The sequence below is a fragment of the Siphateles boraxobius genome, unplaced genomic scaffold (genome assembly GCF_051911475.1).
Source record: "Siphateles boraxobius isolate OS27281-9 unplaced genomic scaffold, OSU_SipBor_1 5, whole genome shotgun sequence".
Classification (NCBI taxonomy): Eukaryota; Metazoa; Chordata; class Actinopteri; order Cypriniformes; family Leuciscidae; genus Siphateles; species Siphateles boraxobius.
Genome location: NW_027509141.1, coordinates 13,543,713 through 13,687,891, shown reverse-complemented (window position 1 = coordinate 13,687,891; position 144,179 = coordinate 13,543,713). Strand labels below are relative to the sequence as shown.

General features: G+C 46.3%; 1 protein-coding gene and 1 long non-coding RNA gene across 3 annotated transcripts; one reads left to right on the top strand and one right to left on the bottom strand.

The window, feature by feature from the left end:
• Positions 1-30,312: 30,312 nt before the first annotated feature.
• LOC143712061 (bactericidal permeability-increasing protein-like) lies at positions 30,313-128,237 on the bottom strand (the record flags this gene model as incomplete). Its single annotated transcript, XM_077204281.1, is given in 13 exon segments — positions 30,313-30,470; positions 30,613-30,689; positions 31,084-31,147; positions 31,238-31,280; positions 31,389-31,456; positions 31,543-31,710; positions 31,788-31,885; positions 38,046-38,441; positions 47,962-48,357; positions 53,147-53,340; positions 53,440-53,545; positions 53,548-53,570; positions 128,035-128,237. Coding segments are annotated over 12 exon segments (1,833 nt in total), but the record flags the coding sequence as incomplete, so codon positions are not given.
• Positions 64,551-65,788, top strand: LOC143711450 (uncharacterized). Of its 2 annotated transcripts, none has more exons than XR_013194848.1 (4): positions 64,551-64,816; positions 65,050-65,163; positions 65,255-65,335; positions 65,674-65,788. It is a non-coding gene; the product is annotated as an uncharacterized LOC143711450 (long non-coding RNA). The 2 variants fall into 2 exon arrangements; XR_013194847.1 differs by lacking the exon at positions 65,674-65,788 and adding an exon at positions 65,480-65,543 and having other exon boundaries at positions 64,703-64,816.
• Positions 128,238-144,179: the final 15,942 nt, after the last annotated feature.

Genomic DNA, 144,179 nt, shown 5'->3' with positions numbered 1-144,179 from the left:
ACAAGCTGGTGCAGACTAACATCGTGACAGTTCCTTAAATTCTTTCCATTTTGCTTTATAAAAGCACCATCTGTACATATAAGTGTCCATACATTTCAACATTAATTTTACATGTAATTGGAAAGTGTTCGCTTCCTAGATTTTCTTCACTCACTTTCCATTCACTTCCATTGTGAAGCTGATCGATTGCTCCTGTCTGCCTCGCTGCCTGCTGTGAGTTTGTTTGCTTCGAGGCTGTAAGCTCCGTCTAAGCCTTGTATTAGCTTTGTATTTCTTTCTGTTTTGAACCATAATTTACTATCATTTCTAATTGTTTATACTACTAAATACAGCTTGGACAACATCTCAGATTAACCTGACAGCAATAGCTTCCGTTATTGTTTGTACAACACGCTAGTAACTCGCTAGTCTGTTAACGCGCCACCCGTGCACTCAGTTATTTATTTATTTTTCTCTTGCGCGCCTGCGCCTCTGATTTCGTAAAAAGCCCAGGTGACTAAGAATCAGTCAACAAACATGGTGAGTAATGTCTTGTCCTGTTATTGTCACCTGCACTTCATGCCACATGTTTAGCATAGCCTTCCCCGTCGGCAATATAGGGTTTATATGTGATAAATGCAAGGAGACAGTCAGGCTGACGGAGAAGATTTCAGAATTAGAGACACGCATTCAAACTTTAATTGAGGATAGTAAGTGTACTAGAGCTTTAGATACTATTTTGGATGCGCCTAGCATAGTGAACGCTTTACATGATTAGGTTCCGGCTGAACTATTGCCTGTGCAGCAAGGCAAATGGGTGACAGTGAGGGATTGCTCTAGTCGCGGATCAAAAATCCGCTCTTCCGTTCCGATTACAGTGAGACACCCAGGGAGTGCATTGTAGTCTCCCTGAGGAAAAATTTGATTCATTTGTTACTATAGGAGAAGCAGAATTTTGCAAGATCGTTAACTCATCTAAATCGAAAACTTGTATGTTAGACCCTATACCGACTAAACTATTGAAAGAGATGCTTCCAGAGGTCATTGATCCTCTTCTCAATATCATAAATTCGTCTTTGTCTCTAGGATACGTACCAAAACCCTTTAAGCTAACTATGATTAAACCTCTTGTTAAAAAAACGCAACTTGATCCTACAGAATTAGTCAATTACAGGCCGATCTCGAATTTGCCTTTTCTGTCAAAGATATTAGAAAAGGCAGTATCCTCACAACTGTGTTCCTTTCTTGAAGGAAATTATATCTGTGAGAATTTTCAGTCAGGATTTAGACCGCACCATAGCACTGAGACAGCTCTCATTAAAGTCACAAATGATTTGCTCTTATCATCCGATCGTGGTTGTATCTCTCTATTAGTGTTACTTGATCTTAGTGCTGCATTTGACACCATTGACCACAACATTCTATTAAATAGACTAGAAAACTATGTTGGCATTAGTGGAATTTCACTAGCATGGTTTAAATCATACTTATCTGACCGTTATCAGTTTGTAGCAGTAACCGCGCACCCTGAGGCCGCGTTCATTATGTCCGGGGAATTTAACAAAGCCAACTTCAAGAAAATAGCACCTAAATACCACCAACACATAAACTTTAACACACAAGGGGACCAGGTTTTGGATCATTGCTACTCCCCTTTCTGGGATGGCTACAAATCCCTCCCCCGCCCCCCTTTTGGCAAATCGGATCACTCTTCCGTTCTCCTTCTTCCATTCAACCGCTCCACTGATGATGCTATTGCATCTACAATACACACTGCTCTCTCCCACCTGGAAAAGAGGAACACATATGTAAGAATGCTGTTTGTAGACTACAGCTCAGGATTCAACACCATAGTGCCCTCCTTGTTTGATGTGAAACTCCGGGCTCTGGGCTTAAACAGCTTGCTGTGCAGCTGGATCCTGGACTTCCTGTCAAACAGACGCCAGGTGGTTAGAATAGGCAGCAACATCTCCTCATCACTGACCCTCAACACTGGAGCCCCACAGGGCTGTGTTCTTAGCCCACTCGTGTACTCCTTGTACACAAATGACTGCGAGGCAACTCACAGCTCCAATACCATCATCAAGTTTGCTGATGATACGACGGTCGTAGGTCTGATCACCGACAACGATGAAACGGCCTACAGAGAGGAGGTGCTCACTCTGACACACTGGTTTCAGAAGAATAACCTCTCCCTCAACATCAGCAAAACCAAGGAGCTAGTGGTCGACTTCAGGAAGAACGACAGAGTACACAGCCCCATCACCATCAATGGAGCAACAGTGGGGAGAGTCAGCAGCTTCAAGTTCCTCTGTGTCCACATCACAAAGGAACTCACATGGTCTGGCCACACTGAGGCCGTCGTGAAGAAGGCTCATCAGCGCCTCTTCTTCCTGAGACGGCTGAGGAAGTTTGGAATGAACCGTCACATCCTCACACAGTTCTACACCAGAACCGCCGAGAGCATCCTCACTGGCTGCATCACTGCCTGGTATGGCAATTCTACCAGCCGTAACCGCAAAGCCTTGCGAAGGGTGGTGCGCACTGCCAGTCGTATCATCGGAGGTGAGCTTCCCTCCCTCCAGGATATTTATGCCAGGCGGTGTGTGAAGAAAGCTCGGAGGATCATCAGAGACTCTAGCCACCCGAGCCATGGGCTGCTCTCACTGCTACCATCAGGCAGGCGGTACCGCAGCATCAGGACACACACCAGCCGACTCCATGACAGCTTCTTCCCACAAGCAATTAGATTTCTAAACTCTTGATCCCTCATGATCAATAACTATAAACAGTCTAACTGTCAGAGCCGATCCGCCCTATACGCTCACTACGCAAGCTGCGTAGGGCCCCGCAAATTACTCAAGGCCCCGCCTCCCCCTCCTCGTGTCATAGCGCGTCAATTAATGTTGACAAAATGAAGCGAAACTATCCCTCTGGTCACGAAAAGAGGAAGAAGAAAAAACATGAGAGTGAATTGCGGGAACAACATTCAGGTAAACTTGTGTTCTCTCCTATCCAAGTTTGATGTCAGTCAGCAAAGTAAAGTTAAGTTTATGTGCATTTCTATTGTGTTTTTTCGGTCTTGCTAACCTCGCTGGGCAGACAGGCAGTGCATCTCTTGCATCACTTCTCTTTGTGCCTGACTGACAAAAGTGAGAGTAAAATACAATTATTTATTACGTTTGTTTTTGATAAACAACAAAGTACAAGTTGTGCAACGGTGTTTGTTTACTGCAGCTAGGAAAAGATAACCGCGTCGCGTGTGTTAGGCTATCATGCGTTCATATGCGCGTGCACGAAATTAAACGCACATTTTTCAAGCAGAAATATATGTGGACATACTGTACAATATATGGGCGGGAAATGATGGCACTCCTCATCAAAGTACACATTATACATACATACTTTTAAAACAAGACACTGATTATCTAGTCTCAGTCAATGTGTAGTTAAACATTCTAAACAACTGCAGCAGCACTAATTATGCAAGATGGAAAGCAATATTGACAATTTGACATTGATTGACTATTGATATATAGGCTATATTGAATTCAAAATGTTGATTAGCTGGACATACTGGTCAATATGGATGCACATCCCTCAGTAAATAATAACCATAAATCAAGAATTGCTTCAACATGCATAATAAAAAAAAAACTTTAACATGCCATGGCAAGCCATTTTAGCTTTTATTCATTCACAGTTTATGTATTTTTGATATCAAGAATTAATTTTTTTTTTTTACTATTTGCAATGTGAATTCTTGATTATTTTTTTCTAGTAAGGCCCCTTAGTTACATTTTTATCTACCAATGTCTATTTTTGATATCAGGAATTACATGTTCACTTGTACAAAAGTTAATTCTTGATATCAATGATGTCATCACTCACAGGGATTATTGATATCTGCATCACTAGTTCACTAGTTAAATATTACAAGAGCCAAGCCATAGTTTGAATGGGTCTGATGAAGCTTATAAAATTAGTTATTTATAATTTGCAGGTGCTATGCTTAAGTTTGTCAGTAGAGGAGATGCTGGATCATCAGCCAGTACAAGCACAGACTCAGTTGATACACATCTAGCCTCAGCCAGTACTAGCACAGACCCAGTACAGTCAGCTTCAGCAAATACAGCACAGCCGTCTTCAGCAAGTACTAACACAGACCCAGGTGAAGTACAGGCAGTCTCAGCCAGTACTAGCACAAACCCAATACAGCCGTCTTCAGCAAGTACTAACACAGTGACCGGCCCAGGTGAAGTACAGGCAGCCTCATCCAGTACTAGCACAAACCCAATACAGCCAGCTTCAGCAAATACAGTACAGCCGTCTTCAGCAAGTACTAACACAGTGACAGACCCAGGTGAAGTACAGGCAGCCTCAGTCAGTACTAGCACAACAAGAGGTGTACAGCCAGCAGCAGATACAAGCAGCTCAGACCCAAATAGAACAGTTGCCGCTCCACCAAATGACCCAGCAGATTGGCCCCCAGTCTTAACAGACTTTATGAGGACTGAGTTGCGCAGAGGTCCATTCAAACCAGGACTGGATTTTTCTTTTCCTAAAGACAAGTCTAGAAGAGCTTTCCATTCAGGCTTATTACAGAGACAACTGTCAAATGGGGAAAAGATTCACAGGAGCTGGCTTTCATACTCAATCAAAAACAATGCTGTTTATTGTTTTTGCTGTAAGCTCTTTTCAACAAAATACAACAAAATTATAAAGGAAGGTGTGAATGACTGGTCAAATATCAATGCCATTCTGAAACACCATGAGAGTAGTCCTGAACACACAAAACATGATTAAGTGGAGAGAACTTGATCTGCGCCTAAGTCGGGGACAGACTCTTGACCAGATACAAATGACCATTTATGAGGCTGAAAGAAAGAGATGGCGGGATGTCCTTACACGTTTAATAAGTATCACCCAATCTCTGGCTGAACGAAACCTAGCATTCAGGGGTTTGTCAGAAAAACTCTTCCAGCCAGATAATGGAAACTTCCTAAAAGAGGTTGAATTACTGGCAAAATTTGACCCCATTATGGAAAACCATCTCAGCAAAATTAAAGATGGAGATACACATGCTCATTACCTTGGGCACAAACACATAGAATGAGATAATACAGATTGTGAGTGGCAAAATTCTGGAAGCAATAGTGACTCAAATAAGAGACTCAAAGTACTTCTCCATTATCTTGGACTGTACACCTGACATTAGTCACCAAGAGCAAATGTCCATTATTCTGAGAAGCGTGGCTTTAAGGGGAAAGCCAGAGATCAAGGAGCACTTCCTCGGCTTTGTGAATGTTGAGGCTACAACAGGTTTAAATCTGTCCACTGTCATCTTAAATAAGCTGAATGAGCTGAAGATTTCATTTGAAGATTGCAGAGGGCAAGCTTTTGATAATGGGGCCAACATGAAAGGCAAGAACCAAGGAGTACCAGCCAGACTGCTCAGAAAAAATCCCAGAGCCGTGTTTGTCCCATGTGGAGCACATACTCTAAACCTTGTAATTGCAGATGCTGCCAAATCTTCAAAAGATGCAGTAGGGTTCTTTGGACATGTGCAAAAGCTCTTCACCTTCTTTTCAGCTTGCACACAAAGATGGAGTGTTTTAAAGAAACACGTGAAGATAACCATGAAGTCATGGAGTGACACAAGATGGGAGAGTAGGCTCAAAAGCGTGCATGCAATAAGGCACCAGGCATCTGAGGTTCGGGAGGCATTACTGGAAGCCAGACAGACAATCAATGATCCTGTGGCCAAAGTGGAGGCACAAGCACTTGCAGAGGAAGTTGGGTCCTACCGCTTCTTGATTTGCTGTGTCGTATGGTGTGAGTTACTGACTATTACAAACATAGTGAACAAGCTCCTCCAATCCGCCTCAATGCAGTTGGATATGTAGAAGATTTTATTATTTAGAAAACAAGTAATTTTGCTATATATTTGGACACAATTATTTCTTCTGTCTGTGACTTTGGATTTCCTCTGTGTATGTGAAAGACCTTGAATGGAATGTTGTTTGCTGCAGAAAATTCTATTCTGAGAAGTCACATGGTAAAAGACCTTTACCCAAAACTATCTATAGGGTGTGTTACCTTCTATGGGAGAAGATGTATGTATATAACTCTGAACCAAAATATACTCGGGAGCGCACTAGAAGGCCAGGGGGCCAGTGGGCTGCAGGCCTAGAGCGTTAGAGTGTCGTTCTATGGAACGGAACGGCATTCGAAAATAAAGTCTAATTATTTCTGGCATCAAAGATCTCTGCGAAGTTATTTTTCAGAAAGATTGAAAACCACAACATTATAGCAGTTAATTTAATCTCGAATGCAAAGGCTTCCCTCGCTACATACCGGGAAACGTCTCGGTTACGTATGTATCCCTCGTTCCCTGAGTAGGGAACGGAGACGTTACGTCGGATGACGACGAATGGGGTTTCGCTTAGAACACCTATCGACTTTGAGTATTACAAAACGAGCCAATGGCAAGGAAATGCCATGGGTCTGCGGAATTTGCATGGCGTAACTCCGCCCCACCTCGTGGGTATAAAAGGAGGACGCCGGCAACAGGCAGATATGTTTCTTCGCTGAGTAGCCAAGACTGAGCTCAGGCGATCCCCGCGGTACAGCGGAAAGTGGCAGGCAGACGTAACGTCTCCGTTCCCTACTCAGGGAACGAGGGTTACATACGTAACCGAGACATTCCCTTTCGTTGTCACTCCGAGTTACGTCGGATGACGACGAATGGGGTTACCAGTCTAATCACGCCACCTTCTCAGCTGTCTTCCAGTGCCCTGCGTAAATCTGAGATCCCTGTCGTGAGACTGGCACGGACGAAGGACTCCTATTTAGCACAGGAATACCAAGGTACACTGGGGAGCATATCCCAAGTTCAGGGGAAATATGCAATTACTGCCAACCCAGAGGGGGGGACTTAGAGAATACACATGTGACCCGAAGGAGACATGGAGAACACTGGGGTGTCCAGCCGCAGGTGGAATATTTCAACCCCAGGGGTGGCAAGGTGGCTTGCCAAGGGAAAGACACATGCTCAAAGAGGCTTACAGTGGAATACACATGTGGGGTCGCTCAGGGGAGGGACCATGCACACGGGAGGCACCTAGCCGACACACAGGCAATAGACACTGGCGCCAACGTCAGGAGTGCTGGAGGAACTCAGGGCTTTTCGGGGAAGCTCACCTGAGGAGAATATCGCACGTATCCAGTCCGTGGAGTGGAATGGCGAGCAAGCGAAGACACCTGAGCGGGTCCAGTACTAGCTGGTTGAAGCGAGTACATGAGAGGACACTGGCTCCACTCGGAGATTGTAGAATCTGGCGAATGTGTTAGGTGTCGCCCAGCCTGCAGCTCTGCAGATGTCTGTTAGCGAGGCGCCATGCCCTAGAGCCCAAGAGGATGCCACACTCCGGGTGGAGTGGGCAGTCACACCAAGGGGGCACGGTCGACCTTGCTGCTGGTATGCCAAGGCAATGGCGTCCACTATCCAGTGAGACAACCTTTGTTTGGAGAGAGCCTTTCCCTTCAGCTTCCCACCATAACAGACAAAGAGCTGGTCTGAGGTCCTGAAACACTGCGTCCTGTCTACACAGGCGCGGAGGGCGCGTACTGGACAGAGCAGTGCCAAGGCTGGGTCTGCCTCCTCCGGGGGCAGCGCTTGCAGGTTCACCACCTGGTCCCGGAAGGGAGTGGTAGGAACCTTGGGCACATATCCAGGCCGGGGTCTCAGGATCACGTGAGAGTAAGCCGGCCCAAATTCCAGGCACGCTTCGTCAACGGAGAATGCATGCAAGTCCCCCACCCTCTTGATGGAGGCCAATGCAACCAGGAGCGCTGTCTTCATAGACAGGAACTTAAGCTCCACTGATTGCAAAGGCTCAAAGGGAGCACTCCGCAGGGCAGTTAGAACCACTGAGAGGTCCCAAGAGGGAACGAGAGGAGGGCGAGGAGGATTCAGTCTCCTCGCTCCTCTCAGGAACCTGATGATCAGGTCGTACCTTCCAACAGACTTACCTTCGACTGGGTCATGGTGTGCGGCAATAGCGGCAACATAGACTTTCAGGGTGGAGGGAGACAGCCTTCGCTCCAGCCTATCTTGAAGGAAGGAAAGCACGACACTAATCGAACATCTCCGGGGGTCTTCTCGGTGAGAAGAGCACCAGTTGACGAAGAGGTTCCACTTCAACGCGTAGACGTGTCTCGTGGACGACGCTCTAGCAGAAGTGATGGTAGCCGCCACCGTAGGTGGAAGGGTACTCAAACCTGCTTCATCCCGTCCAGGAGCCACACGTGGAGGTTCCAAAGATCGGGACGAGGGTGCCATAGGGTGCCCCGTCCCTGAGAAAGGAGGTCCTTCGTCAGGGGAATCGGCCAAGGAGGTACTGTCGCGAGGAGTACTAGTTCGGAGAACCAGGTCCGGGCGGGCCAGTACGGCGCGACCAGAATGACCTGCTCCTCGTCCTCCCTGACCTAGCGCAAGGTCTGCGCAAGAAGGCTCACTGGGGGAAACGCATACTTGCGGCCCTGCGGCCAGCTGTGCACCAGAGCATCCGTGCCGAGCGTGCCCTCGGTCAGGGAATAAGACTGGGCGCAATGGGTCGAGTAGTGGGAGGCAAACAGATCTATCTGTGCGTCCCCGAACTGGTCCCAAATCAGCTGGACCGACTGGGAATGGAGTCGCCATTCTCCAGGGAGTGGCTGAAGCCGTGAGAGCTCGTAGGCTGCACAGTTCAGGGCTCCGGTGGAATAAATGGCATGAAGCGACCTCAGATGCTTCTGACTCCATATGGGGAGGTGGCGAGCGAGTTGCGACAAACGGCGGGAGCGTAGACCACCTTGATGGTTGATGTACGCTACAGTGGCGGTATTGTCTGAGCGGACTAGTACGTGTTGGTTCTTGATCACGGCCCGGAAGCGGCGCAAAGCAAGACGTACGGCCAGCAACTCGAGGCAATTGACATGCCAGAGGCGACGGGGTCCTGTCCAGGAGCCCGCGGCAGCACGTCCATTGCACATGGCACCCCAGCCCGTGGAGGAGGCATCTGTCGTTACAACAACATGCCGCGAAGCTCGTTCCAGGGGCACTCCGGCCCGTAGAAAACTGAGGTTCGACCACGGGGTGAAGGTCTGACGGCAGGTCGGAGTAACTGTTACTCGGAGGGTGCCGTGTTGCCATGCCCACCTTGGGACTCGGTCGCGAAGCCAAAGCTGAAGCGGTCTCATATGAAGCAATCCGAGCGGCGTTGCCGCGGCTGCAGAAGCCATATGCCCAGGAGTCTCTGAAAAAGTTTCAGTGGAACCGCACTCTTGCCCTCGAACTGTCTCAGGCAAGTCAGCAGTGACTGCGCGCGCGCTAGCTCGTAAGCTGCGCGGACATGGCGACCGAGTCGATATCCATACCGAGAAAAGAGATCCTCTGCACGGGGCAAAGTTTGCTCTTCTCCCAGTTGAACCGAAGGCCCAGACGAGCTAGGTGCCGAAGCACTAGGTCCCTGTGTTCGCAACCTGAACTCGAGAGTGAGCTATGATCAGCCAGTCGTCGATATAACTCAGGATGCGAACCCCGTGTTCCCGAAGGGGAACAAGGGCAGCCTCGACGACCTTCGTGAAGATGCGAGGAGACAGGGCTAGCCCGAAAGGGAAAACCGCGTACTGGATGCCTGCCCCTGAAAGAAAACCGAAGGAACGGTCTGTGTCAAGGAGAATAGAGACATGAAGTAGGCGTCCTTCAGGTCGATCGCTGCAAACCAATCCTGGGCCGTATGCATTTGAAAACGCGTTTGAGCATCTTGAGCGGCATCCTGTGAAGGGAGCGGTTCAGCACGCGCAAGTCCAGGATTGGCCGTAACCCACCGGTTTTATTGGGGACAATGAAGTAGGGGCTGAGAAGCCGGCTGGACCTCATCTCACCTGGAGGGACAGTCTCGATTGCGCCCTTCGCCAGCAGGGTGGCAATCTCTGCTCTCCTGATGGGGGCATAGCCACCGACAAAAGTGGAGCGGACTCCCCAAGTGGGGAGGAGACCGTGCGAACTGAATCGCATAGCCGAGCCTGATGGTCCGCGCGACCCAGCGGGACAGACGGGGAAGCTCTAACCAGGCTCCCAGGAACTGAACCAGCGGGATCATGCGACCACAGGCGTCCCCCCGGAGGGGCAGCGAAGCGGAGTAACTGGCCCAGACGTGGACGGCATAGCGGCCCGATGTGGGGGCACAGTTAGCAACCGCGCCCTGGCAGAGGGGCCAGGGGAGGACCAGGCTGGTCGTCCCGCGGGGGCCTGCTCTGCCAGGGGTCTGGCGACAGAGGGGGACAGGGGCGAATCGGTCCGTGGACGGCACGCCATGTCAACCACCTCTGGGACAGAGGGGGACGAGGAGAGCACGGCTTGTGGGCGGCGCTCTGTGACGTCCGAGAACTCTGTGCTCAGAGACGGGAGAATCAGGTCTTTGGAGAATAAGGATTCTTCCCCGGCCCTCCCCGGGGAAAGGAGTGGTCCTGCTACCAACTCCTGGAAAGAACTGAGTCCCATCTCTGAGGAGCCCAACTCAAGAGCGCCGCTTAACCCGGCGTGTAGCGGGGGGGGGGCGCCCTCGGCAGTGGGCAGACCGAGGGATCTGAGCGGACGGCGGGGCCGTCGGGACAGAATCAACCTCAGTCTGCTCCATCGCCGAGGTGCCCGTCTCACGAGCGCCGCTTAACCCGGCGTGTAGCGGGGGGCGGGGCTGGAGAGGGCTGTGGCGTCCGCCCGCGGCCCCCAGAGCCGGCCCGTGAACGGGCGGGGTGGGAGCCGCGGGAGGGCGCCTTCGGTGGTGGGCAGACGAGGGATCTGAGCGGACGGCGGGGCCGTCGGGACAGAATCAACCTCACTCTGCTCATGGGCGGCTGAGAGCTGTTGGGCAAGCCCTCAACCGCACCGCCGAAGAGGCCGACCTGGGATATGGGAATGTCGGACAGACGGGTCCGCGCGACATCCAGCACTTCAGACAGGTTCAGCCACAGACTGGTGAGCATCACCTGACCCAGGGAGCGTACGGCGACTTTCGTCGCTCAGAGAGCAAGATCAGTGGCGGCGCGCAGCTCAGTGAAGAGCCCTGGGTCAGTCCCGCCCTCGTGCAGGTCCATGAGCATCTGGGTCAGGTGGACCAGCAGAATGACCATGGCATGCAGTGAGGCGGCTGCCAGTCCCGTGGCGCTATAGGATCTCGCCACAAGCGTAGACGAAAAACTACAGGCCACGGGCGGGTGCTTAGGATTGCGCCGAGAAGAAGCACTCTGAGGACACATAGCATCGCAACAGAGCGTTCAGCCGGGGGAACCCCAGTGTACCCAAGGGCAGCGGCCCCATCGAGGGGAGGAAAGGCGGATGAGATCAGCGAGCGGTCCTGAGAAGACAAGGGGGTCTTCTAGGACTTCGAGATCTCATCATGCACGTCCGGGAAGAGAGGTATTGGGGTTTGCCACGGACGAGGGTCGGCGGCCTTACCCAAAACCAATCGTCCCAGGAAAGCATGGCCGTCATCTCCGGATCAGACTCAGGCACAGCCATATGCACACCGGAAGGTGGCAGCTGTGACGAGCCCTCACTTCCAGAAGACTCAAGCCCACCTAGTGATGCTGCAACAGACATGGCATCTTCCTCTGTAGCTTCAACTGAAACACGCGGGCCACCAGAGGGTAGACTCGCGGGAATCAGCAGTTCACTAGCGGGCACCGTCATTGAAGAGGGGGGCTGGGGTCACGGACACATAGTCGGCGCCTGGTTCCAGACCGTAACCCTCAGGTCACCCTGGCCACCCGCCGAAGATCGGGGGGTGGATGAGGGGACTCTCACTCTTGCGAGTTCACCGAGTCTCGACCTATTTATGACGCGATGATCACGTTCCCTTGCGAGAACATGAGTCACCCACGAGCGCTGTTCAAGCATGATCAAACACACTAGACAGCGCTCGTGCCCATCAGAGTCCGATACCAGTCCGCTGCAACCAGAAATGCACGGGCGAGCCGTCTTTAAAAAGACGTGCCGCGTGCGAGCTCTTTTATGAGAGGAGAGAAAAAACTCCGCGATGTTGAAGCGCACAGGGAGACACACACACACTGGCAGATTACTGCACAGATCAGCAGGCACTGTGAGCTCGCTGCAGATCGCCGTCACACCAACACCGGAGAGAGAAGCTCGTCTCGTAGAGCGAAGTCAGAGATGACTGTGGAGTGAAGAAATGCTCTTGGCTCCGAAGCGAAAACATATCTGCCTGTTGCCGGCGTCCTCCTTTTATACCCAGGAGGTGGGGCGGAGTTACGCCATGCAAATTCCGCAGACCCATGGCATTTCCTTGCCATTGGCTCGTTTTGTAATACTCGAAGTCGATAGGTGTTCTAAGCGAAACCCCATTCGTCGTCATCCGACGTAACTCGGAGTGACAACGAAAGGGAACTGGATTCTCTGAGGCACAGACAACAGCCAAAAGCATTTGCGAAGTAATGAATGTGGAGGCTGTTCTGAAAGAGAAGAGATTGAGAAACAGCAAGAGGCATTTCAGCTATGAGGCTCCTGATGAACCAGTGACTGATGCACTGAAAAACCTTGAAGTCAACTTGTTTAACATTGTGGTCGACTCTGCTGTGACATCCATGGATGAGAGATTTGAAACACTAAACGAGGTGAAATCCAAATATGGAGTGTTGCTAAACTTCAGCACTGCCTCACAGATGTCTAGTGAATATTTAAAGGCTCACTGCATGGAAGTTCAAAATACTCTAACCTTCAGAGATGACTATGACATCAGTGGAATGGATCTGGCACACGAGATTCAGCATTTACCTGATCTGCCATCAGATAAAATGACTGCATTTGAGTTGCTTTCATTTCTCTGTGAGAAAAACCTGGAGGAACTCTATCCTAATCTTTGGATAGCCCTAAGAATTGCAGTCACCCTGCCTGTAACAGTAGCATCGTCAGAGAGGAGCTTTTCAAAATTAAAGCTCATCAAAAGCTACCTGAGGTCTTCAATGTCACAGGAACGTTTGAGTGGATTGGCCATCATGAGCATAAATCATGATGTGGGGAAACACCTGTCCTATGATGACATCATTGATGATTTTGCCTCAAGAAAGTGCAGAAAAGGAATATTTTGATGGTAAGATTTTAATCCAAACATTCAAATGTTTACACATTTGTAACATGTAACGATGACTGTTTAACTATGTTGTATAGTATTCACAGTCATTACGTTCCTGTGTATATTGCGTGGATGACGGGTGGTTGGGCAGATATTGTGTTTTGTGGTAGGTGGTATGCCATACGGAACCGTTGCCACTGAAACTGCATATTAACGCACCAGTGGGGCTCGACAGCCTTAGTCAAACGGGTTGGCGCGTATGGTTGGGTTGCGGAGAGATTGTGAGATTGTGGTTAGGTCTCAGCAGCAAGAGGGAAGTAGAGGTCAGTAAGCTGGGCTGAGTTGAGTGGGGGACGGAGGGGGTGACTCTGGGACGCCAGAGTCACTGTCGAGCCCTCTTGAGGTGTCGTGGGCTAGTCGGCGAAACACTGAGGACGGAAGGTGCCCACTTGAAGACCCTAGAGATGTTCCCTACTCCGCTCAATCCAGAGGGTTGTTATGGGGGGACCGCACTGTGGTTGCAGCCGTTGTGTGTGCTGACGCGCAATACACTGTATTAACACCAGACAGAAAATTCACGTCACCAGATGGAAAGAATGGATGGAGAAGCATAGGTTACTGTAAAGCTACGTCTTAGTTGGTGATTATCTTGGCGAAAGCCGAGTACAAATCAGCATGAAGTTTTAACATCTACTCTCGTGTAATGGAAATCAGCACTGCCTCACAGATGTCTAGTGAATCTTTAAAGGCTCACTGCATGGAAGTTCAAAATACTCTAACCTTCAGAGATGACTATGACATCAGTGGAATGGATCTGGCACACGAGATTCAGAATTTACCTGATCTGCCATCAGATAAAATGACTGCATTTGAGTTGCTTTCATTTCTCTGTGAGAAAAACCTGGAGGAACTCTATCCTAATCTTTGGATAGCCCTAAGAATTGCAGTCACCCTGCCTGTAACAGTAGCATCGTCAGAGAGGAGCTTTTCAAAATTAAAGCTCATCAAAAGCTACCTGAGGTCTTCAATGTCACAGGAACGTTTGAGTGGATTGGCCATCATGAGCATAAATCATGATGTGGGGAAACACCTGTCCTATGATGACATCATTGATGATTTTGCCTCAAGAAAGTGCAGAAAAGGAATATTTTGATGGTAAGATTTTAATCCAAACATTCAAATGTTTACACATTTGTAACATGTAACGATGACTGTTTAACTAACTATGTGATATTCTTCTAAGTTTCTTCTAGACAGTCCAAATAGACTGGTGTTGCCCATACTGCTGCCGAAAATGCCCAGGCTGTAGAGAGAACAAAAGTAAATTACAAAAGCCAAAGCTCAGGGTTATAATTTATTATATTATTCTTATTTATGTTTACGTTAATTTTCACTTACTTAATAATATTCACTTGTTATCTTAATATTCTATGGAAAATACTCTATTCAATAAATATTGTTTGTTTGAACCTCATTCTGTTCTTTGACTGTTTTGTTTAAAGGAGGGAGGATTGTATTTGGAGCACTGAAGTGTCAGGTGTGAGTGTGACTGTGTAGCATTGGCAAATGGTTTACATAGCTCACGTCACGGCGTCACGGGTCAGGTAGAGGGCCCCTTAGCAGAATTTTGCTTAGGGCCCCAGGGAGGTCAGGATCGCCACTGCTAACTGTCAACACAGCACAACATAACCTACTGCATATTACATAATATATACAGTGTTGGGAGTAACGCGTTACAAAAGTAATGCATTACAGTAACATATCACTTTTTGCTGTAACGCAGTAGTGTAAGCCATTACTTTTCAGTAATATTTTACTCGGTACATGTTCAGTAAAGCTTGCGTTACAACAGACTTTTAGTTTTAATTGTGAAACAAACAACAACAAAAAACAGCAAGACAGCGAGACATTAACGAATGAAAAATGCAAGTAGGCTAAATTACCTGTTCGTGGTCAGTCAATAGCCGCGTGTGGTGTCCAAGTCTGTAAATAAAGACTAAATGGCAGCGTCTGATATATTTGTATAGCGATTTATTTTTTTACAGGAGTGCCATGAGGTATAATTTCGGCCTCTGTGCTCGCGCTGGCCAGTGGAAAAGCGGCTAATGGTGAAGATGGCATGAAGAAGACTATACATTCGCGAGATGGACGTATGCGCATTTTTCTTTCTAAACAGTTAGACTATGTTTATGTGGTATTTTTCATGTTTTCATCACACAATCATGTTTTTGATGCGGTGGTGACGCGTTCATGTAAGGGCGGCGGCGCTGCCGATAAAGCACCTAAAAGCTGTCACAAAGAACCGGCAAAAGCAATGATTATGAATATGTCAAATATAGCAAGGAGACATTTTAATTGTTTATTAATAAAGTCAAGATGAAGTTGACGATGCTGACTCGCGATCTTCGCAGTAGTGAATGCACCAGAGAGAAATGCACATTTCATTTCATAAGCAGAGAGCAGTCTGTTTCCTTTCGTTTTGAATTGTTCTGTTAACAAATAGACATTTCAATATAGATATATTTTTCAAGTCCGTGAATAGGCTACCTTATACACTGAGTTTCGGTTCATTTATGAGACGCGCTCCAGTTCACGCGCTTAAATCCAGACAATTGGTTGACGAAACAATGATTAAAATTAAGATACAATTAATACAAAACGAAATTCACTTTAAAGAAAGGCTTTGTGTGTGTAAGGTCTCTGTGAAAGTTTTAAAGCAGTCTTTTAGTGCCGCTTCAGAGCGGTCGCGTCCATAACGGAGAACTGTCACGTCTTTAACATTGTTTTTTCCTCATAAATGCGAACACGAAAAATAAAATAAAATTAATATTTTAGCCAACCCTTTTTCATCCGATTTGCGCTGTGTAATTCACAGAATTACAAAATAAATAAATAAATAAAAAATCGTTGCCTCCTAAAAGTTAAAGATTTTTTTTGTCACGCATGACTGTCTATTTCCCTAATATTAAATATAAAACGCATGTGTAGACTGATATTTTTCTAATGTCTGGACTCCTTTCAGGGAGGAGCCTATGGATAAACAGACGTTTCAATATTTTGGTATTAATGCATTTTCTGAGAATTTATATTTCAAGTTTTGACTGCAAATGTCATGTCCATAACGCTGGAATTCCCAAATTTTAAATAATTTATCCTCAACTAGTTTTGTGGTGTAGGTCTACGTATTTTATAATGTTAAGTTAACTTCAGATAATACTAATAGTAATTTAAAGATGTGGTAGCATTGGATCTGGACGGTATGGGTAACGCTGGGAGTTGGAAGGGGTGTGTCGCGATTCTGCAGGTTCGTGGATCTGAGTGTCGCGATTTCGGTTTCATATGATATGGCATATCCTTACAGCCCTAGTCATTTTAGAATGTTAAGTTCTACTCCTGTATAGTTATTTTGGTGAAAGTAACTCAAAAGTAATACAGGAGTAATGTAACGCATTACAATTCTGAGACAGTAATATTGTAAGGTAATGAATTACTTTTAAAAAACAGTAACAAGTAATATATAATGTATTACAGTTTGGGAGTAACTTGCACAACACTGAATATATATATATATATATATATGTACTGAATATATATATATATATATATATATATATATATATATATATATATATATATATATATATATATATATATATGTACACTCTGTACATGCTACCGTTAGGAGATATCATTAGGAAACATTGAATTAGCTTTCACTGTTATACTGATGATACTCAGATGTATATTTCTTCAAAACCTAAAGAAACTTACCAATTCACAAAATTAACGGAATGCATAGTTGATATAAAAAATTGGATGACAAGTAATTTCCTACTACTAAATTCTGAAAAAACAGAGATTCTAATTATTGGACAAAAAACTTCCACACGTAATAACCTAGAATACTTTCTAACACTTGATGGCTGCTCTGTTAAGTCTTCGTCGTCAGTTAGGAACCTGGGTGTGCTCTTTGATACCAATCTTTCATTTGAAAGTCACGAGTCTATTATCTGTAAAACCACATTTTTCCATCTTAAAAATATATCTAAATTACGTCATATGCTCTTATTGACAAATGCGGAACAACTAGTTCATGCGTTCATGACCTCAAGGCTAGATTATTGTAATGCTCTACTGGGTGGTTGCCCTGCACGCTTAACAAACAAACTACAGCTAGTTCAAAACGCAGCCGCTAGAGTTTTTACCAGAACCAGGAAGGATAGCCCGGTTCTGTCAACACTTCATTGGCTGCCTATTAAACGTCGTATACATTTGTAAATATTGCTGATAACTTACAAAGCACTAAATGGTTTAGCTCTGCAGTACTTGAGCGAGCTCTTAACGCATTATACTCCTTCACGTCTATTGCAATCTCAAAGTTCCGGCCTGTTGATAATACCTAGAATATCAAAATCAACTGGTGGCGGTAGATCCTTTTCCTATTTAACACCAAAACTTTGGAACAGTCTTCCTAACATTATCCAAGAAGCAGACACAGTCTGTCAGTTCAAAGCTAGACTAAAAACACATCTCTTTGACCTAGCATTCACATAATACATTATCGACTTCTATAATTCAATATTAGGCTGCATAGATTAGGTCAGCCGGAACTGGGAACACTTCCCTTAAATACTGATGTACTCGTTACATCATAAGAAGAATGGCATCTGTGCTAATTTTAGTGCCTTTGTTTATCCCAAGGTTTTCCCGCAGCCTGCCAGATCCAGGCCGTTTCCAGATCTGACGAAGGACCTTCGCCTGGACCCGATGACAATGCAGTGCTGAACTGCCAACTAGCCTCTCTCTATGGAGGATTCCTATACCACTCTACAGATAAAGCGCTGTGGAATTTTTCCGGTTCGCGTACCTACCCGAAGTGATAAAATAAAATAAAATTATGCATCAAAATTTATAGGCAAGACAATTAGTTTGTTTAGGCATGGTTTGTAGGGAATTACAAACCTGCGCACATATATTCAAACGCACATAACTATAGAATCAATTCTTAATGCACATGTGAACGCCATCAGTGTCTATCACAGGTTCGCGTTTAAAGTCTGTTTAGAGAGAACGCTGTCGTCTTAGCGGCCCCTAATTTAATAACAAATGATCATTTCGATTGAAGTGAGTCAATCAAAACTAACTTTAGCTGGAAAAAACATTATTCAAGAACCACTATAAAACCAAACCAATCTCTGTTACCTTAAATTATATGTTTATCTCTGTAAAAAGCTGCTTTGAAACAATCTACATTGTTAAAAGCGCTATATAAATGAGGATGACTTGACTTCACTTGACTTAAACTCGCAAGCGGTGATGAAACCAATGTAATATCTATGGTATTTTATTACATAAAATTTTATTTTTTACATTTTATTTCTTCTCAAATCAATTCTGGTACCCTTTAGTAGTTATTATGCTACACCATGTGTCAAAATGATTGATGGTGACCTCTTGACCTTGCCACGCCCCCTGGACCACCCAAGTCGTTCCCTACCGATGACCTAGACCACCCAGGTTGTCACCTTTGACCTTGGGTATCCTCCGGGGATGAAAATGACCTATGACCATTGGATAATTGGAATTCCCATGACCTCCTGAGTATAATATGCCCTAAATTAATATATTAATATTAAATTAATATGACATAAATTGTCCCGACACTTTATTTAAACCTTGAAATGTGCAATGCGCTTTCAAGCTTAATCAATTTTAGTGTTCTTTTACAGTTTCATTGGTTTTTATATTGAAAGCAATACTATTTAGTTAGTCTGTTATTTCAAGTCAACAAAATCAGTCTTTTTCTGATTTGTTGAATGTATGGATCAGTTTTGAAAAAAATCTTCCGTTGCTATGGCCGGGTATCACTGTCAGTCATCTCAATTTTGTGAATGATTCACAAAACAATAATTTAGCAGATTAAAGACGAGCTTCTTTATTATTATTTTCTGATGGTATCGGCTGACAATCTTCCTTCATCAGTTTTGTCGTCTGTGCAGCGGCTCTACTGGAATGTAGCAAATTTATGTTGTAATGTGCCATTGATAATTAAACAAACCGCTTGACTAAATAAATAAACAGTTAATAAACTCGCAGATAAATGGTTACATATTTAAGCATCAAGAACGGTAAAACATAAAACGCTGTCGGCCAAAATCATGCCATGCAGGCTTCACTGAGATTCGATCTCAGATTGCTTGAAGCTCCGCGAGGCTCATGTTGTTTCGTTAACCACAGAGCTACCATCTGAACGCTGTGAAGATAACATCTTATGCTCTTGGAAAGCCTCATTGATGTAACCATATATGTTTCTATTGCAATGTTTTATGTTGAAATGTTTTCATTATTTATTCAATTTAATTTCAGTAATTTCAGTATTGTGATTATGAATTTGTTTCACTACAATGTTTCACTTGAATTCATCTGCTACCAGCTTTCAATCGCTCTGAATGCCGGCGGCAGATTACGCAATCGAGAGAATAAACTGACACTTTTCAAAGTCTGTGATTGCAGCACCTCTTAGCGGTAAAAGGCAGCAAATACTCACCCGCAATTACCGCCACGGGAACGGCGGCGGTAAGAGTATTATTCTGGTTGAGTACCAACTGTACTATACTTATTTATAGAAATTTATAAATGAAGCCAGACTTCACTACCAGTTCACTTCACTGTTCACACACACACAGTTCCATTGAAGGCTATGGGAGTCCCCTGTTGGCCAGGTAGACATCGGTCAGAGTTGCAGATCCCCTCTTTGCATGTTTAAAAAACAAAAAATGCATATTTGAAGTTATATTATGAAAAAAAGACCTTACATGAATTTTTGTATGTCATTTTTACACTGACACTTTATTTTTAACAAATAACCTTTATTTTACCAGGAAAAGAAGCACATTGAGATTAAGAATCTCCTTTACAAGAGCGTCCTGGCCAAGACTCACAGTCACAGCTCGTTTGAGTTTAACAAATAACATCCATCAATACATACACATATACACACACAAACAAATCCAATCTGTTTCAATATCAATACATAACTAGTTAAAACATCTACAGCTCGATGTGTCATTCTCTGAATCATTTAAAACTAATTTGAAACTGAGAGAGCTGGTTTCATTTGACACTTTAAAGGTCCTTTGCAAATTATTCCAGGCAAAGGGAGCAGCCAATTTAAATGCCTTCTTCCCGAATTCAGTACGTACCACTGGAAGAGACAGTAAGAATAATTCCTGGGACCGTAGGCTATAGCTACAAACATACTATTTACAGATGTATGTACAAAGATATGAAGGAAGTAGACCCAGGATATATTTATAAATAAAAACATGCCAGTGATTTTGTCTTCGGATGGACAATGCAGACCATCCAACCCGAGCATGCAACACACAATGATGAGTGAGGGTTTTAAGATTTGTTATAAACCTCATTGCACCATGATAAACGTTGTCTAAAGCATGTAAACACCGTGAAGATTCATGCATATACTGTATATAACATCACCATAGGTCCAGTACAGACATAAAAGTGGCTACAACAAGCCTCTTTTTTGCCTATAAGGAAAGACAGTATTTGATTCTAAAGTAAAGTATATATATATATCTATGTATATATATATAGATCCCCTCTTTGCACAATTATTTACCAAATAAAGTGTCAGTGCTAAAAGACATTCAGTTAACATAATTAAATTTTTCTCTATATATATTGCCCATCTGAAATTTATTTATATTTATACTATATTTACTATATATATATATATATATTTATATTTATTCTATATACTATATTTATTTATAGCTATTTAAATATATATATAAATATTATATATATATATATATATATATATATATATATATATATATATATATATATATATATATATATATATATATATATATATATGCAGTGTGTATGCAGGCTATAGTAATCCAGTGTTCGATAGGTAGACATCGGTCAGAGTTGCAGATCCCCTCTTGGCAAGTTTAAAAAAAAAGTTATATTATGAAAAAATATACATATATGTTCCTTAACTAAGCAGCCAGTTAAACAGCAGCTCTACAGTCGCCTCTCTGGGACAGCAAGCCATTCAAACAATAGAGAAGTGTGAACAACGTGTGTTAATGGGCCATTGCAGTTCCTGCTCCAGCCTACAGGACCGCTGCTGAGTATGGGCTTAAACACACACACACACACATGTAGGTCCCCACTTGGTCAAAAATTTAAAAACAATCACCAGAGTGTTTTTTACTTGATTTTAACATGTTTTAAAGCAAGACCAACAGGGGACGTAAAAATGTCCACACTTGGCTCGGCGGTCCCCTGTTGGTGAGTGTGTAACGACACCAAGGTCCCCTTTTAGATTGGTAGACTATTACAGTGTTTCTCAACCCTGCTCCTGAAGGACCCCCAACACTGCACGTTTTCTTTGTCTCCCTAATCAAACACACCTGATTCACCTCATCAGCTCATTATCACATATATCACACACGCCTCATTTCGTACCATCACATCGTTATCGTGCCCACAGGTCACGGTACAGCGACGTGCAGCGAGTGGGTCTGTTTACAAGAAGATCGCGATGCCACGCAGATGTGCTGTTCCTGGCTGTGGACAAACAACACGTTTGAATACACTGCCGAAAGATCCAGACGTCAGGGAAAAATGGATGCAGTTTATTTTTTGCGGATGTCCCAGTCACGGCAGTGTTAATTTAAGATGTCTTCTCTAGCATACATTTCATGGATGACTGTTTTGAGAACAAATCGCAGTATGATGCTGGCTTTGCCAGAAAACTTTTGCTTAAAGATCAGGCCGCGCCGACTATTCTAGGCCCAACGATGCCGCACACTGTAGTCATGTATTTCATCTTAAAACTACTTATTAAAATGTTAATTGCACTTTCATTCATTAATTATGAATAATGTGTTTTTACTTAGTTTACTTGCATATTGTTTTCAGAATCCGGCATGTGATTCCGGCTCAAACATATAGGATTATATCATTGCAAGAGCCATCGCCTCGCACGCAGCAATCGGCAGCACCCGCTACTAATGTAAACAGTTCCACAGAATCCACACATGTTCTGTGGGATTCAGAACATAAATGGGGTCATAAATCACTCAATTTTAAAAGGTTTTTGTCCAAAAAACTATAGTAATACTATATTTGCACCTAAAGGAACATAATGAAACAAAAAACAAAAACCATGTCATGACCCCTATGACTGTATCATGTGTTAAATGATAACATTTTTTGTTTTCCCACTTTATTTAGATTTTTTCCATATAAACAGAGTACATCACACAATTACAGATACCATTGGAATAGCACATGTAATTAATTCCATCTCTTTTGTTCATAGAAAGGACCATACAGCAAACAGAGACAGATTAAGATTAAGATTAATTCTAAATTAAGCAATAATAAAAAGGAAATATACAATTATGGATCTGTCATATGAAGCAAATTACGTCCAAAAAGCATTCAGCGTGAGAGAATACAACAATGACAGAAATACAAACAATATACAACATAAACCAAAAAGTAACAATAAATAAATAAATAAACATATATATATATATATATATATATATATATATATATATATATATATATATATATATATATATATCCTGAACGAGTATTATTGGTCCTGACAGAAGCTTGTGGGCCAGAATACAGTAACCTCAGCCAAGAACCTCAGCCAAGAAAAAGCCAATAAATTTGTGACCGAAACCAAATTTTTCTAAAGTGTAAAAAAGATACTTCCACTCCACCCGGTAAAATGGTATCTCTGCATCTAATGAAATGGCCTCAGGAACAACAGAAGAAGAAGGGCTGTATACAATATTAAACAGTCTCCTAATATTAAAAAATGAGTGTCTATTTTTAATAAACCAAGTCTGATCCGGAGAAATAATGGATGGTAAGACTCTAAATGTATTGCCAGCAACTTTGATAAGAGTTTAAAGTCAACATTAAGAAGACTGATCGGGCGGTAAGAAGTACAATGTAAGGGATCTTTATTCTTCTTTAATATCAAAGAGATAGAAGCCTGATTAAGTGTTTGAGGGAGCTTGAGTGAATCAAATGATTCAACATACATGTCAATCATCATGGGGATCAATTTGTCTAATTTTTTTTATTATAAAACTCTACTGGATACCCATCCGGCCCTGGACATTTACCATTTTGCATAGAGGTAACAGCTCGAGTGAGTTATTCTATAGTGATAGGTTCTTCCAAATGGCCAGCAAAATCGACAATAGGTGTGTTCATTTTGCTAAAAAAAAGACATCAAAAGCAAGGGGATTATCAGTTTGTTCAGATATAGGGAAATAAAATACTCTTTATAATGATCATTAATTAGTTGGGGGTTTGATGTTAACCCTGATGAGGTTTGAATCTGAGGAATGAGATGCAAGGATGCATCCTGTCTTAATTGATGGGCCAGCAGCTTACTTGCCTTATCACCCTCTTCGTAGTACTTGTTGATCTAAGCATTAGATCTAAGCATAAGATTCTCTGCATAGCATGATGAGAGAATATGTCAAATTCTGCCTGTAGAGCAAGAGGATAATAAATATTCTCTATATGGGCGATTTTCTGAACAATCTCTGATAGTTTACGTTTCCTCATTTTTTTCCCTATATGCAGTGCATTTGATGATTTCCCCTCTTAAGTACGCCTTCATAGTTTCCCAAAGTAGGGATGCTGAAACATCTGAAGACTTGTTTGTTAATATAAACAAATCTATCTGATTAGACACAAATTCCATAAAATTCTCATCTGACAACAAACGGGTATTTAAACGCCACGGAGGCCATGTGCCCTCAAGTTCCTTAACACAAATCTTCATACTAACCAGGGCATGGTCTGAAATAACAATAGCGTTGTATGAGCACAACTCAACTGAAGAAATTAACCTGTTATTTATAAAAAAAAAGTCAATCCGAGTGAAAGTATGATGAACCTGAGAAAAGAAAGAGTATTCTTTCCCAGACGTGTTTAAAAAAAAACGCCAATGATCTGAGACCTTAAACTCCTCCATAAAAGACTGAATCACCTTTGCAGACTTAGATGGTGTATTATGTCTAACAGAGGAGCGGTCTCGTTTGGGATTAATCCAGTAATTAAAATCACCTCCCAAAATAAGATCTTGAGAAGAGGTATCAGGCAGTACAGAAAATAAATGTCTAAAAAAATTATCATTATCCCAGTTAGGCGCATAGACATTACGAATGACTGGAAAGTTACCGTTTTACCTGACAATGACAAATCTCCCATTGGGATCTGCTATGAAATCCGACCACACAAAAGGAACTGACCTGTGTTTAAGTATAGCAGTGCCCCTGGCTTTACCCTGAAATTTGGAATGAAATACCTGCCCAACCCATCTTCTCCTTAACAATACTGTAGGTGGTCTTGAATTTTAAGATGTGTTTCTTGAAGATAGACAATGTGAGCTCCTAAATGATGGAGGTGATGTAATATCTTGCTACGATTAATGGGATTGTTCACTCCATTACAGTTCCAACTAACAAATGTGAAACTCCTCCCACTTAGATGTTGAGTCATTTTAGGTTGTGTCATATACGATATGGATCAAATTTTGAATGTGGAATAATTCTTTACTGTGAAACTTACTAAAATTGAGCAGAGACCAAGGAAAAAGGAAGAGAAGAGAGAGAGAAAAAAAACATAAAAAAAACAAAAAAACAAACAAACAAACATGAGAACAGCACCAAGACCCCTTTTCTCCCACCCCCCACCCACTCCGGCAGAAGCATCTCCCCAAAAAGACACGCGCACTTTGCCTTTTTAACACTCAGACAGCTACAATTAACTCTATGCCACCTGGGAGAAAGTGCAATGATAAATAAAAAAAAAATTAAACACAAAGTGTCATAATCCGGCCTTCTTGTCCTTGATTTCCCCTTGTCTTGAGGCTGGATCATGACAGACCCATGTTTTGTGTGCAAGCACATGGCCTTTTGTTTGGGCCATGTGCTTGTGTTGTCTCGTTACATACCCCGCCCCCTTGTTATCCTCGTCTTGTCATTATTGTCTAGTCAGCTTCACCTTTTCTTTTCATCAGTGTCTCTCTATATCATCCCCTTGTGTTTGCTGTCCTTTGTCGGTTCATTGGGATTCTTACCTGCGTGTTACCTTACCTGTATCATTCCTTTTGAGTATCCTGTCTAGTATATTGTCTAGAGAATGTTCTACTGTTTGTTTTTCCATCAAGTAATCAGTCAAGTCTTATTCTAAGTTTAGTCTCTCCTAGTCTTGTCTGCTTTGCCCCCTTGTGGGTTTTGTTTTCCTGTTTTTGTTCCAATAAACCTTGTGTTCATTGTACACTGTCTGCATTTGGGTTCATCTCCTTGCACCATCATAACAGAATGAACCGACCAAAGTTGAACCCAGCAGACAGAATGTCCTCCTATGTCAAGCATAACCCAGATGACCTTATAGATTGGTGGCACAGGACCATCGCTGACTAGAAGAGGGGCAAACTCCCGATTCCCTCCCAGGGAGAGCTATCAATGAGGAAGTATGCCCGAGTCGCGAATGAGAGGAGGTTTTTCCTGCCTGATGTCCTCTTAAACCGCTACCTCATTGGGGGTCTCAACTCTGCTCCACCCTTGGCTGAACAGGAGAAGCTGGTTTGCCGTTCGTTCACTGATATGGTGGATTACTTATCTCGGGCAGAGTCCCAGGCACCCACGAGCTCCTCATCTGCCAAGCTGCCCATGATCCCGGAGGTTCGTGTATTAGCTGTGGTCACGCCTGGGGACCAGGCTCACATCGCTTCGACTCCTGAGGCATCATCTCCGCCCATTAGTCTCTGCGGTAAATGGGGAAGACGTCCCTCGTGGGAGTCCGCTTCGGAGTCCTACGCTACGGAGTCAATTCTTCCAGAGGCTGCTCTTTCGCTACCTGGAACGGATTCTGTTGAACTTCCCCAACCGGCTGCGAACCTGGCAGAGGCTTCTGCTCCACGACCTAGAAAGAGGAGGAGGAGGGGAGTCTCTTGTCCTTTGTCATCCCCTGTGTCTGCAAGTGCTGTCCCAGAGCCTACTATGGATAGCGCTGTCCCTGAGCTCGCTGCAACTGAAAGTGCTGTCTCAGAGCCCGTTGGAACCGAAGGTACTGTTCCTGAATCGGCTGCTGAGGGCGCGGCTCCAGAGTCTGCAGCAGTAGGGGCTGTTCCCGAGCTTACAGTCGTGAGTGCTGCAGAGAGGGAAGCGGCCAATTCTGCTGCTGAGGCTGTTTTGCGCTCTGTTTCAGCTAATCAAGAGATGACGGTCATCATTGCTGCAAGAACCTGTCAGAGTACTTGTCCCGTCTTGTCAAGATCCTTGAAGCCCCTGTCTGTCCTCTCTCATCCCCAGCACCCACGCCTGCCGCCGAGAGCGCAGCACCCACGCCTGCCGCCGAGAGCGCAGCACCCACGCCTGCCGCCTAGAGCGCAGCACCCACGCCTGCCGCCCCGAGTCAGCTACTTTGAACGCCACTACAGAATCAGAGATGAGGAGTGTCGATTCCGCTTGGTGAAGCGTTGATTCCTGGTCTGATTCTGAGAGCTCATTTCCTGTTTCCCCCGCTGCCGGCAGCAGCAGTTCCCACTGTCACCCAACCTCTGAATGTTTCCTCGGTCTCCCCTGTCATGGTTCAGTCCCAGACGGTTTCACCTACTTCCCACACTACACCACCCAAACCCACCCAGATCCCTCGTCCGAAGCCCAATTCCCATAAATCCAAGACCCCCAGCCCACCTACCACCCTGGACTATCTGGAAGCATCTGGAAGCCGCTCGGGGGTTCTTTCATGATCCGGCCTTCTCCTTGATTTCCCCTAGTCTTGAGGCTGGATCACGACAGACCCATGTTTTGTGTGCAAGCACATGGCCTTTTGTTAGGGCCATGTGGTTGTGTTTTCTCGTTACATACCCCGCCCCCTTGTTATCCTCGTCTTGTCATTATTGTCTAGTCAGCTTCACCTTTTCTTGTCATTAGTGTCTCCCTATATCATCCCCTTGTGTTTGCTGCTGGAACTTTGTCGGTTCATTGTGATTCTTACCTGCGTGTTACCTTACCTGTATCATTCCTTGTGAGTATCCTGTCTAGAGAAAGTTCTTCTGTTGTTTTTCATCAAGTAATCAGTCAAGTCTTAGTCTAAGTTTAGTCTCTTCTAGTCTTGTCTGTTTTGCCCCCTCGTGGGTTTTGTTTTCCTGTTTTTGTTAATAAACCTGGTGTTCATTGTACACATTCCTCCATAACACCAATAACAAATGTGTGGACTTATGTTAAACTAACATAATTATATCAATAGAGACAACAATCACAGGCAAGTTATCGAGCAGAATGACAATAGTCATATTCTGTCAGTGCACACTGACCAAATGTTTAAAGCCAAATTGACTACATGATATTTACCTCAGGTATTTGCAGGCAAGACATTATAAAAAGAAAATAGTCAGAAGGCCAAACTTAACCCTGGGGCATGAGTGAAGGAGATGTTTTGAGTCCTTGAAAGCAGCTTGTTTCTTCACAACAAATGTTGTGTAATCCGCAAAGACAGATATCTTGTTCCCATCATGAATCAGAGGTGATAGCTGCGCGGCACGTCGTAGAATCTCATCACGGGCTTGAAAGTAGTGAACTCTAATGACAAGGGGACAGGGGGACTCCCCCTTCCTTGGCCTCTCGCGCAGTGTGCGATGTGCCTTATCTAGTAGAGGCTTCTCCTGGAGATGCAGCAAACTCTGCAAAAGCTGAGAGACGAAGTCAGCTGAATGCGAACCCTCAGCTCCCTCGGGTAACCCGACGAGGCGAATGTTGTTCCTTCTGGATCTTCCCTCCAGATCTTCACATTTGTCATCCAGTTGTATCACCTGTTTTTGAAGCGTGGATATAACGGATTGCATTTCAGTTATGCGATATGAGTGATATTTCTGTTATATATATATATATATATATATATATACATATATATATATACTGTATATATATATATATATATATATATATATATGTTTTATTTCTTCTTTTGAAATTATCAAAAACAACTTTAAAAAAAAAAACTTGAAATAAATACTGTACTTATGGACAAAATAATTTTTGAGCTGCAATAGATAACTTTGCACTAATTTCAAAGTGACCTAAGACATTCCATTCCATCTAAATTTAAATGATCTCATGAATCTCAGCATGATTCAGTAGATGTGGTGTATTCAGACAACTTTGATATGGTTCTTTTACCGAGGTTAACTTCATAATGCCCGTCGTGCACAGTTACTCTAAAGCCACTGGCTTGGGCCCGTCATCACTGCTCGCAGCTAAGTTTGATAATTGATTTTCCTCTAATTTGCTCAGACTGTTGTATTTCTCTACATGGAGAGGACACAGTGATCTACACATCTAATGTGTCTGTCACTAAGATTCAATCCTCATTGCAATCTAACTTTAATGCTATTCAACTTTGGTTCCAATCCAACCATCTTCCATTAAATAAGAAAAAGTCATATAGCATATTGTTCCCCACCAGATCAGCTACATTGAATCAAGATAACAATCTTTCACTCAAATTCCTAGACAATACTCCACTTGTACAAGTTTATGAACTTTGATCGCCTTTGGCTTGACTCACAACTCTCCTTTAGGTGTCATATCAATTCAGTTGAAAAAATATTAATTGTAATTTACGAATATTGTATCGCTGTATTAACTGATTAGGTTAATTGTGTCACAGTTAATATTTCCCACATTAGACAATGCGGATGTTGTCTATCAGAATCAAATTGAATTGCATTAAATGTTGCTTTCAATAATATATGTAGATTTGTGCTGAGGTTTTCTTTTATTACTTACCACTGTGTAATGTATGACTCACTGAACTTATTATCACCAAAAACCAGAAGACAGTATCATTGGTATCAGGTCATTTTTAAATGTGTGTATTATGATTATCCTCCTTACCTTAAGGAATATTCAATTCCAAATAGACCCAGCTATAGATTGAGATGCACTGAATATCCCTCCTTCACTGTGTCAAACATCTTCAAAGAGATTGGTAGATGTGCATTTAAATTTAAAGCCCTTTCACACTGGAATAGCTTGTCTGGGTCGCTAATATCTGTCACTTCCTTGCGTTCCTTCAAAATATCGCTCTTTACTTACTTGCAAGTAAACTGTTGCTGTGAATGTTTTCCTCATGTGTGACTGGACTTTTGTTTTATATACCTAAATATGCGGTATACTATTTGTCCTTTCTTTTTATTTATGTGTATATATGGGAGTATGGGTGTAGGTGTGCGTATGTATATTATGTGTGCATATATGTATGTATATACATATGTGCATGTAAGGGCTAAATGTTGTCATGCCTCTTAATACTGCAATATGTTTTATACATGGATTTGTTTCCAATAAGGAGTCAGTGGGCCGGGTGGGGCGGGCGAGGCGGGATGAGGGAGAGTTTTAGTGAGTGTGAATGTACATGTGCTGTATTATCTTTGTCTTTGTCTTGAGGACCCCCTCGAAAACGAAATGCTTCTTCTCAAGGGGTTATCCTCCTAACAATAAATTTCAATTTATGAATAACTGTAATTTAATTACCCATTTTTTCTTAGTAACTGTAAATGATTACAGTTACAATTATTTTGTAATTAAATTACATAACGCCGTTACATGCAACTAGTTACTCCCCAACACCGCACGTAACCTTGTAAAGGAGACTCTGGAAACCAGAAATTAAAAATAACCTACCATTAAAAATACCACTCAGGACATGAAATGAAATTTTTATAGATTGTCATTGCTTATGGGAGGTGCCCAATCCCATGCTTTGCCAATAATTTTTTCCAGTATATCTGGCCTATTCTTTAGGAGCTGCAAAAGTTTGAGGCGTTGCAAAAGATTATCCACATTATTGGTTCTCCAAGGTTTAGTAGCTAGAGATTTGCCGTTCAGGAAGAAAATAAATGACTTCCTCCATCAGCATCATTTCAGTTGAGTCAGCATTTGGTTTAAAGTTATCGTGCAAATGATCTTTCAACTTCCTGCAGTTATAATTGAACATTCCACTGCCTTCATGCATGCTTGAGATTGCAGAGCTCACAAACACACATGCTCAGGGCCCAATATTGGAGACCAACTCCCACCCCATTCCCATAGAGTAAAAATTCAATTCGAAATTTTAAAGATGTAAATGATTTATTTAAAAAATCACCTTTAAAATTATATTTTCTTCAGTAGTAAATCTTATTTATTTAGTTTTTTATTTTAAATTATTCACCAATCCAGGTGAAATTTATCCCGTGAATTGAGCATCTGTTCCAATCAACAAGTAGTTCTGTGCAACAAAAAAGTAAAGTAAATTAGTACTATATAATAATAATTATTATACTTATTATTATTAATGTTAATGTTATTATTAGTATTATTATTACAACATATTAGGGCAATGTATAAAATTGTAGAACACTAATGCAAACCTTCTAAACCTGGAGTTGACTGTTTACAAGCTGCATCTTTCCAATGGCAGGAAGTGGATAACCTTCCTGTAAACGAGCTGAGAGGGAATTCCATGATTAAAAAACATCTCTATAGCTTTTCACACTGTACTTAACCCTGGGTTGTTGTCGTTCAAAACCCCGCTTTTAATTCTGGGTAAAGGAACATTTCACAATTATAATTTAGAAGCGGCGTTAGCACCGCTTTTGACCCAGAGTTATAAAAACCTGCAGGGTGCTGTGTTAGATTTTTTTGGATATTCTCAGCAACCGACAGCCAAATTATGAGCAATGTGAAACGTGAAACAAGATAATTCAGGATTCCGTTCACTGGGGGTTTAGAATGACACAGGGTTAATTATTTCAAGTGTGAAAATCCCTATTGTTAAAAAGTGAACTGTTAGGTCTTAAAATTTCTGTAATAACAATAATAATAATAATAAAACATCTTACCATTAATATTGGGAATCACAGCAATTTTCAAGACAATTTTGAAAATATTGTCAAGAGATGTCACCTGTTGATTTAAATTTTATGATGATATTCTGAATGATTGCTTTCAGATCAGTCAGAAAAAACTGTTTTCATAGTTTGCAGTTCTTCTTACCTGGAATGGTCCCACATAGCTTTTTGATAAGCTCATATAAATTCTGTTTTAAGAAAATTATGCCATTTGTATCAATCCTTTAAGAACTTAAGAACATAAACTCACATCCAGTTGTATATGGATTGACTCTGTGTATGACTCCAAAACTCACTTGTTAAGGATTACATTTCCTGCCAGTATGAGCTCAGTCACATATATGTCAGCAATGACACTGCCCTCCTGTTGGTTGAAGGGAAGATTTATTGAAAACATATTTATCTTATTTAACTCAGTTTGTGGTTATCCCTCATCTTGGTGCATCTTACCAGATTGAGGACAAAGATTGGAGATAGTGTACTGTTGGGCTGAATAGCGTAAGCTGTCACTGTACTGATTGCCTGAACAGTCATATTGTTCGGTTCCAATATAATGATTGGTTCCTTAACTGTCTCAACCAACAATTTCATCATCAGACCAGGATACATTTTCGCGATCTGAAATAAATCACCTTAGACTTAGTGTTTTTTGTGTTTTGAATTTAATGACTGAACATGGCTATTTATTTTCATACTTGAGGAATGAATGCTCCAAATGTCCTTGTGTTAAGACGAATTGGAGAACCAGAGGGAATCTGCAAAAAAACAAAAAAAGGTCTCTTAAGTAGCTGCTCTCAGTTCCGTCTCTAATAAACCAGCAGATCATTCTTCATCTAGACCTGTCCATCTAGTTCCGTCATCATTGAATTCTTTAGGGTGGTCACATCTGGGGGAAGACTGGGGCACAGACCCTGTCCTGGCATCAGCAATAACAGGGGGCAGGTGATGACATACAAAATAATGTATGAACCCCACTGGACGACATTGTTACCAGCATCAAAATGCCATCTCTTGTGGATGCAAGAGTGATTGTAGAAAGCTCTCTCTCTCTCTCTCTCTCTCTCTCTCTCTCTCTCTCTCTCTCTCTCTCTCTCTCTCTCTCTCTCTCTCTCTCTCTCTCTCTCTCTCTCTACTAATTAATCTACAAATGCTGTGAGAAGCAAGTGGGGAATAATGTCTCTTTCTGCAGTCAAGGACTGTAGGCCAGGAAGTTTAGGGAGTCAGATAAAATGTTTCCAATTAAAAAATATTTATGAACGTCAGGTAGGCATGTTATGAGATGTTGAGGAAGACCAAGTTTGATAAAGATGAACCAGAAAATGTACTCATGATAAAAGGAACTAGGAGGCCTTATGATAATCTCCTCAATTCTAAAAGCCTATTGTTCAATAAAAAATTAATTTGGTGATTTTCCACCACAGACTATGTTGGATTCTCAACAGTTGCTCTTAACCGACTGCGCTGATCAAAAGCACATTGGGAAACAACTTTCTGACGACACAGCTTCATGTTTATTGGTTTAAACAACTATCATGTATTGTTCTCTTTTAAAATGCTTTATTTTGAAACTGATATTATGTTTTAATGTGTATAAATTATGTGTGAATATTCCCAAACTCTCAGATAGTGCAATCTCTCTGTGATTGTTGTTATATTTATAAAAAATTTAAAACAAAGACTTAAATTAGTACTTTGGATGTATTATTCATCATATCTATTTTCATATGAAATAAACAGAACTTAAATTACATACAGTTTATTAGCAACACAGCACATGAGTCTGAATCCGCCTTTGATCTCGTAGGTGACTCACTACGAGAAGAGAGAACGTCTCGACGTGTAACTCTTGTTCTCTGAAGGAGGGAACGGAGACGTAGTCGACGTGTCAGCTGATTGGGATCACGCTTAGGGAGCCTGTCATCTTCGAGTACTGTTAAAACAAGCCAATGCACATTGGCGTGCGAGATATATGCACATCGCGGCGCGGGTATAAATACGTACGTAACCGAGACGTTCCCATTCAGTCACTCACGTTCGAAGTACACGACGTGTCGACTGATTGGGATCCCAATTAAAACGCCACTTGTGCTGCCACCTTCCAGCGCCTAGACAAAAGCCTTCTGATCCCCCCGCATCATTTGAGGCGGAGATGGGACAGGGCTTAGGCCAGGGAAGTCACTGCTGTTCCACAAGACCACTGGGAAAGCATTCTCTTTCGTTGGAAAGGAATACGCTGCGGAAGCCACATCCTGCCCGAAGGGAGGTAACATGTGGAGAAAACACATATGGACTGGGTGGATGACCGGGCAGTACAACATATGGTATTTCACTGGGGTGGCTCCAGGGGGAGGACAGGGGGAGACTCAACCGGACAATGATGGGGGAAGACACGGGCTCACCGCAGGGAGCCGTACCGTGGAAGAATACACATATGGGATCGCCTTAGGAATCACAACACATGGACCCAGCCTACAGGTTTCACCAGTGCAAACAAGTGATAGGCCTGGTTTCGGACGATCCGCCACGTCCGTTGCCGAAGGGTATGGAGGAACTCACTAGAGCAGGAATTGCGCACGTATCCAGTCCATAGGAAGGGAAAGGTGCAGAAAGTGGAAACTTCGAACCGGGCTTACAGTGAAACTGTCTTCATGTGAAGGGAGCCCAAGGGAAGCAGCGGTTCGACACATGGGCTAGTTCTCTAGCGAACGTGATAGGTGTCGCCCAGCCCCCAACTCTAATTGTCATCTGTTCAGCGGGGCACTCTGTGTCAACAACTAGGAGGGAGCAATACACTCACTTGGGAGGAGCTCACCACACAGGTGGGCACGTGGAAAATCACCAAGATGAAGGTAACCACATGTAGTGGGCCAACCCCTGCTTGGAAACAGCCTTCCCTTCTGCTGGTCTCCGTAACAGACAAGAGCTGGTCTAAGGTCCAGGCTTTGAATTATGAGCACGTATAACCACAATGGAGCGGATGGACAGAGAAAAGCCAGGGCTGGGTCTGCTTCCTCTGGGGCAGGCTCAACACCTGGTTCCGTAGGAGAGGTTGGAACCCTGGGCTCATATCCAGGCCGGGGTCTCAGATTTTCATGAGAGTAGCCGGCCCGAATTCTAGGCACGATTCGTTGACCGAAAATGCGTGCAAGTCCCTACCCTCTAGATAGTGACCAAGCAAGCAGGAGAACTGTTTCTCTAAAAACAGGATTTTTAACTCACTGCCTGCAGGGCTCAAGGGAGGCCTCTGCAGTGCAGCAGCACCAGAGAGAAGTCCCAAGAGGGCAGAGAGGGCAAAGAATCTGCAAGGCAGATTCAGTCTCCTTGCTCCCCTCAGGAACCTTACTATCAGACGTGCTTCCCACAAATTTGTATCCACTGCATCAAGATGTGCGTCAATACAGAGGCAACATACATTTTGATGGTGGAAGAGACAGCCTCACTCCAACCTATTTTGCAGCAAGAAAGCACTGAAGTGATCGAACACCTTCGGGATCTCCTCACGCAGGGAAGACTCATTCAATGAATAGTTCCACTTCTAAGGGGAAGCATGCCTCATTTTGAGAGGGTGCTCTCACAGAAGTGATGGTCTCTACGGCATAAAAATTCTTGCGGTAGCAACCAGAACCTCCGCGTCCCGTTTTTTAGAACCAGACCTGGAATTCTCCAAGGTCTAAACGTGGGTGCCATCATGCCCCATCCCTGAGAATGTACTCAGAGGAAGGAGTCAGGAAGGGCTGTCGAGAGGAGAGGTCTGGTTGGGCTAATAAGGGGCAACTAGCAAGACCTGCTCCATCTCCTCCCTGACTTTAGCACAGTTATGTGCCAGAAGGTTCACTGGGGAACGCATTTCTGCGGGGGCCCCGGGGCCAGCTGTGGCCAGAGTTTTTTATGTGTCGAGGGATGTCCACTGAGACAGGAGAAAAAAAACATCTGGCGAAGGGACGAGTTCGGAAGGGCAACAGATGTAACTGTGCCGCCCCGAAGTGGTCTCAAACAGCTGGACTGCCTGGGGACGGAGACTCCACTCTCCCTGGGCCATAGGCTGTCGTGAGGCTCGTCAGCGGCACGATTGAGCAGGCCAGAAGTAATAAATGGAAAGAAGCAACCTCAGAAGCTTCTGTCTCCGAGGAGGAGGTGGCGGGCGAGTTGTGACATGCGAGGGAAGCATAGCGCAATGATCGCAGTGTTGCCCTTTCAGACAAGAACAAATTCTCTGAGTAGCGGTGACTCAAAGCGAGATGAACTGCAAGCAACCCGAGGCAATGGATGCCAATGCAGTCGGAGGGCCACCCGGACATCCGTCACTTCATGCCCTTTGTACGTGGCCCCTCAGCCGGTTTTGATGGACACTCGTTCTAGGGATCGTTGGCATGATGAATATCACTGAGTTTGGCCGGAAGCCGAGCAAAAATGAATCGCAAGCCGAGTCTGATGGTACAATTTGAGGTTGGGAAACATGTTAGGCTTCCATTAACCGGGCCAGGGGCCAGGGAACCACAGATGTACCCAAGGTGGGGCTTTGTAAGCTCTACCCGTCGGAATGGAAGAGAACTCACAGGCTTTAGGGGGAGACGAGAATCCTCCGCCGGACACAGTTGCACCTGTGTAAGTTCACGTCCACGACCTGGTAAGTTCTCCATGCACTTTGGGAGAGAAAGGCACTGGGGCAGCAAGCTGAGAACCAGCGTAGCCCGCTCCGAGATATCAATTTCCCTCTTGGCTCTCAACGAAGGCGGTCGCATTTTCTCTCCCTCTCCCTCCCCTCGCCTCTCCTGCTTTGCTTCTCTCGTCACGTCTACTGTCTTGTACTTTGAGAGACTCTCGCTACACTGCTCTCCAAAACCAAGAAATTATGGATTTGATCAACTGGTCTCTCAACGCAATTGACACCATCTTCTCGACGAGAAGCTTGGGTTCGGGGGAACCTGACTGCCCTGCCGGGACGTTCGCAGCTGGCTACACGATGGACGCGTGGGAGAGGTGGCGGGTCGTGTGTCTGGCGGCTCTTTCCGTGGAGGACGTTGAGGATATCTACCTATTCGGCACCATGATAACAGGTCTTCTGCTGATTGGATTAGGCATTGCCCTGGTTTACCGAGGAACTAAGGAGACGGTGACAGCTGTCAAAAGCCCCGCAAGGCTGCCCGTGATGATTGAAGCGGTGGGCAGAGCTGTCTGCACTCAGACTGGGTCTATGAACCACAATATGGATAACATCATGGAGAAGCTCACAGCTTTGCAAAGGCAAATGGATCTTTTCAGAGATGGCCAAGGCCGCTGCTGGAACAACAACTCTCCCGGAAGAGCACTGCAGTGAGCCGCTCTTGCATTCCTTCCCCGACTCCTCAGACACCTGCTGATTGTTGACTCTGCCTGGGACATGATCAAGGTTGTCTCCATGGCAACTTGCTGTGTATCGCTATGACAATCCTGCGGACTGAGGCTCCTAGATTATGGTGCTGGCTTAGCGACTCTCTCCAGGCCTACACACACATGAACTTACACATACAAAGATATGCACCTAACCCACACCCCATCCCACGCCTTCGCCGCTTCGTACCCCCAGTCTGACAGGCGGGTCTGTGACCAGCGCCATAATGGCTGCAGGACCGGATGCTGCTTGCCTGGGCTGGACTACCTCCATCCCCCACTCCCCACCATGTTGCAATGTCTTGTTTGTAGAGTGTACTGTTTATGTGCTAATGTTGCTGAGGTGTTTTTTCCTGTTCCCAGACTGTTCTCCTTACAGGAGCATAGTCTGGGGGTCGCCTTTTTTATCTCCTCACCTCTCCTCATGTCATGCTGTTTTTTTTTTTTTTCTCAAGTTGGCGCTGATATAGCAGCCTCGGTAACACCTTATTACCAAAGCAAATTCCTTGTATGTGCACAACACTACTTGGCAATAAAATTGATTCTGATTCTGATTCTGATTCTGATCATCCAACCGAGACTGTTCGGGACACGGTGGAGAATTCCACTCGAGCCAGACAGCCTCGGTGGCCCGTTTCAGCATAGCTGACATTTCTGGATCTGGCTCGGGCAACTTTACACTTTCAGGGGGAGATAACGCAGCCGAGTCATCATTTCTAGAGGTCAGCTCACCCTCCGATACTGCAATTGACATACTGTCCTCTGGAGGGGCCCTGAATGAAACAGCTGGTCGGTCCATTACAGAGGGGCCAGCGCGCTCAATCGGGTGTGATAGAGGAGTGAGGGGCACACAGGGATTGGTTACCGGGCGGGAAAGCCTCACTATGATCCTATGATCACCCATCCCACACGGCGCCGTAGCGGGGCGTGGTAATGGGGACTCCACTTTCACGCATGAAGGCAAGTCTTGATCTCAACACCGCGATAGTCATATTCTCGCAATGAGAACATAAATTATCAGTCAGACAAACAAACATAAACACAGAATTAGTTGAGAGCTCAGAAGGCACCCGCATTTATACCCGCGCTGTGGGGCGGAGTGTGAGATACAGATCTCGCACGCCAATGTGCATTGGCTTGTTTTAACAGTACTCGAAGATGACAGGCTCCCTAAGCGTGATCCCAATCAGTCGACACATCGACTACGTCGAACGTGAGCGACTGAAAGGGAACTGTTTGTCTTGCCTGCACTTTTTCACTCAAGACCGGTCATCTTCTGGTGATGACTCAGCGGGTCTACCCCGTTCGGTGGCTGCGGCTGAGCCGGATCCGGAAATGGCCGCTATGCTCGAAAGGGCAGCCGCGAATGTCGGGCTCGTCTGGAACCTTCCACCGGGCCCCGAACCTTCGCGGCTGGATGATTGGTGTCTCGGAGCAGGCCGTACTGTTGTCCCACAGTCTGCTCCAGTACCTTTTTACAGTACTCGAAGATGACAGGCTCCCTAAGCGTGATCCCAATCAGTCGACACGTCGACTACGTCGAACGTGAGCGACTGAAAGGGAACTGTTTTCTTTATCAGTACCTTTCTTCCCTGAAGTGCATGAGGAGCTGAGGAAGTCTTGGCTGGCCCCTCTCGTGGCCAGGCGTAGGCAACCTCGCTCCTCCTTCCTCACCACTCTTGACGGCAGAGCGGCGCACGGGTACGAGGGAATCCCCCCAGTGGAGCATTCCCGTCCGTTGCAATTGTGTCCTAAGACCGCTTCCTCCTGGCGGGGTGGTCCTCCTGAGTCCCCTCCCGCGCCTGTAGGTTTTCCTCTGGTCACGCCGCTTCCGCCCTGCATGCCATTGCGCTGATGCTGGTCCACCAAGCCAAGGCACTCCATGACATGCAGGGGGTCTTGACCCAGGATTGCTGCAGGAGCTGCGTGCGGCGACGGTGGTCCAGGTGGTCCAGGTGGTCCAGGAATGCCACCTGTGGCTTAGCTTTGCGGATATGCAGGAAGCTGAAAAGAACAAACTTTCTCAACGTCCCCATTTCCCAACTTCCCCATTTCTTCGGTGACGCGGTGGAGAGCTTCGCCCAAGAGTTCTCCACCGCCCAGAAGCAGTTGGAGGCGATACGGCATGTCCTGCACTGGAGACTGTGGCCATAGAGCATCCGGCTGCTCGTCGCCGGGGGCGCCCTGAGACGGGCGGCCTGGAAGGGAACGTGGATGCTGCTCGTCGGGAGGGTGCCTCTGCACACCTCCTTCCCCCGGGGGAGGGCCGGGTGGAAAATCTTGTGTTGACTTTTGTTTCTGTTCCACTAGGTCAGCGGTACCCACATTTTCAAAAAAAGAGCAGATTCTTCTTCCTCCTCCAGGTCATCCACGGCCGAGACTGGTGGGCACACAGTCTCCCCCATTCAAGAGGGCCAGAATGGCAGCGTGTGCCGCCCCCGTGTGGCAACACCCTCGTTCCCCTCTTCCCAGTTTGCGGATAGCAGTGATGCAGCCTCGGCTGCGTCATCCGGTCTGCGGCTGGGCCCGGAGGCGCAGAGACCAGGACGCGAGGAGTCAGGGCCTCGTTCCTCGTCTCTCCCCCTCCCCTCGCCACCGGGTAGTCCGCAGCAGAAAACCCACAGGCCTTCTCTGCCGTCTGCCCCTCGGTGGAAGCAGGTTGGTTCAATCACACCCAGACCCTGCTCTCGGTCGCTACGATGCCACCAGAGTCGGGTCCATGTCTTCCACCTCGCTGCCCCTCCGCGGGTACGCCGGTGGTCTGGTTGGGTTCGTTGGGACGGTATCTGGAAGCCTGGCTAGCGCTTCCGGGTCCATCCCGATGGCTCAAACGCACCATTCGGTTCGGCTATGCAATTTAGTTTGCACGCCGGCCTCCCAAGTTCAGGGGCGTTCACTTTACCCATGTGCGTTCGGTGGACGCCCCTGTTTTGCGGAAAGAGATCGATGTCCTGCTGGCGAAGGACGCGATCGAGCTGGTCCCTCCTGCCGAAATGAGATCCGGGTTTTACAGCCCCTACTTCATTGTACCCATGAAAGGCGGTGGGTTACGGCCAATCCTGGACCAGCGAGTTTTGAATCGGGCCCTGCACAAACTCCCATTCAAAATCCTCACGCAGAAGCGCATTTTCTAATGCATCCGTCCCCAGGATTGGTTTGCAGTGATCGACCTGAAGGACGCGTACTTTCACGTCTCGATTCTTCCTCGACACAGGTTTCTACGGTTTGCTTTCGAGGTCGAGCGTATCAGTACAAGGTCCTACCCTTCGGGCTGGCCCTGTCGCCTCGTGTCTTCACGAAAGTCGTGGAGGCGTCCATTGTTCCCATGAGAGAACAGGGCGTTCGCATTCTCAACTATCTCGATGACTGGCTCATTTTAGCTCACTCGCGAGATGTGTTGTGCGATCACAGGGACATGGTGCTTCGGAACCTCAGCCGGTTGGGGCTTCAGGTCAACTGGGACAAGAGCAAACTCTGCCCTGTACAGAGGATCTCTTATCTCGGTATGGAGCTGGACTCGGTCACCCAGACTGCGTGCCTCACGGAGGAACACGTCCAATCAGTGCTCACCTGCCTCGGGTCCTTTCGAGGCAGGACAGCGGTTCCACTGAAACAATTTCAGAGGCTCCTGGGGCATATGGCAGCCGCAGCCGCAGTAACGCCGCTCGGCCTGTTACATATGAGACCGCTTAAGCTCGATGGCTTCACGATCGAGTCCCGAGGTGGGCGTGGCACAACCGCACGTTCCGGGTCAGTGACCCAGCACTGTCGCCAAACCTTCTCCCCGTAGTCGGATCCTGTGTTTCTTCGGGCCGGAGTGCCCTTGGTCCAGGTTTCCAGGCATGCTGTGGTTTTCACGGATGCCTCTGCCGTGGGTTTGGGGGCCACGTACAACGGCATGCAGTCTCGGGTCTGTGGACGGGGCCCCAGCTGCATTGGTACATCAACTGCTAGAGTTGCAAGCAGTACGCCTAGCCTTGCGTCGCCTCAAGGGGTTTCTCAGACACAGGCACGTCCTGGTCCGTACGGACAGCACTGCGACCATTGTGTACATCAACCATAAAGGTTGTCTACGCTCCCGTCGTATGTTGCGACTCGCCTCCCACCTCCTCCTATGGAGTCAGAAGCATCTAAGGTCGCTTCGTGCTGTTCACGTTCCAGGGGAGCTCAACCGTGTGAAAGACAAGCTCTCTCAGTTGCCTCCCCTGCCGGGAGAATGGCGACTCCATTCCCAGGCGGTCCAGCTGATTTGGAGTGTCTTCGGAGTCGCACAGGTAGACCTGTTTGCCTCTCCAGACACGACCCATTGCCAGTGGTTTTACTCCCTGACTGAGGGAACCCTCGGCATGGACGCCCTGGCTCACAGCTGGCCCTGGGACCTGCTGCAAGTATGCGTTTCTCCCAGTGAGCCTTCTTGCACAGACCCTGTGCAAGGTCAGGGAGGACGAGGAGTAGGTCCTTCTAGTGGCGCCGTATTGGCCTACCAGGACTTGGTTCACGGAACTCATACTCCTTGCGACAGCCCCTCCTTGGCCGATTCCTCTGAGGAAGGACCTCCTTTCTCAGAGACGGGGCACTCTTTGGCACCCGGGTCCAGACCTCTGGAAACTCCATGTCTGGTCCCTGGACGGGACGCGGAGGTTCTAGGTGGTCTACCACAGGCAGTGGTAGACACCATCACTTCCGCTAGAGCCCCCTCTACGAGGCGCCTCTATGCGTTGAAGTGGGACCTGTTCGACGATTGGTGTTCCTCCCGTCAGGAGGACCCCCAAACTTGCCCGATTGGAGTCGTGCTTTCCTTCCTGCAAGATTGGAGCGAAGGCTGTCCCCCTCCACCCTCAAAGTGTATGTCGCCGCAATAGCCGCGCATCACGATGCAGTGGAAGGTCACTTGGGGAAGCACGACCTGGTCATCAGATTCCTTAAGGGTGCCAGGAGGTTAAATCCACCTCGTGTTTTGCACTCTGTACCCTCTCGGGACCTAGCTCTGGTACTTAGAGCTCTTCAAAGTCCCCCCTTTGAGCCTTTGCTGACAGTAGAGCTTAATGTCCTGTCCATTAAGACAGCGCTCCTGTTAGCATTGGCCTCTTTCAAGAGGGTCGGGGATCTGCAGGCTTTTTCGGTCGATGAATCGTGCCTAGAGTTCGGGTCGGGCCTTTCTCATGTTGTATTGAGACCCCGGCTCGGAGATGTGCCCAAGGTTCCTACCACTCCCTTCGTGGACCAGGTGGTGAACCTGCAAGCACTGCCACACGAGGAGGCAGACCCAGCTCTAGCTTTTCTCTGTCCCGTCCGTGCTCTGCGGGTTTATATTGACAGAACGCAAAGCTTCAGAACCTCAGATCAGCTCTTTGTCTGTTACGGAGGCCAGCAGAAGGGGAAGGCCGTCTCCAAGCAGAGGTTAGCCCACTGGTTAGTGGATGCTATCACCCGAGCGTATGAGTCTCTGGGTGAGCCTTGTCCTCGCAGGTTGCGCGCTCACTCCACTAGAGGTGTTGCCGCTTCCTGGGCTGTGGCTCAAGGCGCCTCGCTGACAGACAGTTGTAGAGGCTGGGCGACACCGAACACGTTCGCTAGGTTCTATAGCCTTCGTGTGGAACCTGTTTCCTCCCGAGTTCTGGCTACGGCCAGTGGGTCGAGGGAATAGGTTGTGTCGGCTTGCTACGCCACTCCAATTCGCAGCGGATACGTGCGTTCTTTGCTCCGTATGGCGCCCTAGGTCGGTGAGCCTCGTGAGTTCCTCCTTCACCCCTCGGTGCTGGGCGCGGCGGACCGCCCGACGCCAGGTCTGCTACCTCTAGTAGAGAGTTGTTAGTAGACTGGGTGCTTCCAGTGGTGTCTACTGTGACCCATGGTGCCACGTGCAGTTCAGCCGTGTCTTCCCCTTGACGGACTCGTTTGTCGTCCCTGTTGAGTGTGCTCCCACTTCCCTTGGATTGGGACCACCTCAGGGACTGCCATATGTTTCACTATCCCACTGGGCTAGTACATATGTGTATTCCTGGCCTTCCTCAGTCAGGCTGGGGATTCCGCAGCGTTCCCCCCCTCTCTTGGGCGAATGCTTTCCAAGTGTTATCCAATATCCACTGTGCGGGTCTTGCGGAACAGCAGTGCTAGCACTCCCATGCTAGCTCCCGCAACTTATTGAGAAACTTCTTCAGGGTAGCTTAGCCGGGCACTGGAAGGGGCCAGTACCATGGCGTTTTATTAGGGATTCCAATTCGTCAGGGAACTCCCCCGACGACACGTTGGAGTTTCCAGGATGAAAGGGAACGTCTCGGTTACGTATGTAACCCTCGTTCCCTGAGTACAGGGAACGGAGACGTGTCGTCCCTTCGCCATGTTGCTGTACCTTCGCGGACGACTGGACACTGTTCGGCTCCTCAGCGAAAAGCATTGCACAATGTTTACTTCCGCCTTTTATACCCGCGCTGGTAGGCGGGCTGCGAAACGCAAATCTTGTATGCCAATGTCCATTGGGTCGTTTTTAATTCTCTCGAAGGCAATTGGCTCCCTCGGGTGATCCCAATTCGTCAGGGAACTCCCCCGACGACACGTTTCCGTTCCCTGTACTCAGGGAACGAGGGTTACATACGTAACCGAGACATTTTACATGTACATGTAAATAATTAAATAATTTAAAAAAGAACAGTTATTTTGTGGAATGTATCCTTCTTCATTAAACTTTTAATTTGTAAGTGTAACTGTAATGACATATTTTCCTTTCATCTGAATTGTGAAGCTGACATAATATGGCTATTTAATATTCAGCTTTGACTTTGACTGCTGTGTTGTGCAGATACCTGGCCCCGCCATGAAATTTGACGTTGACACTTCCCACAGTTGCTGCACAGTTGGTCGTGCTGACTGTTTGGTGGCCAGTGTCATCACTCATGACTGCAATAGTGGTGCTTATGGTCAGTTCACTCACAGCCAGATTAAATGATCCACTGTCTTTTCTTTGTGTGAAGAGATCAGATATTTAGCATTTTACATTTTTGTTCCTGAATTTAACTAATTTAGCTTGTGAGAATAAGTAATGTGGACACTCTACTTACATGATCCTGAGGTATTTGACTCTCCAATTTCCATGCAGATTGATGTAGGCGTCGCAAATTGAAAGCATGACTCCAGTGTCAGTGCCAATGCTGATTTTGAAGTCCCAGGTTTACACTCTGCATCCTATGATGTATATTTGAGCTATTACCAGCAATCATATCATCATATCATATCACATCATAATTTAATTTTTTCAAAAATAATAATTAAATACATATAATTTATATAAAATTATTGTTGGATCTCATTCAATGCGGTATGGGAAATTCAACTGGAAATAAATACTTATATAGAAAATATTAAGCATGATTTAAAAAATCTTTGCAATGCCCAGTGCCCTAATATAGATGGTATTAAATGTGGCACTGAACAAGAGCCTGAAAAGTATTTTGTATTTTACATGGATTGGACCACAGAGTTTTGTTCTAATAACATGCTTTATTCTCAACACAAACATTGAATTTGTATGTGTGTGTGTTTGTGTGTCGGCGAACGTTCTCTGCATGAAATCTGTCTCTGACATGATTTCTTCTTAAAGAAACTTTGGATGCCCTGTTGCGGTGTAAAAATAAACAAAAACCCATTCAGTATAAATTACACAGAGTTGCATGTAAAGTTCTCACATTTTAATGTTTACCACAGCTCTGCTTTTTTGGAAAAATATTATAGTGCCTTTAGTCTTTAAAACAAAAGATAAAGTAATATGTATCTATTTTAAATTTATGTAGTCGTGTGTGCTGCTGCGGAATAACATTGACAAGTCATCTCTATTCAGTCTGCCAATGTTACGTTAGCTAATCTAACGTTACTGGCTTGATCAGTCACACATGAAAGTAATCAGACTAACCTACGTCTATATATTTCAAAATATATACTGTAATTGAGTGTGTATATACCATAAACAGTGACGTGTCGAGGTGTCTCTCTCTCCTACTGTTTGAAAAAACAGTGTTGCCAACTATTTTCAAAGGAAAGTAGCTATCGCCTTCCCTAAAAGTCGCTAAATGTCACTAGATGATGCATACGCTAATTATCATATTCATGACGTCATGACGCCTAATGTGTTTTCTCTCTAAATTCATGCTCACATTCTGTATTTTAATATAATATAATATAATATAGCCGAATGTTCAATAAAGCTGTTCTCATTACCTATATTATTTTTGTCAGACAATAGAACAAGTAGCTATGAAATAGTGAAAGACGAATTTTTTTTATGTGTAAAATTAACTGAATTGAGAGAGTTCGGAAACTGGGTGAAAGCTCTGTAATAGTGAGTATTACAAGTGAATTCAAGTTTGAGAATTCTGCTGGCAACTGTCTACAGGCAACCAGGGCACCATAAAGATTATATCAAAGAATTTGCTGACTTTCTATCAGAATTAGTATTGATTGCAGATAAAGTCCTAATTGTTGGTGATTTTAATATACATGTAGATAATGGAAAAGATGCAATGGGATTGGCATTTAAAGACATTCTATTGGAGTTAGACAACACGTGTCAGGACCTACTCATTGTCGTAATCATACTCTAGATCTAATATTATCACATGGAATCAATGTTGATGCTGTTGAAATTCTGCAGCAGAGCGACGACATCTCAGATCATTATCTAGTCTCATGTAAATTACATTTAGCCAAGTGTTGAAAGCCACATAAAAGCCAACTCCGTGTTGCAAGTATGTTAGACCTATCACTTCTGCCACTAAAGATTGCTTTATCAATAATCTTCCTAATCAGTTTCATCGTCTCAGTATCCCAGATAGCTTAGAAGAACTTGATATTGCAACAGAAACTTTTAACTCTCTCCTTTCCAGCACTTTAGATACAGTTGCTCCGTTGCGCTTAAAGAAGATTAAAGAAAATAGTCCAACACTGTGGTACAACGAGCACACCCGGGCCCTTAAGAGAGCAGCCAGAAAAATGGAGCGCAACTGGAGGAAAACAAAACTAGAGGTATTTCGGATTTCATGGAAGGAGAGCTCGATTGCTTACAGAGAGGCTTTAAAAGCTGCTAGATCTGCTTATTTTTCAACCCTATTAAAAGAAAATAAACATAATCCAATGTATTTATTTGAAAAAGTGGCTACACTAACGAAAAAGAAAGCTTCAAGCCCAGAAGTTTCCAAGAAACACAGCAGTAATGACTTTATGAACTTCTTCACTTATAAGATTGATAATATTAGGGACAAAATTATAACTATGCAACCGTCTACTACAGCATCACATCAGGGAGTGCATTATAGTCTCCCCGAGGTAAAATTTGATTATTTTGTTGCCATAGGATAGGAAGAATTTTGCAAACTCGTTAATTCATCTAAATCGACAACATGTATGTTTGACCCTATACCGACTAAATTACTGAAAGAGATGCTTCCAGAAGTCATAGATCCTCTTCTTAACATCATTAATTCATCTTTGTCTCTAGGATACGTACCAAAAACCTTTAAGCTGGCTATGATTAAACCGCTTGTTAAAAAAAGGCAACTTGATCTTACAGAATTAGTCAATTACAGGCCGATCTCAAATCTACCTTTTCTGTCAAAGATACTAGAAAAGGCAGTATCATCACAACTGTGTTCCTTTCTTAAAAGAAATGGTATCTGCGAGGATTTCCAGTCAGGATTTAGACCGCACCATACCACTGAGACTGCTCTCATTAAAGTCACAAATGATTTGCTCTTATCATCCGATCGTGGTTGTATCTCTCTATTAGTGTTACTTGATCTTAGTGCTGCATTTGACACCATTGAACACAACATTCTCTTAAATAGACTAGAAAACTATGTTGGCATTAGTGGAATTGCACTAGCATGGTTTAAATCATATTTATCTGACCGCTATCAGTTTGTAGCAGTAAATGAAGAGATGTCTTATCGATCACAAGTTCAGTATGGCGTACCACAAGGCTCAGTACTAGGACCGCTGCTGTTCACTCTGTACATGCTACCTTTAGGAGATATCATTAGTGAACATGGAATTAGCTTTCACTGTTATGCTGATGATACTCAGCTCTATATTTCTACCAGAAAGACTCGGGAGAATAAATACTGTAACAATAAATACATTTATTGATAGCCCAGCAAGCAATAAAGTTCTTTGGCGTAGGCCCCGTCCATAGCTCGCAATCCGAGGGTCCGGACTCTGCATTTCCTGCCTGAAGACGAAGGCAGGGGCGCAGCCGACCCCCCGTGAGGTATAGGAAGGGGCCATCCTGGTGGTGGTGAGGAGGATGGAGGATGGAGGGGAAGGGACCATCCTGATGGTGGTGGGGAGGATGGAGGTGCATGAAAGCGTCAGCATCTGTGAACTCAGACATGTGTAAGTACTGGTCTTTTATACCACAAGTCTTAGACACGATTGGATAGATGAGAAGGTAATAAGTGACGTAGCAATTGAGTCTTCCTGGCAGAACTTAACGCTAGAGCTTCCATTTCTTCCAAACCTAACGAAACTCACCAATTCACAAAATTATCGGAATGCATAGTTGATATTAAAAATTGGATGACTAGTAATTTCCTACGTCTAAATTCTGAAAAAACAGAGATTTTAATTATTGGACAAAAACTTCCACACGTAATAACCTAGAATATCGTCTAACACTTGATGGCTGCTCTGTTAAGTCCTCGTCGTCAGTTAGGAACCTGGGAGTGCATTACAGAGGGGCCAGCGCGCTCAATCGGGTGTGATAGAGGAGTGAGGGGCACACAGGGATTGGTTACCGGGCGGGGAAGCCTCACTATGATCCTATGATCACCCATCCCACACGGCGCCGTAGCGGGGCGTGGTAATGGGGACTCCACTTTCACGCATGAAGGCAAGTCTTGATCTCAACACCGCGATAGTCATATTCTCGCAATGAGAACATAAATTATCAGTCAGAGAAACAAACATAAACACAGAATTAGTTGAGAGCTCAGAAGGCACCCGCATTTATACCCGCGCTGTGGGGCGGAGTGTGAGATACAGATCTCGCACGCCAATGTGCATTGGCTTGTTTTAACAGTACTCGAAGATGACAGGCTCCCTAAGCGTGATCCCAATCAGTCGACACGTCGACTACGTCGAACGTGAGCGACTGAAAGGGAACTGTTTGTCTTGCCTGCACTTTTTCACTCAAGACCGGTCATCTTCTGGTGATGACTCAGCGGGTCTACCCCGTTCGGTGGCTGCGGCTGAGCCGGATCCGGAAATGCCCGCTATGCTCGAAAGGGCAGCCGCGAATGTCGGGCTCGTCTGGAACCTTCCACCGGGCCCCGAACCTTCGCGGCTGGATGATTGGTGTCTCGGAGCAGGCCGTACTGTTGTCCCACAGTCTGCTCCAGTACCTTTTTACAGTACTCGAAGATGACAGGCTCCCTAAGCGTGATCCCAATCAGTCGACACGTCGACTACGTCGAACATGAGCGACTGAAAGGGAACTGTTTTCTTTATCAGTACCTTTCTTCCCTGAAGTGCATGAGGAGCTGAGGAAGTCTTGGCTGGCCCCTCTCGTGGCCAGGCGTAGGCAACCTCGCTCCTCCTTCCTCACCACTCTTGACGGCAGAGCGGCGCACGGGTACGAGGGAATCCCCCCAGTGGAGCATTCCCGTCCGTTGCAATTGTGTCCTAAGACCGCTTCCTCCTGGCGGGGTGGTCCTCCTGACTCCCCTCCCGCGCCTGTAGGTTTTCCTCTGGTCACGCCGCTTCCGCCCTGCATGCCATTGCGCTGCTGCTGGTCCACCAAGCCAAGGCACTCCATGACATGCAGGGGGTCTTGACCCAGGATTGCTGCAGGAGCTGCGTGCAGCGACGGTGGTCCAGGTGGTCCAGGTGGTCCAGGAATGCCACCTGTGGCTTAGCTTTGCGGATATGCAGGAAGCGGAGAAGAACAAACTTTCTCAACTTCCCCATTTCCCAACTTCCCCATTTCTTCGGTGACGCGGTGGAGAGCTTCGCCCAAGAGTTCTCCACCGCCCAGAAGCAGTCGGACGCGATACGGCATGTCCTGCACTGGAGACTGTGGCCATAGAGCATCCGGCTGCTCGTCGCCGGGGGCGCCCTGAGACGGGCGGCCTGGAAGGGAACGTGGATGCTGCTCGTCGGGAGGGTGCCTCTGCACACCTCCTTCCCCCGGGGGAGGGCCGGGTGGAAAATCTTGTGTTGACTTTTGTTTCTGTTCCACTAGGTCAGCGGTACCCACATTTTCAAAAAAAGAGCAGTTTCTTCTTCCTCCTCCAGGTCATCCACGGCCGAGACTGGTGGGCACACAGTCTCCCCCATTCAAGAGGGCCAGAATGGCAGCGTGTGCCGCCCCCATGTGGCAACACCCTCGTTCCCCTCTTCCCAGTTTGCGGATAGCAGTGATGCAGCCTCGGCTGCGTCATCCGGTCTGCGGCTGGGCCCGGAGGCGCAGAGACCAGGACGCGAGGAGTCAGGGCCTCGTTCCTCGTCTCTCCCCCTCCCCTCGCCACCGGGTAGTCCGCAGCAGAAAACCCACAGGCCTTCTCTGCCGTCTGCCCCTCGGTGGAAGCAGGTTGGTTCAATCACACCCAGACCCTGCTCTCGGTCGCTACGATGCCACCAGAGTCGGGTCCATGTCTTCCACCTCGCTGCCCCTCCGCGGGTACGCCGGTGGTCCAGTTGGGTTCGTTGGGACGGTATCTGGAAGCCTGGCTAGCGCTTCCGGGTCCATCCCGATGGCTCAAACGCACCATTCGGTTCGGCTATGCAATTTAGTTTGCACGCCGGCCTCCCAAGTTCAGGGGCGTTCACTTTACCCATGTGCGTTCGGTGGACGCCCCTGTTTTGCGGAAAGAGATCGATGTCCTGCTGGCGAAGGACGCGATCGAGCTGGTCCCTCCTGCCGAAATGAGATCCGGGTTTTACAGCCCCTACTTCATTGTACCCATGAAGGGCGGTGGGTTACGGCCAATCCTGGACCAGCGAGTTTTGAATCGGGCCCTGCACAAACTCCCATTCAAAATCCTCACGCAGAAGCGCATTTTCTAATGCATCCGTCCCCAGGATTGGTTTGCAGTGATCGACCTGAAGGACGCGTACTTTCACGTCTCGATTCTTCCTCGACACAGGTTTCTACGGTTTGCTTTCGAGGTCGAGCGTATCAGTACAAGGTCCTACCCTTCGGGCTGGCCCTGTCGCCTCGTGTCTTCACGAAAGTCGTGGAGGCGTCCATTGTTCCCATGAGAGAACAGGGCGTTCGCATTCTCAACTATCTCGATGACTGGCTCATTTTAGCTCACTCGCGAGATGTGTTGTGCGATCACAGGGACATGGTGCTTCGGAACCTCAGCCGGTTGTGGCTTCAGGTCAACTGGGACAAGAGCAAACTCTGCCCTGTACAGAGGATCTCTTATCTCGGTATGGAGCTGGACTCGGTCACCCAGACTGCGTGCCTCACGGAGGAACACGTCCAATCAGTGCTCACCTGCCTCGGGTCCTTTCGAGGCAGGACAGCGGTTCCACTGAAACAATTTCAGAGGCTCCTGGGGCATATGGCAGCCGCAGCCGCAGTAACGCCGCTCGGCCTGTTACATATGAGACCGCTTAAGCTCGATGGCTTCACGATCGAGTCCCGAGGTGGGCGTGGCACAACCGCAAGTTCCCGGTCAAAGTGACCCAGCACTGTCGCCAAACCTTCTCCCCGTGGTCGGATCCTGTGTTTCTTCGGGCCGGAGTGCCCTTGGTCCAGGTTTCCAGGCATGCTGTGGTTTTCACGGATGCCTCTGCCATGGGTTTGGGGGCCACGTACAACGACATGCAGTCTCGGGTCTGTGGACGGGGCCCCAGCTGCATTGGTACATCAACTGCTAGAGTTGCAAGCAGTACGCCTAGCCTTGCGTCGCCTCAAGGGGTTTCTCAGACACAGGCACGTCCTGGTCCGTACGGACAGCACTGCGACCATTGTGTACATCAACCATCAAGGTTGTCTACGCTCCCGTCGTATGTTGCGACTCGCCTCCCACCTCCTCCTATGGAGTCAGAAGCATCTAAGGTCGCTTTGTGCCGTTCACGTTCCAGGGGAGCTCAACCGTGTGAAAGACAAGCTCTCTCAGTTGCCTCCCCTGCCGGGAGAATGGCGACTCCATTCCCAGGCGGTCCAGCTGATTTGGAGTGTCTTCGGAGTCGCACAGGTAGACCTGTTTGCCTCTCCAGACACGACCCATTGCCAGTGGTTTTACTCCCTGACTGAGGGAACCCTCGGCATGGACGCCCTGGCTCACAGCTGGCCCTGGGACCTGCTGCAAGTATGCGTTTCTCCCAGTGAGCCTTCTTGCACAGACCCTGTGCAAGGTCAGGGAGGACGAGGAGTAGGTCCTTCTAGTGGCGCCGTATTGGCCTACCAGGACTTGGTTCACGGAACTCATACTCCTTGCGACAGCCCCTCCTTGGCCGATTCCTCTGAGGAAGGACCTCCTTTCTCAGAGACGGGGCACTCTTTGGCACCCGGGTCCAGACCTCTGGAAACTCCATGTCTGGTCCCTGGACGGGACGCGGAGGTTCTAGGTGGTCTACCACAGGCAGTGGTAGACACCATCACTTCCGCTAGAGCCCCCTCTACGAGGCGCCTCTATGCGTTGAAGTGGGACCTGTTCGACGATTGGTGTTCCTCCCGTCAGGAGGACCCCCAAACTTGCCCGATTGGAGTCGTGCTTTCCTTCCTGCAAGATTGGAGCGAAGGCTGTCCCCCTCCACCCTCAAAGTGTATGTCGCCGCAATAGCCGCGCATCACGATGCAGTGGAAGGTCACTTGGGGAAGCACGACCTGGTCATCAGATTCCTTAAGGGTGCCAGGAGGTTAAATCCACCTCGTGTTTTGCACTCTGTACCCTCTCGGGACCTAGCTCTGGTACTTAGAGCTCTTCAAAGTCCCCCCTTTGAGCCTTTGCTGACAGTAGAGCTTAATGTCCTGTCCATTAAGACAGCGCTCCTGTTAGCATTGGCCTCTTTCAAGAGGGTCGGGGATCTGCAGGCTTTTTCGGTCGATGAATCGTGCCTAGAGTTCGGGTCGGGCCTTTCTCATGTTGTATTGAGACCCCGGCTCGGAGATGTGCCCAAGGTTCCTACCACTCCCTTCGTGGACCAGGTGGTGAACCTGCAAGCACTGCCACACGAGGAGGCAGACCCAGCTCTAGCTTTTCTCTGTCCCGTCCGTGCTCTGCGGGTTTATATTGACAGAACGCAAAGCTTCAGAACCTCAGATCAGCTCTTTGTCTGTTACGGAGGCCAGCAGAAGGGGAAGGCCGTCTCCAAGCAGAGGTTAGCCCACTGGTTAGTGGATGCTATCACCCGAGCGTATGAGTCTCTGGGTGAGCCTTGTCCTCGCAGGTTGCGCGCTCACTCCACTAGAGGTGTTGCCGCTTCCTGGGCTGTGGCTCAAGGCGCCTCGCTGACAGACAGTTGTAGAGGCTGGGCGACACCGAACACGTTCGCTAGGTTCTATAGCCTTCGTGTGGAACCTGTTTCCTCTCGAGTTCTGGCTACGGCCAGTGGGTCGAGGGAATAGGTTGTGTCGGCTTGCTACGCCACTCCAATTCGCAGCGGATACGTGCGTTCTTTGCTCCGTATGGCGCCCTAGGTCGGTGAGCCTCGTGAGTTCCTCCTTCACCCCTCGGTGCTGGGCGCGGCGGACCGCCCGACGCCAGGTCTGCTACCTCTAGTAGAGAGTTGTTAGTAGACTGGGTGCTTCCAGTGGTGTCTACTGTGACCCATGGTGCCACGTGCAGTTCAGCCGTGTCTTCCCCTTGACGGACTCGTTTGTCGTCCCTGTTGAGTGTGCTCCCACTTCCCTTGGATTGGGACCACCTCAGGGACTGCCATATGTTTCACTATCCCACTGGGCTAGTACATATGTGTATTCCTGGCCTTCCTCAGTCAGGCTGGGGATTCCGCAGCGTTCCCCCCCTCTCTTGGGCGAATGCTTTCCAAGTGTTATCCAATATCCACTGTGCGGGTCTTGCGGAACAGCAGTGCTAGCACTCCCATGCTAGCTCCCGCAACTTATTGAGAAACTTCTTCAGGGTAGCTTAGCCGGGCACTGGAAGGGGCCAGTACCATGGCGTTTTATTAGGGATTCCAATTCGTCAGGGAACTCCCCCGACGACACGTTGGAGTTTCCAGGATGAAAGGGAACGTCTCGGTTACGTATGTAACCCTCGTTCCCTGAGTACAGGGAACGGAGACGTGTCGTCCCTTCGCCATGTTGCTGTACCTTCGCGGACGACTGGACACTGTTCGGCTCCTCAGCGAAAAGCATTGCACAATGTTTACTTCCGCCTTTTATACCCGCGCTGGTAGGCGGGCTGCGAAACGCAAATCTTGCATGCCAATGTCCATTGGGTCGTTTTTAATTCTCTCGAAGGCAATTGGCTCCCTAGGGTTTATCCCAATTCGTCAGGGAACTCCCCCGACGACACGTTTCCGTTCCCTGTACTCAGGGAACGAGGGTTACATACGTAACCGAGACATTTTACATGTACATGTAAATAATTAAATAATTTAAAAAAGAACAGTTATTTTGTGGAATGTATCCTTCTTCATTAAACTTTTAATTTGTAAGTGTAACTGTAATGACATATTTTCCTTTCATCTGAATTGTGAAGCTGACATAATATGGCTATTTAATATTCATCTTTGACTTTGACTGCTGTGTTGTGCAGATACCTGGCCCCGCCATGAAATTTGACATTGACACTTCCCACAGTTGCTGCACAGTTGGTCGTGCTGACTGTTTGGCGGCCAGTGTCATCACTCATGACTGCAATAGTGGTGCTTATGGTCAGTTCACTCACAGCCAGATTAAATGATCCACTGTCTTTTCTTTGTGTGAAGAGATCAGATATTTAGCATTTTACATTTTTGTTCCTGAATTTAACTAATTTAGCTTGTGAGAATAAGTAATGTGGACACTCTACTTACATGATCCTGAGGTATTTGACTCTCCAATTTCCATGCAGATTGATGTAGGCGTCGCCAATTGAAAGCATGACTCCAGTGTCAGGAACTAACCCCAATGCTGATTTTGAAGTCCCAGGTTTACAATCTGCATCCTATGATGTATATTTGAGCTATTACCAGCAATCATATCATCATATCATATCATATCACATCATAATTTAATTTTTTCAAAAATAATAATTAAATACATATAATTTATATAAAATTATTGTGGGATCTCATTCAATGCGGTATGGGAAATCAGAAAATTCAACTGGAAATAAATACTTATTTAGAAAATATTAAGCATGATTTAAAAAATCTTTGCAATGCCCAGTGCCCTAATATAGATGGTATTAAATGTGGCACTGAACAAGAGCCTGAAAAGTATTTTGTATTTTACATGGATTGGACCACAGAGTTTTGTTCTAATAACATGCTTTATTCTCAACACAAACATTGAATTTGTATGTGTGTGTGTTTGTGTGTCGGCGAACGTTCTCTGCATGAAATCTGTCTCTGACATGATTTCTTCTTAAAGAAACTTTGGATGCCCTGTTGCGGTGTAAAAATAAACAAAAACCCATTCAGTATAAATTACACAGAGTTGCATGTAAAGTTCTCACATTTTAATGTTTACCACAGCTCTGCTTTTTTGGAAAAATATTATAGTGCCTTTAGTCTTTAAAACAAAAGATAAAGTAATATGTATCTATTTTAAATTTATGTAGTCGTGTGTGCTGCTGCGGAATAACACTGACAAGTCATCTCTATTCAGTCTGCCAAAGTTACGTTAGCTAATCTAACGTTACTGGCTTGATCAGTCACACATGAAAGTAATCAGACTAACCTACGTCTATATATTTCAAAATATATACTGTAATTGAGTGTGTATATACCATAAACAGTGACGTGTCGAGGTGTCTCTCTCTCATTCTGTTTGAAAAAACAGTGTTGCCAACTATTTTCAAAGGAAAGTAGCTATCGCCTTCCCTAAAAGTCGCTAAATGTCACTAGATGATGCATACGCTAATTATCATATTCATGACGTCATGACGCCTAATGTGTTTTCTCTCTAAATTCATGCTCACATTCTGTATTTTAATATAATATAATATAATATAGCCGAATGTTCAATAAAGCTGTTCTCATTACCTATATTATTTTTGTCAGACAATAGAACAAGTAGCTATGAAATAGTGAAAGACGATTTTTTTTTATGTGTAAAATTAACTGAATTGAGAGAGTTCGGAAACTGGGTGAAAGCTCTGTAATAGTGAGTATTACAAGTGAATTCAAGTTTGAGAATTCTGCTGGCAACTGTCTACAGGCCACCAGGGCACCATAAAGATTATATCAAAGAATTTGCTGACTTTCTATCAGAATTAGTATTGATTGCAGATAAAGTCCTAATTGTTGGTGATTTTAATATACATGTAGATAATGGAAAAGATGCAATGGGATTGGCATTTAAAGACATTCTTAACTCTATTGGAGTTAGACAACACGTGTCAGGACCTACTCATTGTCGTAATCATACTCTAGATCTAATATTATCACATGGAATCAATGTTGATGCTGTTGAAATTCTGCAGCAGAGCGACGACATCTCAGATCATTATCTAGTCTCATGTAAATTACATTTAGCCAAGTGTTGAAAGCCACATAAAAGCCAACTCCGTGTTGCAAGTATGTTAGACCTATCACTTCTGCCACTAAAGATTGCTTTATCAATAATCTTCCTAATCAGTTTCATCGTCTCAGTATCCCAGATAGCTTAGAAGAACTTGATATTGCAACAGAAACTTTTAACTCTCTCCTTTCCAGCACTTTAGATACAGTTGCTCCGTTGCGCTTAAAGAAGATTAAAGAAAATAGTCCAACACTGTGGTACAACGAGCACACCCGGGCCCTTAAGAGAGCAGCCAGAAAAATGGAGCGCAACTGGAGGAAAACAAAACTAGAGGTATTTCGGATTTCATGGAAGGAGAGCTCGATTGCTTACAGAGAGGCTTTAAAAGCTGCTAGATCTGCTTATTTTTCAACCCTATTAAAAGAAAATAAACATAATCCAATGTATTTATTTGAAAAAGTGGCTACACTAACGAAAAAGAAAGCTTCAAGCCCAGAAGTTTCCAAGAAACACAGCAGTAATGACTTTATGAACTTCTTCACTTATAAGATTGATAATATTAGGGACAAAATTATAACTATGCAACCGTCTACTACAGCATCACATCAGGGAGTGCATTATAGTCTCCCCGAGGTAAAATTTGATTATTTTGTTGCCATAGGATAGGAAGAATTTTGCAAACTCGTTAATTCATCTAAATCGACAACATGTATGTTAGACCCTATACCGACTAAATTACTGAAAGAGATGCTTCCAGAAGTCATAGATCCTCTTCTTAACATCATTAATTCATCTTTGTCTCTAGGATACATACCAAAAACCTTTAAGCTGGCTATGATTAAACCGCTTGTTAAAAAAAGGCAACTTGATCCTACAGAATTAGTCAATTACAGGCCGATCTCAAATCTACCTTTTCTGTCAAAGATACTAGAAAAGGCAGTATCATCACAACTGTGTTCCTTTCTTAAAAGAAATGGTATCTGCGAGGATTTCCAGTCAGGATTTAGACCGCACCATAGCACTGAGACTGCTCTCATTAAAGTCACAAATGATTTGCTCTTATCATCCGATCATGGTTGTATCTCTCTATTAGTGTTACTTGATCTTAGTGCTGCATTTGACACCATTGAACACAACATTCTCTTAAATAGACTAGAAAATTATGTTGGCATTAGTGGAATTGCACTAGCATGGTTTAAATCATATTTATCTGACCGCTATCAGTTTGTAGCAGTAAATGAAGAGATGTCTTATCGATCACAAGTTCAGTATGGCGTACCACAAGGCTCAGTACTAGGACCGCTGCTGTTCACTCTGTACATGCTACCTTTAGGAGATATCATTAGTGAACATGGAATTAGCTTTCACTGTTATGCTGATGATACTCAGCTCTATATTTCTTCCAAACCTAACGAAACTCACCAATTCACAAAATTATCGGAATGCATAGTTGATATTAAAAATTGGATGACTAGTAATTTCCTACTACTAAATTCTGAAAAAACAGAGATTCTAATTATTGGACAAAAAACGTCTCAGGTTACTATTGTAACCATAGTTCCCTGAGAACAGGGAACGAGACGATGCGTCCATCGACGCAATGGGAACGCCCCCAGCGTGACTGCGTCTGAAGCATCTATGTCAACTAGTCCAATGGAAAGAATGAGCGTCACGGGCGGGTGACGTCATGACCAGGATATGATAAAAGCACATCCGGTGCAAACCGGCATTAGCTTCGAAAATTGCCGAAGCAAGCCGATCACAGGGATGCAGGAAGTATGGCAGGGTGACGCATCGTCTCGTTCCCTGTTCTCAGGGAACTATGGTTACAATAGTAACCTGAGACGTTCCCTTACGAAGGGAACTCAACGATGCGTCCATCGACGCCATGGGAACGAGAATACCCAAAGCGCCAGAATTCCAAGTACCTGAGTGTCAGTCTGTTGTAACTAAGCACTAAGCACCTGAGAACCTGGGGCAGCATCCAGGTCCAAGCTGTAAAACCTCATGAATGTGAGCGGTGAGGACCAGCCCGCCGCATCACAAACGTCTTGGAGAGAACTCTGAATAATACGCTTAGAAGCCATACTCCTAGTGGAATGAGCCCTGACCACCAAATGGTTGGCCAGAAGACTCACAAGCAAGAAGAATAGTCTCGACTATCTATATGCTCAATAGGTTGGATTTTCTCGACAGAGAAGTTCGATGAACATAAGTGTCCAGTGCTCGCACTGGCACAAGAGGTTCAGCTTTTCCTGGTCCGAACAATGGGGGAGGACAGAAACCTGCAGCACAATAGGCCTCGGAATAATGGTAGGCACCTTTGGAACATATCCATGTTTCGGGTAAGATTGCCTTGGCCATCCCGGTGCACTCAAGGCAGGTGGGGACCGAAAGGGCCTGAAGGTCTGACTCTTATAGGGACGAAATAGCTAGCAGAAAATAGTCTTAAAAGAAAGGAACTTCTCTGAGACCAAATCTAAGGGCTCGAAGGGAGCCCCAGATAGGCCTTCTAGAACTATTGCAAGGTCCCAAGCCAGCACCTTAGTGCAAGTTGCATGCCTCAGCCTCAAAGTGCCACGAAGGAAACGAGTGATCAGGGGGTCTCGACCCAAAAATGTACTACCCACCAGGGCGTGGAAAGCCGCAATGGCCGCCACACATATTATACCTTAAGCGTGGAAGGACATAGACCTGATACAAAGCGTTCTTGCAGAAACTCGAATACTGTGTTTACTGAACAGTTAACCGGATCCCACTGACGCTGGTAACACCAAGAAGTGAAAAACTCTCGAAATAGTGAATATAGTTTCCTCGTAGCGGGAGCTCTGGAGCTTAGAATGGTCTAAACAACCTCGGTTGAGAGACCACTCTCTATGAGTTGGGCCCCCTCAGAGGCCAAACCCACAGTTCCCAAATCCCCTGCCGGGGGTGCAATATTGCATCCCCTGCCTGAGACAGAAGGTCTCTCCTGATCGGGACCTCCAAGGGAGGTCCGTCGAGGAGAAAAATTAGGTCCGCAAACCAAATTCAGCTCGGCCAGGGTGGTGCTACTAAATAGGCTTATTCCATCCTGGCGGATTCACTCCAGAACTCCTGGGAGCAGAGCAACGGAGGGAAATGCGTACAGACGTAGCCTCGACCACGTCTGCACCATAGCATCCAGCCCCGAGGGGACTGGTTGAGTGAGGGATAACCAGAGTGGACAGTGCGTCGTATGCTGAGACGAGAACAAATCCACTTCTGCCTGGCCGTAAAACTCCCATATTTGCTCCACCGCCTCGGGGTGGAGTCCCCTGGCCTCAGCCCCTGCCTCGACAGGGTGTCTGCTCCAATATTCTGGCCCCCCCCGGAATATACACTGCCCTCAGACAGCGTAATTTCTTGAGGGACCAAAATAAGAGGCCACCAACGTGTTGTCTGTGGGTCAAGAACCAGAGTTTCCTCCATATAACCAAGGCGCGGGGATACTGCCGCGTGATCTTGATCGTAAGGAGTGGGTTTCCCCTCAGGGAGAACCCTCTGGTCCTGAGCCACCTCTGTAAAGGTCTCACGTACAGCAGGTCAAAGGGTATCACATTGGACGCTGCTGCCCTGAGGCCTAACAGTCACTGTTCCAGAACAACACATGATGGCCCCTCAGGTCTGGGAGGAGATGTCTCAACGCATTGAAGACGACCATCATCTCTAGGCAATTCATGTGCCAAGAGAGATGATGACTCCTCCACAAGCCCTGAGCTGAGCGGCCTTCCAATACCGCTCCCCAGCCGGTGAGGGAAGCATCTGTCGATATCACAACTCGATGGCAAAGAGCTCCCAACACCGGACCCTGGGTTAAGAACCAGTGTTTCCTCCATATAACCAAGGTGCGGAGACACCGCCGCGTGATCTTGATCATACGAAGTGGGTTTCCCCTCGGGGAGAACCCTCTGGTCCTGAGCCACCACTGTAAAGGTCTCATGTACAGCAGGCCAAAAGTTATCCCGTTGAACGCTGCTGTCACAAGACCCAACAGTCTCTCTAACTGTTTTACAGTGCGTGACTGGCCTAGCCTCAGCTCTTTCGTGGCTGTTAGGATAGCAGCTACACGAACGGGCGACAGAGTGGCCCGCATCGTCACTGAATCCCATACCACACCAAGGAAAGTGGTTCTCTGTACTGGAGAAAGCACACTCTTCTTGGCATTGAGCCTCAACCCCAACATCTGCATAGGAGCGAGAACGACACCTCGGTGCCGAACCGCTAACTGTTCATCTATGCAATTCAGAATGCATATGCACTGCAGCCTGGCGGGGCCAGAGCTGCGTCTACACGCTTCGTGAATGTGCGGGGTGATAGAGCTAGACCGAAAGGAAGTGCCTGATACTGGTGTTCTTTGCCCCAAAGAAAACCTCAGGAACCTCCTGTGCTGAGGGAGGATGGAGATATGGAAGTATGCGTCTTTTAGATCTATCGTGACAAACCAGTCCTCGGATCTGATTTGAGTCACGATCTGTTTGAGTGTCAGCATTTTGGAATTGAGTTCCAGCACCAAACACTCCAACAGACGAAGATCTAGTATGTGACGCAGCTCTCCATCCTTTTTTGGAACAATGAGATAACGACTGTAAAGACCCGACGCAATGTCGGGTGAGTACACCTGCTCTATAGCTTCCTTTGCTAACAGGGCTTTACCTCTTGCTCCATTACCAGAGCCTGCTCGGGATGCACCACTGTGGGCAGCACCCCGTTGTAACGAGGAGGACGAGAACCAAACTGGATTCTGTATCCTTTCTCTACAATCTGCAGGACCCAATGAGAAATATTCGGCAGAAGCTTCCACGCTGCCAGAAAATTTACTAAGGGAACCAGCCTCTCGAGGCTGGTCTCTGGTGTTATCGAGACAGCCAATTCCGGAGCCTGAAACATAATGGCAGGAACTACCTGAACTGGCCGCTCTAAGGCCCCCCTCAGAGGGCGCGAAACCGATGCTGTGCCGCAGCATAGCATCAGCGACTCGCTGGAGACCGCTGCGCCCTGAAGCACCGAGGGTGGCAGGGTTGGCAGAACGGTCTCGTGAGGACCCCGAAATGGAACGGGCACCGTAAAATGAGGTGTACACCGCTCCACTTCGGTCGGGGCTGTCCTCACAGGCCTGATGCGTGAACATCAGGACCTTTTTTTCTTTTGAGCCGCAGCCTTCTCAGCGTGAAGAACGGTCCTCGGATCCGGCTTCTGCTTTGAAGGCTTTGGCTGCTGTGTTGTGTATGAGAAACTAGACGGCTGGAGCTGCTCACGCCCAGCAGCCCCAGGGGGTTGGACATAGCGAGGGAGAGATTATCTTGTATCTTTCTCTATGATTCCCATCAAATTGAGCCAGAGGTGTCTCTCAGTGACCACAAGGGCTGCCATCCCTGAGAGATAAATCTGTGGCCCGACGGAGTTCTCAAACCCCATCGGGCCAAACTCCCTCACTTCTGTCCAAATACCGCAGCAGGTCAGCCTGATATGCTTGTAGCACTGCTATGGTGTGCAAGCAGGCCCATGCTAGACCCACTGCCATATATGCTTTTCCCACTAGATTAAAAAATAGTTTTCTTTAATGGTTTAGTGAGAGAAGCCGACGCCTTCAGGTACAATACTGAACCGGGAGACAGATAGCTCGCAAGCGTCTGTTCTACCCGGGGTATTGCCCCATAGCCATACCCTCTTAACCCCCAAATATCTGAATATACATGAATGTGGGGGCTAAAAGACAAGAGGAGTAAGGCTTTTTCCATGATCTAGACAGCTCGCTGTGCAGATCGGGAAAAATGGAAGGCCCCGTGATGGAGGTGGAAAAATAGAGGGAAGGAAACTCGTTAAATTTATTTTATTTTTAGGACGAGTGCCCCCTTATTTCTGCTGGCCATAAATATTTAATTTATCTACAGCCTTAGTAAACACTTCCACCAGCTTATTATTTTTTATATATATTTTTTATATATATTCACTTTATTTTATATATAATATATAAACTATCATATATATATATATATAGGCTATATATATTTCTCATACGCTGGGGAAAGAGATGGCAAATTCACTTCCCCCATGATTGTGTCACTTTCAATGCCCAGCACATCTACCTCCTCGGAGGTAGAGCACTGAAGCATTGATTTCTCTCTCTCCCCGGGCGGAAGAGACCGCAGCGCGGGCTTCCGAGGCCGGCGAGAGAGCACTGGATCCCTCGTGGAAAGGGAGGAGATAAGATCCGCGGACCCGTCTCCAACCCCGTAAAGAGATCCTATTCGCGATCCACAGGAATGCATTCTCCGCGCTGCCTCGGCAGACGCGGGACCTGTCACCCTGAGAATTGCGAGCCCGGCCACTTTCCTCGGAAAGTGACAGGCGGGAGCGGAGCATGCGAAGCGAAAGCTTCTCACAATGTTGGCAATCAGCCCCCTCGGAGGCTGATACCGCATGCTCTACTCCCAAACCCATCACACAAAGCTCGTGTGTGTCCCTACTCGTTAAATAGCGCGAGCAGGGAGAACACAGAGTTGTGCAATTGTTTAGTTTCCATAAATATATATATATCAGACAGACAACAGTAAATATAACAGACAGTTTGACACAGATCGCTTGCTGAGGCAACAGAAGCTAATGCCGGTTTGCACCGGATGTGCTTTTATCATATCCTGGTCATGACGTCACCCGCCCGTGACGCTCATTCTTTCCATTGGACTAGTTGACATAGATGCTTCAGACGCAGTCACGCTGGGGGCGTTCCCATGGCGTCGATGGACGCATCGTTGAGTTCCCTTCGTAAGGGAACTTCCACACGTAATAACCTAGAATATCGTCTAACACTTGATGGCTGCTCTGTTAAGTCCTCGTCGTCAGTTAGGAACCTGGGAGTGCTCTTTGATACCAATCTTTCATTTGAAAGTCACGTGTCTAGTGTCTGTAAAACCGCATTTTTCCATCTTAAAAATATATCTAAATTACGTCATATGCTCTCATTGACAGATGCGGAACAACTAGTTCATGCGTTCATGACATCAAGGCTAGATTATTGTAATGCTCTACTGGGTGGTTGCCCTGCACGCTTAATAAACAAACTACAGCTATTTCAAAACGCAGCCGCTAGAGTTCTTACCAGAACCAGGAAGTACGACCATATTAGCCCGGTTCTGTCAACACTGCATTGGCTCCCTATTAAACATCGTATAAATTTTTAAATATTGCTTATTACTTACAAAGCACTAAATGGTTTAGCTCCCCAGTACTTGAGCGAGCTCTTAACGCATTATAGTCCTTCACGTCTATTGCGATCTCAAAACTCCGGCCAGTTGATAATACCTAGAATATATAAATCGACTGCTGGCGGTAGATCCTTTCCTATTTAGCACCAAAACTTTGGAACAATCTTCCTAACATTGTCCGGGAAGCAGACACAGTCTGTCAGTTCAAAGCTAGACTAAAAACACATCTCTTTGACCTAGCATTCACATAACACTCTATAGACTTCTATAATTCAATATTAGGCTGCTTAGATTAGGTCAGCCGGAACTGGGAACACTTCCCTCAAATCCTGATGTACTCGTTACATCATAAAAAGAATTGCATCTAATTTTAGTGTCTTTGTTTATCCCGAGGTTTTCCCGCAGCCTGCTGGATCCAGGCCGTTTCCAGATCTGACGAAGGACTTTCGCCTGGACCCGATGACAATGCAGTGCTGAAGTGCCAACTAGCCTCTCCCTATGGAGGATCCCTATACCTATACCACTTGACTTGACTACGTTACTATTACCATCACCATTAAATATTAGCTTTTGTTAACTTAATCTCTTGATTAGAATAAAGGTAATGCTGAGTTATTGGAATTATTGACAAGCTCAGCCTTGATGATACACGTGCAACACTAACCATATCGTTTTTTGTGTATTTAATTTTTCAGGGGATTGTCTGATATCCAACCATTTATTGATTTTTGTTTTATAACTATTGCATTTTTTGACCAAACAGTTATTTTAAGAACTACCTTTCTATCTCTAATATCTGTGTAAACTCTAGAGATGCGCGGTTGGTTGTTATAGCCGCGGACTCCGCAGATAAACCGCGGATCGGGCGGATGACGTGACGGAAAAAATATTTTAATTAAATTTGGGCGGGTGGCGGGCGGTTACTAGTCTCGCGGCTGTCATCAGCAGCGCCTTGTACCAGCGGATGGCGGAACTGGGAACACTTCCCTCAAATCCTGATGTACTCGTTACATCATAAAAAGAATGGCATCTAATTTTAGTGTCTTTGTTTATCCCGAGGTTTTCCCGCAGCCTGCTGGATCCAGGCCGTTTCCAGATCTGACGAAGGACTTTCGCCTGGACCCGATGACAATGCAGTGCTAAAGTGCCAACTAGCCTCTCCCTATGGAGGATCCCTATACCACTCTACAGATAAAGCGTTGTGGAATTTTTCGGTTTGCGTACCTACCCAAAGTTATAAGATAAAATAAAAATTCTGCATCAAAATTTATAGACAAGTAGTTTGTTTAGGCATGGTTTGTAAGGAATTACAAACCTGCGCACATATATTCAAACGCACATAACTATAGAATCAATTCTTAATGCACATGTGAACGCCATCAGCGTCTATCACAGGTTCACGTTTAAAGTCTGTTTAGAGAGAACGGTGTCGTCTTAGCGGCCCCTAATTTAATAACAAACTATCATTTAGACGGAAGTGAATCAATCAAAACTAACTTTAGCTGGAAAAAACATTTTTCAAGAGCCACTATAAAACCAAACCAATCTCTGTTACCTTAAATTATATGTTTATCTCTGTAAAGCTGCTTTGAAACAATCTACATTGTTAAAAGTGCTATATAAATGAGGATGACTTGACTTGACTACATTACTATTACCATCACCATTAAATATTAGCTTTTGTTAACATGTTAACTTAATCTCTTGATTAGAATAAAGGTAATGCTGAGTTATTGGAATTATTGACAAGCTCAGCCTTGATGATACACGTGCAACACTAACCATATCGTTTTTTGTGTATTTAATTTTTCAGGGGATTGTCTGATATCCAACCATTTATTGATTTTTGTTTTATAACTATTGCATTTTTTGACCAAACAGTTATTTTAAGAACTACCTTTCTATCTCTAATATCTGTGTAAACTCTAGAGATGCGCGGTTGGTGGTTATAGCCGCGGACTCCGCAGATAAACCGCGGATCGGGCGGATGACGTGACGGAAAAAAATATTTTAATTAAATTTGGGCGGGTGGCGGGCGGTTACTAGTCTCGCGGCTGTCATCAGCAGCGCCTTGTACCAGCGGATGGCGGGCGGGTGCGGTTTTGAAAATTGGTCAAAAAAGTTGGTGCGGATGGATGGGGGACAGATGATGAATTTTGTGATGCGGTTGCGGATGAAATAATAGCCCGTCTGTGCATCTCTAGTACACTCTGTTCTACACCTCTTGTGTAAGTGGCAATCAATTATGGCAGGTAAGAAGCCAAGTTAATTTGAGCAGAACATGCAAAAACCTGCCCATGTTAAATATGTAATTAGACTTCTAAAATGTTCTACCTTTATATGTGAATGAATTTGTTGCTATTTTGAGGTATCTTATTTTCTCGTATACACTGCATGTTTAGGAATACTCCTTGCTTTTGGAAAAGATCTCATCTTTTCTGGGACAGGCAGTTGTCCCTACTGTACAACTGGGGTGATGTCAAGTCCTGAGCACTTTCAGGCAAAGAATGTAAAACATCCAATGGTATGCTTTACATTCTTTGCCTGAAAGTGCTCACGAATTGACATCACCCCAGTGATGGCCCCCGGTGATGTCAACAAACAACAAACTTGTAAAATGCATGTGTGCTTAGTACAATGCTTATGGACAATGGTAAGCATTGTACAAAGCACACATGCATTTTACAAGTTTGTTGTAAGTTAAAATATATTCAATTTCTCTTGTCTTTCTAGAAAAATATTGTGTTCCTTGCTTTTGTTTGAATACCCGACAACAAAAGAGGTGCCATTGGCATTGCACTAAGTGTCGGCACATCTTGTGTCGTGCCCCTGACCTACATAATCATAGTATGTGCAATTAGTTAAATTTTAAATCTTGTTTCGTTTAGATTTCATTCATGTTATGATTAACTCACCTCATCTTTTGTCCTTTTTGCAGATCTTTCAGTTACATGCAAAATTACCAGTCTGGTGGATACAGACTCATTTAGGAGGAGGGCACACTCCTGCTGGCTTGACAGTATGTATTTACTTTATTTTACACATTTAATTTAAATGTGGTTAAAATAGTAATTGAGAAATTTAATGGTATGGCTACATGGTCTTCAATTATTCTCTTTATAATCATGCTCATTTTTATGCTCCTCAAAATTTAAATATTCAGGTGTAACAAATTGGAGAGAGAAGTCTGTGGCATGTCAAGAATATTACCAGATGTACCCACTGCATTAAAATGTGATCACTGCTCTGTGCTTAATGACAAAATGCAATAAGAATAGTCATTCATGTGGCTGCATCCATGTGTACTGTTAATAAGGTAATTTGGATATTGTTACAATTTTCTTATGAATCCTTTAGGTTATGTTGGAAGAGGAAAACGAGCAGAAATGCAAGGCTTTTAATCGGGAAAACACCCATCCAGGGTTTTGCAGTGATTGGTGTCAGCTGCTGGAGATTGAAAATTTGTTTAATCCACCTGTCACGATTCCTGTCTTTTGTTTTCCTTGTCTTGTGTTGACTTTTGTTATTTCCTGTCCTGTGCCATGTTTTGTAGTCCTTTGTAGTTTTTCTTGTTTATTAGTCTCTCCAGGTGTTTCTAATTAGCCCCGCCCCCTTGTTATCTTGTTTGCCTGTGTATTTAAACCACTGTGCTTCAGTTGTGTTTTGTCGGTCGTTGTTTTGATGTTGCTGGTAGCTGTTCCGTGTTCCTGTCCTGACTCCATTGGATTACCTGTTTGTTTTATTAAAGTGCTTGCATTTGGATTCTCTCTCCGCTTCATTTCTACCACATCGTAACAGAACGACCGACCACAAATATGAATCCAGCAGCACGGATCTTGCCTGATCTACACAGGCTAGACCGGGAGTTTGCTGGACAGATCGCGGCCTTGGCCCTGGAAAGCCTTGATCTGTTCCAGTACACCTGGGGGTTTGTTCCCCTCGCTGCATCCTGCTCTCTGGGTGATGAGGCGATTAAGATGTGTTACCGGCTGGGGGCTAAGGAGGTCGACCCGAGGGAGCTCGCCGATCTCTCCGGTCTGGACTGGAGAAAGGCACTCTCCAGATGTCTGGAGAGCTTCCTCCCGTGGCACGCCACGTCATCACCTATTCTTCACGTTCACCACGACATGCCTGAGCTTCACCACAACATGCCTGAGCTTCATCCCCGACATGCCTGAGCTTCACGTCGGCCACGTCCGGCCAGATCTTCACGTCAGCCACGTCCGGCCAGAGCTTCACGTCAGCCACGTCCAGCCAGAGCATCACGTCAGCCACGTCCAGCCAGAGCTTCACGTCAGCCACTTCCAGCCAGAGCCTTCACCGCTGGTCCCGTCCAGCACAGAGCCTTCACCGCTGGTCCCGTCCAGCACAGAGCCTTCACCGCTGGTCCCGTACAGCACAGAGCCCTCACCGCTTGTCCCGTCCAGCACAGAGCCCTCACCGCTGGTCCCGTCCAGCACAGAGCCCTCACCGCTGGTCCCGTCCAGCAGAGCGCCCTCACCGCTGGTCCCGTCCAGCAGAGCGCCCTCACCGCTGGTCCCGTCCAGCAGAGCGCCCTCACCGCTGGTCCCGTCCAGCACAGCGCCCTCACCGCTGGTCCCGTCCAGCAGAGCGCCCTCACCGCTGGTCCCGTCCAGCAGAGCGCCCTCACCGCTGGTCCCGTCCAGCAGAGCGCCCTCACCGCTGGTCCCGTCCAGCAGAGCGCCCTCACCGCTGGTCCCGTCCAGCAGAGCGCCCTCACCGCTGGTCCCGTCCAGCAGAGCGCCCTCACCGCTGGTCCCGTCCAGCAGAGCGCCCTCACCGCTGGTCCCGTCCAGCAGAGCGCCCTCACCGCTGGTCCCGTCCAGCAGAGCGCCCTCACCGCTGGTCCCGTCCAGCAGAGCGCCCTCACCGCTGGTCCCGTCCAGCAGAGCGCCCTCACCGCTGGTCCCGTCCAGCAGAGCGCCCTCACCGCTGGTCCCGTCCAGCAGAGCGCCCTCACCGCTGGTCCCGTCCAGCAGAGCGCCCTCACCGCTGGTCCCGTCCAGCAGAGCGCCCTCACCGCTGGTCCCGTCCAGCAGAGCGCCCTCACCGCTGGTCCCGTCCAGCAGAGCGCCCTCACCGCTGGTCCCGTCCAGCAGAGCGCCCTCACCGCTGGTCCCGTCCAGCAGAGCGCCCTCACCGCTGGTCCCGTCCAGCAGAGCGCCCTCACCGCTGGTCCCGTCCAGCAGAGCGCCCTCACCGCTGGTCCCGTCCAGCAGAGCGCCCTCACCGCTGGTCCCGTCCAGCAGAGCGCCCTCACCGCTGGTCCCGTCCAGCAGAGCGCCCTCACCGCTGGTCCCGTCCAGCAGAGCGCCCTCACCGCTGGTCCCGTCCAGCAGAGCGCCCTCACCGCTGGTCCCGTCCAGCAGAGCGCCCTCACCGCTGGTCCCGTCCAGCACAGCGCCCTCACCGCTGGTCCCGTCCAGCACAGCGCCCTCACCGCTGGTCCCGTCCAGCACAGCGCCCTCACCGCTGGTCCCGTCCAGCACAGCGCCCTCACCGCTGGTCCCGTCCAGCACAGCGCCCTCACCGCTGGTCCCGTCCAGCACAGCGCCCTCACCGCTGGTCCCGTCCAGCACAGCGCCCTCACCGCTGGTCCCGTCCAGCACAGCGCCCTCACCGCTGGTCCCGTCCAGCAGAGCGCCCTCACCGCTGGTCCCGTCCAGCAGAGCGCCCTCACCGCTGGTCCCGTCCAGCAGAGCGCCCTCACCGCTGGTCCCGTCCAGCAGAGCGCCCTCACCGCTGGTCCCGTCCAGCAGAGCGCCCTCACCGCTGGTCCCGTCCAGCAGAGCGCCCTCACCGCTGGTCCCGTCCAGCAGAGCGCCCTCACCGCTGGTCCCGTCCAGCAGAGCGCCCTCACCGCTGGTCCCGTCCAGCACAGCGCCCTCACCGCTGGTCCCGTCCAGCACAGCGCCCTCACCGCTGGTCCCGTCCAGCACAGCGCCCTCACCGCTGGTCCCGTCCAGCACAGCGCCCTCACCGCTGGTCCCGTCCAGCACAGCGCCCTCACCGCTGGTCCCGTCCAGCACAGCGCCCTCACCGCTGGTCCCGTCCAGCACAGCGCCCTCACCGCTGGTCCCGTCCAGCACAGCGCCCTCACCGCTGGTCCCGTCCAGCACAGCGCCCTCACCGCTGGTCCCGTCCAGCACAGCGCCCTCACCGCTGGTTCCGTCCAGCACAGCGCCCTCACCGCTGGTCCCGTCCAGCACAGCGCCCTCACCGCTGGTCCCGTCCAGCACAGCGCCCTCACCGCTGGTCCCGTCCAGCACAGCGCCCTCACCGCTGGTCCCGTCCAGCACAGCGCCCTCACCGCTGGTCCCGTCCAGCACAGCGCCCTCACCGCTGGTCCCGTCCAGCACAGCGCCCTCTCGCTCTCGGAGACGGAAGAGGAAGAGGACTTCCCGCGTCCCGCAATGCCTGGAAGTCCTCCCTGTACTTCCTGTCAGCCCAGAGTCCTCGCCGCTGGTCCCGTCCGATCCAGAGACTGTTCAAGTCACGTCTGCCGATCCAGAGACTGTTCAAGTCACGTCTGCCGATCCAGAGGCTGTTCAAGTCACGTCTGCCGATCCAGAGGCTGTTCAAGTCACGTCTGCCGATCCAGAGGCTGTTCAAGTCACGTCTGCCGATCCAGAGGCTGTTCAAGTCACGTCTGCCGATCCAGAGGCTGTTCAAGTCACGTCTGCCGATCCAGAGGCTGTTCAAGTCACGTCTGCCGATCCAGAGGCTGTTCAAGTCACGTCTGCCGATCCAGAGGCTGTTCAAGTCACGTCTGCCGATCCAGAGGCTGTTCAAGTCACGTCTGTTCCCGAGCCATTCTGTGTGTTGTCTGTTCCCGAGCCAGTGTGTGTGTTGTCTGTTCCCGAGCCAGTGTGTGTGTTGTCTGTTCCCGAGCCAGTGTGTGTGTTGTCTGTTCCCGAGCCAGTGTGTGTGTGGTCTGTTCCCGAGCCAGTGTGTGTGTGGTCTGTTCCCGAGCCCGAGTGTGTGTTGTCTGTTCCCGAGCCAGAGCCAGTGTGTGTGTGTTGTCTGTGCCAGAGCCAGTGTGTGTGTGTTGTCTGTTCCCGAGCCAGTGTGTGTGTTGTCTGTTCCCGAGCCAGTGTGTGTGTTGTCTTTTCCCGAGCCATTCTGTGTGTTGTCTGTTCCCGAGCCAGTGTGTGTGTTGTCTGTTCCCGAGCCAGTGTGTGTGTGGTCTGTTCCCGAGCCCGAGTGTGTGTTGTCTGTTCCCGAGCCCGTGTGTGTGTTGTCTGTTCCCTAGCCAGAGCCAGTGTGTGTGTTGTCTGTTCCCTAGCCAGAGCCGGTGTCTGTTCCCGAGCCGGTGTCTGTCCCTGAGCCTGAGCCGGTGTCTGTTCCTGAGCCTGAGCCGGTGTCTGTTCCTGAGCCTGAGCCGGTGTCTGTTCCTGAGCCTGAGCCGGTGTCTGTTCCTGAGCCTGAGCCGGTGTCTGTTCCTGAGCCGGTGACTGCCGTAACTACCCTTAAGAATTTTTTTGGGGGGGGTAGTAGGTCCTCGCCATGGCAACTTAGGGGCCCACGGCCACCAGAAAGATCCTCACCGCCATGGCCACCCGAAGGGTCTTCTCCGCCCTGGCCGCCTGAAGGGTCTTCACCGCCCTGGCCACCCGAAGGGTCTTCACCGCCCTGGCCGCCCGAGGGGTCTTCACCGCCCTGGCCGCCCGAGGGGTCTTCACCGCCCTGGCCGCCCGAGGGGTCTTCACCGCCTCGCCCTGGCCGCCCGATGGGTCGTCTGCTTCGCCCTGGCCGCCCGATGGGTCGTCTGCTTCGCCCTGGCCGCCCGATGGGTCGTCTGCTTCGCCCTGGCCGCCCGATGGGTCGTCTGCTTCGCCCTGGCCGCCCGATGGGTCGTCTGCTTCGCCCTGGCCGCCCGATGGGTCGTCTGCTTCGCCCTGGCCGCCCTATGGGTCGTCTGCTTCGCCCTGGCCGCCCTATGGGTCGTCTGCTTCGCCCTGGCCGCCCTATGGGTCGTCTGCTTCGCCCTGGCCGCCCGATGGGTCGTCTGCTTCGCCCTGGCCGCCCTATGGGTCGTCTGCTTCGCCCTGGCCGCCTGAACTGCCTGCTCCACCCTGGCCGCCTGCACATCATGCTCCACCCTGGCCTTCCGTCCTCCCGCAGTCTCCAGGTCCTCTTCCGCTCCATGGGCCTGGCCCTCCATCCCGCCCCCGGGTCCGCCTCTGCTCCACCTCCCTCCTGGACTGTTCATGAGGAGCGTCTGGAATCCGCTCCTTAAGTGGGGGGCTATGTCACGATTCCTGTCTTATGTTTTCCTTGTCTTGTGTTGACTTTTGTTATTTCCTGTCCTGTGCCATGTTTTGTAGTCCTTTGTAGTTTTTCTTGTTTATTAGTCTCTCCAGGTGTTTCTAATTAGCCCCGCCCCCTTGTTATCTTGTTTGCCTGTGTATTTAAACCCCTGTGCTTCAGTTGTGTTTTGTCGGTCGTTGTTTTGATGTTGCTGGTAGCTGTTCCGTGTTCCTGTCCTGAGTCCATTGGATTACCTGTTTGTTTTATTAAAGTGCTTGCATTTGGATTCTCTCTCCGCTTCATTTCTACCACATCGTAACACCACCAGTTCCAGTCTAAAAGCCTACTTAATCATGGAACTAATCTTTATTTTTTTCTACCTAATCTTTAACTTAACAAATTCTTTCTATCTTTCTAACTTTGCTAATAAGCTAATAGAAGAGGTCAAGTCTGAAGAAGACCCACATCAATCTGTTTTCTGCTGACCAAGTCACGACAGGTTACAGGGGTCAAACACTTGTACTTTTATGTGTATTTCTTTAATGGATAAAGTGAACATTATCTGTACTACTTTCTGAGGAGGGAATGTTTAAGGATGTTTTGGTAGTCTGTGCTCAGGCCCTCTACAACTTTGGAGGAACTGTGATTCCCTTGTGCTTTTGTGTGTGTTAAATGCTCTGTGTGCAGGTCTTGTGTTAAATGCTCTGTGTGCAGGTCTTGTGATATGCAACAACAGACCCCGAGACGCATTTCTACGACCTCCGAGATAATCACCGGACCAAGTCTTGGACTCGGATGACAATTATCTTGATTAATGTCGACTTACCCTCCTATCTATCCATAAGTGTAGAATTGTTTAGACTTTGTTTTCTTAGCCAATCAGAAGTAGCCAACATGTATGTACTGATGTCATTCATGCCCTTGTAAATGGTATAACTGGAGTGAGATTTTGTGTACGGTAGAGTCTCTGGCCTGTAACTTCCTCGATGAAACTGCAAACTATTCTTCAGTAAATTTGTACTTATTTGATTGAACCTCATGACTCCTGGTCTTCTCTCATCATATCTGGTCCTGGGTCTTTAATCCCCTAACACAAGAAACATGGTAAATCTGGTTAAACCATTGGTAGACCATTTTTGTTAATGTAGCATGGGTAAATTTGCTAACCAGGAAAAAGGTGGATATATTTCATTATTTAACAAACATGTATACTCATTCATAAGTTACATTTATACACGTAAAAATTCATAATTTCAAGTGTAGCTTAGTATTTTTTTATTTTTTTTATTATGTCTATGATCTTCGTAACTTGATTTTAATCAAATAATATAAAATAATTACTAATAGATGTATTTTATGTAAATAAGTACTAAAATTATATATGAATTGATATAATAATTTATTTCCCTGACTAAAAGCGGCATACACCTCCGACTTACGGTTACTAGCGGCAGCTGACGTCCGATTTTATTGGCAGGTTCAGTCAGCTGCCAGTGGCAGCTACTTCCTGCTGCCAGCTGCCGATTTTTTCACTGAACCCCCTCTCAGACCTCGTGCTCGCAGAACAGTACTGGCAACATCTGGAGGTGACTGAGGTTTGTCTAAAAAGTCACTAGATTTGTCGCAAGTCGCTTTTTTGAAAAAATGTCGCTGAAGGGTTCTGAAAAGTCGCTAAAAAACAAAGGCACTAAGTTGGCAACACTGTGAAAAACGCGCGGACCTGTGATTCCGCTTTGCGAATTGCAAATCAAGCAGTGATTGACAGCACTCTGATCCAATGGCATTGGGCATTGTCAGGTTGACAGTAAATCTAGCCCAATGATGTTTGGGGTTGCACCAGTGGGGGCCAGTGCCACGCCGTGCCACCCTTCTAGACATGCCCCTGAATCTTAACAAACTTGTCAGTCTTGATCATTAGACAGAGGCAATTGACTAATACCTTATTTCTAAAAGTATGCTATTTAGTCTCCATAGATCTGTACACACTTAATTAAGGCATAATTAAGTACTCTACACTACATGTAATCAGAGATCATAACTATTACCATAGAAATAAGCTGACCATCCTAACTTCCTCTAATGGTAACTTTATTGAGAGTGGATCCAACAATGGATGTCTATTTATTGTAGCAGAAGCGCAACAAAATAATGCTTAACAAAAAACAAAGCGAAGATGATGAACTAACGACAAGGAAGCACAAAAATGAACATACACAAAAGTAAATACAAACAAGAGGTGGTTGTTAGTTCCCTATCACAGAGTCCTGCACGTTTCCATTTTTGGAGACCCGCCCCCACCCGTACCCGCAAAGTTCAGCACCAGATCCGACCCGTCACCCGTGATAATATCAAAATTAAATCCGCACCCGCCCAGACCCGTTAATATTTGGCCCATTACCCGACCCGTGCCCGCAATTAATCACACACGCTAAAATCATTCCAATTAAAGTGCTTTATTTTTTGTCTCGCACCTCTCTCAACATCACAATAGCCTCATGAATGGGCTAATGAAACTGGCTAAAGTGCGCTTTGTTTTGCGCCATTCAAGTAGCTTACATCGGCACCTAAATAGGCTATGGAACCTGATAACTCAAATAGACCTATTAATGGGGGGGGGGGGGGGGGGGGACGAGACCAAAAATAAAACCTACCTGAGCCTGTCGCTCACAAACAATAGCCTATTTGTCAAGCCTCGTTGTCAACAATTTTATATACTCTACTAGCCAACTTTAATTTTACTTCATCCATAGCTACTCCTGCAATGCTCCAACTAGGCTACGAGAAGCATCAACGAAAGTCGCACTGTCGCAGTGCTGACGTGATGGGTCCAAAGGTCATATCGTTGTTGCGTATGTGTATGTGCGGTTTGCAGGACTCTGCCCTATCAGTCGGTCACTCTCGTTGCAGGACCCGTTGCAGGACTCTGCCCTATCAGTCGGTAACTCTCGGCGTACATCATGACCGACGAATAGGAATCTAGATAGAGAGGCCAATCTACTTCGAGTGAAACTAAACAAGCCAATGCACATTGGCATGCAATCATTTGCAACAGCTGTTCAGCCACGCAGCGCGGGTATATAATGAGCAGCAGGTGCGATTGCACTTCAGCTTTTTGCTTCGGATCCGAGCGTTTCGATGCTGTTTAATCTACTGAGTGATCAAACAACGAGCAAGCTCTTCAGGAGTATATCTCGTGTCTGGTACTATACAGTGCGGCAGTGTGGTCGACTTTCTTTCTTTCTCTCTTCTATGTCTTTTGTTTTTGTGTTACTGAGCCAAACAAAAAGGCTGTTTTTACATCTGGTAATGGTGCGCCAAGAGCGCTGAATAGCCGTTCTTACGGCTGGTAAGACCGAAGTGAAAAGAGACTTAAGGTTTCACGTTTCCTGTCTGTGTCCGCTGCGAGCTTCAGCACCAAGGAGAGCATTCCTCATGATCACGTCGGCACGCCGGTCGACTCTTCTTTCTCCGGAAAGCTTGTAAAAGCACAGCTGCAGGTCTGCTCGACACTCTCGGAGACCGTGGAGATCAGCGGAGAGCTTCCGGTTTCTCGCTCCTCAGTGTGTTGTGTGCCGTCGAGCTGCCGAGCTGCAGCGCAGGTTGTCACGGCAGCCCAGCACTCGTTGTGTCTATTCTCCGTTGTAGCACCCTCCCTAGTGGCCACCAGGAGAGGTCTACTTCAGTAGAATAGCTTGTGTGATCTGAGAGCTGGGGGCTCTTCCTTCGGGGAACCAACCCCCTAGAGCCCCTCCCAATCTAGCGCATCACAAGCTGTGTAGCTTCTGAATGGGATTGCTGGTTCTTCAAAAAAAAAAAAAAAAATGGGGGAACGTAGCGTTTCATTCAGGGCTCCAGCTGAGGACAGATGTCGATTGCTGTAACGGAGAGATGGGCTGTTTCGCTCTGGAAATAAGGATGATGCTGAGTTCCCACTCTAATAGTGTGTGGATCAAATTCAGAGCTGACAGCCATGCTTTCCCGGGTCTTCTCGGATGTGCATTGAAAACTTAGCAGAATGGAGCTATATTGGTGCCAAAATATGGAACGTTAAAAGCATTCCAAATTCTGCATAAAAGTTTTCACCTCTCTCACTACCCTCTACAATGGGTTGGCTGTGCCTCTGGCAGGCCACCTCCATCCTGCATGTGAGGCCAAGGCACTCTTATTGCAAGACAGTAGTTCTGAGCCGGGGTTGAGCTGCGCTTGTTGAATGACTATGATCAAGTCACAGTGCAGGCCCTCGGTCAGACGATGTACACCTTGGTGGTCCAGAAGCGCCCCTGGCTGTCCTTGCAGAGGTGCGAGAGGTCATCAAAATACGCTTTCTCGATGCTCCCATCTCACAAAGTGGCCTTTTTGGCGACACTGTTGAGGACTGGCCCAACAGTTCTCCGCAGTCAGTAGCAGACTGAAGCACTTTCCCCGACGTACCAACAGAGTGCCTCGAGGGCCTCTCCTCAGTCTACTCATTGCCAAGGGTGTAATCTCCTGCAAAAAACAAACAAAAAAACCCTCAGGCACAGCCTGCTCTACTGTGTCCGCCGCAGGAGGATGACACCGCCTATCTCAGCCGCTGTTTAAGTGGTCGTTGAAACAATCACCCCTGAGACAGATGACCCGGAGATGGGTGGAGCTGATCTCCCCCGGTGAAGGGCCGGGCAGCGAAACTTTTGAGTCAAAATTCTGTTCCGCCACTGGAGTCACAGTGGTACCTAAATTCTCTCCCTCTCTCTCAAAAAAAAGAGCAGTTCCTCTATCTCTGGGTCTGAAGAGGGCCTGGAGAGGAGTGGGAGGAGAGAATCCTCACCACTCTCATCCGCCTCTTCTGTCGCCAGTGTTGAAGATTTTATTAGTTAGAAAATAAGTAATTTAGCTATATATTTATACACAATTATTTCCTCTCTTTGTGACTTTGGATCTCCTTTACTCTCTGTGTGACTTTGAATTACCTCTGTGAGTGATTTTTGATAGGCCTGGAATGTTGTTTGCTGCAGAAAATTCTATTTTAAGAAGTCACGTGGGAAAAGACCTTCACCACAAATAATCTATAGGTTTGTGACCATCTTGGTCGAAAGGCTTGGTATATAAGGTAGAATGAGAAAGACCTCGGGAGCGTGTCTTCTGCAGAGAACGTTAGGCTTTGTTTGTTGGAAAATAAAGTCTGTTATTTCTGAAATCCAAGATCTCTGAAGTTATTTCTACAAAGACTGAAAACCACAACATTTGGCACCCCAGATGGGACGTCCGTAGGGGCTGGTGACGAACCGTGGTGGGCTTCGCTGGACGAGCAACACAAACAAAAAGTGGCCACAAGGTAAGCAATTTTTGCTTATAGTTTGTGTGGTTCGCCCGGATATTTGCCCTTTACGGTGAGACACTTAAAAAAAGCTTCTCCAAAATTAAAGAACTACATATTTTAAACAGAGGTCTCTGATTTCTAAATAATTGCATGCAGTGTGATGTCTAATAAGAAGGCCTTGGGGATATAAGATAAATTGTAAAAATGGAGCTCTCGTTTGCCAGTGTTTATGTAATCTGATGCAGGTTGTATAAATATTGGTATTAATTTGGCACTATAAAGGGTTTATCGCACTTGTTAAGGATAACAAGTTTAAATGATAAGATTATTATTACTGGTAAGGCTATCAGGATTTATATTTACTGTTAAGGATAATGGTTATTGTTAATGATTAAGGTAAATCATTTTCTGCTCGTTAAGGATAATGAGTATACTGATAAGGTTATCAGTTTTATCTGTGTTTCTTATTAAGGTTAATAAGATAGCATGCGCATAGATAAGTTTAGCTTCTGGTTACCGCATTGTTATAGGTATGACGATGGCCTGCTCAGGGAAGCTAAAGTGAATCGCAGAGGACTGTGATAATTTTAAAGTTATTTTTCGCTGTGTCAGTAAGTGTTATAGTTTAAAGAGTGTTCTTTCAGTGAGTAAAACTGACAGGGAGTGGAGTAAGACTAGCTTGTGTGTATGTGTGTGTGTGGATGAGCTCTGGGTGTCAGTGGTAAAAAATAAGCTCTGCTCCTTGTGAACTTTGATCCCTTGCTGACCGTCACAGACTGCGGTCTGGTGGTGAGGTGAAATTGTTCACTTGAGAAGAGATAAGGAGTGTATGTATGAGTCCTGAGGATAAAGTAATAAGCCTCAGGAACAAGTGTGAAAGAATAAAAATTGTCCCCATTCAATAATAAAGGACTATTGTGAATGATTTGAATGTTGCAATACTGTGAATGTGAGAAACACCAATTTAGAAACCTAGCTTTGCAAAATAGAATAATATATGAGATATCCAGACGACTGGTGCTAAAATAATTATTTATTCTGCATATGCAAAGTATAAAAGACAATAATAGGAAAATACTATAATCTAAAAATAAAGAAGTTGCTTTTATTGATGATTGGCAATATTCAAGTATAAAGTAATTAAAGAAATAGAGAAAAGCTGAATAAACATTCAAATACAAGCTATAGGTGTTACGAATTTGCGTGGAAGCAAAGGCAGTAGGCGGATCTAAATGCAGCAGTAGACTTTAATTACAGATTCAGAACAGACAAGATACTCGTGGTACGCACATTAAAACATACATTCAATAACTGACCACGAACAAAAGAGCAGACAGGATTTAAATACACAGACGGGATGAGGGAACAAGACACAGCTGGGGCAAATCAGAACACCAAGCGGGACCATACAACCTAACAAGACAACACACCTGAAACAAGGGACCTAATAATGACATGACTAGGATAACAGACTACAATTAACAAGGCACAAACTGAATAAAAGACCAAAGACAGAGAAACCACAAACCAGAAACATGACAAAATGAATAAACACCGTAACAATAGGAAAGAGAAAGAAAATTTTATTACATAATATTTTGAATGCCTTTGCAAAATAACATTTGAAACTAGAAATACAAAGAGTGTTTCAAACCAAAGGTAATTACTTTATAAAATAATAATTGATTAGAGGAGAATTATGGCCTCTCCAGTAGAAATGCTGGGGCTAAAATACCCATTGTGTAAGGAATTAATTGATAAAATGTCAAATAAATGGCAAAGGAGAACTCAAGATATGATAACAAAATGGCCTAAGGAAGGAACATTTGATGTTTCATTATGCGAAGAAATGGAAACTTTGATAAAAAATTATAGAATAAAGAATAAGAACCTTAAAAGAAAAACTAGAGAAGAAAAACGGGAAAAAGAACAGGCAGTGCTGGCATTGTTCAAACAAGAGGGAGAAGAATTATTGAAAAATATTAAGCAGGCAAGGAAAATAATTAAAGAGACAGACAAGGAAACAAAGAAAAAAGAGGAAATCTTTGCCAAACCACCTTTAAATAAACTAGAAGGTCAGTTCCCAATGCTAAAGGGACTGGTAGAAGTTATAGGAGAAATGAAAATGAAGGGACAAGTGGAATTAGATAAAGACAAACAAACAGGACCAGATGTGAGACAAAAAATGACTCAAAATAAAACATTTAAGAAGAGCTTGCCCTTAGATTGCTATAAAGAGGCGCGGAAAGCATTAGAAAAAATAAAAACACAATATGAGGAGAAAAAAATAGATAAAGTAGAAGAAGAGATTGAGATAATAGCACAAATGCTTGATGATGAGATAGATCAAACAATTCAAGAAACAGAAAAATTAATAGATGATACAGACAAATTAGTCAAAAATAGAAGTAGACTATTGGACAGTTTAAATATAGGAAGTGAACAGGAGTTGTCATTTGACGAGGAAAGGTGCACACAGGGAAGAGAAAAAGGAAGGCTGAGATCTCTGGCAAAACAACTCCCAATTCTAATTAAGGGTACAGAGGGTCAATATGTGCCTTGGGCCTCACAGGACCTTGAGGGCTTAGTCACTCGCCTCCCGAACATTCATGAGGGGGCTGGAAAGTGGATCAAAGTGTTTGACGAAGAAACAATGGGCAAACTGTTATCTGTGGGGGACATTAAAGCACTTCTTGCAAAAATATTAGGTGGATCAAAAATGGAAGAAATCCTTCAAGCGTCTGATTTAAACAGAGCTGTTGATTCATATTACATGGATGGGACTGTTTTTGATGCATACTGTCCAGCAGTATGGCAAGCACTGCGTGATGAGTATCCAACCAGAATAGACCCTAAAGCATTAAAAGGGGATCAACTGGGAGATACAGGAAACCCAATTGCATATATACAGAGACAATTAAAAAGATGGAAGCAAGAGACTGAAGGGAATCCAGAAGGAGACCCATTAATAGCTACATTGTTCAGAAATGCTGTGGTAGATGCCATGCCACAAACTGTAAAAAGCAAACTAGAAGATGTAGTCGGTTTAAACTCAAAAACACACAAAGAGTTTTGTGACCATGTGACCCATGCTTGTAGAACAAAACAGGAAAAATGAACAGAGAATAAAAATTCAAGAAAATGAGCTACAGAGAAAACTGACTCAGTTACAGATTGAACAGCTGACAAGCAATAATAAGAAAAAGATTCAAGCTACTGTAAAAAGAGAAGAGTCAGAACAAATGACAGTGATGTGTCCTATGAATGCTCCACAGTCAGCTATGCAGCAGCCCCCACCTCTACCAATACCTCAAAATACATACCAGATCCCTGTACCCACTGTCAATGTTTATGCTCAACAGCAGCGGCCAATGGGATGGAAAAGTGCTTCACCACAAGGGGGACAAAGAGGAAAAGGTAAGCCAAATAAAAATTCTCCAGGAGTGTGCTGGGGGTGTGGACAGCTTGGACATGACAAAGCCAACTGCCCAGTCAATCCATGGCAACAGTCACCGGGGAGTGGGAGGGGGGAGAGATGGCAACAGCCTTTTCGGGGTCCATGTCAAGGCCCAGTAAACCCTTGGGGAGGTCCAAATCAGGGATATTAGGGGTGCCCAGAGAATCCTATAGGGGAGAATCAGCTGCCAATTTTAACAACCAATGCTGATCAAGAGCCAATGCTAAAAATTAATATAGAAGGTAAAACAACACCCATGTTAATAGATACTGGAGCAGTTTATACATGTGTAAATTCAAATTATGCCTCACATCTCCCCTTGTCTGGAAAATTTGCCAAGACAATAGGATTCTCGGGACAAATGCAACTAATTCCTATGACCGCTCCAGTTTGTTTACAAACTGAAAATAAAAGTGTGACACTACCTGTCCTTGTATCAAATCAAACTCCTGTTAATTTGCTAGGAAGAGATGCATTATGTAAATTAGGGCTTCAAATTTGGTGTTCTTCAGAAGGAGTATATAGACCTGAAAGGAATAAAAACTCAAATGATGATCTCTGAACCAAAAGCAAACGTATAACTGGATAGGACAAATAGAAAATGAGGTAAGACAAATAATTAACACATGGGGAAAGTTCATTGAAGCACAGATTTTTGAAGCACAAGTACCAAAATCTGAATTTCATTGTACTATGATATATGACCCGAAGAGAGATGAAAAATTAGAAAAACTATGGCAGGAAAAAACTAACAGTCAAAAAATTGAACTGAATGTGAAAGATATCATAATAGGAAAACAGGGAGCAGCAATGAGTATATTACAAACTGAATTTGTAAAAGATTGGTTTAATGTACCTAATTCTGTGCCACATATATCCTTATATGTAGGAAGTAATTGGGAGACAAAAGATTTAGGACCAATGATGAAAAAAGCAGAACAATGCCAGTGGGAGCCAACAATAAATCCGCTAATTTTTCATTCAGATGACAAAAATTTCATTAAAATTTTGTATACATCAAAATGAATGGGGTCTCCTCAAGAAATCATCATTAATCAAAAAATGCAAAAACAAATGATAACAAAATCCAAATCAACAGAGACTATTGATAATGAATTATTTTAGGAAACTGAGCAACAAGTACCAACCGAGTTATGGTCTCAACATGACACTGATGTGGGATTGGTTAAATCAGCTAGTCCAATAACAATACAACTTAGGCCAGGTGCACGCCTGCCTCGTAAATTACAATACCCTTTAAGGCCTGAAGCAGAAGCGGGCATAAAAGACACAATTGAAGGACTGGTGAAAGCAGGAGTGTTAATAGAAACAAATAGTTACTGTAACACTCCAATTTTACCTGTAATTAAAGCAAATAAATCTAAATGGCGCCTCGTACATGACTTACGAGCAATTAATGAAATAGCAGAAGATTGGCCGGCTGATGTCCCAAACCCACATACACTGTTAACAAATGTACCGCCTGATGCTAAATATTTTACGGTAATTGATTTATGTAATGCCTTTTTCAGTATACCAGTGGAAGAAAAAAGTAGATATTTATTTGCATTTTCATATGCTAATAAACAATATACTTATACAAGAATGCTGCAGGGATTTAAGCATTCTCCACATATATTCAATCAAGTTCTTAAGGCTGATTTAGAGGATCTTGTAATAGACAGCACTTTGCTACAATATGTAGATGATTTGATGATTTGTTCAGCAACACGAGAACAGTGTCACAAGGATTCTATAAAAGTGCTTACAAAATTAGCCCAAGGAGGTCACAAAGCATCCAAAAATAAACTACAATATTGTCAGCCACAGGTTGAATATCTGGGAAGAATGATTTCATACGGGACAAAAGCTATAGCTCCAAATCACTTAGAAGGCATAAGTAAAGCACCGTTGCCACAAACAGTAAAACAAATGATGACCTTTCTAGGAATGACTGGCTTCAGTGCAGATTGGATAGAAGATTATGCAATGAAGACAGCTCCACTGAGGGAAATCATGAAACAAGCAGGAGTACAAAATTTGAGTAATCCATTAAAATGGACTACTGATGCAATGATAGCATTTGAATCTGTTAAAAAGGAATTGCAAAGGGCACCTGTAATCGGAAACCCTGATTATACTAGACAATTTTACTTATATGTAGCAAATAGAACTGATGGCTATGCATCAGCTGTTCTGATGCAGGAAACTTGCAGTGGCAGAAAGAAACAGCCCATAGCTTATTATAGCACCAAGCTAGACAACGTAGCACAAGGCTACCCACCTTGCTACCAACAAGGTCTTGCAGCAGTATATTATGCTTATGATAAAGCATCTACAATAACTATGGGATACCCAATAACTATTTATGCGCACCATAAAATTGTGGAATTAATAGAACAAGGCAAATTTGTATTAACTCAAGCTCGTATTCTAGCATATTCATCATTGCTTACATACCCAGATGTTACCATTAAACGATGTGATACAGTGAATCCAGCTGAATTAATTCCTCTGGATTATGAAGGTGAACCACATGATTGTGTAGCCAATTCATTGGCATTCACCAGATTGAGACCAGATCTTGAATCAACACCAATACCTGAAGTAGAAATAATTTACTTTGTAGATGGTTCTAGTTTTAAAGATTATCTGGGGACTCCCAGGAAATTAAGAATTAAGAAAGATGGCGCCGGTGTATGTGGCATGCCGTCTGACGTCTCTGCTTCTCTGTGCTATATATGTGTTTTTATCTGTATCAAACTGCTACTCGCTTCTGGTTTATGATCGCCAGTTACTTCTGGATATTCGAGACTCTTTTGTGGCCACATTTAACCCAAAGTCAAAAAGCTCTGTGGCTGGATCACAATCCTGCTCTCCAAACTCTACCTGGGATATTCCAGAATATCTGCACAGTTGGCCTAATGGGGTTCCCCGCAGAAAGCGCCGCAGGAGACGCGGCAAGCGCGGAGGGGTTGCTGTCAAACTGAAACTGACGCTACTCGCCTGCCGCGCGTCCAGCTTCGTCTCCATGACGACGTGGAATCTAGGCGTTGGCCGATGTGCTGGTTGGCGTTTGATCGATCCACCTGTTCGCTGGCTTCGGGCCATTCTCCCGGATTCTACTTCGACGATCCCCTGCTACCCTCCTATCCGTGTTCGTCGTGGTGGAGCTACTCTAGAGAATCATCGTTTTTTGAATAGAGTCCTCTCTCCCGCGATCTCTGACTCGGTATCACCTTCCAGGATGGCTCTGATTAATGCTCGGTCGCTAGTCAACAAGACGTTCATTTTAAATGACTTTTTCACTACCCACGCACTGGATTTTATGTGCATCACAGAAACTTGGATGAAGGTTGGTGATTTAAGTCCTTTTGCTGAGTTGATTCCGGAAGGCTGCACATTCTTTAACTCTCCCCGCTCTTCTGGACGCGGAGGTGGTCTAGCGGTAATTTTAAAAAACCGTTTTAGTAGCTACTGTCACTCTGTCCCGTCTACATTCTACAGTAGCTTTGAAGTACAGCTGTTGCGACTGGAATTTGACGATCCTATTTTGTTAGCGCTGGTGTATCGCCCCCCTCACTTAGTGAAAGATTTTATAAGTGAATTTACTGCTTTTATGGGCGAATGTGTAACTAATTACAGCAATATTCTTTTATTAGGGGATTTTAACATTCATGTGTGCTGTCAGTCAAAGCCTCTAACAATGGAGTTTTTAAATCTCATTGACTCATTTAACATGGTTCAGTGGGTGAAAGATCCCACACATATTCATGGACATACTCTGGACCTGGTACTCTCTCATGGCGTTTGCATTACTGATGTTCAGGTTTTTAACACTCTGATCTCTGATCACATGCCTGTACTGTTTTCTATGTCCCTTCCTCCTACAAGATCGTACATTTCATCTATTGCACAATGGACTCGTTACTTTTCTCCCTGTTTCCAAGAGGAATTCACTAACTCTTTTAATGAGGTGTGTCTGTCTCTGTCCATGTCCATGGAGTCACCCTTACCCGACTTGGATGCTGAAGAACATCTTAGTCTGTTTAATACTGTATGCTCTGAGGTTTTAAATACCACTGCTCCTTTAAAAGCTAAGAAGTCAAATCCTAAGACTGAACCATGGCTCAATGATACCATCCGTTCTCTGAGACGAACGTGTAGAAGAGCAGAACGTAAATGGAAAAGTGATAAGCTACAAATCTCTTATGAAATGCTGAAAAACTCCCTCAGTGCTTTTCAGAAAGCTATGATATCTGCTAAGTCTAAGTATTTTTCTAATTTAATTTTAAAAAATCATCATAGTTCAAAAGCCTTGTTTTCTGTGTTAAAGTCTGCTCTCAATCCTCCTATAGTTGTGATTTCAAATCCTTCAGTATCATTATGTGAAGGTTTCTCAAGGTTTTTCTGTGAGAAGATCACCTCTCTAAGATCTCAGTTGCAATCATCTGCTAATGTCTCGCATGAACTGAGTTGTTCTTCACCCATATGGAGTGTGTTTGACCCTGTTTCTCTTCTATCTCTCAGAGAAATTGTTGATCATTTGAAACCTTCCTTCTGCTCTCTTGATGTTCTCTCTCCGCGTATCTTGAAACAAACTTTGGATTCGGTTGGAACATGTTTGGTGTCTCTAATGAATAAATTCTTGAGCACAGGGACTATCCCTGATACACTAAAACAAGCTACTGTTACACCTTTGCTCAAGAAACCTTCACTTGATGTTAGGGATTTTAATAACTTTCGACCTATTTCTACCCTTCCTTTCATTACAAAAGCATTGGAGAAAACGGTTCTGAATCAACTCCAATCTCATCTTAGCGCAAATCAAATTCTTGAAACTTTCCAGTCTGGTTTTAAGCCTCTGCACAGCACAGAGTCTGCTCTTTTAAGGGTTTCTAATGATATACTGTTGGCAACCGATGCTGGTGACTCTGTGATCCTAATACTGTTAGACTTAACCTCGGCCTTTGATACAGTTGATCATAAAACTCTATTATCCCGACTAGAATGCTCTGTGGGCATCCAGGGAACTGTCCTCAGCTGGTTTAGATCTTATCTAACAAATAGAAGTTTCTCTGTTAAACTAGGTAATTTTTCTTCCTCGCCAGCTCAACTCTCCTGTGGAGTGCCGCAGGGGTCTATTCTCGCACCCATTCTTTTTTCCATATATTTACTTCCTCTGGGCTCCATTTTCAGAAAGCATGGCGTATCATTTCACTGCTATGCAGATGATACACAAATTTATTTCCCTCTGAAACGCAACAAAGATACTGCACTAAAATGTCTTTTTGCATGCATAGAGGAAGTAAAAATGTGGTTTTCTCAAAACTTCTTATTTATGAATGAATCGAAGACCGAGGTTATAGTCTTTGGCCCCCATGACAACTATAATAGCAGCAACATTGATCTGGACTATCTTGATCCAAAGTCATCTTGCATTAAGAACGTCTCAGGTTACGACTGTAACCATAATTCCCTGAGAAAGGGAACGAGACGATGCGTCAACGACGCTTTGGGAACGCTCCCAGCGTGAATGCGTCTGAAGCATCTATGTCAACTAGTCCAATGGAAGGAATGAATGTCACGGGCGGGTGACGTCATGACCAGGAAGTGATAAAAGAGCATCCGGTGCAAACCGGCATTAGCTTCAAAAATTGCCGAAGCAAGCCAATCACAGGGATGCAGGAAGTATGGCAGGGTGACGCATCGTCTAGTTCCCTTTCTCAGGGAACTATGGTTACAGTCGTAACCTGAGACGTTCCCTTTCGAGGGAACTCGCGATGCGTCAACGACGCTTTGGGAACGAGAATACCCAAAACGCCAGACTTTCAAATGCCTGAGTGTCAGCCTGTTGTCACACTGCACCAAGCACCTGGGATCCTGGGGCAGCATCCAGGTCCAAGCTGTAAAACCTCATGAATGTGAGCGGTGAGGACCAGCCCGCCGCATCACAAACGTCTTGGAGAGAACTCCAGATAATATGCTTAGAAGCCATACTCCTAGTGGAATGAGCCCTGACCACCAAATGGTTGGCCAGAAGACTCACAAGCAAGAAGAATAGTCTCGACTATCTATATGCTCAATAGGTTGGATTTTCTCGACAGAGAAGTCCGATGAACATAAGTGTCCAGTGCTCGCACTGGCACAAGAGGTTCAGCTTTTCCTGGTCCGAAAAATGGGGGAGGACAGAAACCTGCAGCACAATAGGCCTCGGAATAATGGTAGGCACCTTTGGAACATATCCATGTTTCGGGTAAGATTGCCTTGGCCATCCCCGGTGCACTCAAGGCAGGTGGGGACCGAAAGGGCCTGAAGGTCTGACTCTTATAGGGACGAAATAGCTAGCAGAAAATAGTCTTAAAAGAAAGGAACTTCTCTGAGACCAAATCTAAGGGCTCGAAGGGAGCCCCAGATAGGCCTTCTAGAACTATTGCAAGGTCCCAAGCCAGCACCTTAGTGCAAGTTGCATGCCTCAGCCTCAAAGTGCCACGAAGGAAACGAGTGATCAGGGGGTCTCGACCCAAAAATGTACTACCCACCAGGGCGTGGAAAGCCGCAATGGCCGCCACACATATTATACCTTAAGCGTGGAAGGACATAGACCTGATACAAAGCGTTCTTGCAGAAACTCGAATACTGTGTTTACTGAACAGTTAACCGGATCCCACTGACGCTGGTAACACCAAGAAGTGAAAAACTCTCGAAATAGTGAATATAGTTTCCTCGTAGCGGGAGCTCTGGAGCTTAGAATGGTCTAAACAACCTCGGTTGAGAGACCACTCTCTATGAGTTGGGCCCCCTCAGAGGCCAAACCCACAGTTCCCAAATCCCCTGCCGGGGGTGCAATATTGCATCCCCTGCCTGAGACAGAAGGTCTCTCCTGATCGGGACCTCCAAGGGAGGTCCGTCGAGGAGAAAAATTAGGTCCGCAAACCAAATTCAGCTCGGCCAGGGTGGTGCTACTAAATAGGCTTATTCCATCCTGGCGGATTCACTCCAGAACTCCTGGGAGCAGAGCAACGGAGGGAAATGCGTACAGACGTAGCCTCGGCCACGTCTGCACCATAGCATCCAGCCCCGAGGGGACTGGTTGAGTGAGGGATAACCAGAGTGGACAGTGCGTCGTATGCTGAGACGAGAACAAATCCACTTCTGCCTGGCCGTAAAACTCCCATATTTGCTCCACCGCCTCGGGGTGGAGTCCCCTGGCCTCAGCCCCTGCCTCGACAGGGTGTCTGCTCCAATATTCTGGCCCCCCCTGGAATATACACTGCCCTCAGACAGCGTAATTTCTTGAGGGACCAAAATAAGAGGCCACCAACGTCTGTGGGTCAAGAACCAGAGTTTCCTCCATATAACCAAGGCGCGGGGATACTGCAGCGTGATCTTGATCGTAAGGAGTGGGTTTCCCCTCAGGGAGAACCCTCTGGTCCTGAGCCACCTCTGTAAAGGTCTCACGTACAGCAGGTCAAAGGGTATCACATTGGACGCTGCTGCCCTGAGGCCTAACAGTCACTGTTCCAGAACAACACATGATGGCCCCTCAGGTCTGGGAGGAGATGTCTCAACGCATTGAAGACGACCATCATCTCTAGGCAATTCATGTGCCAAGAGAGATGATGACTCCTCCACAAGCCCTGAGCTGAGCGGCCTTCCAATACCGCTCCCCAGCCGGTGAGGGAAGCATCTGTCGAGATCACAACTCGATGGCAAAGAGCTCCCAACACCGGACCCTGGGTTAAGAACCAGTGTTTCCTCCATATAACCAAGGTGCGGAGACACCGCCGCGTGATCTTGATCATACGAAGTGGGTTTCCCCTCGGGGAGAACCCTCTGGTCCTGAGCCACCACTGTAAAGGTCTCATGTACAGCAGGCCAAAAGTTATCCCGTTGGACGCTGCTGTCACAAGACCCAACAGTCTCTCTAACTGTTTTACAGTGCGTGACTGGCCTAGCCTCAGCTCTTTTGTGGCTGTTAGGATAGCAGCTACACGAACGGGCGACAGAGTGGCCCGCATCGTCACTGAATCCCATACCACACCAAGGAAAGTGGTTCTCTGTACTGGAGAAAGCACACTCTTCTTGGCATTGAGCCTCAACCCCAACATCTGCAAAGGAGCGAGAACGACACCTCGGTGCCGAACCGCTAACTGTTCTGATTCCGCTAGAATCAGCCAGTCATCTATGCAATTCAGAATGCATATGCACTGCAGCCTGGCGGGGCCAGAGCTGCGTCTACACGCTTCGTGAATGTGCGGGGTGATAGAGCTAGACCGAAAGGAAGTGCCTGATACTGGTGTTCTTTGCCCCAAAGAAAACCTCAGGAACCTCCTGTGCTGAGGGAGGATGGAGATATGGAAGTATGCGTCTTTTAGATCTATCGTGACAAACCAGTCCTCGGATCTGATTTGAGTCACGATCTGTTTGAGTGTCAGCATTTTGGACTTGAGTTCCAGCACCAAACACTCCAACAGACGAAGATCTAGTATGTGACGCAGCTCTCCATCCTTTTTTGGAACAATGAGATAACGACTGTAAAGACCTGACGCAATGTCGGGTGAGTACACCTGCTCTATAGCTTTCTTTGCTAACAGGGCCTTTACCTCTTGCTCCATTACCAGAGCCTGCTCGGAATGCACTAACGTGAGCAACACCCCGTTGTAGCCTGGAGGACGAGAACCAAATCTGCCTCTTACTACTAACTGCAGGACCCATAGAGATATATTTGGCAGTAGCTTCCGCGCTGCCAGAAAATCTACCAAGGGAACCAGCCCCTCGAGGCTGGCCTCTGGTGTAATAAAGACAGCCAGTTCGGGGACCTGAAGCATACTGGCAGGAACCACCCGAACTGACTGTTTTCGAACCCCCCTCAGAGGGCGCATTCCGACGCAATGTCGAGTTGACGCTGCGCCAGAAGCTCGCTGGAGACCGCTGCGCCCCGAAGCACCAAGGGTGGCGGGGTTGGCAGAACGGTCCCCTGAGGGCACCGAGATGGAAAGGGCACCGTATAATGAGGTGTACACCATTCCACCCCGGTTGGGGCTGCCCTCACCGGTCTGACGCCGGTGGCGCCAGACCTTTTCTTTTGAGCCGCAGCCTTCTCAGCGTGAAGAACGGTCCTCGGATCCGGCTTCTGCTTTGAAGGCTTTGGCTGCTGTGTTGTGTATGAGAAACTAGACGGCTGGAGCTGCTCACGCCCAGCAGCCCCAGGGGGTTGGACATAGCGAGGGAGAGATTATCTTGTATCTTTCTCTATGATTCCCATCAAATTGAGCCAGAGGTGTCTCTCAGTGACCACAAGGGCTGCCATCCCTGAGAGATAAATCTGTGGCCCGACGGAGTTCTCAAACCCCATCGGGCCAAACTCCCTCATTTCTGTCCAAATACCGCAGCAGGTCAGCCTGATATGCTTGTAGCACTGCTATGGTGTGCAAGCAGGCCCATGCTAGACCCACTGCCATATATGCTTTTCCCACTAGATTAAAAAATAGTTTTCTTTAATGGTTTAGTGAGAGAAGCCGACGCCTTCAGGTACGATACTGAACCGGGAGACAGATAGCTCGCAAGCGTCTGTTCTACCCGGGGTATTGCCCCATAGCCATACCCTCTTAACCCCCAAATATCTGAATATACATGAAAGTGGGGGCTAAAAGACAAGAGGAGTAAGGCTTTTTCCATGATCTAGACAGCTCGCTGTGCAGATCGGGAAAAATGGAAGGCCCCGTGATGGAGGTGGAAAAATAGAGGGAAGGAAACTCGTTTAATTTATTTTATTTTTAGGACGAGTGCCCCCTTATTTCTGCTGGCCATAAATATTTAATTTATCTACAGCCTTAGTAAACACTTCCACCAGCTTATTATTTTTTATATATATTTTTTATATATATTCACTTTATTTTATATATAATATATAAACTATCATATATATATATATAGGCTATATATATTTCTCATACGCTGGGGAAAGAGATGGCAAATTCACTTCCCCCATGATTGTGTCACTTTCAATGCCCAGCACATCTACCTCCTCGGAGGTAGAGCACTGAAGCATTGATTTCTCTCTCTCCCCGGGCGGAAGAGACCGCAGCGCGGGCTTCCGAGACCGGCGAGAGAGCACTGGATCCCTCGTGGAAAGGGAGGAGATAAGATCCGCGGACCCGTCTCCAACCCCGTAAAGAGATCCTATTCGCGATCCACAGGAATGCATTCTCCGCGCTGCCTCGGCAGACGCGGGACCTGTCACCCTGAGAATTGCGAGCCCGGCCACTTTCCTCGAAAAGTGACAGGCGGGAGCGGAGCATGCGAAGCGAAAGCTTCTCACAATGTTGGCAATCAGCCCCCTCGGAGGCTGATACCGCATGCTCTACTCCCAAACACATCACACAAAGCTCGTGTGTGTCCCTACTCGTTAAATAGCGCGAGCAGGGAGAACACAGAGTTTGTGCAATTGTTTAGTTTCCATAAATATATATATCAGACAGACAACAGTAAATATAACAGACAGTTTGACACAGATCGCTTGCTGAGGCAACAGAAGCTAATGCCGGTTTGCACCGGATGCTCTTTTATCACTTCCTGGTCATGACGTCACCCGCCCGTGACATTCATTCCTTCCATTGGACTAGTTGACATAGATGCTTCAGACGCATTCACGCTGGGAGCGTTCCCAAAGCGTCGTTGACGCATCGCGAGTTCCCTCGAAAGGGAACCTAGGTGTTCTCTGGGATCAAAACCTGAAATTTGAAAAACAAATCAATGCGGTGATTAGTTCTTGCTTTTTTCAGTTACGTCTTCTCTCTAAAATTAAATCCTCCCTTTCTGAGAAAACACTAGAGATTGCAATCCATGCGCTCATTACATCGCGGTTGGACTATTGCAACTCTCTCTACTTCGGCATACCCAAACAGTCTATTGCGCGTCTCCAATTAGTACAGAACGCTGCTGCAAAGTTCCTCAAAAGAAAACGCAAATTTGATCATGTTTCACCTATCTTAAAATCTCTGCATTGGCTACCTGTGCATTTTAGAATCGAGTTTAAAATTCTTTTATTTGTTTTTAAATCCGTAAATAATCTGGCACCGAGCTATTTGTCTGAGCTACTCTGTCCACACAACCCCACACGAAACCTGAGGTCTGGTGATCAGAGACTTCTGTCTGTCCCCAGATCTAGGTTAAAGAATAGAGGGGACAGAGCCTTTGCTGTTGCTTCCGGTTTACATCAGAGCTGCTCAATCTGTAACTGTTTTTAAATCCTCTCTTAAAACCTATTTTTTTTCTTTAGCTTTTAGTTCATTGTGAGCTTCTGTCATGATTGTGTGGTTTGTCTTTGTTCTTTATCTTCTGTATTGTTCAGCACTTTGGTCAGCCCTGTTTGCTGTTTTTAAATGTGCTATATAAATAAATACAAACTTGAAACTTGACTCATACAGGATATTCAGTGGTAAGAAAAGACAAGGATGAATTTGTACCCGTAATATCTCAACATTGTATCCAGCCTTGTTCTGCTCAATTAGCAGAATAAAAGCTCTTACGACTGCATGTCAATTGGCAAAGGGACAAACCGCAAATATTTTTACGGATTCAGCATATGCTCATGGAGTGTGTCATCTGTTTGGAGCAGTATGGAAACAGAGAGGTTTCAAAAAGAGTGATGGAACTCCCATCCAGCATGCAGAACAAATAGGTCAATTAATTTCTGCTATGATGCTACCAACACGATTGGCAGTCATCAAGTGTCAAGCACATAAAAAAGGAAATGACTTTGTCATTAAAGGTAACAACATAGCAGATTTGGAAGCCAAAAAAGCATCAGGGTGTCAAGTAGCAATATTAAATCCGGTGGTTCTGATAGAACCACAGCCGACATTGGATGATATCGCTCGAATTCAAACAGAAGCAGGCCCTTATGAACACTCTATGTGGTATCAGAGAGGGGCCAAAAAAGATGCACAAGATATTTGGCGTTCACATGAGGGACAGATTGTTGCACCAACAGCGTTTTTAAATATTCTCATTGCAGATGCGCATGGATTTGATCACTGCGCGAGAGGGGAAGTAATTAGGAAAATTAAAAAACAGGGGTATTGGTCCCCATATTTGTATGCAATGGTTGACGATTTTCTGTCCACATGTGAAATTTGTGCCAAATATAATGTAAGGAAAGGAACAGCGACACCAATAGGCCACATACCAGTACCAGAAGGACCATTCAGACACTTGGTTATTGATTATGTGGATATGATAAAGCGAGTACAAGGCAAAAGGTACATGCTTGTGATAATAGATAGATTTAGTAGATGGGTAGAGGCGGTACCATCAGCAGATGAGGGGTCAGGAACAGTGATTAAATTTTTGACAAGAGAAGTAATCCCTAGATTTGGGATACCATCAGAAATAAGTCCTGATAATGGGTCAGCATTTGTTCAAAAGACTGTAAAACAAGTACTGCAGCAATTGAGAATAAAACAGAGATTAGGTTGTGTCTATAAACCGCAATCGCAAGGAATAGTTGAAAAAATTAACGGTACTCTCAAGGCCAAAATTAACAAAATATGTGAAAGTACTAAGCTTAATTGGGTTGATGCTTTACCAATTGCACTAATGAGCTATCGCATGCAAACCAATAGAATTACACATCTAACACCGCATGAGATGCTTACGGGTCGACCCATGCCTGTGCCGTATTGCAGAGGTCCCTATAAAGGACCTCCATTGGAACAATTGCAAATGGAATTACGATCATATATGAAGAAACTAACTGCAATACATAAAGCTATATATTTACAGGAATCGAGAAAGCAGCCCAGTGAGGAGACAGAGACACCTTGTCCAGTGGTTCCAGGTGATCTAGTGTACCTGAGGGTATTCAGGAGAAAGTGGAATGAGCCTAGGAGAGAAGGTCCCTACAAAGTTGTGACGGCTACACCAACAGCAGTCCAGGTGGAAGGAAAGACCACCTGGTACCATCTGAACCACTGCACAAGAATTCCCAGACAAAGACAGGAAAGAGAAAATACAGCACGTGAAACGGAGGAACAGGACGAAAGGGTGCAAAATATTGAAAGCTCAGAACAACGAGTGGGTGAGCACAGCAGTAAAAAGCAACAAACTGAAAGGAATGAGTCCGATAATCTGCCTGATAATGATCCTCACATGCTTACTGTATCTGATACTGCAATCTCAAGCTACCAGCATCAGCACCCAAACCTCCTTTCAAGTTCAAATATTAGACAACACCACCCAGACTACCCTACAATTGACTTCTCAGCCCTCAAATAGACCTAGTGACAAAACAACAATAACCTCAGCAGAACAAGAATTGATTGAACAGCAAAAGATATCAAAGCAACGTAGAAATGTTGAAGATGATAAAATTGAAGGGGCTAGGGAAGAAGATATATTATGGGAGACAGCACAAAATAATGATTGGTATAACTGGGCGTCGTATACAGCCAGAGAAATAGGTATGAGCAATTGCATAATGTGCTCCAAATCCCCCTTGAATAAGGTGATAGTAGTTCCAAATCCACATGACTACGTAAAATGTGTTGAGTTTAATAGTCACTTTTGTCATGTAAATGACTATTTTAGACCTTACTGCTCAGCTGAGTGCCTAGCCTTTTCAGGAAATTCTGTATTTTATGAACAATTTAGTAGACCACATTGGGGAACTTGGTGTCAATATTGGGACGTAAATGCAAATATTAAAATAGAAAAAGGAAAAGTAGACATCCCAAAATGGTACAGTATAGACTACAGCCAAGAATATGAGTGTTTTAATAAATCTACAGGAACTCATAATTTAGCAGAATTTAAAGGAAAGTGCGATACAATATGGAACCTAGATAAAACAAATGCATGGGATTCAAAAATACCGGTAAGAGCTCCAGAATTTCAAGCACTAGGAACAAGGAAAGGAAAAAAAAAAAATCCAGAAGAAGAATGTAAAAACGTCTCAGGTTACGTATATAACCCTGGTTCCCTGAGAGGGAACGAGACGCTGCGTTGAGACGCGGTGGGAACGTTCTGCGTGATTGCGTCGTGAAGCACGTGTATAATCAGTCCAATGGAAGAACGAGACGTCACCGGCGGTGACGTCATAGACCAGGAAGCTATAAAGCACACCAGAAATCAGACCGCGACAGCTTCTGAAAAGGCCTGAAGCAAGTCGATCAGGGCATGCAGGAAGTATGGCAGGAGAACGCAGCGTCTCGTTCCCTCTCAGGGAACCAGGGTTACATATGTAACCTGAGACGTTCCCTTTCAAGGGAACTCGAGCTGCGTTGAGACGCGGTGGGAACCCCATGTCCACTACGCCATAATGAGAAATGCCCGTTCTGTGTGGAGTCCTTGCGCACACTAAGAAACAAGCAGCCTAGCCCCGGGAGTGGAGAGGTCTAGGTCGTAGAATCTGACAAATGTATGCGGTGAGGACCAGCCTGCCGCATTACAAACGTCCTGCAGGGAAACCCCTGAAATTAAAGCCTTAGAGGCAGCCATACTCCTGGTAGAATGGGCGCGGACAGCCATAGGTGAGAGCTGTCCGGCCGCTTCATAAGCAAGTGAGATAGCCTCAACTACCCACTTGCTCATTACCTGTCTAGATGCAGGGCAACCTTTCTTGGTTGAACCGAAGCAGACAAATAACTGCTCTGATCTACGCCACAGGGCAGCTCTGTGAACGTAGGCATCCAAAGCCCTAACGGGACATAACAGATTGAGACCTTCCTGATCTGGGGTAACGAAAGGTGGAGGGCAAAAAGCCTGCAGCACAATAGGGCCTGCCACATTAGTGGGGACCTTAGGAATGTAGCCCGGCCTAGGGTGTAAAAATGCTTTCACCATACCAGGTGCAAATTCCAAACATGAAGGAGCCACCGACAGGGCTTGCAGATCTCCAATTCTCTTGATAGAAGAAATAGCGAGAAGAAATAGAGTTTTTAGTGTAAGGAACTTCTCTGAAACCTCTTCAATAGGCTCGAAGGGAGCAAGGGCCAGACCCTCAAGTACAATGGCCAAATCCCAAGCCGGTGCTCTAGAGTGCAATGCAGGCCTAAGCCTCAGTGTACCACGGAGAAAACGAGTAATAAGAGGATCTCTCCCAAGAGAAGAAGCCCCCAAAGGGGAGCGATAAGCAGATATAGCCGCTACGTACACCTTTAAGGTGGAGGGAGATAATCCAGCAGAGAAACGGTCTTGAAGGAAATCGAGAACTGTACCAACCGGGCAGTTAGCAGGATTTAAAAAACGTTCTCCACACCATGTAGAGAACAATTTCCATTTCAATGAATATAGTTTTCTCGTGGAAGGAGCTCTGGATTGAAGGATGGTTTCAACGACCTCAGTCGAGAGACCGGATTCTAAGAGCTGGGCCCCCTCAGAGGCCAAGCCCACAGTTTCCACAACTCCGGGCGAGGGTGAAATATCGTGCCCCCTGCTTGCGATAACAAGTCCCCCCTGACAGGAATCTCCATGGGAGAGCCGTGCAGAAGGGACACTAGGTCCGAGAACCACACTCGGGTCGGCCAGTGCGGGGCTACTAATAATAGATGAGCCCCCTCCCGGCGAACCCTCTCCAGAACTCCCGGAAGCAATGATATCGGGGGGAATGCGTACAGGTGCAGCCTCGGCCACTCCTGTACCATAGCGTCCAGTCCGAGAGGAGCTGGATATGTGAGGGAGAACCAAAGCGGACAATGGGTTGTATCGTAAGATGCGAAAAGATCTATCTGAGCTTGACCATAGTTCTCCCATAGGAGCTCCACCACCTCGGGGTGAAGTCTCCACTCCCCGGGCCTCAGCCCCTGTCTTGACAGGATATCTGCTCCCACATTCAAATACCCTGGAATATAAACTGCCCTGAGTGACAGTAATTTTCCCTGGGCCCATAGGAGGATCTGATGAGCCAGTTTGCATAATAATAGGGACCTCAGACCCCCCTGATGGTTGATGTAAGAGACCACCGATGTGTTGTCTGTGCGGACGAGCACATGATGGCCTCTCAGGTCTGGCAGGAAGTATTTGAGAGCCTGAAATACCGCCATCATCTCTAGTCGGTTTATATGCCACGAAAGCTGATGGTCCTGCCAGACACCTGTCGCCGAGCGGCCACTCATGACCGCCCCCCAGCCTGTGAGGGAAGCATCCGTCGATAGCGTTACGCGTCGACAAGAAGCCCCCAATACTGGGCCTTGGGCGAGGAACCAAGGTTTCTTCCACATGACCAAGGCACGTAGGCATAGCCGCGTGACCTTGATCGTGCGAAACGGATTTCCCCTCTGAGAAAACCCCTTGGTCCTGAGCCACCACTGCAGGGGTCTCATGTGCAGAAGGCCAAAAGTAACTACGTTGGACGTAGCTGCCATGAGACCCACCAGTCTCTGGAACTGTTTCACAGTGAGTGACTGGCCTAGTTTTACCATATTTACGGCTGTGAGAATCGCAGAAATACGAGCTGGAGACAATCGTGCTTGCATAGTTGTCGAATCCCACATCACCCCTAAAAAAGTGGTCCTCTGGGCTGGGAGGAGCACACTCTTCTTGGTGTTTAGCCGCAACCCCAACCTTTTTAAGTGAGACAGAACGACATCTCGATGCCGAACTGCCAACTGCTCGGAACGAGCCAGGATCAACCAGTCGTCGATATAGTTTAATACGCGAATGCCCTGGAGTCTCAGAGGAGCCAGCGCTGCATCCACGCATTTCGTAAAGGTGCGGGGTGATAAACCTAGGCCGAATGGAAGGACCCGATATTGGTATGCTTCGCCCCCGAAAGCAAACCTCAGGAACTTCCTGTGATGAGGATGAATGGATACATGAAAGTAAGCGTCCATCAAGTCTATTGTGACAAACCAGTCCTCGGACTGAATCTGTGATACAAACTGTTTGAGTGTAAGCATCTTGAACTTGAGTTTCTGAACTCTGCTGTTTAACTGACGCAGATCTAGAATAGGACGCAACCCCCCATCCTTCTTGGGAACGATGAAGTAACGGCTGTAAAACCCTGACTCTCTGCTGGGAGGAGAAACCCTTTCTATAGCCCCTTTTTGCAGAAGCGTCAGTACTTCTAGTTCCATGACCCGAGCCTGCCTTGGGTCCACCACTGTGGGAAGGACCCCTTGAAATCTGGGCGGACGAGAACCGAACTGAATTCTGTAACCCTTTTCTATTATATGCAGGACCCACTGAGAAATATTTGGCAGTAGTTTCCACGCTGCCAGGAATTCTACTAAGGGGACCAGTCTCTCGAGACTGGCCTCGGGATTCGGTTGTACGGACATTTCGGTGCCCTGAAGCGGCGAAGCGGCAGGGAACAACCGAACTGACCGTTCTACGATCCTCCTCGGAGAATCGTATGGGGACGCTGACACCTCGGTGCCCTGAAGCGGCGAACCGGCAGGGAAGAACCGATGTGGCAGCGCTGCGACTCTCCTCAGAGAATCGCCCCCCAGAGGGTGCCGAGGATGAACGATTTCTCGAAATCGTCCCTCCTCGGAGGGGACCACCCTCAGAAGCCTGACGCCTTGGGCGTCAGGACTTCTTCTTAGCCCAAGCCTTCTTAGAGATGACAGTCCTCAGATCTTGCCTACCCCTAGCTGGCCTGGACTGCGACCGCCACCCAGATTCCCCAGATTGTGGAGGAGCCCGAGTGGCGACGCTCTGTTTTTGATGCACTCTGTGCTGTGGGGAGCTTGGACTCGGATGAGACTGCTCGGATTTAATAATCATTTTTCGCCCAGCAGTCTCGGGGATATTGAAACGTCGAGGAAGAAACCTCTGGAACGCAGCCGATTGTTTTTTCGTTTTTTTTTAAACCTATCGACGACACAGTTGATAGCGTCGCCGAACAAACTTGAAGGTGACAGTGGCGCGTCCAGAAGAACAGACCTATCTTTATCCTTTATATCAGACAGATTTAACCAAAGATGCCGCTCCGTGGCCACCAGGGCTGCCATAGAACGGCCCACTGATTTGGCCGTCTCCTTGGTGGCCCGGAGAGACAGGTCTGTTGCGCGACGCAATTCTCGAATTGCGTCAGCGCTGACTTCCTCACGTTCATCGATATCCTTCAGCAGATCAGCCTGGTATGCCTGCAGTATAGACATAGTGTGCAGACATGACGCAGCCTGACCTGCTGCCGAATAAGCTTTACCCACCAGCGAAGATGTAGATTTTAATTACTTGGTGGGTAACGTCGGGTTTTTAATGATGACGATGACTCGGGAGAGAGATAGCTCGCGAGCGTCTCTTCAGCCCGAGGCACCTTAACATAACAATAATCAGATGCACCCAAAACATTACTGTAACATGAAGTTTGTGGGTTAAAAACTCTGAATGACGCCGGTTTATTCCACGATCTCGAAACCTCATTGTGGAGATCGGGAAAAAACGGGAGTCCCCGACGTGGAGGCTGTGTTTTAGATGGTAAAAATCTTTCATCTAATAAACTTTTTCTAGTAACACTCAAAGAATCATCGGCTGGCCATTCAATATTTAATCTAGCTACAACACGAGATAAAACCTCCATAAGCTCCTCATCATTATCGGAGGCATGAGCTGGCGAAAACTCAACATCCCCCATATCAACACTGACGACATCCAGATCCTCAGAACTGGATAGCCGCAACAATGGTGCCCCAACCTGGGCAGAGGCACCGGATCCAGCAGGTAAGGGTTGAGAAAGGGCTGGGCCCGTCTCAAGCCCCGCTACTAGATCCATATGCGAACCCCAAGATGAAAGCCTTCGCTGTGCCTCGGCAGCAGCGGGACCCGCACCCCGGGGAGCGCGAACCGAACCGTCCTCCTCAAAGAACGCCCGGCGAGAGCGGAGCGTCCTCACGGACAGCTTCTCGCAATGCTAACAGTCAGCTCCCTCGAGAACTGACTGGGCATGCTCCACTCCCAAACAAGCAACACAAAGCTGATGTGTGTCCCCACCTGTGATGAAACGAGGGCAAGGGACAACACAACGCTTGAATTCTTGTTTCGCCATAATATATATATATATATAGATAGATAATGTGCTTGTGACAGACAACAATAAATAGACAAGGACAGTATACAGAGAGCGCTTGCTGAAGGCAACAGAAGCTGTCGCGGTCTGATTTCTGGTGTGCTTTATAGCTTCCTGGTCTATGACGTCACCGCCGGTGACGTCTCGTTCTTCCATTGGACTGATTATACACGTGCTTCACGACGCAATCACGCAGAGCGTTCCCACCGCGTCTCAACGCAGCTCGAGTTCCCTTGAAAGGGAACCAAACTATAGCATTACCATCAATAGAGCTGTATGAAGACCAAACAATAGTAGTAGCAGATTTCTTTTGGGCTTGTGGGAAAAAACGACTGCTAGCCTCCTTACCACTAAAATGGAAAGGAATATGTGCTAGAGTAAGACTAATTCAAGAAGTTACTATTGCACAATGGGAACCAGAACCAAATGTAAAGGAAGACAAAAAAAGAACTAAGAGAGCTTATCAACCAGATCCTAATATAGAATTGGATTCAATAGGTCAACCAAGAGGTATACCTAATGAATTTAAAGCTAGAGATGAAGTTAAATCAGGGTTTGAATCAATATTCATTTGGATCACGAAAAACAAAAATGTCGAATGGATCAATTATATTTACTATAATCAGCAGAGATTTATTAATTATACCGATGATGCATTATCTGCATTAGGAGAGCAGTTACGTGAAACAAGTAAAATGACATGGCAACATAGACAAGCGCTTAATTGGTTATTGGCAGACAAAGGAGGAGTATGTGTTATGTTTGGAGATCAGTGTTGTACTTTTATCCCAAATAATACCGCTCCAGAAGGAAAATTTACTGAAGCTATGAATAAGATAAAAGGCTTAAGAGCAGAACTTAAAGCAAATGCAGGAAGAGATGCGCAACTGTGGGACTGGTTCGATTTAAATTTTGGAGCATTAGGCGCATGGTTTGCAAAATTAGGAATGTTTTTAGGTGCTGCAATATTAATAGGAGGATTATTATTCTGTTGTGTACTTCCCATATTAAGATCACTGGTTGTCAAAACCACCGTTAAGCAGATGGAGGTGCTAAAATGCCAAGAAAATGGGAAAATAACTTTAGAGGATAGCCAAGGTATATACTATCAGGACACAAATTGGATTTTACAAGCACTGGACAATGATTCAAGTACCTCAATTGAGGATGAAAAAGATGATTGATGAGCCAGACCCTGGGTGTAAGTACTGGCCTGCCCTCTCCCCAGTGGTGACCCTCTACGAAGCGCAAAGCTTCTGGGTCGAAGAAGATGTCTACCCGGCAAGAAAAACTTGAAATGAATGCATGATTTGATGTTTGATGTACAATGTATTCTACATAACTGTGACAACCACAGGCAAGGCTGAACAAAATACACGCTCATGCTTATAACAATGTTTTAATGTTAAGTTTAGTTAATGAGTAAAGAATCTTTTACTCTCTCTGTTAAAAGAAAAATAAGAAATAACTAAAAGAAAGAAAAAAGTATGGAGAGAGATGTTTGGTTCTTATACTCCTCAGAGTGTGGTGGTAATAATCTGGTTATTGGAAAGAAGAAGGGGTGACTGAATTGAGTCATCAGGTAGTGTAACTGAAGGAACTGGATTTTGAAACTACACTCTGAAAAAGGATAGTAAAAGTGCTATATATATTAGCTATATATTTATACACAATTATTTCCTCTCTGTGTGACTTTGGATCTCCTTTACTCTCTGTGTGACTTTGAATTACCTCTGTGAGTGATTTTTGAGAGGCCTGGAATGTTGTTTGCTGCAGAAAATTCTATTCTAAGAAGTCACGTGGGAAAAGACCTTCACCACAAATAATCTATAGGTTTGTGACCATCTTGGTCGAAAGGCTTGGTATATAAGGTAGAATGAGAAAGACCTCGGGAGCGTGTCTTCTGCAGAGAACGTTAGGCTTTGTTTCTTGGAAAATAAAGTCTGTTATTTCTGAAATCCAAGATCTCTGAAGTTATTTCTACAAAGACTGAAAACCACAACACCAGGAGGCTGCAGTGCGCAGTTCAAGAACGCAACCAGGCCTTCTCCTGCGCCTGTGGAACCAGGTAGGTGTGCACAGTGCACAGCACACACAGACACCGCTACGGGCCGCCTCCCAGAGAGAGCCTCCTGAGCCTCGTCCCTGTGTTCCACCTCTTGCTGCCTCTGTCTGTACGCCTCACAGACAACGCCCCTCACAGAGGCACTTAGTCGGTGGTGAACTGCTTGAACACTTTCAAAGGCAGGACGGTGGTCCCACTGAAACTCTTTCAGAGGCTCCTGGGGCATATGGCAGTAGCAGCAGCGGTAACTCCGCTCGGGCTGCTCCATATGAGACCACTTCAGCACTGACTTCACGGCCGAGTCCCGAGATGGGCGTGGCATCACGGCACTCACCGGGTGACAATCACACCAGCGTGCCTAAAGACCTTCAGCCCATGGTCAGACCCCTCGTTCCTGCGGGCAGGAGTGCCCTTGGAACAGGTGTCCAGGCATGCTGTGGTGTTCACAGATGCCTCTGCCACCAGCTGGTGTGCCACGTACAACGGGCATGCAGTGTCAGGGGTGTGGACGGGCCCCCAACTGCTTTGGCACGTCAACTGCCTTGAGTTGCTAGCAGTACGTCTCACTCGGAGCCACTTAAAATGGCCGCTACAGGGCAGGGATGTGCTGGTAGGTATGGACAACACTGCGACTGTTGCGTACATCAATCGACAAGGTGGTCTACACTCCCGTCGCATGTTGCTGCTGGTTGCACTGGCCTCTATCAAGAGGGTAGGGGCATTTTAGGCATTTTCGGTCGACGAATCGTGCCTAGAGTTCTGGCCGGGTGACAACCATGTTGTACTGAGACCCCAGCCAGGCTATGTGCCCAAGGTTCCTACCACTCCCTTCAGGGACCAGGTGGTGAACCTGCAAGTGCTGCCCCTGGAGGAGGCAGACCCAGCCCTGGCTTTGCTCTGTCCCGTTCGCGCTCTGCGTCTGTATGTGGTTAGAACTCAAAGTCTCAGGACCTCAGACCAGCTCTTTGTCTGTTACGGAGGCCAGCAGAAGGGAAAGTCGTCTCCAAGCAGAGGATGGCCCAATGGATAGTGGATGCTTACCAAGCACAAAGCGTGTCCTGCTCGCTCAGGTTGCATGCTCACTCCACGAGAGGCGTTGCATCCTCCTGGGATGCAATGCCTCTCGTGGAGTGAGCATGCAACCTCCACGTGACTTACTGGCACGTGGCTTCTCGCTAACAGATATCTGTAGAGCTGCGGGCTGGGCGACACCTAACACGTCCGCTAGATATTATAGCCTACGTGTAGAGCCGGTCTCCTCCCGTGTTCTCACCCGAAACGGGTAGAAGCACTGAAAGGCCCGGCTCTGTCGGCTTGCTGCACCCTACTGTGCTCCCTTATTGCTCCCTTATTATATTATTGTCCCCCAACACCCTCGGCCCGGACATGGCAGAGCGTCCGGCTCCAGGCCTTTATCCATTGAATCCTTGAGAACCGGGTCTAGGCTGGGTCCCATATGTGTATTTCTTCCACGGCTGCTCCTAAACGGAAGCCTGTGTCTTTCCCTTAGGCTAAGTCACCCAGTATTTCATACGCAGTACAACCTTCGGGGTTAGTTCATATGTATATCGCCACACAACTTCTTCGGGGAAGAATGTGGGTTCTGCAGCGTTTTCCTTCCTAACAAAAAGGGGACGCTTTCCCAGTGTTATCCAATAATCTCACTGTATGGGTTATCATGGAACAACAGTGACATATTATATACTCTGTGTAAGCCCTCTCCAATCGTCCTTTCAGGCAAGAAGGAGCAAGAAGGCTTGTATAGGGCACTAGATGGGGTCAGCAGCTATGGCACTTTGGTAGGGATTCCTATTAGTCGGTCATGACTTACGTCGAGAGTTACGTATGGTAACCCTCGTTTCCTGAAGGAGGGAATAGAGACGTACCCGCTGGGGCAGCCAGCTCATCAGCTCGACTCCTCAGCAAAAAACTGAAGTGCAATCGCACCTGCTGCTCATTATATACCCGCGCTGCGTGGCTGTACAGCTGATGCAAATGATTGCATGCCAATGTGCATTGGCTCGTTTAGTTTCACTCGAAGTAGATTGGCCTCTCTAGCGAGATTCCTATTTGTCGGTCACAACGTACATATCCGTTCCCTCCTTCAGGGAACGAGGGTTACCGTATGTAACCAAGACGTTGCTCACGTATGGAGTTGAATCAAAGCAACCTCCACGCCTGTTTTTAGGCCTTCCCACGCTCAAAAGCGCTGGAAAGTTTTTTTTTAAATATTAACCCGGGTCCTAAAGCTCTTTTCCTGATCATAACACTTCATTTTCTTATGAGCTTTTCTCTTTTGTAATGTCTCTCATCCTTCTCTCTTTTTACAGTCTTTCTTTAACCCTCTGAGGTCTAAGGGCATTTTTTCACTTTTTCCTTCGATTTTACATATCTTATTAGATTCACCTTTTAAAGGCAATTACATAACATAATCCCATATGTTTTGTATCAAAATGTACAGAGAAAACCCAGCTCTCTTACTGGTGAGTTCACCACTTGTCCTAGAGCATTGTGTAAAGAGAGAGAGAGAGAGAGAGAGAGAGAGAGAGAGAGAGAGAGAGAGAGAGAGAGAGAGAGAGAGAGAGAGAGAGAGAGAGAGAGAGAGAGAGAGAGAGGAGAGAGAGAGGGATAATCTGGCTCTAAAAGGTGAAAAATTTAGGTCCGATTTTTGAAATTCTTCAAATCTCTTGTGGAAACATACCATTACTCATGTGGACAAATTATTTTGGTCTTTGAAATGGGTTTCCCAAAGTATTAGGGTCACAAAAGTAGTGTAATATATGAATAAAATAGTAGATAATGAATAATAATTGTCTAAAGTGACATTTTTGAAAAATCGTTTTTTAGTACAAGTTTTGTCTGTGACTCTACCTTCACCAAATGTTAGAGGGACTAAAATACATATAAAATAGGACTAAAATAACTTCCTACTACATATCAAGCTTCTCTCTCCATGTCAGCTGGTATTTTCCTCACTGTGAGGAGATGGGAGGGTACTTAAGGATTTCAACCGCATCTATTGGTTGGTTTCACACAAAATGCAGACAGGCAAGCTAGCCTACCAATCACGCAAGGTGAACGACCATCTTGTCTTCCCTCTTGCTCTCTGTGTGAGTCACGTATAATCTCGCGAGAATAAGGATGTTTAGGCTGAGAATCTATCGATTACGACAAAATCAGAACCATTTATGTGTGCTGCACAATCGCGGATATATTAACAGAAACATTTAGTAAACATCGAGTTGGCGCTAAAAATTATGGCATCATCCGACCGACCATCTTGTCTTCCCTCTTGCTCTCTGTGTGAGTCACGTATGATCTCGTGAGAATAAGGACGTTGAAGCTGAGAATCTATCGATTAAGGCAAAATCAGAACCATTTATGTGTACTGCACAATCGCGGAGATATTAAAAGAAACATTTAGTAAACATCGAGTTGACGCGCCCGCACGTCATCCGACCTCAAGGGGTTAAATCTCCCTCCTGCTAATAATGCTGATTGGCTACACGTTTGTTGTGTCTGCTTGTGTCGGTCCGACCAACTTTCAAACAAAGTTTTTTAAATATCGCTTACCCCACCTTTAATATGTGATATTTACCATCTGAATGTCATGTCAACAAATGGAAAAGTCAGCCAGAGGTTTGTTATGTTAATTATTGTGCCTTTAGACACAACAGCAGGGGCGCCTTTTACCCCAAATACCATACTTTTACATATTCTTCTTCTTTTTTTTCTTCAATATGTTTATTGTCCCTTTCTCATTTTATAACCACAGAATGCGCATAAACCACAGAGTACTTATACATGCTTATTGTATAAGTATACACACCCATTTTACATATACATCTTCAATTTACACTTGTTAAAGGAAGAAAAAAAAAGAATAAGAAAAAAATAAAGAAAAAAATAAAGAAAATGATAATGAATGAATTTGTTAGAGACAGTGTTTACAAAGTCTTTTTCTGTAAGGTTTACATTCCCAGTTTATATGATATTTATGTATGGCTCCCACAGCTGATCAAAGTCTTTCCTCTTGCATTTAGCAATATAAGTTAGCCTTTCCAGTCCGAAACAGTTTGATATCTCCTTTATCCACATTTTCATGGACGGAGCATCCATAATCTATAATGCAATAGCTCTTTTGGCTTGAAGAAGACCAAAGTCTATAAGTTTAATCTGTCTTGATGTTTGTATAAAGTCCATTGGATACATTCCAAGAATACAAAGTTCCCTTTCAAGGGAACTCGAGCTGCGTCAAACGCTGTGGGAACGCCCCTGCGTTGTGCGTCATGAAGCACGTATGGAATCAGCCCAATGGAGAGATGGAACGTCATAGCTATATGTGAATCTGTCCCTGTGTGAATATTGTCTGTCTTTACATACTCTGCACCACACAAACAATTTATATATATATATATATTAAGAGAGATATGGCGAACGAACAGCAGTTTAGGAAGTGTGTCCCTCCCTGCTCGCGTTATTTTACGAGTGGGGATACACACGTTCTTTGTGTTGTTTGTTTGGGAGTGCAGCATGCCCAGTCAGCTCTCAAGGGAGCTGATTGTGGGCATTGCGAGCGTCTGCCATTAAGGACGCTCCGCTCCCGCCGGGCGCTCTTCGAGGAGAGCGGTTCGGTGCGCGCTCCCCGCGGTTCAGGTCCCGCTCTTGCCGAGGCAGAGCGGCGATGCGTATCGTGGGGATCGCAGATGGATCTCTCAGCGGGGTTAGAGATGGGCTCTGCCTTATCTCTCCCTTCACCTGTGAGATCCAGTGCCTCAGTCCTGTGTTCGGAAGCACGTGCTGCGGTTTCTTCCGCTCGGGCTGAGGCACCAGTTATAAATGAGGGAGATGTGGAGGATTCGCCACCTTACACTCCCGAAAGTGATGAGCTAGTGGAGGTATTAACAAGAGCTGTAGAAAAACTCAGCATTGTATGGCCAGTGACTAGACAGGAGTCTGTTTCTAAATCAAAATTAGATGAGAGATTTTTGCCGTCACGAGTGCAACCTCCACGCCGGTGCTTGCCGTTTTTTCCCGATCTCCACACTGAGGTGTCGAAATCGTGGAAAAAACCGGTGTCATATAGAGTGTTTAGTCCTCAGACTTCAACATATTCTAATATTGTGGGGGCAAAATCATATGGTTATTCGGCTATGCCTCGCGTGGAAGAGACGCTTGCGAGTTTTCTCTCCCTCGAGGCTGCGACATCTGTTAAGGCACCGGCATTACCCACCAAGCCTCTTAGAAATATTTCGGTTTTTGTGGGTAAAGCGTATTCGGCGGCGGGTCAGGCTGCATCATGTCTGCATACTATGTCTATTATGCAGGCATAACAGGCTGACCTGCTGAGGGACGTGAGTGAGAGTGAGGAGGTCAGTGCTGACGTGGTTCGCAAACTGCGTCAGGCTGCTGATTTATCCCTGCGCGCAACCAGAAAGTCGGCCAAGCTAGTGGGTCGATCTATGGCAGCTCTGGTGGCCGCAGAAAGACATCTGTGGTTAAATCAGACAAATATAAAAGAAAAAGAAAAAGCTTTCCTTTTAGACACTCCTCTCTCCCCCCTGGGTTTATTTGGCGATGCTGTAAATTCTGTCATCGATAAATTCCAGGAGAAGGAAAAGCAAACAACAGCTTTTTAGAAATTTCTCCCTTTAAAAATTCATGTCCCTGGGGCTGCTGGGCGGAAGCAGCCCCGGCCGTTTGCGAGGTCATCATATAGGGCGCTGAAGCAGAGTGTCGCGTCTCGTGCTCCCCCTGCTGGACAGTGGGCTCAGTCGCGGCACTCTCAGCCGGAATCTCCCAGTAATAGAACTGATCTGAGGACAGTTATATTAGCTAAGAAGGCTTCGGCTAAGAAGAAGTCCTGGCGCCACGGCGCGCAGGACACTGAGGGTGGTCCCACCCAAGGCGGAAAGGTGTTCACATCTTTCTACGGTGCCCATTCTTCCTCGGTGCCCTTAGGGGCCCGTTCTGCCAACCCCGCCTTCATGCCGGGGCGCAGACGGTCCAAGCGATCGATTTCCCGAGGGACGCTAGCTCCCTCGGAGGAGGGTTTCAGAGCGGTTAGACCAGTTGTTCCCTGCCGGTGTGCCTTTACAGGGCGCTGCGTTTGCTGCTCAAGTTACACCAGAGGCTAGTCTCGAGAGACTAGTACCCTTAGTAGAATTTCTGGCAGAGTGGAAAAGCCTTCCAAAAATATCATATTGGGTCCTGCAGACAACAGAAAGGGATTATGCTATCCAATTCAGGTGTCGTCCACCAAGATTCAGAGGGGTTCTGCCTACAGTGGTGGGCCCCCGAGCAGGCTCTGGTTATGGAACAAGAGGTGAAAGCACTCCTTCTAAAGGAGGCTATAGAACGGGTTCCTCCTCCCAGTGTGGAGTCAGGCTATTACAGCCGATATTTCATCGTTCCAAAATAGGATGGGGGGTTGCGTCCAATTTTAGACCTGCGCCTATTGAATCGCTCGGTAGGGAAGCCAAAATTCAAGATGCTCACTATCAAGCGGATCGTGTCACAAATCAGATCCGAGGACTGGTCTGTCACTATAGATCTAAGGGACGCGTACTTCCACATTTCCATCCTTCCACAACACAGGAAGTTCCTGAGGTTCACCTTCGGGGGCGAGGATTACCAGGACAGGGTTCTTCCGTTTGGCCTAGCTATATCTCCCCGCACTTTCACGAAATGCATGGACGCAGCACTAGTGCCCCTGAGGCTTCAGGGTGTTCGTGTCCTCAATTACATCAATGATTGGTTGATTTTAGCTCAGACAGAGCAGATGGCGGTTCGACATTGAGATGCCGTTCTCGTTCATATCAGGAAGTTGGGGTTGAGGCTGAACGCAAAGAAAAGTGTATTATCTCCTCAGAAGACCACTTTTCTGGGTGTCGTTTGGGTTTCGGTTTCGATGCAGGCGCAACTCGCTCCTACCCGCATCGTTTCGATTCTCTCAGCTGTGAAACAAGTAAAGCTAGGCCAGCTACTTACTGTAAAACAGTTTTAGAGACTGTCGGGTCTGATGGCAGCAGCGTCCGACGTTATACATTGCGGCCTGTTGTACATGAGATCGCTACAGTGGTGGCTCAGGACCAAGGGATTCTCCCCGAGGGGAAATCCGCTCCGCAGGGTCAAAGTCACGCGGCGCTGCCTTCGTGCTCTGGTCATGTGGAAAGAAATTTGGTTCCTATTCAAAGGGCCTGTGTTGGGGGCTCTTTGTCATCGCGTAACTCTAACGACGGATGCTTCCCTCACAGGGTGGGGGGCGGTCACGAGTGGTCGTCCAGCCCAAGGGCTGTCGCAGGACCATCATCTATCACGGCTTATAAATTGTCTAGAGATGTTGGCGGTGTTCCAGGCTCTGAAACACTTCCTAGCAGACCTGAGAGGTCATCATGTGTTAGTTCAGTCAGACAACACCTCGGTGGTCTCTTATATAAATCATCAGGGGGGCCTGCGGTTTCGCCGGCTTTACAAGTTGGCCCTTCAGATCCTCCTGTGGTCCAAAGGGAGGTTACTATTTCTGAGAGCAATGTATCTTCCTGGGTATTTGAACGTGGTAGCAGACTCCCTGTCGAGACAGGGGCCGAGGCCGGGGGATTGGAGACTCCATCCCGAGGTGGTGGAGCTCCTTTGGTTGAGTTTCGGGTGCCGCAGAGGTGGACCTATTCGCTTCCAAGGAGACCACGCATTGTCATCTGTGGTTTTCCATCAGCCATCCAGCCCCTCTGGGGTTGGACGCTATGGTGCAGCCGTGGCCGAGGTCACTTCTGTTCGCCTTTCACCCGATTGCTCTGCTACCTGGAGTTCTGGAGAGGGTTCGCTGGGACGGGGTCAGCCTACTATTAGTAGCCCCGTTCTGGCCGGCCCGAGTATGGTTTGCGGACCTGATTTCTCTCCTGGACGGCTCTCCCTTGGAGCTCCCGGTCAGGAGGGATCTACTCTCTCAGGCGGGCAGCATGTTATTTCACCCCCGCCCAGTATTGTGGGCTTGGCCTCTGAGGGGGCCCAGCTCATGAACTCTGGTCTCTCAACCGAGGTTGTTGAGACCATTCTTCACTCCAGAGCTCCATCCACGAGGAAGCTTTATGCCTTGAAGTGGAAACTCTTCACTTCTTGGTGTGGAGAGCACCTGCAGGACCCAGTTAACTGCCCAGTGGGTGCAGTGCTGGAATTCCTGCAGGAGCGCTTGTCCACAGGGCTATCCCCCTCCACACTAAAGGTGTATGTGGCGGCACTGGCTGCTTACCACGTCCCTTTCAGTGGAGTTTCTCTTGGGAGAAACCCGCGTATAACTCGTTTCCTTCGTGGCACACTGAGGCTGAGGCCAGCAGTTCTTACGAGGGTGCCGGCCTGGGATCTGGCCATCGTAATAGAAGGTCTTTCCCTAGCTCCTCTTGAACCTATCGAAGAAGTTCCTGAGAAGTTTCTCACGTTTAAGACTATCTTTCTTCTTGCTATCTCCTCACTAAAGAGAATCGGAGATTTGCAGGCTCTGTCGGTTTCACCCTCGTGCCTGGAATTTTCGCCTGGCATGGTTAAGGCTTTTCTGCATCCTAGACCAGGTTACGTTCCCAAGGTCCCTACTAATGTTGTTAGACCTACAGTTCTGCAGGCCTTTTGTCCTCCTCCATTTCTGTCATCTGACCAGGAGAAACTTAATTTACTCTGCCCTGTTAGGGCGTTAGACGCCTATGTCCACAGAACTGCCCTGTGGAGGAAGTCAGAACAACTATTTGTGTGCTTTGGGCCACCCAAGAAGGGGTGTCCCGCGTCTAAACAGAGAATGAGCAAGTGGGTGGTCGAGGCTATCTCACTTGCCTATGAGTCGGCTGGTCAGCCTTCACCTTTGGTTGTACGAGCCCACTCACCCAGGAGTATGGCGGCTTCTAAAGCCTTACTGTTAGGAGTTTCCCTCAGTGACGTTTGTGATGCGGCTGGATGGTCTTCACCGCATACTTTCATTAAGTTCTACGACCTAGACTTAAGTTCTACCCCTGGGGCACAGGTGCTCTCGTCCTCTGTGCACTAGTTCTCACATGGCGGTCACTTGGTCCTATGGCGACGTGGGTATTAGCGTTACCACAGCTTTTGACGCAGCTCGAGTTCCTTTGAAAGGGAACGTCTCGGTTACGTATGTACGAGGGAACGAGACGCTGCGTCATTCCACCATACTCCCGGCATTCCCGCTAGCGCTTCCTTCAGGCCTATCAGAAGCTGTTGCGCTTGTGTTTATGGGGTGCTTTATAGTTTCCTGGTCGATGACGTCACCCGCCTATGACGTTCCATCTCTCCATTGGGCTGATTCCATACGTGCTTCATGACGCACAACGCAGGGGCGTTCCCACAGCGTTTGACGCAGCGTCTCATTCCCTATCAGGGAACTAGGGTTACATACGTAACCGAGACGTTTTACATTCAAAGGAATTTTAGTGTTAAACATGTTTGACATACATTTTATAACCTCCTTCCAGAAGTTTTGTATTTTTGGACATTCCCATAGGCAATGATATAATGAACCTTTATTATCCAAGCATTTAGAACACAGATCTGGAATATTACCGGACATTTGATGAAGTTTGACAGGTGTTATATAGGTTCTCATTAACCATTTATATTGCAGTAATTTAAACCTTGTATTTATTGTTTGTGTTTGTGCTTTAAGACATGCATATTTCCAGCCTGCCTCATCTATATCTTCCTGTATATCCATTTTCCAGGCATTTAATTTGTCCAATGTTGATTCAGTACTGTGTTTGACAGTAGTAGTCAAGTCAAGTCATCCTCATTTAAATAGCGCTTTTGACAATATAGATTGTTTCAAAGCAGCTTTACAGAGATAAACATATAATTTAAGGTAACAGAGATTGGTTTAGTTTTATAGTGGTTCTTGAAAAATGTTTTTTCCAGCTAAAGCTAGTTTTGATTGATTTACTTCCGTCTAAATGATAGTTTGTTATTAAATTAGGGGCCCCTAAGACGACACCGTTCTCTCTAAACAGACTTTAACCGCGAACCTTTGATAGACGCTGATGGCGTTCACATGCGCATTAAGAATTGATTCTATAGTTATGTACGTTTGAATATATGTGCGCAGGTTTGTAATTCCTTACAAACCATGCCTAAAGAAACTACTTGTCTTGTCTATAAATTTTGATGCAGAATTTTATTTTATCTTATCACTTCGGGTAGGTACGCGAACCAAAAAAATCCACAACGCTTTATCTGTAGAGTGGTATAGGGATCCTCCATAGGGAGAGGCTAGTTGTCACTTTAGCACTGCATTGTCATCGGATCCAGGCGAAAGTCCTTCGTCAGATCTGGAAACGGCCTGGATCCGGCAGGCTGCGTGAAAACCTCGGGATAAACAAAGACACTAAAATTAGCGTAGATGCCATTCTTCTTATGATGTAACGAGTGCATCAGGATTTAAGGGAAGTGTTCCCAGTTCCGGCTGACCTAATCTAAGCAGCCTAATATTGAATTATAGAGGTCTATAGAGTGTTATGTGAATGCTAGGTCAAAGAGATGTGTTTTTAGTCTAGCTTTGAACTGACAGACTGTGTCTGCTTCCCGGACAATGTTAGGAAGATTGTTCCAAAGTTTTGGTGCTAAATAGGAAAAGGATCTACCGCCAGCAGTCGATTTAGTAATTCTAGGTATTATCAACTGGCCAGAACTTTGAGATCGCAATAGACGTGAAGGACTATAATGCGTTAAGAGCTCGCTCAAGTACTGGGGAGCTAAACCATTTAGTGCTTTGTAAGTAGTCAGCAATATTTTAAAATGTATACGATGTTTAATAGGGAGCCAATGCAGTGTTGACAGAACTGGGCTAATATGGTCGTACTTCCTGGTTCTGGTAAGAACTCTAGCGTCTGCGTTTTGAACTAGCTGTAGTTTGTTTATTAAGCGTGCAGGGCAACCACCCAGTAGAGCATTACAATAATCTAGCCTTGATGTCATGAACGCATGAACTAGTTGTAGTACACAATTATAGTACACAGATACGTGACCCTTGCCTTCTAGATTTCCAAGAGTTATTTCTTCTAATTTTGATCAAGATGGCATACAGATTATCCTTTCTTCTTTTGATGACATGTAACTTTTCAACTGCAAATACAAAAAATGCTTTATGGGGATTGTATATTTCTGGCACAGCTGTTCAAATGAAAGTAAAACACCATCTTCATATAGATCCATAATTTTCTGAATGGCTCTTATATTCCACAACTTAACTCCTCCATCTTTATTACCAGGTATGAATTGTTCATTACCCCAAATAGGAGTAAATTGGCATAATCTCGGCATATCACCAATATAATTATGTGCAGCATGCCAGATTGAAACAGTGTTTTTGAGGAAAGGGTTTTTGGTTTTCTTCTTCAATGACTATCTGAGGAGTACAGATACATTTTTAATGGTATGTCTGGGATGGACTCTTGTTCAATGTCTACCCAAGCTGGAGGCACTGTTGTAGAGAAATAGTTTAATGCTGCAGTCAGCAGGGCAGCCATATAGTACCATCTAAAATTTGGAAGTTGAAGCCCTCCCCTTTCATAGGGCAGGTGTAACAGCTTAAGGCGAAGTCTAGCTTATCTATCATTCCAAATAAATTGAGCAATTAGTTAAGTTTATCATAAAACATGTTTGGTAATGGCAATGGGAGTGTTTGAAAAAAGTATAAGAATTTGGGTAGAATAGACATTTTAATTAGTTTATTTGTCCGATCATGGATATTGGTAAATTTTACCATTTTTTCAATGTTTCAGTGATTCTTTCCACCAGGGGATCGTAATTTATTGAGAGGATTTCACTAAGGTCGGGAGTAATTTTAACACCTAAATACCTAAAGCTGTCAGGATACAAGCACAGAGACAGAGGTAAGTGAATTCAAACGTGAGTTTATTTACAGTGAATCAAGTGCAGAGGTGAGTAAGCAAAGTTCAGGTGAAGATTCGGAGATGATCGCTACGTGCAGGGCAAGTTCCAGGTGAGCAGATCCTCTTTAGGTTAGTTGAATTCAAGCAATCACAGTTCATTAATACTTGTCTTTTTCTCTTTCAGATGCAACCACGGACAAGTAGACCTCAGCGGGAATACCAGACACTCTGATGAACATCTGATCACGGGAAACATGGAATCAGGCAGGACTTCTGGGAACAGCGGGTCAAGGACACAGAGGTTAGTATTTCACAGCTGAGTATACTTTACTTGGTGGTTTCAGGATGATTCAAAGACTTCGGGAGGCAATGGGTTATGGTCGATTCCTGTTGGAGGCTTGCCCCAGATTGAGGCTGTGGTGAGTGTTTTTATGAGCTGGCTGATGAGGCTGTTGATTGTAAACAGGTGCAGGTGATAATTCAGGGGAGAGTGATTGCAGGTGCGCCAAAGAGGATTCTGGGGAATGTAGTCCAAAGGATAGATGGTGAACCGTGACAGAACCCCCCCCTCCCCGAAGGCGCGTCCTCGCGCCGTATAACATCCAAAGGGGTGGGAGGGTGGGCGCCCTGGAGGCTGACAAGGCCGTGGTTGCACAGGACGGGAAGCCTCCAGGGCGGAGCTGGCAGCTCGTGGGACCAGGGCGGAACAGGCAGCGGGTGTGGTCACGGCGGAGCTGTCGGACCCTTGGACGTCCATGGTGGAGCTGTCGGACCCTCGGTCATCCAGGGCGGAGTTGTCGGACCTTCGGGAGTCCAGGGTGGAGCTGTCGGACCCTCGGGCGTCCAGGGCGTAACAGGCTGTGGATGTGGCCAAGGCGGAGCTGTCGGACCCTCGGGCGTCCAGGGTGGAGCTGTCGGACCCTCGGGCGTCCAGGGTGGAGCTGTCGGACTCTCGGGCGTCCAGGGTGGAGCTGTCGGACCCTCGGGCGTCCAGGGCGTAGCTGTTCCTTTCGGGCGGCCATGGTGGTGAGGACCCTTCGACTGGCCATGGCGGTGAGGACCCTTCGGGTGGCCATGGCGGAGATGTCTTTTCAGGTGGCCATGGTGGCACTGGGAACCTCGTCCGAGAGACCTCCGCGGCCCCCCTAGCAGGTACACTGCGCCCCCCCCCAAAATTGTAATGGGGAAATTGACAGGAAAGGGGGGGATCCGGCAGCAAAGAGGGTCTTGGGCTGGGCAGGACCAGCGGTGAAGAGGGCTTTGAGCTAAGCAGGACCAGCGGTGAAGAGGGCTTTGAGCTAAGCAGGACCAGCAGCAGAGGAAACTCTGGGCTGGACAGGACTGGCGCAGGATCAGTGGGCTCCGGCGCAGGATCAACAGGCTCTGGAAGCTCAGGGCTGGACGGGACCAGCGGCGAAGGAAGCTCTGGGCTGGACGGGACCAGCGGCGAAGGAAGCTCTGGGCTGGACGGGACCAGCGGCGAAGGAAGCTCTGGGCTGGACAGGACCAGCGACGAATGAAGCTTTGGGCTGGACGGGACCAGCGGGGAAGGAAGCTCTGGGCTGGACGGGACCAGCGGGGAAGGAAGCTCTGGGCTGGACGGGACCAGCGGGGAAGGAAGCTCTGGGCTGGACGGGACCAGCGGGGAAGGAAGCTCTGGGCTGGACGGGACCAGCGGCGAAGGAAGCTCTGGGCTGGATTCATGGGCTGTCACTGATGTGTGTGCTGCCCACACACACAAAACAGCCATGGACACCACAATGAGCGCTGTGTCCTCCATAGCGGACTCAAGAGCGGCGTGTTCAGTCTCTGATTGGTTCCGGTTCTGGCGAACAGGCGACGGGCTCAGGCTCTTGCTTGAAGACTGGCTCTGGCTCTTGCTTGAAGACTGGCTCTGGCTCTTGCTCGAAGACTGGCTGTGGCTCTTGCTCGAAGACTGGCTCTGGCTCTTGCTCGAAGACTGGCTCTGGCTCTTGCTCGAAGACTGGCTCTGGCTCTTGCTCGAAGACTGGCTCTGGCTCTTGCTCGAAGACTGGCTCAGGCTCTTGCTCGAAGACTGGCTCTGGCTCTTGCTCGAAGACTGGCTCTGGCTCTTGCTCGAAGACTGGCTCTGGCTCTTGCTCGAAGACTGGCTCTGGCTCGAATACTGGGTCTGCACGCGTGACATGAAGATCTGGGCTGGGCTGGACCAGCGGCGAGGGATGTGGGCTAGACAGAAACAGTGGCGGATGGAGCCCTGGACTGGACATCACCAACCCAGGGTTGAAAAGCGGCCAGAGTGTAGAGTGGTGTCGGGCTTCTCCTCGATCACCTCCTCTACTGCGGCCTCCACGGGTCCCGCGAAATGTGACCAACCGGGTCCCCTCATAGGAACGACCTGTGAAAAGCCTTCCGTAGTGGTCATAAAGGGGTTATTTATTATGGGTCTATGTCTTTCTTCCTTATTAAGAAATAATAATACTGATTTAGAGTTGTTAATTTTATATCCAGAAAACTCTACAAAGTTTTCGATTAATCTCATCAAATTGGAAATACTATTTTTCACATTAGTGAGACAAAATATATCATCTGCATATAAAGAGATACGATGAGCCTTCTCCCCAATTATAATGCCTGATATTACTGTATGTGCTCTCACTGCCATAGCTAGGGTTTCAATTGCCAACACGAACAACAACGGGGACAAAGGGCACCCCTGAAGGGTGGATCGCTGTAGATTGAATGATCTTGAGATGGTGTAATTAGTTAGTATCTCAACAGCTGGGTCTGTATATAACAGCAGAATCAACTTCAAAAAAGTTTCACCTAATCCAAATCTTGGAAGAAGATCAAAGAGATAGTCCCATTCTATTCTGTCAAATGCTTGGCATGCATCTACTGATAACATTGCGGTGTCTTTTTCATTCTGTCTCCCATGTAGTACATTTAAGACTCTTCTGATATTATGATAACCTTGTCTTTTTTGTACAAAACCTTGTTGATCATCAATAATTAAATGGGGAAGATAATTGTCTAATTTTCTAGCAAGTGCTTTACAAAGTATTTTTACAAAGTATCCAATTAAACTAATTGGTCTGTATGATGACCATTCAGTTGGGGTTTTATTTGGTTTTAATATTATAGTTATTATAGCTAGTCTTAATGAATCTGGGAGCCTTCCAGTAATAAATGATTCCTCATACATGTCAAGTAATGGTCTCATAAGCTGTCTTTTAAATATTTTGTAGAATTCTATTGGAATCCCATCTGGCCCTGGCGCTTTACCACTGTTAATATCCCCTATAGTTTCACTAAGATCTTCTATTGTTAATGGACTATCTAGTGCTGTTTTCTCATTTTCTGATATAGTCTCAAATTGCAGTCGATCAAGAAATGATTTCTGAACTGTTTTATTATTTGCTTTATATTCTGATTTGTATAACTGCTGATAAAAGTCTCTAAAATGATTATTTATCTCTATTAAGGCCATAGTTAAATGACCAGATTTCAGCTTTATAGAGTTAATTGTTCTTTCAGATTGCACTTTCTTTATCCTCCAGACCAATAGCTTACCTGCTATAAAAAATTGTCCACAAATTTAATAAATGCTGGGTCTTGTAACAAATAAGTTTGCAATCTCCATCTAGAACAATGCTGATATCCACCCAAATGTATCTCCATAGATAATGCAGCATGATCACTAATTACTATACTATTATACCAGCATTCTTTCACATTAGACAATAGTTCCATTGAGATTATAAAATAATCTATGCGCAAGTGAGTTTTATAGGAACTTGAGTAGCAGGAATATTTTGTTCTATTTCGGTTTAGCGTTCTCCAAACTTCAATTAATCTTAGATCCTTCATATAATCAATTATTGTTTTTCTAGTTTGTATATGAGTTGTATCAATTTGGGTGGATCTGTCCAAAACAGCGTCGAGGGTACAGTCTCCGTCGATAATATTAAATCCCTCCAAAACAGATACAGTTAAAAATAATTTCTCAAAAAATAATGGTCTGTCATCATTTAGACAGTAAATATTAATAAGATTTAACTTTTGTGTCAAAATATTTCCCTGAACAATAATATGAATATGAATGGTCCTGTATAGTTTTTGTAACTTGAAATGGCAATGATCTATGAATGAGGATAACTACGCCCCTTGCATGAATATTAAAAGTTGCATGAAACACTTGGCCTGGCCATCTTTTATTTAAGTCGTGTATATCGGTTGCAACCAAGTGTGATTCTTGTAGAAAGACTATTTTAGATTTGAGATATTTTACCCTATTTAATATTTGTTTCAGTTTGGACAATTTTCTCATTCCACGGACATTCCAACTTGTCATTTTAATGTCCAGACTGTTTGTTAGTTTTGTTTTCTCCATTAATTATCATAGCATATTTTGAAATATAAATGAAAAGAAAAAAAAAAGAAAAAAAAAGAAAAGGGGATGCAAGTGTACACAAACCTCCCCCCACCCTACAGGCACACACCCACACTCAGAACATCGAACTGTTCGAGTTTTAACCCGGTATACTTCCAACTGAAGTGCCTACCCCCTCCCTTTAAATGAGAATCTGAGGGACGCTGATCCAGAATATTTGAGGAGCAACTAGCCAGCGCAGCTCAGCCCAAAGATCCCAACAAAACAGTCAGTACCTGTCAAACATGCACATTCAATTTAGTATATTAATCTCCCCCTTTTAACTATAAGAATAGCCTATGTAATTTGACCATTTCAATGCAATACTTCTTTATCTAATATCCATAACATACGAACTATATCGAACAAAGTTAACACAGTTGTACCCGGCGCGTCGCGCTGAAAATGATTACAATAGGCATACTTAAAACTTTGCACACTCCAACTGAAGCATACTTCGAGTTATTTAAACTCACTCCTGCTATACATCTCGATTGTCCACCGTTATCGACAGCTGCTTAAACATTTTTACATGTTGGTTTAATACCGTAGATCACCCAACTGTAGATTCTACGTTGACTGTGGGATGCTTTTGTAGAACTTTTCAGCTTCTTGCGGGGTTGAGAAGAGGTGGATCTTGCCGTTGTGTAGCAGTCGAAGCTTGCAAGGGTCATGCAGAAATCCACGGAAAGCGTTGATATCAACAAACAATTTTTTGACTGGATTAAATCCCCGTCGAATCCGTACCGTCTCTGCTGAGAGATCCTGTGCAAAGGATATCTTGACCCCGTCGTGCGTGATGTCTCGCTGCCTTGATTCACGGTAGACAAATTCTTTCTCCTGAAACTTTAAGAAGCGGATGAGTATTGCTCTGTTTTGGTTGGGCTTCCCAGATGCGAGTGTGCGATGAACTCGCTCTAGAGTGAATGATTTGTCTGGTCCCAGCCATTGTGTCAACCCCTCGCTTATAAATTCAACGAGAGTTCCCCTTCAGGGACTACCGCTGCGTGAAATCGCAGTGGGAACGCCCTCAGCGTGACGCGTCTGAAGCATGAATGAAATCAGTCAATGGAGAGAATGAGCGTACGGCGAGTGACGTCATCGACCAGGAAGCTATAAATATCCCCTGAGTACACAATACGCCAGCTTTAGTTACTTCAGCAGCTCTGTGTGTGTCTGAATCTGTCGATTGTGTTTGTCTGTTTTGTCAGGAGTTTTCACTATATATATTTTATATAAAAAAAACCAATATGAGCGAGCAGTATAAGAAGTGTGTTCCCCCCTGTACTCGGTACATCACGGGTGGGGATTCACACGAGCTAAGTGTGGCTTGTTTGGGAGTGCAGCAATGCCCAGTCGGCTCTCGAGGGAGTCGATTGTCAGCATTGCGAGCGTTTTCCCTTGAGAACTCTGCGCTCGCGGCGATCGCTCTTCGAGGAGAGTGATTTGCTGCGAGTTCCCCGAGGCTCGGGTCCCGCTTCTGTCGAGGCAGAGCGGCGGCGCTTGTCTTGGGGCTCGCAGATGGATCTCGCTGGCGACGTTGAGACGGGCTCCGCCCTATCTCAGCTATCTCCGACGAGATCTAGTGCCTCTCACCCGGCTCTGGAAGCACGCGCTGCGGCGGTTACTTCTGCCCGGGTGGAGGCACATGATGATGTTGAATTGAGATTTTCCAGTTCTGAGGAGCTGGATGTCGAAAGTTTTGCATCAGAGAAAACTAGTTTATCACATTATACTGCGACCATCATCGTCTGTGGCACTTAAACTGCCTAGAGATGTTGGCGGTGTTTCAGGCTCTGAAACACTTCCTCCCAGACCTAAGGGGCCACCATGTTCTTGTCCAGACAGACAACACATCGGTGGTTTCTTATATCAACCATCAGGGGGGTTTGCGTTCTCGCCCGCTTTACAAACTGGCACATTCAGATCCTTCTATGGTCCCAGGGGAAAATTCTTTCTCTGAGAGCTTTTATCTCCCGGGGTATTTAAATCAGGGGGCAGACATCCTGTCAAGACAGGGGCCGAGGCCCGGGGAATGGAGTCTTCACCCCGAGGTGGTGGAACTCCTATGGAAACATTTCGGTCTTGCCGAGGTAGACCTATTTGCTTCTCGAGAAACATCACACTGCCCGCTGTGGTTCTCTCTCAGCCATCCAGCCCCGCTGGGGTTGGATGCGATGGTACATCCGTGGCCGAGGTCATGCTTGTACGCTTTTCCCCCGACCGCTCTGCTCCCAGGAGTTCTGGAGAGGGTTCGCCGGGACGGGCTCAGTCTCCTGCTAATAGCCCCGTTCTGGTCGGCCCGGGTATGGTTTGCGGACCTAGTGTCTCTCCTCAACGGCTCTCCCCTAGAGATACCGATCAGGAGAGATCTGCTCTCTCAGGCGAGTGGGTCGATCCTTCACCCCCGTCTAGAGCTATGGAGGCTGTAGGCTTGGCCTCTGAGGGGGCCCAGCTCATAGATTCTGGTCTCTCGGCTGAGGTCGTTGAGACCATCCTCCGATCCAGAGCTCCCTCCACGAGGAAGTTATATGCCGCGAGGTGGAAACTTTTCACCTCTTGGTGTGGAGAGCGCCAGCAGTTAACTGCCCGGTTGGTACAGTCCTGGATTTCCTGCAGGACCGTCTCTCCACAGGGTTATCCCACTCCACACTGAAGGTGTATGTGGCGGCCTTAGCTGCTTACCACACCCCTTCAAGTGGAGGTTCCCTCGGGAAACACCCACTTATGTCTCGCTTCCTTTGTGTCACCTTGAGGCTGAGGCCTGCAGTTCGCACGAGGGTACCAGCTTGGGATCTGGCCATCATCTTAGAAGGTCTCTCCCTTGCTCCTTTCGAGCCCATCGAGGAAGTTTCGGAAAAGTTTCTTACTCTAAAGACTATCCTTCTTCTCGCTATCTCATCTCTAGAAAGAATTGGAGATATTCAAGCACTTTCGGTGGCTCCCTCGTGCCTGGAATTTGCTCCTGGTTGGTTAAGGCCTTTCTCTTTCCGAGACCAGGTTATGTTCCTAAGGTTCCAACTGTTTCAGTTAGACCTATAGTTCTGCAGGTTTTCTGTCCTCCACCTTTTCTGACGTCAGACCATGAGAAGATTAATTTGCTGTGCCCAGTTTGGGTTTTCATGCTTACGTCCACAGAGCTGCCCTGTGGAGGAGATCGGAACAACTGTTCGTCTGTTTGGGTCACCTAAGAAAGGGTGTCCTGCATCTAGAAAAAGGATGAGCAAGTGGGTGGTCGAGGCCACTTGCTCAGGACGTTTGTGATGCGGCAGGCTGGTCCTCACCGCACACTTTCGTTAGATTTTATTCCCTCGATCTTAGCTCCACTCCCGGGGCTCAGGTTCTCTCATCGGTTTGTGTCTCCTAATGACACACGACGGGGATTTGGTCGTATGGGGATGTGGGTATTGCGTTCCCACTGCGATTTCACGCAGCGGTAGTCCCTGAAGGGGAACGTCCCGGGTTACGTATGTAACCCTAGTTCCCCGAAGGGACGGACGCTGCGTGTCCTGCCATACTCTCGGCATCCTCTTGGGTCGCTGCTTCAGTAACTTTTAAGCTGGCGTATTGTGTACTCAGGGGATATTTATAGCTTCCTGGTCGATGACGTCACTCGCCGTACGCTCATTCTCTCCATTGACTGATTTCATTCATGCTTCAGACGCGTCACGCTGATGGCGTTCCCACTGCGATTTCACGCAGCGTCCGTCCCTTCGGGGAACTAGGGTTACATACGTAACCCGGGACGTTTTCTGACCCTCTGTGCCCTCTTGAATACCATAGAGCCGGAGGTTCTTCCTTCTGCCGCAGTTCTCCAAGTCATCAGTCTTTGATTCGAGGTAAACGATTCGTTTGATGACTGAATCGAGTGCGGCTTCTGTTCTCTCAAATGCATTGTGTATGCGGCCTTCAGCCTCCTCAATACACGCTGCATTCGAAGAAACATCTCGACACTTTGCTTTCCAACGCGACCATTGAGTTCGCAATATCAGTCAGACGGGTATCTATGTTGTCTAACTTCGTTACGATCTCTGCTCGAAGAGATTTCAGTTTGTTTAAAACTTCAGCTAAGCTATCCATGTGGTTAGCTTCCACTTCGTCTGGTGAACGCGACAAAGTTGTTTTTACGCTGCCCTTGAGTGCTCAAGTAAAGATGTCAAACTGTTTAGTTTCTAGAGGTTTTGACATATCAACGCCGATACTTTGCTTGAATATTGGCCGTATTTATAAGGGGTTTTTATATTAAATTGTGCATGGTTTCTCAGAGCCTCTCCGCTAGGCTGCCCCCCCCCCCCATTATTCTTTTATTGAAAAACTGTTGCTTGAATTACTTTGAACAAAATTAAATTAAGAATTCATTTGTTTCAAAATATATTCAATAATTTTAGCTATTCTCATTTGCTACTTAAATCTACAACATTTTTTAAAAATATCAAATATTAGATCAAATTATCACAGTATCAACTTTGCCCGCTATCGCGTCAAGGATCAGCCAAATTTCTATGTGCATCTTGAAAAGCGGATGTTTTAGAAAGTCCTACAGCAAGTTTTTGACCAATCTAGTGGCTGAAAGGAAAATATAATCAAAGGCGCCTTTTACTCTGGTGCGCCTTTTGCCCTGTTGTACACCTCTTGTATCAATACTTTTATAGTGGCTTATAATGTCTTTGCATGGATAAATGGCCCACATTGCCCACAATTTTAAACAAAACAAATGTCCTGGTTGCATATGCAACCCACCGTTCCCTGGAGGGAACGGAGGACGTAGTCGACTTCGACTGAATTGGGATCACGCTAGGGAGCCTATCATCTTCGATTACTATTGAACGAGCCAATGGAATTTGGCCTGCGTGATTTGCATCACACACTTCGCCCGCGCGGCGCGGGTATAAATACGGAAGTGGATGCACGCACTAGTTGCTTTTCGCTGAGGAGCCGAGAGTAACCCGGGGTCAGCGGTGGTCCAGCGGTAGTGGCAAGGGGACTACGTCCTCCGTTCCCTCCTTCAGGGAACGGTGGGTTGCATACGCAACCAGGACGTTCCCTTTCAGTCGATAACGTCAGATGTAGTTGACGTCGACTGAATTGGGATCACCCTTTGAACACGCCACTAACGCTGCCACCTTCCAGTGCCTAAACCAAAGCCTCCTGATGCCCCCGCAAATTCAAGGCGGGGAAGGACAGGGCTTAGGCCAGGGAAGTCACTGCTGTTCCTACAGGACCACTGGGAAAACGTTCCCCGTACATTGGAAGGAAGGGACGCTGCGGAAGCCACATCCAACCCAGAGGGAGGTAACGTGGAGAATACACATATGAACTGGGCGGAAACCGGGCAGTCTAACATATGGAATGTCACTGGGGTGGCTCCAGCCTAAGACGGGGGAGACACACCGGACAGTAACGGCAGAGAGACTCTGCCGAGGGAAGACACGGGCTCGCCGCAGGGAGCCGTATCGTGGAAGAATCCACACTGCTTACGAGTGGTAGGCCTAACACCAGACGTTCCGCACGTCCGACGTCGGAGGGGTGTGGAGGAACTCAACAGGGTTCAATTTTAAGGGAACTCAACTGGAGTAGAAAGGCGCACGTATCCAGTCCATAGGAGGGCACAAGCAAGCCGACACTTGAACCGGGCTCACGGTGAAACTGGCTTCATGAGAAGGGAGCCCACGGGAAGCAGCGGTTCAACTAGGTGTCGTCCAGCCCCCAACACTAGAATCTGTTTAGCAAAGCATGTCGTCAACGCCCAGGCGGAGCACTTTACACTCATCATAGAGGAGCTCAACACCTAAGTGGACATGTTGCATCTCGGATTTTTACCGAAATGAAGGCAAGCACTAAGTGCAACTTTGCATGGAAACAGCCTTCCCTCTATGCTGAATTCCAACAGATATTTGTAGAGCTGGTCTGAGGTCTATGGGCCGGCCCAGACTCCAGGCACAATACGTTGACCGAAAGCGAGCAAGTCCCTACCCTCTAGTAGAGACCACGCGAGCAGGAGAACTGATATAACAGAATTTTTAACTCACTGCCTGCAGTGGCTCAGGGGCGGTCTCTGCAGTGCAGTCGCACCAGGGACAAGGCCCAAGAGGATAAAGAGGGACACAAGGATTTACAAGACCTTGCTCCCCAGGAACCTGACGATCAGAGCGTGCTTCTGCACACTTCTACAACACGATGAGCGTCGTTTAAACACCGAGGCAACATCATTTTGAGGGTGAAGGATAACAGCCTACTGCAACCCATTTTGCAGGAAAGAGAGCACTGAAGTGATCGAAAGCTTTCAGGATCTCCTCTGGAGAGAAGACGCACTCAACGACTAGGTTCCACTTCTAAAGGCGTAAGCACGCTACCCATTTCTAGGGGGTGCTCGCAGAAGTGATGGTAACTATCACATGCCCTGTGATAGGCACCTGAACCTCCGCGTGTTCAGATGTAAGACCGGCCAGAATCTCCGGGGGAAGAACGCGGGTGCCCTCGTGCTCCGTCCCTGAAAGAGTTTTCAGGGGAAGTCAGGAAGGCTGTCGATGGGAACCAGGTCTAGTTGGGCCAATAAGGGGCAACTATGAAGACCTGTTCCTCTCCTGACTTAGCACGTAGGTGCAAGCGATGGGCGCAAAAAGACAGGAGCGTTGCTCAACACAACATATGAAGATCACTGGGCTTTAGGAGCATCCTCTGCTCAGCACTTGAGTGTGACAAGTTCACTGAGCTTCAGGAGCATTCCTGCTCAACACCTGAGTGTGATAAACTCACTGAGCTTCAGGAGCATTTCTGCTCAACACCTGAGTGCGAAGAACTTCACTGAGCACCAGGAGCATTTCTGCTCAGCACTTGAGTGTGACAAGTTCACTGAGCTTCAGGAGCATTCCTGCTCAACACCTGAGTGTGATAAACTCACTGAGCTTCAGGAGCATTTCTGCTCAACACTTGAGTGCGAAGAACTTCACTGAGCACCAGGAGCATTTCTGCCAAGCACTGCGTGTGACGAATTCACTGAGCTACAGGAGCATTTCTGCTCAACACCTGAGTGTGATTAACTCACTGAGCTACAGGAGCATTGCTGCTCAACACCTGAGTGCGATGAACTTCACTGAGTTTCAGGAGCAATTCTGCTCAACATGAAGTGTGATGATTTCACTGACTTGAACAGGCGCAAGGCGACCATGAGTCGCAGTCACTTTTAGAAGGCTCACTGGGGTTAAACGCATTTCTGCGGGCCCCTGGGGCAGCTGAGACTCAGTGTTTGTCCAAGGGTAGTCCGCTCGGTTTACACAAACACTGGCGGAAAGATGAAACCGAGGGGGCAACTGAGCGGCCCCGGAACGGTCATGACCCAGCTGGACCCAGGGGATGGAGTTTCCACTTGCCCTGGCTATAACTGTCGTGAGGCTCGATGGCGGCACGATTGAGTAAAGCGGGAGGATTGGAACAAAGCGTCCTCAGAAGCTTCAGACTCCAAGGAGGACGTGACGGGTGAGTTGTGACATGCAGGGGAAGCTTGCGCATCGGTCGCAATGTCAAACAACTCGAGGCACGAATGCCCGTGTAGTCGGGGGTCGCCCAGGCCCCCGTTAAAACACGCCCTTTGTACATGGCCCCTCTGTTGAAGAGGGTTTGGCGGCAGACCGGGATGAACTATAGTCACACAGGGTGAGCTGCTCTGACACGGTCACCTCGGGACTGGATCATGAAGCTAGCGCTGAAGTGGTCACATATGGAGGAAGCCAAAGGCTGCGACTACCATATACCCCAGGAGCCTCTGAAAGTTCTTTCAGGGGGACCCTTTCTCACTTCAACACCAGCTGAACACATTCTCATTGGAGAGACGTGTTAGACCGAGTCCCTCTCCAAAACTGAAAAAGAGATACTCAGCCCGTGGGCGAGATTACTCTCTTCCAGTTGACCTGAAGACCCTACGGGCTCTGGAGCACTCGAGGGGAAGGACACTGTACTGATACTCCACCCTTTTTTTCTTACACGCCACACACAGGATGGCCTGCGGTGCGGAAGGTAGAGATCTAAAGCACATGTCTTTCAGGTCGGAGCTGCAGACCAATCTTGGGCCAAGATGGTAATGACCCACACCTAGTAGCACGAAGAAAAAACAACTGGCCTTCGTACCGGCTGGAGGAGCGGCTATATCAACCCTTCGTCAGCAGGATAAGATAAGCACGCACAAGTCAGGAGCACTGCTCCACACTCGGTGCGATGAATATCATTGAATTTTCAGGAGCACGTCTGCTCAACACCTAATGTGATGATTATCACTGACTTGAGCGGGGTAGCCGAGCCTGGGGTGGGGCAGCAAAGTAGAGATAGTGGTGTTAGTGTGCAGTGCAACACTTACCTGTCTCCACTAGCGGCAGGGGGACGTGAGAAGGCGGATGACCGGGTCCTCGAACGCCCCAAGCTGCCTGTTGGCGAGCAAGGGAAGCTGGGGGATGTAAGGGTATTACAGGGTCACACCGCCAGACTGGTCCACTTGGGACTCAGGAACAGAAAATGTGCTCTTTTTCTGAATATGTGGGTACCGCTGACCCCATTTTTATAGGGGCCAGCGGCGGAACAGACAAACACATAACAAAAAACTCCAGCGGGCCCTCCAACCAGCCAGAGGGAGTGGATCGGCGACCACTCCACGAGCAACTCCTCCATCCCTGGTTCAGCGTTCAGGTTGAACCAGGGAACTCCTGGTTGAACTCCTCCATCCCTGGTTGAACTCCATCCCAGGTTGAACTCCTCCATCCCTGGTTCAGGTTCAGCGTTTCCTTTTGCGCTGATGCTTACCACCTGGCTTGGCAGCGCCTGGAGCAGGCTGGGCGCCCCTTCCGCGGCCGGCTCCACGCCGGAACCTGGGTGAAGGCTGCTGCGATGGTCCGGCGGGAACTGAGGCGGCTGCGGGCGGACGCCCACGGCGACGAACAGGCGGAGGATCTGACCTCGGCGGGCGGGTGAAGGCAGCAGCGTCCCTCAGAGGCAGGATGTGCCGGATGGCCTCTGTCTGTTTCTGAGCTGTAGAGAACTGTTGGGCAAAGTTCTCCATAGCGTCGCCGAATAACCCAACCTGGGAAATGGGAGAGTCCAGGAACCGAACCTTGTCCGCTTCTCTCATATCGGCCAGGTTGAGCCAGAGATGGCGCTCCTGGACCACAAGTGTGGACATCGCCGAACCGACCGCGCGAGCTGCAACCTTCGCCGCCCGGAGGGCGAGGTCAGTTGCAGTGCGGAGCTCACCCATGAGCTCACGGTCCGAACTACCCTCGTGCATGTTCATGAGTGCCTGGGCCTGGTGGACCTGGAGCAACGCCATGGCATACAAGGAGGAAGCGGCTTGCCCACAAGCTTTGTAAGCCTTGCCCGTAAGAGCGGACGAGAACTTACAGGCTTTAGAGGGGTGACGAGGATCACCTCTCCAGGAAGCGGCCGCCGTTGGGCATAACTGCATCGCAACGGCCCGCTCCACCGGAGGGATAGCCTCGTAACCCTTCACCGCTCCCCCATCAAGGGTAGTGAGGGGGGAGGAGCTACTCAGGCGGTTTCTGGCAGAGAAAGGTGCCATCCATGCCCTCGTAAGCTCCTCATGCACTTCAGGAAAGAAAGGAACCGGGGCGGCGGACTGAGAACCAGTACGGCCCGCCCCGATATACCAATCATCCAACCGAGACGGCTCGGGACACGGTGGAGGGTTCCACACGAGCCCTACCGCCTCGGCGGCCTTTTTCAGCATAGCTGACATTTCTGGATCTGGCTCGGGCAACACAGGTCTCCCGGAGGGAGGCAGTGCAGCCGAGTCGTCATCTCCAGAGTTCAGCTCCCCCTCCGATGCTGCGATTGACATCGTATCCCCTGGAGGGGCCCCAAATGACACGGCTGGCCTGTCCATTACAGAGGGACCAGCGGGATCAATGGGGAGCTCCACCGGTCGCGATGTGAAAGAGGAGTGAGGGACCCAGAGGTGGGGACTGCACTGATGCTTTTGACGACGGCGAGTCTAGATCTCAACACCGAGATGGTCATGTTCCCGCAATGAGAACATGACTCATCCACGTAAGCTGCCTCGGCATGCTGTAAGCCCAAACATGCGACACAACTTTCGTGTGGTCAGAGGGGGATAGTGCAAGACCGCACCCAGAAACCCACGGATGGAATGGCATCTTGAAAAAGACGCACTCACACCAGTGTTGCTCTTTTAGGAAATGGGACCGTCACCAGTGCCGGAGCACACAGGGAATGACCGCGGCAAACACTGAATAGTCTTTCAACCAACAGTGAAGCACTCACTTCTCGCCCTCTAACCAACCGTCAACACACAAACAAACAATAGAAATTTGATGCTGTTAAAACAGCAGTTGAGAGCTGAGAAGCTCGCGATCACCGCTGCACCACGCTGTAGAACACCAACACTGGAGAGGTCTTCCCGTAAGAACACCGACACACTCGCTCGTTGAATACAATAGCACTCTTCAGAGACATCAAAGACGAACGGCTCCGAAGCGAAAGGCAACTAGTGCGTGCATCCACTTCCGTATTTATACCCGCGCCGCGGGGGCGAAGTGTGTGATGCAAATCACGCACGCCAAATTCCATTGGCTCGTTCAATAGTAATCGAAGATGATAGGCTCCCTAGCGTGATCCCAATTCAGTCGAAGTCGACTACGTCTGACGTTATCGACTGAAAGGGAACCACTTTTATGATTTATTTTCACACAAAAGTTGTTGCTCCATCAATATTCAATAACAACATATATATATATATATATATATATATATATATATATATATATTTCAGTCATATGTGTCCCTTTGTTTAGATTCCCACCACTGTTTAGTTTACTAAATAATTATATTTAGTATATAAGTTCTTGTGTGTTCCCTTTGAGTTTGTTCAGTCACGTTGACAGCTATACCTACTGTCTGTTGAGATCGCTACCCGTTTGGATTATTATTAGATGAATAAAGTTCCAACACAAACTTTACTGAGTCTTAATCTGTCTGCCTTCACACGTTTGTTACACATACACTATGAGAGTAGTGAAAAGCACATTTTCTTAATATTCAACAAATAATAATCTTTTCAGGCCAAGTAAATATATTTTATGATATCTTATTTAGGGGACAATCCTAAAAAAATCATTTAAAATCTTGTGAAGTATAAATATAACCAAATGGGAGTAACATATTTCATAAAATAATTTTGATTTTGAAGATGTCAACCAAGTATAACAAGTATAACTTTTACAACCAAGTATAACTTTTACAATTACATACAGTAGTAGGAACTTATGACCATGAATTAGAAGGGACATTCATCTTACCCTGTAAAACTATATTGGACCTTTCCAATAGGATCCACCTTCTCTGTGCCACTTATATCTGGCACTTTAATACTTCTGAGCTTTTGCTGGATTGAGGCAATTCCAATCTGTCGACCTGCATTCAAAATAAAGACATTTAGAAACGGTACCTCAGAATTAGTGTCTAAAATAGTGTTTACATACCTGGTTAACTTGAGTTTAGCTCAAGCTATTTTTTTTTTTATCTCATGGAGATGGATTGTTATTCCTATATCTTTAACATCCTGTAAGTTTCAGAACTCAAAGCTTCCTTGTTAGTCCAAAAAACGCTTTTATTGAAAAACCAAGCTCCAAAATAGACTCTTTTCGGATTTTGTCACATTATGACGTAATAGTGTGACGAAAAAACGCCTCTGTAGAAGAAAATCAATGCCTATTTCTATATACAGTAAATCAATGCCTACTTCTATATACAGTCTTTGCACAAGACTGTAGGCTGTCCCATTTGTCATTTTAAGTTTCAGATGTGTGCTATGCACCCTCAAGGCTAACTTTTGCTGAGCCCACAGTGAAGCGAAGTCGGATAGAAGTCTGCTCATGAAGGGAGTGCTCACGAGCAGTGTTGGGGAGTAACTAGTTACATGTAACAGTGTACTGTAATTTAATTACAATATAATTGCAACTGCAACTGGATACGTTACAGTTACTGAGAAAAATTGTGTGATTAAATTACAGCTACTTATGAAAACATTTCCGATTATTACCGATAAAATTTGGCGTTGCATCTGAATATTTTCTGTAAAAAGCTAGGATATGTTTAATAATATTGATTTGATGCTTTGCCTGTTTTTGATGTGCATGATGCTTCCTGTCATCAGGCCGTTTAGTAAAGTGATACTATTCTGATGCTCAGAACCGCCGCTCCCTAAACCCAGATTAGACAGTTTGCGTAATGCATAAACTGTGTTTTGAACCATGGCAAAGATATCTGGCTGCCAATACCAAAAACGGAGCATTCCACGGATGAGAATCCCCCCTTTCTTAGATGGCTGCATGTCTTTCTGTCTGCTCTTTGTCTGTCCATTTTTAACTTTTTTTAAAGGATTTTAGAGCACCTTTCACTGAAATAATCAATTTATAGAAATTGAAATAATAGACAGTGCCTTCATTTAACCTACCCTGTTATATTTGTGAGCTCTTGGCCTATTATTTGGTTTGAGGCCTATCTTCATACTACAACCCCGGGATCGTCTGCAGTGTGGCTTGTTTTCAGCCTAGATCTGTGACGATTTCTTGAAACAGGATTTACAGCAAGATAACAACATCTATATCCAGCTGCATTGTTGTTCGCCTCCAGCACACACTAAAGCCTATGCTATCTGGCTACAGCTATTCTGGCTGCAGCTATTCTACAGCTATTCTACAGCTATTTGAGGCCTATCTTCATACTACAACCCAGGGATCTGCTGCAGTGTGGCTTGTTTTCAGCCTAGATCTGTGACGGTTCTTGAAACAGGATTTACAGCAAGATAACAACATCTATCTCCAGCTGCATTGTTGTTCGCCTCCAGCACACACTAAAGCCTATGCTATCTGGCTGCAGCTATTCTGAGAGGTTCTCAGTAGTTATGTGTCCTCCTGTATCGAGGCTTCGAAGCGTGTGTCGAGTAATCCGGGATGAAATCTGTGAAGCGTGTATCGAGGCTTGTGTTGGTGACGTATGTGGTGACGTTTGAAGGATCCGCCTGTACCACGTGACTGCTTCAGGAAGTGGTTCACGGTTTTTGCGGTCTATTTGAAATATAAGGGCCAGCAAAATGCAATGGATTCCCCCTCACATTTTGTGGACTTGGGACTTTGCGAGTTTGTTAGCGATCTATTCAAGCTTCTTTTTTTGCGATGGAACCATGCGATCCCATTATAATCACACTGCACGTTTTACATTTATTGTCCACTTGATGGCACAATAGAGCAAATGAAGCACCATGAAGCTTCGGCACATGAGTGAACCAACTGGATGGAACGCTTCAATGCTTCATGAAGCTTCATCTCGCCATCACTAGGGGTGCTTTTACACTGGGCTCGTTTGCTGCGGTCCGAGGCCGAGCGCGATCGTTCCCGACGCCCCCCGCAACGTTGGTCTGGTTTCACACTCAACTTGATTCTATCAAACTCTGGTGCGTTTGCGTGCATCTTACGTCATTGGAAACGTGCACGGCGCATGATAGAAAACACGACGTGGGTCAATATATTGTGTTTTTTATTAATTTGGTGCTATTATGCATAGCTGAGTTAACAACACAGGTTTACTGTGTGTGTGTGTGTCGCATAAGCTGTCTTTCCGCTGCTTGCAAATGGACTTTTTTGAGGAGACAGTGAATTTCCATTTATTTGTTGCCCTGATTGCACGCACTATGCGCGAATACACTACAGACTCACTCTTGCTCGTATGCAAGGTAAATCTACATCCCTTACGTGTGTTTTATTTAACTAAATACATCATAATCGGCTAAAACGCATTCGCAGGTTACTTTACTTCCTGAACAAGTGCGCACCCGAGTCCGTGTTGCTTTCACATACACGCGAAGAGCGGCATGGTTCGGGAGCAACCGAACTCAGACCACCTCCTCCAGTTAGTCTCGGGTTCGGTACCCCAGTGCGCACCCGGGTCCCATGACAGCGTTCACATTAGCGATTTTTCATGCGAACCGTGCCCCGTTCCGAACTAAACTGCCAGTGTGAAAGCCCCCTAGTTCTCAGCCTACTCCACCTGGTCTGAGGCCTACCTGTTTGTTTTCGAGAGGATCTCGGCCTACTCCACCTACTCCATCAAGGCTTGTCTCCAGCACAAATTGAAGCCTGTGTTACGTCCCCAGGACGTATTATGTAAAGGGTTTTTGATTATATGTTTTACTTGGTTAAATATGATTGTTTTTGCTGTGTGCTCTGTCTGTCTCTCCCTCACTCTGCTTGCCTTGCAGTTAATTAGCCACACATGAGGCTCGTGAGGAGTGTTATACAGCTACACTATAAGAGAGCAGAGTGAACATTGTTTGAGGAGGTTCACTTCTCCCCTGCACCAAACTTGTGTTGTTGTGGATACTGAGTGTGACACTGATGCGTTGACCCGGTGTGTTGTAGGTCATCCTTTGTGTGAGTGTGCGTTGGTGTTAAAAATAGCATATAGCTTTGCTATCAGGAAGAGATTTTTCTTTTAACTTTTCTAACTTTGTTTTCGGTAATTAAAAGGTATTGTATTTAACTCATATACATATATTTTTCTTTTGTTTGTTACGGGGATCGGTAGGGAGATTGAATCACCTTTTTACTTTACACTACGATTATCCCTGTTTTTGGTTAGTCAGGGAGTGGAGGGAAGCATATGTGACCCGTCACGGAAAGCAGTGACACAAGTCGGCAGCACAACTTGCGAGCAAAATGAGAAACAAGCGTTTTTTTCCAAAATTGGTGATTTCCGCTTTTTTGCAGAATCTGTTAGTTGAGATCATGAAGAAGTCTCTCCATGTTTGAGATAACAGTATTGGTATATTCAAAAGCGTACATTTTGAGGTTGAAATCGGCTTGTTTTTCGGAGATTCTAGCATGCAGTAGGGGCGTGTCATTGTCTGTGTGTATTTCCATACTGAATAGCCGCCGGCGCTTTTGCCCCCGCCCCCCAACAGCGTGGCTACTTAATTATGCAGCGCTCTAGCCGGCTCTATCTGATATCAAAATTCAATGAAGATGGACGCCGCAAAGAATGTCGCAGACGAGCTGAACCGTGGCCGTTACAACGAAAATGTTTTGAAGTACTTCTTCGACAAGCCGGATGCTTATGAACAAGCGTTCACTGATTCTGAAGACGATCTGAGCGACGATGAAAGTGGCATGATAAGACTGAATAATATCCCTAATCTACAACTGAGCGAAGATGAAGACGAGGAAGAATGTATCGGACTGGCGTCAGACGAGTTGGACCGTAAGATATCAGAGGCTATATCGATAGTAACATTTGATGGGGATATAGATAGAGAAATGGGGAAAATCCGTAACTTTGACTGTAAATGTTACACGAGGAGAAAAGAGAACTCTCTGCACGGGAGACAGTCTTGTAGCCAGAAGCCTGCTCCAGACATTATGTACAACATACGGCTGGATTCTTTAGCTGTGGAAAAAGAGTGGCAGGACATGCGAATTATTGGACATTTAGAGGCAAACAGACGCACAGTGCAAACTTCGGAGATGGTTACATCCACAAAGAAGACCCCGACAAAGAGAAAGTGTGCCCGAACGACTTATTTCATTGGAGGCAACGAGATCTGCAAGAATACTTTTCTGTTTCTTATGGGGTGAGTTTCCATAAACATCAAAGTTTGTCGTTTTAAGTTCATTCTAAGTTCAGCTCATGTTTGCAATCGGCGCGCAGAAACTCGACAACAACAACAATAACGCCTGCCATGAGTGTCACAAGACTTTAATTGTGGCTCATGGTACTATACCATCCAAATTATAGCTAACAGCATATTCTATAATCTATTCCATGCTGTTTTAAAATTAATTTATGCAGTAATTAAACTTAGCTACTGCACAAATAATAATACCACATCTAAATGAAAATACACCATTACAAATGTAACTTCTGTATTCAAAATCTTCAATGTTTGTAAGCATTAACTGTAACGTTACCAACATTTTTAAAAGTAAAAGCACAACATATTTCTTAATATTAGCTACTGCCCAGCATATATATATATATATATATATATATATATATATATATATATATATATATATCACATAGCACATCCTGTTTCTGATTTTAACATTCTCTAGAGAGTTTATCTTATTTTTTATTCAGTGTACATAAGAGTTGCCTATACAGTTTTATCGGTAGATGCTAAGAGACCTTTATTTATTACCTGTTTGCAAACTTTTTTTTTTCTTTGATGGAACATTTTCCTGACCTTTTTGCTCCCCCCTGTGCTTTACAGCTTTACAGGGGGGAGCTTTACAGGGGGTATGGCTTATCTAAATGAGATGTAAATGAGCCCTATTGTCACTCCCAGCAGCAGAGAGAGGTGAGAACTGCACAATCTTTTGAGGCTGTTTTCTCCCCTTTTAGCTTTTTTGTGTGCCTACCTTCAAATGGCCACAACTTCTCCAAATATTATCAGATTTCCATGTGTTACACATCGTTGGAAAGCTTTGAGACTACAGTTTCAGAATCTGTGAATAACTCAAAATGCTCCAAAACCGACTTGTGTCCCTACTTTCCGTGATCGGTCACATATGTTGTTTATGTATTTTCTTTTACCTGTGTAGGTCATTTAGTTATCCTTCCAACAGTAAGTCTCTTTTGTTTGTTGTTTTGGTGACCTTCTCCTGAAGATTGAAAACCCCCATTTTCTTTGTGTAAATCCAATAAATCTTTTTACGTTATCATCAAGTGTTGTCTCACATTTCTGGGGCAGAGGACTGAAGGGAACCCTCCACGTTTACAATTTTGTTTTCTTTGTTTAATCCTGTTACCCTCTCCCAACCCTAGACTGGGAGGACTTGTAACACTGTGCTACACCACTAAAGAATCATGCTTTATTTTATAAAAATCCTACTGGTTCTCGGGATTTTGTCATCCACCCTTTTGCTGCATGTACAGTATCAGGACCCCGGGCCTGTTGGTAAACGCACTCTAGGATCTGCCACAGCATTTCGCTGCCGGGGAACATTAGACTTCATTCTTCAATCAAGAGGTGACACATCCTATTGGATTACTAAATCTGTTGGACTTTCTGTCACCCAGGTATTTCGAACCCTTCCATATTTTCCAATTATGCTTCTGCAGGAACTGTTTGACTCTAACTTGTTACTGGCTCTGCCCTTTGTAAAAGACAAGCAATGGATTTGTTCTGGTGTTGCTTTTAGACGCATGTTAATTATTCTCATGTTATTTATCTCTGGTAATGTTCATCCAAATCCTGGCCCAGCTAACTCAGTTACTGCCCAGCTGTCATTTGGTGAATTTTGTGACCGTAAATCATTGGGTTTTTTACATGTAAATATCTGCAGTCTGCTGAATTCGAAGCATTTTGACACTTTAAGTGTGTCACTTTAAGTGACACATTCCGGGGTTCTCAGGATGCTTAGAACACATCAATGTTATCTGGCAACAAATTCAATCAGCTAAAAAGGAGAGGAAGGAGCTCCATGTGACATTCCTGGATTTGGCTAATGCATATGGTTCAGTGCCACATGAGCTTCTTTGGGCAGCATCTGATTTTTTTAGAGTACCAATGTCAACAACAAATTTAGTGAAAGCGTCTTTTTTGAGATTTGCATTTTAGTTTCTCAACTCCAAAATTCAGCACAGCATGGCAATGCTTAGAGGTTGGAATAATGCCAGGATGCACCATTTCTCCACTGGCTTTTACCATGGCAATGGAAGTAATCATTAGGGCATCAAGATGGGTAGTAGGAGGAGAGCGCTTGGCTTCTGGGATGCGAATGCCACCAATCAGAGCATACATGGATGACATGACAACCATGACTACAACTGTAGCCTGCACTAATCGGTTATTGGGGAAGTTAACAGATAATATTGAATGGGCACAAATGCAATTTAAGCCCTCTAAATCAAGGAGCATCTCGATAGTTAAAGGAAAGGTAGTAGATAAAACATTCTTCATTAATGGTGAGGCAATACCAACAGTTTCTGAGAAGCCAGTGAAGAGTCTTGGGAGATGGTACGATGGGGATCTAAAGGACACAGTTCGAGTGGGAGAAGTTAGACGACAAGCAGTGGAAGGCTTGAAGAGCATAAACAGCTGTGCTCTACCAGGCAAACTAAAACTCTGGTGCTTTCAGTTTGGTCCATTGCCAAGGTTGCTGTGGCCACTGACTGTGTACGAGGTTTCTTTGACAACAGTGGATAAGCTGGAAGCGTTAATAAGTTCATACATCAGGAAATGGTTGGGAGTTCCACGCTGCCTCAGCAGAGTGGGACTTTATAGTAAAGGAGTATTGCAGCTGCCAGTCTCTGATTTAACCGAGGAGTTTAAGTGTGCCAAGGTCAGACTGGAAATGACTTTAGCAGAGTCACGCGACAAATGAGTAAGGGAGGCAGCCCCTGTGGTAAAAACTGGTAGAAAGTGGTCAGCAAAGATATCTGTAGTAGAGACAAAGGCTGACCTTCAAATTGGGGATATAGTGGGACAGGTACAGCATGGAAGAGGGGGTTTTGGGCTCAGTTTAGCTCCTCCTAAATGGCACAAGGCAGGCCCAGCTCAAAGGAGGAAGCTGGTAGTCAACGAGGTGCGAAAGCAGGAGGAGAGGATGAGATGTATAAAGGCCATTTCCCAGGCCAAGCAGGGAGAGTGGATGAGATGGGAGAGTGTGGAACAACGCAAAATGGGCTGGCAAGACCTTTTTTCAATGGAAGAGAGTAGGATCAGTTTCCTTATTAGGTCAACATATGATGTTCTCCCATCAACGCAGAACCTAAACCTCTGGGAAGGAGAGGATCCCTCTTGTCCTTTGTGTTCATCACCTGCCACATTAAGGCACATTTTGACAGGATGTAAGGTGGCTCTTAGCCAAGGTCGGTTTACTTGGCGCCATGACCAATTATTGCGATGTTTGGCTTTAGCATTGGAAGGCAAGCGTAGTATGACCAATAAGTTGCCGCCTGTTCTAGCAAAACATTATATGCAGAAGACAATATTCCTCCGCCCAGACGAGCAACCACCAAGAAAAGGTGCTAACACCAATTCTCGCCCAGGACAACTGGAAGCTGCTAGGGACTGGAAGATGCTGGCTGATCTTGATCAACGGCTTATTTTTCCACCTGAGATTGCCACCACTAACCTATGACCAGATATTATTTTGTGGTCTGGATCAGCACGTATTGTTCAATTGATAGAGTTAACAGTGCCATGGGAGGATGCGGTAGATGAGGCAATGAGAGGAAGAAACTGCGGTATGCTCATCTGGCCACTGAAGCAGAACAGCGAGGATGGAGGGTCCAGGTTTATCCAGTGGAAGGGGGTTGTCGAGGTTTTGTGGCACACTCTACAACCCGGTTCCTCAGAGACGTCGGATTCAGTGGCCAAGAGTTGCGTTGCACAGTAAAGAACTTATCTGAAGCAGCAGAAAGGAGCAGCAACTGGCTGTGGTTGAGACGGAAAGATTCTAGCTGGCTGTGTACAGGCCGCCATGCTACGGTTTCGTAGAATTCTTGAAAATTTGAAGAGTCTGTTGGTTTATTTGTATAGGTTGTATAGTATTTACAGTCATTACGTTCCTGTGTATATTGCGTGAATAACGGGTGGTTGGGCAGATATTGTGTTTTGCGGTAGGTGGTATGCCATACGGAACGGTTGCCACTGAAACTGCATATTAACGGACCAGTGGGGCTTGACAGCCTTAGTCAAACGGGTTGGCGTGTATGGTTGGGTTGCGGAGAGATTGTGGTTAGGTCCCAGCAGCAGGAGGGATGTAGAGGTCAGTAAGCTGGGCTGAGTTGAGTGGGGGACGGAGGGGGGTGACTCTGGGATGCCAGAGTCACTGTCGTGCCCTCTTGAGGTGTCGTGGGCTAATCGACGAAACACTGAGGACGGAAGGTGCCCACTTGAAGACCCAAGAGATGTGCCCTACTCAGCTCAATCCAGACGGTTGTCATGGGGGGACCGCACTGTGGTTGCAGCCGTTGTGTGTGCTGACGCGTGTTAATACTAGACAGAAGGAGATTTACATCACCATATGGAAAGAAGCATAAATGGATGGAGAAGCATAGGTTACTGTAAAGCTATGTCTTAGTTGGTGCTTATCTTGGCGAAAGCCGAGTACAAATCAGCATGAAGTTTTAACATCTACTCTCGTGTAATGGAAATCTTAACTTTGCATACAGAGGAGAATTCTAAATAAATTCAAAGCAAATTGTTGTCCATCTTGATTTCAAAATTAAAAGTTTAAACCCTTTTTGGGTTTTGAATTTTGATGACGACATATTACAGTGGTAAAGAAATTACAGTGGCTGTAGCATTTCTATCGTAAAGAATAGCAGATATTATTATTTTTTTTTTGATATTTATTGTTTAATTAAATGCTGTTTGGCCAAAAACAAGGATTTGATCACGCTGTGTACCAACAACAACCACCAGACCGTTGGCGCCCTCTGCAGGCTTTTATTATAATACATCATTTATATTATGTTTATTACATTATGTATTTTAATAGTGTTTTTCATAAAATCACAAAATGACTTGCTTTGGTTTACTTTCTTTAAACCAATTATTATTGCTGCATTGTTATTATATCCACAACACTGCAATTCTGCTTAGGGCACCCATTTGCCCAGCAGCCGGCCTGGTGATGCTTTTGATTGTTTCTCTTGTTTGAATTTGCAGCCCAACATTCGCAGCCCAACAACTACATCAATCCACATTGCCGCTGAAAGCTTTAGGCTATAACCTGTCGGCGAGTTGCCACCATGATGAGTGATAAATATGTGTTCCAGCACTGGAAATTCTTTAATAATTTCATCCAGAAATCTGTATTTAACCTCAAAGTAAACAATCTCAAAGTAAAAATAGGTGATAAACTCTGATTTTGTGGTGGCTGTGCTTTAAAATTAAATTATCATAATCTTAATTCAAGTGATGAAGTATTTTGAAAGTCTGACAGTAATCAGTGTGGAGTACTACTGTAAGGTTAACCCTTCTTAGTTTAAATGTTTGAAAATGATTAACAGTTGAAATTTAGAAAAGTAATTAAAAAGTAATCAAATGTAATTACATTACTTTAATAAAGTAATTTAAATAGTTAAACTACTTATTACATTTTAAATAAGGTCTGCTCACGAGTACCCTTCCGAAACCTGAAAGAAGTTGTAAAAATGTTTTTGAATGAGAGACCAATATACTTTGACCAAGATTACCCTCTGACAATTCTACAGAAACGTAAGGAATACTCAGAAGCAAAAAGAGTATTAAAACAGATCGGGTTTCAGACCCTGATCTCCGCTAAACTACGAGTTTTATGACGGGACGCGACTGTACCAGTCGGCAGAGGAGGCGACCGCAGACATGAAGGATAGGGGACTGCCCATCAGGGTAATCACGCCAAGGGAGAGCCTAGCAGAGCATCTATCCCGCACCACCTGGGAAATTAAATGGTTAGAGATCTGAGACAACCAGGAGCGAGAGAAGAACATTAGGGAGAGACTAGAAGTTTTCAAAAGATGGGCCCTATACTTTCCAGAAGAACTTTAAATTTGGACTAATTTCAAATTTATGGTGGGCTAAGCAAACCTTTAAGAGGTGGTGCAGTGCTAAGTATATGGTAATGTGAATTTTCTATTTCCTAAGTTTAATTTTATTTAGTTATTTATTTTGTGGATATCCCTCTCCCCCATTTAAATGAGAATATGTAAAAGGGAAGAATATACAAATTATTTTAGTTAAATGTACACTGACCTTTCCATTTAATTTTTTGAATGCTGCAATGAAGGCCCTCGACCCACATGGTAGAGAGGTTTTCCCACAGCTAGAAGTTCCATCTAGCTCAGTTCAGGGTTATCTGTTAGAGATCCCAGCCTTGGAATCATATCATTGTTTCTTATTCTTCTGTTATGTATGTTTTCTTGTTCTTGCTTGTCAAGGTAGTGGATTGGTTAAGTTCTATTTAGCTAAGTGGGTTACATTTTGTTAGAGACAAAGTTAAAATAATTTCCTTTAATGTCAACGGGGTGTGTTGAAGAATTTATTAGTTAGAAAATAAGTAATTTAGTTATATATTTATACAAAATTATTTCCTCTCTGTGTGACTTTGGATTTCCTTTACTCTCTGTGTGACTTTGAATTACCTCTGTGAGTGATTTTTGAGAGGCCTGGAATGTTGTTTGCTGCAGAAAATTCTATTCTAAGAAGTCACGTGGGAAAATAACTTCACCAAAAATAATCTATAGGTTTGTGGCCATCTTGGTCGAAAGGCTTGGAATGTGAAAGACCTTGAGAGCGTGTCTTCTGCAGAGAACGTTAGTCTTTATTTGTTGGAAAATAAAGTCTGTTATTTCTGAAATCCAAGATCTCTGAAGTTATTTCTACAAACACTGAAAACCACAACATTTGGCACCCCAAATGGGACTCCCGTAAGGGCTGGTGACGAACCGTGGTGGGCTTCGCTGGACGAGCAACACAAACAAAAAGTGGCCACAAGGTTAGCAATTATTGCTTATAGTTTGTGTGTTTCGCCCGGATATTTGCCCGTTACGGTGAGACACTTAAAAAAAAGCTTCTCCAAAATTAAAGAACCAAATATTTTAAACCGAGGTCTCTGATTTCGAAATAATTGCATGCAGTGTGACGTCTAATAAGAAGGCCTTGGGGATATAAAATAAATTGTAAAAACGGAACTCTCGTTTGCCAGTGTTTATGTAATCCGATGCAGGTTGTATAAATATTGGTATCAATTTGGCGCTAAAGGTTTATTATACGTACGTAAAAATTTAAGTATACTGGTAAAGGTTAGAAGATTTTTGTAAATTTGAATTAATGATAAAAGGTCTCATTAAGTATACTGGTAAAGGTTATCAGATTTTTGTAAATTTGAGTTAATGATAAAGAGTATCATTAAGTATACTGATAAAGGTTATCAGGACTCTGTGTTACTTATTAAGAGGGCATTGAGGATATTAAGTTAATTGCATGTGCACAGATTAAGTTTGGTTTATTGTTACCGCCTTGTTATAGGTTAACTAGGGACTGGGTAAGTTTTCTGTGGATTTTTGCCAAGAGGGCCTTGAGGGATGGTGAATATTGCAGAAAAAGTTTAGCTTATAGTTACCACCTTGTTATAGGTTAACAAGGACTAGTATATGATTCTGTTGTGTTGGAGGAAGTGAATCGCAGAGGTCAATGATAGTTTTGAAGTTGTTTTTCACTGTGTCTTGGGAAGTGTATCAGAAAATCTTATAGTTTACAGTGTGTTTTTTTTTTTTCAGTGAGTAAAACTGACAGGGAGTGGAGTAAAGACTAGCTTGTGTGTATGTGTGTGTGTGTGGATGAGCTCTGGGTGTCAGTGGTTAAAATAAGCTCTGCTCCTTTTGAACTTTGATCCCTTGCTGACCGTCACGGACTGCGGTCTGGTGGTGAGGTGAAATTGTTCACTTGAGAAGAGATAAGGAGTGTATATATGAGTCCTGAGGATAAAGTAATAAGCCTCAGGAACAAGTGTGAAAGAATAAAAATTGTCCCCATTCAATAATAAAGGACTTTTGTGAATGATTTGAATGTTGTAATACTGTGAATGTGGGAAACACCAATTTAGAAACCTAGCTTTGCAAAATAGAATTATTTATGAGATATACAGACACTGTTATTTATTCTGCTTATGCAATGTCTAAAATAAAATAAAAGGAAAAATACTATAATCTAAAAATAAAGAAGTTGCTTTATTGATGTAATAAAGTAATTAAAGAAATAGAGAAAAGCTCTATATGAGAAAACATTCAAATACAAGCTATAGGAAAAAAAGAAAGGAAAATTTGATTACATAATATTTTGAATGCCTTTGCAAAATAGAATTTGAAACTAGAAATACAAAGAGTGTTTCAAACCAAAGGTAATTACTTCATAAAATAATAATTGATTAGAGGAGAATTATGGCCTCTCCAGTAGAAATGCTGGGGTTAAAATACCCATTGTGTAAGGAATTAATTGATAAAATGTCAAATAAATGGCAAAAGAGAACTCAAGATATGATAACAAAATGGACTAAGGAAGGAACATATGATGTTTCATTATGCGAAGAAATGGAAACTTTGATAAAAAATTATAGAATAAAGAATAAGAGCCTAAAAAGAAAAACTAGAGAAGAAAAACGAGGAAAAGAACAGGCAGTGCTGGCATTGTTCAAACAAGAGGGAGAAGAATTATTGAAAAATATTAAGCAGGCAAGGAAAATAATAAAGGAGGTAAACAAGGAAACAAAGAAAAAGGAGGAAATCTTTGCCAAACCACCTTCAAATAAACTAGAAGGTCAGTTCCCAATGCTAAAGGGACTGGTAGAAGTGATAGGAGAAATGAAAATGAAGGGACAAGTGGAATTACATAAAGACAAACAAACAGGACCAGATGTGAGACAAAAAATGACTCAAAATAAAACGTTTCAGAAAAGCTTGCCCTTAGTGTAACGATCACCAGCTGGAGTGCCCTCCAGAGCCACCAGAGGGCGCTCCACAATAGACTATGATCACTTCCTCACAAACTACATTTCCCATACTCACTGCCTGGACTCATCATCACTGATCACATTCACCTGTACCTCTTTGTCACTGATTGTATTCACCTGTGTCTTGTCATCCTGCTAGTCTCAGTCTATTTATACCAGGTTCATTCATTCATTCACTCACCGCGAAGTCTTGTTGTACTGTGTGTCTGCATTTCCGAGCGTTTTCCCGTGTTTGTTTTTCTGGTTTTGACTTTGGATTGCTCTTGGACTCTGATTATTGCTGCCTACCCTGACCCTGGACTGTTTCACTGGACTCTGATTCTCTCTGCCTGCCTCGACCCTTTGCTTGTATCTGGTTTGTCTCTGCCTTGTCTCCGTTGCCCTGTTTTGCTGTTGTTGATCCCTGCCTGTTTGACTATTCTATAATAAAGCTGCATTTGGATATTCACCTCCAAGTCTCGGAGCAGTTCATAACAGAAGACTTCGCCACACCAAGATCCAGCAGCGATGCCAACCATGGATACAGGTATACAAATCATGCGTCTCCGTCAGGGGAATCGGCCGATTGAGAAGTATGTTGAGGAGTTTATTGAACTGGCACATCTCACCTCAATGGACACAGTATGTCTTATGATCTTTTTTCGGGGAGGACTATCTGAACCGCTCAGTTCATTCATGCCCTTGCATGATCCTCACTGGACTTTAGAGCACTATATTAACCTGGCCCTTTTGTTGAGCGACTCATCGTTTACTGTGGGCGTGGTAGAGAAAGAGCTCCGTGAACCCACAGTATCTCCTCCTGCCGAGACCGGGTTCCTTCACATCTTCTCTACTGAACCTGAGGATCCTCGCGACACGCCAGTCAGCGGGTCTGACACTGGATCGGTCTATGGGCGTTCAGGGCTGATGTCCAGCTTGGCAGATTCCCCGCTAAGGTCTGTACGGTCTGCAAGGATCACCGTCCTGCCTGAATCTCATCCCGCCGAACCAGTCCCAGAGCCTGTCCAGCCAGAGCCTGTCCAGCCAGAGCCTGTCCAGCCAGAGCCTGTCCAGCCTCGCCACGTCTCAGCAGAGCTTCCAGAGCCTCGCCACGTCTCAGCAGAGCTTCCAGAGCCCCGCCACGTCTCAGCAGAGCTTCCAGAGCCCAGCCACGTCCAGCCAGAGCTTCACGTCCAGCCAGAGCTTCACGTCAGCCACGTCCAGCCAGAGCTTCACGTCAGCCACGTCCAGCCAGAGCTTCACGTCAGCCACGTCCAGCCAGAGCTTCACGTCAGCCACGTCCAGCCAGAGCTTCACGTCAGCCACGTCCAGCCAGAGCTTCACGTCAGCCACGTCCAGCCAGAGCTTCACGTCAGCCACGTCCAGCCAGAGCTTCACGTCAGCCACGTCCAGCCAGAGCTTCACGTCAGCCACGTCCAGCCAGAGACGCTTCACATCACTTCTACAGAGCCAGTGTCTACGGACAAGATGGCCGATCCAGAGTCGGTTCACGTCACTTCCTCCGAGCCAGTGTCTACGGACAAGATGGCCGAGCCAGAGACCGTTCACGTCACTTCCTCCGAGCCAGTGTCTACGGACAAGATGGCCGATTCAGAGACCGTTCACGTCACTTCCTCCGAGCTAGTGTCTACGGACAAGATGGCCACCTTCGAGCCAGTGTCTACGGACAAGATGGCCGCCTCCAAGCCAGTGTCTACGGACAAGATGGCCGCCTCCGAGCCAGTGTCTACGGACAAGATGGCCGCCTCCGAGCCAGTGTCTACGGACAAGATGGCCGATTCAGAGATTGTTCACGTTACTTCTGCCGAGCCAGAGTCTGTTCCTGTTCCTGAGCCAGAGCCAGAGTCTGTTCCTGTTCCTGAGCCAGAGCCAGAGTCTGTTCCTGTCCCAGTTCCTGAGCCGGTGCCTGTTCCTGCGCCGTGGCCGCCCGAAGGGTCTTCACCGCCGTGGCCGCCCGAGGGGTCTTCACCGCCGTGGCCGCCCGAAAGAGCTTCACGTCAGCCACGTCCAGCCAGAGACGCTTCACATCACTTCTACAGAGCCAGTGTCTACGGACAAGATGGCCGATCCAGAGTCGGTTCACGTCACTTCCTCCGAGCCAGTGTTTACGGACAAGATGGCCGAGCCAGAGACCGTTCACGTCACTTCCTCCGAGCCAGTGTCTACGGACAAGATGGCCGATTCAGAGACCGTTCACGTCACTTCCTCCGAGCTAGTGTCTACGGACAAGATGGCCACCTTCGAGCCAGTGTCTACGGACAAGATGGCCGCCTCCGAGCCAGTGTCTACGGACAAGATGGCCGCCTCCGAGCCAGTGTCTACGGACAAGATGGCCGCCTCCGAGCCAGTGTCTACGGACAAGATGGCCGATTCAGAGATTGTTCACGTTACTTCTGCCGAGCCGGAGTCTGTTCCTGTTCCTGAGCCAGAGCCAGAGTCTGTTCCTGTCCCAGTTCCTGAGCCGGTGCCTGTTCCTGCGCCGTGGCCGCCCGAGGGGTCTTCACCGCCGTGGCCGCCCGAGGGGTCTTCACCGCCGTGGCCGCCCGAAGGGTCTTCACCGCCATGGCCACCCGAAGGGTCTTCACCGCCCTGGCCGCCCGAGGGGTCTTCACCGCCCTGGCCGCCCGATGGACTGTCTGCTCCGCCCTGGCTGCCCGATGGACTGTCTGCCCCGCCCTGGCCGCCCGATGGACTGTCTGCTCCGCCCTGGCCTTCCGTCCTGTCGCAGTCTCCAGGTCCTCTTCTGCTCCACGAACCTGGCCCTCCATCCCGCCTCCGGATCCGCCTCCATGCCACCACCCACCCGGACAGTTTTGGAGCGTCTGGAAGCCGCTCATTGGGGAGGGGGCTATGTAACGATCACCAGCTGGAGTGCCCTCCAGAGCCACCAGAGGGCGCTCCACAATAGACTATGATCACTTCCTCACAAACTACATTTCCCA